Genomic DNA, 140,954 nt, shown 5'->3' on the forward strand with positions numbered 1-140,954 from the left:
CTGGAAAATGGTGTCAATTTTGGGCTGGTTCTCTTTTCTTCTTCATCCACGAGATGCTGTGGGGGAGGGAATACAAGTCTCCAAAGCAAATCCAAAACCCTTCAGCATTAAGAATGGATCTTTTATATGCTGACTGAAAATGATATGTTGTATGAATGCGTGCAGCTTTGTCAAATTGGCTGAGCTCTGAGCTTTGAAGTTTGGGATAATAAAACCATCAACTTTGTCAGGTCATGGGTCACAATATACAAGTTGGAGGTACATGAAATGCTCTCTCTCTCTCTTACTCTTATTTAGTATTTCAAAATATTTCAGTTTTAAATTATAATGAAAACAAAATGTTTTATTTGATTAAAAAAAAATATGTGAATGGGATGGAGGAAGTGTTGAGAAACGATTAAATATGAATTACAAAGGCATTTATACTATCAATCTCGTTATCATGAGATTGAGACTTGATAAATAGTTTTAAAAAAAAAATAGTTTTCTTGTAAAATATTTGTATAAAAAATATTTTAATGGCCGTTCAAATAGTGACATGAAGTTGTAAGTTCGAATTTTTTTACATTCTTACTTGAACTTTTATAATTACTTTTAATGTATTAAAAAATATTGATGAGGTGATACGTTACAATTACAAAATTACGAATAATTTTAGAGAATGAAAAACTTATACCTATTTGACTTAGATTTCTTGATTTGACTCTAATTGGGAATCATTTTTCAAAAATAAAAGCATAAAACCATAACCGAATCATCAAATTTTGTATGATTTATTTAGTTACTTCCCCCATTTAAATGTCAAACAATGCACGGTCTAAAGAGAGATGCTTTAGAACACAGATTTGCAATTTGGTGTGTACTTTCTCTTTACAGTTTGTGAGAATTTGCACAGGCACCGAAAGGGAATGGAAGCAGCCTTTTTTGAAGTGCATCAAATAGGAATATTTGATTTTTCCCACCAAAATAAAAGTCCCAATTTCTTGTAAAACAAGTCTCCATTTATGCTTCGATAAGGGTAGGTTTAATTAAGCATCTCTGCACACGATTAGCCCTAATACAACTCCTAATTAATCAAACACCAACATATTTTAACAAGAGTTTACAAATCTCGATTTGAAACTTATCTTTTTCGAGTAAAAAAACTATCTTTTTCAATTTGATACTATCTTTTTTAAGTAGAAAAACTATCTTAAAAAAGTTGTAAATAGAATCATCTAACTTAAAAAAAAAAAAAAAAAACCTTTTTGTTAGCTTTTTCTTTTTTTCTTTTAATGTTGAAAACTCGAGAGATCTTAATTACAAACAGTTTTTCACCTTAACTGTCTCACTCTCTCTATAACCCACGATCTATCTTAACCCCGCCTAGATGTACCATCAAATTTGTTACAAATTAAGGCCTAATGTATAGCTCTTATGATAGACATAAGTGATTGCACACTCCTGAACGAAAGCAAAATCAAACCCATGACCTTGTAGTATTGCAAACTCCTAAATGCATGCGAATAATTATAATTTATCAGTTATATATGAGTGGTGCCAAACAGACCCTTAAGCATATCTGATCTAATTAAATCAATTAGGTATACTAAAATTGGCAAGTAATTAATCACTGATTTTTAACAGTAATTTGACTAAGCTTATCCCATTTGATTAAAGCAATTTATGTGTCAAATAAATGATTAATTCGTTGAAATGTCAATTTCTAGGGAACTACTAGCTTAGCTCAGAAATGGAAACACCCTAACAAGAGGGTTAATCTGACTATCAAACGAGCATACCCACTTTTGGGTTGGCCAAACAAGTCATAATGATGTGAATCGAAAAGTTTTATTAAAAAAATATAGTAATGCTAATCATTATCTTTATTTTAGATAAATTATAATTATTATATGTTGTTTTTAATATTTAACTAATCTTATTAGTTAATGACAAAAAGATATCATGTTTTGAACCATTTACTCAACTAATAAAATTATCATAAATGCTATTTGGATACTCAACTTTGACATTTGAAGCGATTTTGTATTAATGTATTATATATTTATATTAATACGACAAAATATAGTACATTAACACATGATTATTACTTCAAGTGTCAAAAATAAGTGTTCAAATAGCATTCTTGTAAAATTATTTAACTGTTGAAAATAAAATACAATAAATATATATTGTCTAAAAATAAAATACATTTTTTACTACTTAACCATTACTCTAAGGACAATTATTAGCATTACCTGTAAGAAAAAAAGGGCAAATAGCCAAAAAAAACCCCAAACATTTTTCCGAATTTACAAATTTATTCAAATATTTTAATTTTGACAATTATATCCCAATTGACCCAATTAAGTGTAATTTTATCTAACACCTAAAATTAATTTGCGATGTATATGTCATTACTGACGTGGCATGCCACTTGTCATAAAAAAAATATATATAAATAGCATCCACATGTACACATGTGAAAAAAATAAAAAAAAATAAATTATACATGTGGGTCTCACTTATATATATATATTTTGTGACAGATGACGTACCATGTCAGTAATGACACAAGTCTCTCAAATTAATTTTAGTTACTAGATAAAATTGCACTCAATTGAGTTAATTGGGATACAAATGCAAAAATTGAAACGTTTGGATAAATTTATAAATTCACAAAAATGTTTTGAGTTTTTTTTTTTTTTACTATTTGCCCTAAGAAAAATGATATTCTTGAGAAATGTTTACATAAAAAGTAGTATTAAACGAGTTAACAGCTATATTTTTACAATTATTCAACGCTATAATATGTGTTTATCGATTTGGAAAAATCGAATTTAAAAGAGAAAAATCAGTTTTGGACCTTGTTTTCTATAAATTAATCATGCTTGTATAACACATTCATTATCTTTAATTAACAAGTAATGAGATAACAGTAACCCACAATTCAAATATGGCTGTGATTAGAATATATCTACAATTAAAAATATATCTTCTTAATAGTTCATCTTTTGAACAAAATATATATTTATATAAATTATTTTTTATAGTAATAGATCTATAAATAAGTACTCAATATATTAAAAATTATTATAATAATATTATTATAGTAATATTTTTTTTATACATAATTTTTTTTAATTTAAACATTTTACGTAAAATTTTTATATCATCTGTGTATTCGAAGACTTAATCATGGTTTATTTTGGATCCTAATACAAGTAATGAGGTTTAAATTTGCACGTTTTGTCTAATGGTCATTGTTGACTCATTGACTTGGAAAGCTAATTGGTTCATGCAAACTCGCACGTGCGTGGAAAATGATAGTTTTCTACTACACAATGTACAATGATTGACAATATTATTGTTCTCATAATTCAAGAAGAATCACACTACACGTATATTATTTTTGTACATATTAGATTACACAAGGAGTATTATAATCAAAATATTCTGTGCCTTTTGATGCACCTCACGCGCTTCTATGCACTTCATGAGGGATATTTTTGTCATTAGTACACCTTTGTGTAGCCCAAAGTGTATACAAAGGTATACCAATAATATTATTCATTCAAGAATGAATGGTTATTTTGGATACTTCCAAAGGATTATTAGGTTGGTCGTCTGAATTTTTTGGGTTTTTGGGGAAGAAAGAGGCTATTTTGGTCACTTTGAGAGAATTTATATAAAAATGTAAGAATTTATAAAAAAAAATAAACTTTATATATAAAATGATCAACAAACTAAGATTTATAATATGGACCTTTCAAAAGGGGACTAAGATAGTTACCAAGTCATTGTCTAAGCCAAAATTTGGAGGTGATCCAAGGAAGATCATCTTTGGATGCCACAACACAAAGCTAACTCATCACGGATAGGGCCAATTGAGAGCCCTTCAATGGGACCTGACATTGGGTCCTCTCACTTTTTCATTGTCTTCCCCAAACGGGTAACCATCTCCCTAAATTCCCTTTTGTCTTATTGTATAGAATTTTGAAAGTGGGCCTAAAACACTTGACTTGTTTCAATTTTTCGTTAATTTTTAATTTAATCATATTTTGAGAATTACTTCAATTTAATCAAATTTCAAAACATGATTAAATTAAAAATTGGCCCAAAAAAATTCAAAATAAATCAAGTGATTAAACTTAGAGTTTTAATTATATAACCTTGATGATTCAATATTAAGACATATTAACGTGTCAACTCATCTCACCACGTTAATAAATACACATACCAAAGCAAATTATGATACAATTATAACTAATTTTAAAGTATTAAGCATAAATTAAAATAATTTTTTTTAAAAATAAATTAAAAATTTACGAAAAATTCAAAATAAATAAGATGATTAGACCTTAAAAATTGACCAAAAAATTCATAATAAGATATACTAATTGGGGTGTGAGTGAGAATCTGAGCTTAGGTGTATTAAGTTTGAGGGATTATAGATAAGATATATATATATATATATTGTGATTCCTCAAATTTATAGTGAACTTTTATATAAAATTTTTGAAAAATATTTAAACATGCTTAATGAATGGACCCTACTAAAAAATAATTACTTTCCAAAACCCATATACAAAGGTAATGAGATTCTATGACACCCATACACCAAGACTGTTATTTTGGGTCATTTGGCAAAAAGATCTCATTTAGGTGACCATTCATTTTGAGGTGGACAAAGCCAACTCGTAATTCTTTTTGTAGGAATAAATCTCTCTCTCTCTCTCTCTCTCTTCTTTTTACTTTTTCTTTTGTTGATTTGAAGCCCTCTTTGAAAAGCATCCCATAGGACCATGCACATGTGGTTTAGTGATAGTCCAAACCATAATTAGTATTAAAAGAGGGTACTGTCTTCCTCACATGCGGTAATGACGATATCATTAATTAAAAAGAAGATAATCATCATTAAAATAAGGAACATGCTATTTATATATCATTTATGTACATCTTAAGCTATACAAGACACATAAATAACATACATATTTCTCACTTTATTGCACCTTACTGCGTCTTAGCGTCTTGGATGAAGACATTTTAGACATTAGTACATTATTGTGTAGCTCAAAATATATATAATGATGTGTTAATAATATTTTTCTTAAAATAAAGGTCTTTTGTTACTTATTATTACTAATCATTTAAATTGTTGTCTTCATGATAGTGACATTCTAATAATTTTATTACTTCCACACATTTGAGATATCACAAAATCATGAGTTTAACTTTCTTTTCTTGCAAGAATGTGCAATGGATTGCATCTACCTGAGAGGTCACGCTCTCAGATTTTGACTCGCAACAAAACTTTTCGTTTATCTATGACTATAGAATAGATGAATTATAAATTTTAGAGAAGATGAAATAAGTCCAAACTGAAGACTGACTGTGATAAAAAAATTTTACACAAGATGAAAAGTGTTTTATATAAAGATACCCATAAGTAGTATAAATGCAAGTTTCTAAATAAATATTTAGTACTAATTAGACTGACAACAATCATTTGAAATTAATTTAAAGATAATATCAATATATATATTTGTGTCGGACAATATAAGATTTGTTCGACGTGAACACATCAGAGGGAGGCGTAGACACCACACCTACCTTCACATGCCCGCATCGAACAACATAAATGTGGACAACAAATCATTGCCCTATATATATAATATCATTCTTACTAGTTAATTAATCCAATGATGTACGTTAGTAAGAAGAAGAATATGATGCTCTCCCAAGAAAAGTCCATTGCAACAAACATAAGACGAATCGAATATCGTATCCCATCACACGGCACAGCAATTTCTTTATGTATATATACATACATACATACATACATACATATATATATATATAACACAAGGTAGCCATCACTAATTGAGTGCAATTGTTTATATGAATTCCAAATTTTAATAATTTTTATTTATAATTTTATTTTTTGTAAATTTAGTATTTTAAAAAAATATATTACTAAGAACATAAAATTTTATTAGAGCAATAATGTTTTGTTCAAAAGGGATCGAGAGATGTTAAAGATGAACACACGATCATACATAAAAATAAAATAAATGAGGTTGAAATAACTTTCAAAATTATAAATAATAAACGTTCTTATATCTGTAGTCGATGGAATGCAATCGAATAAATAAATAAAAATCGAAAAAAATTGGTGACAGAAAATGATTTTCATAATCCTATCTCTAATATATTTTCAATAGTCTCTAACTTTTACTTTTTATAAAAAAAATTAAAAAATGTGTTACAAAATAAAGAATTATGTAGAAAATAGAATTTAACTATGTTTATCTAAAAATAAAGTCTATTTATTATTTTTAATTATTACTTCCGTGTGTGCAGACAATTAATTTAATTATCTAATTGACCAAAATTTATTAATTAATTAAATCGAATTGAAGAGCAAAATTGAATCGAATTGACCGATTAATTTGAAAAACCAAACTAATTGATAACTAAAAAAATCAAACACAAATCAATTCGAATAAAAGTAAAAAAAATAAAAATTGAAGAAAATTGAAGTAACATATATAAAACACACAAAATTGAAGAAAATGATTTCGTTTTATAAATATTAATTATTTTAAAGTTCAATAGTTCGATTCTTCTAATTAAAAAAATAAATTAAAAATTAAAAATCAAACTTTTGAAAAAAATTAACTGGATCAAACTAATTGCAAGAAAAAAACTAAATCAAATCTACAAGCTCGATCAATTCTGTTTGGTTAGTTCGAGTAAAATAAATTTTTATTATTCCTTATCCATTTTTGTGTATATAATGACAATTTTAGAGGTGATTTGTTTATTTGTACTTTATTTTAGTGGTGGGTGTCGCCATGCAAAGAACGCCGCCATTGAAGATGGAGAACGAAGAAGCTTCAATGAGTGTTTAATAAATTAAAATATTATTAATTAATGAAAATGCTCTTTGTGTTTGATAAATTATTTCATTATAAAATTTAATTATTAAAATCATACAATTTTACTATAATATTATTAATGTACTAAATTTCTATTCGCTTTGTATCTTATACTTTTGTTGAAAAATTGACTTAAGAATCAAATGACTTACATAAAAAATCACTCGTGTCCTTAACCGTTTTTTTTTCTTATAATATTGAAATCACGATCGACACTTTTTCTCACATTCTTAAGCATTATTAGATATTTTATCATAAAATAACATTTTTATATGCAATTTGTTTATTTCTACTTTACTTTAATGTTATTGTACTCACATGAGGGGAAATTGTTCATATTAATGCTGGCTTCTGACCAAGGTGGGGAAGAAGCCTAAATTTTGAAAATGTTATTTTTACACTTAAATTTGATATTTTTATTAATATTTTATATATTTATATTTATATAACATAATATATGATATTAATATATAACATCATCACAAGTGTTAAATTTAAATATTTAAATAATATTTTTGATAAATTAACTATCAAAACAATTAATTATAATTAAATATGCATATATATATGTAGAAATATATAATTGCCTTATAGTTTTGGTAAAGTTCCCTTTTTGAGGCAGCTCTGGTTTAATTTTATTAAATGCAAGCACCAATTAAACTGAGGGACATTCAATGTGAAGTCCCCACCGTCACTGAGGTACCCCATTCATTTATTTACAAAACACTTATATATAAATATATATATATATATATAATTTGAGAATTATATTTCATATTTTTAATGAGTGTAACTAAGTAGATAAGCTAATGCTAAAGTACGGCAAAATATATATTTTATTCTTTGTATTTGCATGTATTTTTTATTTATATATTTATTTTTTTTATTATTTTAATTATATTCTTAAATTATACTTAATTTATCATTATCAACAAATTTATTAAGATATACAATTAATTCAAAATTACATAATTCAAGATCTAAATGAAAAATATATATAAATACAAAGACTAAAATATATATCTGATATTTAAGAACATCATTTACATTATTTTTATGTCATCTTTGCGTCGTTCGCCTACCTCGCTATTCTTGATACGCTATCTTTCTTAATAATAGTTTTGACTTGAATCGAAGTGATAAACAAAATGTGGAGGAGAACTTATGACTATCACTTGATTTGATCTTAGGATGGTTAATTGATTAAAATTAGAAGTTGAGAAGGAGGTGAAAGATTGGGATTTTATTAATTATTTAACGAAACGAATGGCTTTACACGCGTCTGGTTGCGTGTGGAGAAGATCATCGTCCTCCCTATATATGATTTCACAACAGGAGATCCATACTCGACAGCCCCACCGCCACTGCTTAGCCATACATTCATGTAAATCGAATACAAATCCAAAACCCACATTGATATGACCCCAATATCCCTTCTTTTCGCCCTCCTATGGCAGCTCCTGGTGGTGCTTCTCACCGCCGTCCACGGTGGCCTGAACCTGATCCAGGGGGCGAGCGGCGGCGGCGGCGGCAGCTGGCAGCTCCTACAGCGGAGTATTGGCATCACGGCCATGCACATGCAGCTGCTCAACAACGACCGCGTCGTCATCTTCGACCGTACCGACTTCGGGGAGTCCAACATCTCTCTCCCCAACGGCCGTTGCCGCGACGACCCGAACGAGGCCGTAGTGCCGCACGACTGCACGGCCCACTCTGTGGAGTACGACGTCGTCACCAACAGAGTACGGCCGCTCTTTGTCCAGACCGACGTCTGGTGCTCGTCGGGATCCCTGTTTCCCGACGGCCGGCTGATCCAGACCGGCGGGTTCAACAACGGCGATCGCGTGGTCAGGATTTTCAAGCCGTGCGGCGACTGCGACTGGGAGGAGATTCCGTACGGTCTGACGCAGCGGAGGTGGTACGCCACCAACCACATTCTGCCCGGCGGCCAGCAGATTATTATCGGCGGCCGGCGTCAGTTTAACTACGAGTTTTACCCGAAAACGGCGTCGACTTCGAAGTATTACAATCTGCGGCTTCTGGTTCAGACAAATGTACGTGACAGCGAGGACAATCTTTACCCGTTTGTGTTCCTCAATGTGGACGGAAACTTGTTCATTTTCGCGAATTATAAGTCGATTCTGTTCGACTACGTGAAAGGGGTGGTGGTGAAGACTTTCCCGGACATGCCAGACGGCCAACCGCGGTGTTATCCGAGCACCGGCTCCGCCGTGCTGCTCCCGCTGAAGATTTTCGGGAGAGCGGCGCCGCAACCGGAAGTGCTGGTTTGCGGCGGCGCACCCAAAGGGTCGTTCTTGAGCGCCAAAAAATATGGCAAATTCGTCGGAGCCTTGAAAACATGCGGGAGGATCCGGATAACCGACCCGGAACCCAAGTGGGTGATGGAGACTATGCCCCTAGCCCGGGTCATGGGCGACATGCTATTGCTACCAAACACCGATGTTCTGATCATAAATGGGGGGTCCGCGGGGACAGCCGGGTGGGAATATGGTAGGGACCCGGTCTTCAACCCAGTGATTTACATGCCCGATAATCCTATCGGATCACGGTTCGATGTCCTAAATCCGAGCACCATACCCCGCATGTACCATTCGACTGCAATTTTGTTGCGTGATGGTCGTGTTCTCGTTGGTGGTAGCAACCCTCACACTTTTTACAATTTTACGGGTGTCCTTTTCCCCACCGAATTAAGATTGGAGGCCTTTTCCCCACCCTATTTGGATCCGAAATCCGACACTTTGCGCCCGAAGATCATCACACCCGCATCTCAAGCCGAATTCAAGTACGGCCAATCGGTCACGGTTCAGTTCACCGTCACGGCCACGCTAGATGCAAATTCAGTCACCGTGACAATGATTGCACCCTCATTTAACACCCATTCATTCTCCATGAATCAAAGATTGTTAGTGCTTGGAGAGGGCAACGTGGTAGCCAAAGCAAAATCCACGTATGAAACCCGGGTAACGATGCCGGGTTCGGGCAATCTTGCCCCGGCCGGGTACTATCTCTTATTTGTAGTCCATCAAAAAATACCTAGTCCAGGCATTTGGATCCATATCCAATAAAATCTGTACCTATATATCCATATAGAATTTATCATACATGCATTTCATCTCCCTGTTTCAAATAACAATCTAGATGGGTTCGGGTTCGTAACGCGAAAGTGATATTTTTTATAATTATTGAGAATATTTGTGGAGGCATCAGATGAGGGGGGAGGAAGGGGAGTGAAGACTGAGGAGTTAACAGTGGCTGGCTGCTAGTGAGTGAGTCACGGGTGAGAAAACCGGTTAATGACATACATTTCAAGTTCACGGGTCTGTCTGGTTTTCTGGGCCTTAAAACCTTTTGTGTCACTATTTAACTTAATCCTCAGCATGTTGTTCTTATAATTTGGGCTTTGACCATTTTGGTGAAGTTCCTGATCCCAATTGGTGGTCGCAAGTGGGATCATCACATGGTAGGACCCTTTGGGAGAGTTCATGTCTCGTGTTTCCCTTCCCCTGATTCATGTTTTTGTGTTTATAAGGATAGCAGAGAGTCGAGAGACATTGTATTTTGCTCATTCGATCCATTCCTCAAGTTTGCCAACATTTTATTCTTTTTTATTTACTTGAAATGTTCGAATTTCGTCTCAGTAATCATCGGGAGTGAATAAACTTCCTCTGACACACCATAGAATAAATTCAAATGTGAACATAATATATATATATATATAGAATTCGACATTCCATGCAATTTATACGAAATTTGTATTGCTTTTCAACTAAATATAACCTTCTAATAATAAATCTATTTTCTAAATTACTGCATTGATTTGAGTCACACACAATAAAAAATAGGCAACTATTATGTTATCCACCATCGAGCAACATAGCAGTTGGGGCCCACCCCCTTCTTTCTTAGTTGGGCAACTGTTATGTTGCCCGATGATAGGCAACATAGCAGTGCCCATCAAAAATATTGACAAACTTAGCTTTCATGATAAAATATTTGAAGTTTCACATAAAATATGACTCGCACCATGTATAAGTGTAGTTTAAGTCACTATAAATAAAATTATTAACCAGTCGTTGGTAATCACTTATACTCCAGACGAATCACCAGACTTAAAAAGTTAAAATTTGAATTGAATGTTTGGACGTGACTTGTACTGAGTTGGCTTTGTGAGTTGGAAGCGTAGCTGTGAGGAAAGGGACTACAGAATAATGCATGTGGAAGGCTAAAGTTGTACTATTATATGCATCTGAAAGTGATTTGATTGGTATTTATATTTACTTTTAAATTTTTGTCTGGAAAATATTAAAATGCCATTTAATTACTTGATTATGGGGTACATTAATTTTAGGTCAAATTACAAAGATGCTCTTTCATTAAGAGCTCATTGGAGACCTAAAAACGATCTCGTACTTGAGCCGAGATACCACAAATTTTAAGTGGGCATATTCCAAATTCAAAGGAAAGATCTAGGCTAGAATGACTAGATACAAACCCAAATCAATTCTCCTTTAGAGCTCCCTAAAGAGCTACCGACAATGAAGAGGAGAAACAAAAAGAGAAAAAAAAAAAAAACTATGGAATAATCTCTCTCACTCAAATAAAAAATAAATAAATAAAAATAGTGACAAGTGACAACTGCAATTTAAGATGGCTAAAAGGACATAAAATTTTGACTTAAAAGAAAATTGGGGTGGTCCAAGAAGAAGACAGAGGATCCACCAGAGGCCTGCCATCCAAACTAGTTTGGACCAGGAAGAAGCAATCTCGGCCAACTCCAATCAATAATAAGTACTGGTTAGGACAAATCCGGGCCATCTACTTGTTACTTGTTTCCCAGCCCAAGAGCTTCAACTCAACTCATCCACTGATTAAGACAAGTGTGGACAGTGTTGGTAACAGAGTCGGGCTGCCCTACCTCGTCCTAGACCCTCTGACCTCGACCATGTCCTGTGTCCTCCTATCAGGTCATTTTCATGCTATATATCCTATCCTATCACGGTGCCTCATACTCAATTTTTTTCTATTGGGAAATTTAAATACTATATTATACATATACAAATAATTTCTGAAATGATTTAGGACTTAGTAAGATATCACATATTATGCATCTGCAAATAAAAAAAAAATACATTTCAAATTATATTTTTATGTGTTTATATTATATAAAATAAATAATATTTTTATAAATTTTCTACATTTAATGAAATAGGCAATATATATTTCATTCTTCAGACCCGGTCAAATAGTTTTTGATCCCACACCAATAGGGGCAAAACAAGTCTCATTTTACCAATCTTATTAGTACAAGGGAAAAGAAAAGGTGGAATGTAAAGGAAAATCGACATTAACACATAATCCCCGTATATTACAAAACACGAAAGATTGAGAATAATAATAACCCTTAAATACTAAATATTGTTTCAAAAATATTATTTAGACATTTAATTATAATATTCATGTATATCATAATAATATAAATATATAATATATTAATACATAAATTTTACTAAAATTACCAAAATTAAATACCAAAATAACATTTTCATTTCCAAATTCTATAGCTGCCATTCCGAAAACTGTTTTTGGTAAAAGAGTCCATTGACTCTGTTTTTCTCGCCAGTGCCCTCCCCACACCACCAGTCATCAATGGGGGGAATATATGGGACAAACTCCGAGCCAGAGCTTGGTTACTGTCTCCAGGGGACCAATCCGATCTTTGAGAAATTGAGACTTTTCATGTGATATTATTTTTAGTCCTAAATAGTTATTTTTAAGTTTTTGGACTATTTTGGTTTTTTAAATGAGTTTTTGACCATGACACATCAATTATAAAAGTTGTAACTAGGTATGGAGATAATACTTTTATCTTTTTGAATGCACCACATCATTATGTTCCAAACCAATTACATCTTGTCACATTTTTGTAATAATATAAATTTATCAGTATATTTTGTCACACTCACGTGACAATATACGACTAACTTGGGACATATAATAATATGGTGCAAGTCTAGCAAGAAATCATGAAACAAACCCAAATTCTGTAAGCCGAAAACCTAAACTTGGCATGTGACAAGAAGAAAATGCATGATAATTGGGGGAAGGCATAGGAGTCTTAACTGTGAGAAACTCGTTCTGGTAACAGCATCCTCTCTTAAGCGCGTTCACCGCGAATTCGCCTGGCCAGCTGAATGTCCTTGGGCATGATGGTAACCCGCTTGGCGTGGATGGCGCACAAGTTGGTGTCCTCGAAGAGACCCACAAGGTAGGCTTCGGCAGCCTCTTGAAGAGCCAGAACGGCGTGGCTCTGGAACCTCAAATCGGTCTTGAAGTCTTGGGCGATTTCACGGACAAGGCGTTGGAATGGCAATTTCCGGATGAGAAGCTCGGTGCTCTTTTGGTACTTCCGGATTTCACTGTTCAAAACATGAAAAGACTATTAGTACCTAATACCAGATTGTTCTAAAAGGACTCCTTGAATTCAAAGATTGAAGTTATATGAAGAAACATGATCTAACTGTAGATGGAAATCTGGATAAGCATTGAAATTTGATAAATTATAGAGGTATTTCAAGATCATTTTTTTCCACCACGTAATAAAATATAAACAGAAATACAAGAAACATAATTTCAATGTAAAAACCCTTCAATATTGAGAAAAGAATCACCTTAATAGTTTCCATACTCTTAAAATGACTTATTAACTTAATTAATAGAATCAATAATATTATATATATAAATCACCTTTTTGATAGTTTTCATACTCTCAAAATATTCTACTATAATAAAAATAATTACAAATATCCTAACACACTCTACTCATTTTCAAGTGATACAAAAATTATAGTAGCACTCATTGAGATTCTTAGAGATGATACCCAATATTTTTTCCAGTGTATACTCACCTCCACACACTACTGAGAATTACTCAAACTCTTTTTTATCTCACTCTCTAAGACCCTCACTCTAAAGCCTTGGCTGTCTTACCTTGCTTCACTACTTTGAAGTATGTTGTTGTTTTTTCAATGATTCTAACAAACATTGAACCAATGTTATTTATAGCATGTCTTCCCCATCCCCATAATACCTACTTCTTATCTTTTTCTTTTTTATGGGGTTGGACCCCAACAATTCTCTCCCTCCATCCTATCAGTAAGAAAAATAATTATGGAAAGAATTAAATTGAGCCCATACCGACCAAGTCGGCACTTAATTGAAGTTTCTCCCAAGCTACAACATTTGTCGTCAGCAGGATTTTTATTAGTGTGGGTCTTTTCTAATATAAATTGTTATTCCTCCACTGCTAATTGTAGCCAATAGTATCTTACATCAATGTGCTTTGTACCCGAGTGATACATTAGGTTCTTGCTCAAATCTAGAGCACTCTGATTGTCATGGTAAATTACAATCTTTTCCATCTTCATTTCCGATTGTTGAAGGAATCTTGTCAACCAAAGTATTTTTTTTCCTGCTTCGGTTATGGCAATGTATTTCGTCTCTATTGTAGATAAGGCAACACACTTCTGCAGTTTAGACTAAGTGAACAAGAATCCTAAAGTATATTTCCTACTATCTAGGTCACCTGCCATATTTGCATCTATATATATATCTTCAAAATTGGTTCAAACTCTCCAAAGCACAAGCATATTTTTGCACTACCTTTGAGATATCTCAAGATCCACTTCAGAGTGAAGGTCTTTGAGAGTGTGAGATAAAGAGTCTGAGTAATTCCCAATAGTGTGTGGGGGTGAGTATACATTGGAAAAAATATTGGGTATCATCTCTAAGGGTCTCAATGAGTGCCACAATAATTTTTGTATCACATAAAATAGAGTAGAGTGCGTGAGAATATTTGTAATTATCTTTATTATAGTGAAATATTTTTCAAAACTTGTCCCGTGGTTTTTCCCTCAATATTGGAAAGTTTCTATTATGTGGTGAGAAAATGTGATCCTGAGAAATTTCTACAGTTTATCAAAACTCTAACCAATTTTCCCAACAAGATTTAATTGATAAATTAGACTCGTAATCTGTTAAATCAGATAATCAAGTTATTGTGATTGAGCGTTTAGGTGAATAAAATATACGAAGCAATTGGGATAACAATGAATTTCAACTTCATCCACACAATAATTATTGTCATCTGAGAACCTGTAGTTTCTTGATGCAAAATCAGATCTACTACATTATATCCTATTGTTATAGAATTATAGTCATGTGTATTAAAGTCCAATGGCGTTAACTTTTGTGTTTTCTTGCGTAATCCGATCATAACAGGGATAACAAAGCTACCCTAAGAATGGAATCAGAAGTATGAGATGGGAGCAAGAAGAACAATCACCGAAGGGCAACGGTCCCGGGCCGATAACGATGGGGTTTCTTGACTCCTCCGGTGGTGGGCGCCGACTTCCTAGCAGCCTGTACAGAGATCACGGCAAGAAACGTCGGATATTTCAAAATAGGAGCAGGCCAAAACACAATTGAAACCCTAGGAAGTGTTCAAAAGGGTAGAAATTGTTCGAAAAAACGAAACTTGGGAGAAAAAGGCAGTGCGGATGGTCTTTTGGAGCGCGACGCGAGAGAGTTCATTGCCTCTTTCTCGCACTTTCTCGGTATCCAAATGGAGGAACATGAAAACGGATAGGAATTAGAGGTGAAAAGGGCTAATATATCAAACCTTAGTGGCGAGCTGCTTCCTGGGAGCCTTTCCGCCAGTAGACTTGCGAGCAGTTTGCTTCGTACGAGCCATTCAGAATCACCAAAACCGGCGACTTCCCAAATCTGAAATCCATCAAAGCAACAGAAGAGACGATCAAAGCGAGCTCGGATCATCCCTATACCATCCAATTGAAGAAATCAAAAGAACAAAACACGAGAAAACTATCGCCCAGGACGACGATTACCTCAAGACGACGCGTGGAGCGGCGCAATTAGGGTTTACGTTGCTCGAATAGAAAGGGGATTTTCTAGAGTTCGGCGACATACACACACACGCGTATATATATATATGCGTGTAAGAGACCGGCAATTAGGGGAGGGGGAGGGGTTCTGCAACGTCTTTGTTATTTGAATTTGCTTCGATCCGTGTGCTCGCACGTGATTGGTTAAGTGATGAAGTGCCAGCATCTCATTGGCTTCCATTCTTGATTATGTTTCTTTTGGGCCTGCAAAACTGGACAACTGGCCCACAGACACACTCATTGTGGTCTGGTTGGCCCAATTGGTAAATGGATCTTCTTTTGGGTTATATGTGAGGGTGGTTTCAATTTTAATTTTTTAGATAAAATTTTAAATACAATTATTTTTTAATATTTTGATAAAATTATTTTAAAATTTATTTATTTTTTATTAGTTACGAAAGTTTAAATATTGTTAATATAATTAAAAATTTATAATAAATTGTTATAGAAAATATTTTATTTTTAAAAAAACATAAAAATACCCCCTCATTCAAGTTATTTAAATGCATGTTTTTTAAGATATTTATATTTTAATATAGATTCAATCCAATTCATGTAATAGGCTTAATTAACTTAATTGGATTTGCCTCAATCTAAAACCAAATTTTTATTTGTCCATATTACCTTATAAGATATGATTCGATCATTCACGTGACATAACCACAATATTTATTTGTCTTTTAATAAATTTATATAAAAGTATTAATTTTAAAATATTATTTTTTTATTTATTACTTGTTAATTCTTTTATCCCATCTTTAGTACTAATTCCTTTACCCCACCCTTGTAAATTGAGTAAACTTTGGACGTGCTTAAGATTAAGAACAATGACTAGATACACTTAACTTAAGAAAGATTTGATGATCATTAACTCAAAACCATCGTCATATTTTATTTAAACCATATTTCACTGGCTAACATAGTGATTTGTGTTGATATTTGGAGTTCATATAATTTATATTTTTTTAAATATCTTCGCATTGCATCTTGAAAATAATTAAGTATCTTTCATATTTGATTTGAGTTATAACAAGTAATCATAAATATACAAAATAAAATCATAAGAAGTTAATGACTATTTATTTTTAATATTTTTTTTATTTTTTAGCCCGTGTGCAACACCAACCACTATTCTAGTTGATTGTTTAAAAATGGGTGAACAGTCAAAAAAGACACTATACTTTAATCTCGAAACAAAATTAAAAATTATATTTTAAAATAGATAAATAAATCATTATACTTTAAGAGTTCAAGTCAAATTAACCATTATATTCTAAAAAAACACAAACCATAATGACATGAGATTCTTAGAATCTAAATTTTTGCAAATGTGTGAGTTTATTTTGATTTGGGATAAGGTTATCACTCTTAATATAATTAAATCATCGTAAAACGCATGTTGAAATAAAAAATCATAAATACCAATACTAAATCTAAAAATATAATGACTTATTTGGTATTTTTTAAAATATAATTACTAAATTAAGTCTGAATTCAAAATGTATAATAGCTCTTTTTGACTTTTATAAAATTACAATAGTTAAATTAAGATTGAAATTAAAATTAACTTGCTTATTACTTTATTTTTTTAAAAATAACCAAAGAGTATAACTAATAGTCTAAATATGATATTAATGTAAGTTTGAGGAGCTTTTTGACACATTTTAAAATTTGGGTATGAATCAATTTATAAATAGGCAGAAATAATTAAAAGCTACAAAACAATTAAGAAATTCATTTGTAACCGCGGCAACGACGTCGTATATACATTGCCACCGAGCTATAAAATGAGGGCCCGGGTTCGTCTTCCTCGCCTCGACCGATTAGCTCTGCAACGGACGTTTCGCATCAATGGTAGAGGGAAACAAGAAAGGCTACGGCTGGGCGGTCTCCGCTGGGATCAACGCCGCTTTGGCCGCCATTTCCGCTAAGCTTTTCTCATCTCAGGTACCTACGCTTTCTACCTTCTCAACTAATTCTTCAATTCACGTCCCTCCTATCGGTTCGAAACCCTAGCCGTTATCCTTCAGTTTCGGTGGTTTAACCGATCACGTTTTTGGTAACTTCGAGCTTGACTTGGCGAGATATATCATTCCAGGGTGTTAGATCCCAGATTCTAAGTTACTTTACGGACCAATAGAGAGCGTTGAGTATAGCTTAATTGAAATAACTTGCCAACCGCTTCCAGGAAAATTTTGGTGGGCATGAATTGAACTAGCTTCTGATTTGAGCCAATTCTGCAGTGTTCGTAATTTATTCCCTCCATGCTATAATGTCGTAGATTCTTATGGTTCCCCATTGAGATTTTTCAGTTAATAGTGCTACCAGTAACTATTTTCGCAATGATATCATTTATTTTACTATCAGAAGGCATCTGTAACCCCAAGAGTTTATAGTTGTTTCCCTTGCAACCAGATTCAAACGTCCCTAGGGTGAATTAACTAACAGATTTCTGTACACCTGGTGCACACCAAAGGGTAGTGGCTACGAGTTATCATCGATAGGAAAAAAGAAGAAGCCCGTGTAGTCGTTAGAAGTTCACAGTTAAACGCACGGTATGTTCTCTGAGATTATCTACTAGATGCAAATGATTCTACAAGTATTATTCCACTAAATCATTGGCAATTGGCCTGAGATGATTTGTGCGGACTACATTCATCAGGTGTTGTAAGTCTCAGAGTTGAACCAATTTTGAGTATCTAACTTATTCTGGCAATTTTTCACTCTCTGCCTTTTGAGAAAGGACAGCTTTAAATGGAGCCCGCAAGCAGAGGAAGCTTTTGAGCAGCTAAAAGAGGCATTAAGTGAAGTTCCGGTGCTAGGCCTACCCAATTTCAGCAAGCCATTTGTGTTGGAGACTGATGCCAGCAACCATGGAATAGGGGCAGTTCTTTCCTAGGAGGGCAGACCCTTGGCTTTCCTAAGCCAATCCCTGGCTCCTAGACACCAAGGCCTTAGCATATACGAGAAGGAACTAATGGCAGTAGAAAAATGGCAATACTACCTAGAAGGGGGGAAATTTGTTATAAAAAGGGACTATGAAAGCCTCAAGTTCTTGCTACAAGAGAGCTTGCACACCCAATTATAGAAGAAAGGCATGGCCAGACTTATGGGATTGGATTATGTAATCCAATTTAGGAAAGGAAAAGAGAATATTGTAGCAGATGCCTTGTCTCGCTACCAAGAAGAGGGAGCTTGTGAAGCCATTTCAGCAATAGTCCCAAATTGGTTACAAGAAGTGACTGATAGTTACCAACAAAGAGAATGTGCCAAAGGCTTATTGGAACAGCTAAGTGTGGATGCCAATAGCAGGCCAGGTTACTCATTGAACAATGGAGTGATCCGGTACAAAGGAAAGACTGGTTATCAAGGACAGTGAAGCATTGAAAAGCAAGATCCTACATGCACTTTATGGGTCCCCCATCTGAGGACATTCTGGCATTCAGAATACCTACTGGAGGGTACAACAGGTATTCTCTTGGCCTCAACTTATAAAATATGTTTGGGACTATGTGATGAGGTGTGATGTGTGTAGAAGGTGTAAGCATGAGACAATGGCCCATCCGGGCCTTCTACAACCCCTACCACTACCAGATCAGACATGGACTAACGTTACTATGGATTTTATAGAAGGGCTTCCCTGATCGAAAGGGAAGGACTGCATTATGGTGGTGGTAGATAGGTTTTCTAAATTCAACCACTTTATTGGTTTATCCCACCCGCACACAACTCAAGAAGTAACAAGGGTATTCATGGATAGTGTGTTGAAGTTGCATGGCATACCACAATCCATAGTTTCAGACAGAGATCGAATATTCACTAGCCTATTCTGGAAGGAATTGATGAGGTTGCTGGGCACTAAACTATTGATGTCAACAGCCTATCACCCTGAGACAGATGGACAAACATAAAGGGTGAACCAATTGCTGGAGCTATACTTAAGATGTTTAGTTTCCTACAGCCTAGATGGCACAAATGGTTGGCATTTGCCCAATGGTGGTACAACTTGACTTTCCATAGCTCCATCCGAATGACACCATTTGAGGCCCTTTATGGTTACAAACCAAGGCTCTTACTAGCCCTGGCCGAACACTCTACAGTGGCGGCTGTAGGTACTTACTTACAACAAAGACAAGATGCTATAAGACTGGTAAAAACGGAATTGGCCAGAGCACAAAATCGAATGAAGCAGATGGCTGATAAGAAATGGAGTGAACGGGTATTCTCAGCGGGAGATGAAGTCTACCTTAAGCTAGGCCCACAACACCTCAAAGCCTTATCCCAACAGCCAATATCCAAGCTCAACCCTAGGTACTATGGGCCATTTCCAATAATAGAGAAAATTGGGACAATAGCCTACAAGTTGCACCTACTGGAGAGAACACAGATGCACCCAGTGTTCCACGTCTCCCTCCTCAAGAAGGCCATTCGTACACAACAATGCAGCACCTCGCTGCCTCCCATGACCAAAGAAGAAAAGGAGGCTGTCGTGCTTGCAGACATCTTAGACATAAGAGTGGTTCGCAGAAATAGAGCCCCCCTCATCCAAGTCCTAGTCAAGTGGTCATCCCTCCATGTGGATAACAACACTTGGGAGTGCCTCCCAGACCTTCTTCAACAATTTCCAAACTCTGTCAGCCTACTACATATTTGTTGAGGACAAGAAATGCTTTAAGGGGAGGGGATTGTTATGTTAGTTGAATAATTGGGCCAATGTAATAGACTGTAGACATCAATTTAGTGGGCTGAGGCCTGTGTAAATAAAGGCCACAGATAAGCATAGCTGGAGGAATGTTCCAGCATGTTATTGGGCAAGTTGTAAAGCAAGTGGGGAGGGCATAACTGCTTTTGGCGCCCATTTAGGCCATAGATCAATACAAAAGGAACTGATCTACGCTTCTACCCCTATGTTGAATAAAATCTGGAAATTGGTTTCCCTCTCAAACTCTTTTCCTCTCAATTCTTGTTCCCTCTTTCTCTCTAATTCTTTCGATTCTCCCTTTCCCTCCTTCTCTCGCTTTTCTCAATCGATCGAGACTCATTTGTCAGATCAGGAATCTGACATGCCTGTTATTATTTTCCTTTTGGTAAATGTTCCGTTACGTACAGAACCATGTACAAAATCTTGGATTACAGCGTGTTTTTCCATTAAATTTCCTACCAATGTTGCACCTGCTATAATTCTAATTTGTGTTGATTATCATTGTTCGGATGTGGCATCCGTTGCAATGACTTTTAGCGGGATATTCTTATTGGAAAATACTACTTCTTTGGTTATTACTGTAATAAAATACTTATCCTGAAACTAAGGAACTCTACTGCTGCGGAAGAGTCAAATCATTTGTATTGATTTAATTGTGTTTGTTCACATAAGCATTGTCTTTGAAAAACAGGGCAACTAAACTACCCCGAGTGCTAATGGTTTTTGCATTTCAACGATGCTGATTGCTGCCATTGGTTGATAACCTTGATTTTAGACATGCATATCTTCTTGTTAATGATTTGAACTGCTTGACGCATTCCAGATCATGGAGGCCTACTTGCCTTGCTGTATTTGTATGGCACATGCATCATCTTCTAATTACCATTCTACGCATCTTGACAAGCAACTTTATGCATATATTTTTCCTTGAGGTGAAAAAGAAAGTGGAAAGGGAAAAATCCGTTGTCTATGTCCTTATTTGGAGCAATATGTAGTGAAGAATTTTGTCAACTTTGTCTTTTTTATTTTGTATTTTTTGGTGTCCTTTTGTTTTGTAAAATTTAATGAACTTATAGTTTTCATGGGTATGCTTGCACAAGTTTGTAGGCATGCCTTAGTTAGCTTTATATCTATATGAGTTAATACCTTGTGTCTTTCTTTTTTAAATTGTAGGGCAAGAATTCTGAAGGAAAGTTCACTTTGTTATATATTTATGTATATTTATTTGTTTAATAGTTACTTCAGTTTCTTAAATATACGCAACCACAGCAGAGTCACGTACAAACTTGTAGATTTTAGTTTGCGGAATACCACATAAAATATTAACTAATTGAACAAATAGATAATAAGAAACAGAATAAAAGAATTGAAATTCATACTAGTGTCGAAACTAATTATGAAATTTCTCTTATCTGAACAGCTCCTTAAATATGGTTCAGTCATATTTTTCAACGTGATAATGTGGGGATGTTATGTCAATAGCCTGAAAGCTCTCTCATCTCTGCAAGCTACAGTGACAAATTTTGCTACCAACTTTCTTTCTTCTGGTCTAGCTGGTTTTTTCCTCTTTGAGGAAGCCCTATCATTTCAGGTAATCCTGCTAAATTTGAACGTGTGATTTTGTGCTTTTAGTTACAACTGTTCAAAATATTTTGTTTTGATAACTAATTTAATGATCTCAACTGATGATTCTTGCCAGTGTTACAGACATTTGTTCAATAGTTTCCCCTCACTTTAAGGTTTGCATGTATTTGACTACCTGGAAAATATAAAAATAGAAAATAAGATTATGGAATGCAAACACAGAACTTAGGGGCATTCTACTTCTGATTAAATATTCTCGCAACAGTGATTCTTTACCCCATTCTCTTATTAGCATACATTGAAAAGAAAACCAAAATCAACTAGGATTATCTTGCATTTGAGTGCTAGCAGATTTGGTAGATGCTAGGAAATGGAACTAATGAACCAGTAAACATCTGTATTAGTTGAATTTGAATATTGGAATCATTTGGACAGGTGAGAGGCCTCATTGCCATCCGAGTCTGTCAGCATAGGGCTTAAGTATCCCATTGCATGCCTAGATCCCATGTTTATGGATTTAGGCTGTGAGACCCTAATAAGATGAGCAAATCAACTCCATTCTTTTCATTTTAGGACTCGCTAACAGGGACCAGCTTGTTCGTATTGCCCCCCTAGATGATATTATTTGTCATCTACTTACTTTAGAAGTGGAATATTTATGTATCAGATCGTTTTTTTGTCTTTTATTTGTTCTTCCACCTAATTAGTTGTCTACCTGGTCGTGCCACCAATGTTGCATCTAACATTTGGAATCAAACCTATGAAACTGGTTCTATTACTTCCCGTGCTTGCCTATCTGGAAGATCTTTTCTACATTTTCATCTTCTGTGGCTAAGATATCAAGAAACTATCGGATCTCGGGGATGTTTGAGTAGTTTGATAAGAGTTATCGATTGATAGTTGCATTACTGATGCAAAGTTTGATTCTGCAGTGGTTTGCAGGTGCCCTTCTCATAGTAATGGGCGTATTAGTACTCAGTAAATCAAGCATAGAGGAGAAGGCACACTCGGATTAGATGCCAGCCTCACTGGATCAGCTGTCCTTAAGTCTCTGCACTGAACCTAACCATTTATTCTGTCTACGACCTTGAGGCCAAGGAATTGATACCATGCCACCATGCTAATCTTGTTTAGGGTGCCCGATTATATGTTGGCATGTATTTAGTTTGTGAATACACATGTATTCACGATGTATATATAATTAGACTAAAATATCGTGTTAGCATGAACGCAGTATCACATTTATATTGAATATTTTTTCAAGACGAAAAAGAGATAGGAACTATGGTATCATAGACCCTACATTGTATATCATGTGATCATATTCTCTTTTATACTTCATTGACCATTTGGAATCAACCGACCAAAATTGCTGATTTGGTTCAGTTTAAATTAAGAATTAATTTGGTTTGATTTTTAAGTTTGATAATTTTAGTTATTTTAGTTTAATTAGATTTTTTTATTAAAAAAATTAAAATAAACGAATTAACTAAAGTGTCAAAAATCGTATTGTAGTTTTTAGTTTTCTTTGTTTTTTTGATTTTTTGGGGTTTTTTAGATCAGTTTTTTTTATTTAGTTGTTTTAATTTTTGATTTGTTTGATTTGATTTAATTTTTTTTGTTTTACTTATCGAAACGGAATGTTCATCTCTAATTAAATGTATTTTTTAATATTTATAATTTATTTGAAGTGTAGCAGTCCGATAAAAAGAAAAGAAATAAAATAAAAAAAATTCAAACCGGAGCACACGTTAGAGTCAACCAGTCAAAGTCAAGACAGCAGAGTTATAAAAATGTTTCATTTTTTAATCTGTTTTAAGAGTAACGTCTAAATTTAATTATCCAAAATAATTTTTCTTAAATTTATTATGATAGGCCAACGAGCTAAAAGTTATCCTCGTATCATTCAACGTGCTCTTTCACAATAATATAAGATCAAATTATAGAAAGAATAACGAAAATATTACTTAAATGTTTAATTATTGTACTTAAATATGATATTATATATTAATATATCATATATTTATATTGATTGAAAGGCAGTCGGGTGAGCTTGAACCCACTGAAATGCTAAAGTAAAATAGATCAAAGTTGACCAGACAAACGAAAAAATCAAATAAATACAAAAAAAAAATTGAATCAACCAAAAAAAGCAACAAACCCCAAAAAATTGAACTAAATAAAATAAAAATAAAAATAAAAAACCAAATAAATAAAATAACTTAAAAAAATAAAAAAAATCAGTCGATTCAGTTATTTCGATTTTTTTTTTAGTACAAAACTCAAATCGAATCGAAATAATCGAAATTGTTAAATTTGACAACAGAACTAAAGGAGAAACGATCGGACTTGAGCTCGCGATGGTAGGGAATATATTCCGGGGGCGACTGACACCTATAAGCTCTCCGATACTCAAGTAAGTAAGAGAATAAAATAACAGAGTATCAGTGGACTAGAGAAGAACATACATTTGGCTCTGAAAAGAGCTGATTTATATAGAAAAATGAGAGATCCTCTTGCATGCATACGTCGTGCGTTTGCAAGGTGATGTGACTGGATATCCAGTGTTGACGCTGGCATGGTGTCGACGGGACCCTCATTAATGTGGATGAGATCTGTCATTAATGTGGATGAGATCTGCCATTAATGAAGATGAGATCTTCCATTAATGAATATAAGATCTTGAGCAAGCGTGAGAGTATCCAACATGCGGCTGCAATGATACTGTTACAGGTTGGAGTAGGGCCAGGGGCCGAGGTTGGGCCGCAGGCCGAGATCGCCCCAAGATGAAGCTTGATTGGTTTGTGAGCTAAGACAGAGTTGGGTTAGGGTAGAGGCTTGATTTGAGTCGGTACGGTCCATAGCCCCCTAGGTCAGATGCTCGAGAAGCGAGTATTCGAGCTAAAGAAGAGGAAGCTGGGTGGATTTGTTGTTTAACCAAGTTCAGTAGATGAGGCGTCGTTAGAGCCGGACCAAGATAAATGACCAAGCTGATATGAGGATATTCTTAAGGCCAATACCCGAGCTGAGGTGTGACAGTTTGACTGACGTCCAAACTGGGGTCGAAGCTAAGGGGATGTTATTTTCAAAAGACTTAAAGTCGGTCTTGGTGATTGATTAGTAGTTAATTTTGTTATAATTATAACCCTTATTTTGATTTTAAATTGGTTTAATTGAATAGTTATGTGTAATATATATATATATATATATATAAAACATAATACATATACTCAATGGAGTGCATGTGTGAAACATCTATATAATATATAAATATATAATATACAATATAATATTTCATATAAATATATACATAATATATAATTTAATAATACATATATTGAATTTCATGCTTGCAGTGTGAAGCAACCATGCGTGAAGTCCAAATCATGGGCAATTAAAGTTTGAGAAATGTTAATTAAAGCCCATGGAAGCCTAGTCATATGTCAAATCAATTGAAGCTTAACTTGGACAGTCCATGAAAGACATCATTTAGAGAAGACCCAAGCATTTTTAATCTTAATGAAGGCTCAAGCATTTTTAATCTTAATGAAAACCAAAAACCCAATTGTAAAAATCTATTTTTATTTTTAAATAAATGTTTTATGAGTGCTTTATTAGGTGTGTTTTTTATTATCTAAAATTCATTTAACTTTAGGTGTGTATTTTAGCTAAAATTCATTTAACTTTAGGTGTGTGAGTGCCCATTAGATATAAATAGCTCAGTTGATTGCACTTGTAAGGGGTGATTATTATTCTTGAATCAAAACTTAGTTATTTTCTTATATTTTCTCTTTGAGAATTGCTCTTGTTCTCTCTTCTTTTCTCTATTATTTTATCTTGTGATCTTACTTTCTTTCTTTCTTTTTTTGAATTCTTATGTCATTTATTGTTATTTTATTATCTACTGCCTAAATGGCTGGTTAATTTCTATTTTTAAATTTTTTTAATTTTAATTCTTGTCATTTTAATTATCTACCGCCTAAATGGTCGGTTAATTTCTGCTATTTTAATTCCTGTCATTTAAATTCCTGTCAATTATCTTTTAAATGGAGATGAGTAGCTAAATCCAATCTTGGGCTAAGGCAAGGACAGTGTCTAACGCCAATAATTCCTAAAGAAAGTTGTGCTTTAAATGAGTGACATTAATTTAAATTTCAGTATGAGTGTGTATTAATTATTGAGAAATCACTAGGTTTGGATTGGAGCGTAAGTCTAACTTAGAGCTTTCATGCCACCCATGGGAGTTATTAGAACTGTAAACGCTATCATACCCAAACTCGGATAATTAATTTAGTTATTTTGTGTATTAATTGCAATTAGATTTATGGTAGTTGCTTAAATTAGAATCCCGCATATCATGTATGGGGATTGTTTAAACTAGAACTATCATCATCTCTAATTGCAGTTAATAACAAACCCTCATATCTGAAATTAAATTAATGTTGCTAATCTTTTCTGCTAAAATTTGAGAATCAACGAGTTGGTGCTGAAATTGTCTTAACTCAAGAGCTATCCAATTTCATATTATCACATTTAACGTTTATTTCAACTTCTTCCTTGCTTTATTTCCTAGTATCCGTTATCTAAAAATCCATAAAAAAATCTTATTGCCAATTTGTCCAAATGCGTGTGCGTGTGTGTGACATTCTTTTTCTTTTACTATAAATAAATCTCTCAGTGGACGACTTAGACTCATTCAGAAAATATAAATTTAAATTTGGACTACAACTGCACTCGTACACTGATGAGTATAAACTTCTCATCAAAATAAGGAAAAAAATATAAAAGTTTTATTGTGTTTTTTTTTTATATTTTAATTGCAGGGTGAGAGTATAGCCAATGATGCCTAATGTCGTTGGGAATTTTAGTAGGTCCTTTTAACAACATTTTGCTGCGTGTGTGACCCGAGATTCAAAGCGTCTACCTAAGAAGGCATGATGGTGCATGTCAATGTAGTGGCGCCCCATTACCCTAAGCATGACACTTTGTCTGGGTATTGATTATATGCCAGGTGTCACTATCTCCGTGATGGATGTTTGGCGACAAATGATCTCCCTCCATCGAATGTGTTTTGAGGTATCTTTAAATAGGTATCTCACTTGTTAGCTTGTACTTTTCCATTCGTCTTTCAAATTTATCTAGCTTTTACCGCCCGAAGATCTTTACTCCTGATCGCTTATAGTGTTCGATCTCCGTCTTCTACAGACTTTTCGTATACAGGTAATGGCCATATCCTTATGCTCATTTTTTAATTTTTGTTATTGTCTAGTCGTCGCAGAGAGGTTTAAGAGAGTGGCTTTGGGTGAGTTTTGGCGCTTAGGCAAATGTTTAAGCTTTTGGCCCCTCTTATTAGGTTTAGGGAGACAGTCCAGGTTGTAACACCCTGCTTCTTCAAGGGCGTGTTATTATATTGGGGCTTAACATATAATTACACATTCTCTTTTCATGATACATTTTTTTTTTAAAACTCAAGTACCGTATTTCAAATAGAGACCCTCAACATATCATTACAAATGCAGAAACAATAATCGAAACCTAATATGGTATATAATCAAATTCACTTTTATCATAACATAAGAATCTGTACCATAGTATATCTTCAACACTAAATACATAGAGATTTATCATCAAGAGATAACAATTGAATACCTCAGATAAAATCAAAAGATTCGTCAAATAACATTATTAATGATTGAATTCTTAAAACATCATTCGGAACACATAACATACTTTGAGATTACTAGACTAATCCTAAAAAAAACATAAGACTAAAACATATCCGCCCTTTATGAAGAAGCAAAACACTAGAACAACATGCTGAATCCATCAGACATGTCATCACGTGCCGTCACATCTCAACCATTTCCTTGACTAAGCTGCAAGTCTCAATTGGAACGTTTGAATATTCTAGGGGCATAACCCGATTAGAAGATGAATCTTCTAGTGAAGGTTTAAAAAGAAATACATGAATACATGATGCAAATACATAAACAAACATATGCCATAGTGTAACTTTCTTGGCCCTCCAGCCCGGTACGGAACCCTCGGTAGTAATCCTGACCTGTTTTCAGGATACTCCCAAACGTTGTTCCATCACTACCCTTGAGGAATTATGACTACACTATCAAGGCGACATCCCAATCCCATGCACGAGTATCAATATGCCAATAATATCATGCCATGTGAAAATCACGACTTTCCAGCCAATAGTATATGAACAAATGTAACGCCCTACTTTCCCCGGCGCGTTATGTCTTGGGACAATTCTGGGACAATAATTTTTTTCTTTTCAAACTTAATTCTAACTCATATCATACCTCGAATCCGTCCCAGGATTCCCATACATTTTTTCTTGAAAGAGAATCATTATACACATCAAATGCGGAAACAAAGATCGAAACCTGACATCTTAACATTGATCATTAAATCATCGTTCCTTAAAACATTCAAAATTCAAAGTAGCAGAACTTAAATACATGGGTTACATAACATACATTTCACTCCTCATGCACTCTGCTAAGTGCCATTTCATGCCTCATTTATCCTCGTATCTATTACAATCTCCATCTGGAACGTTTGAATATTCCAGGGGCAAAGCCCAAGTTAGATGATGAACCATTTAAGGGTACATAATGCTATATCATGTGTGTATGCAATGTCTTTCATCGTAGGTGTCAACTGCACTCCTCATGTTATCTACCATTCTTACGGCCACCTTTTTCGAAGCCGGGGTGTCTGGGGGCACCCTTGGTAGCGGTGCCAATTCGTACTCCCTACGGCCTCAATGCGCGTGATCAATAATATCAACGTGTATATATGCATTTCATAGCATGTCATGTATGCAGTCTACGTGATGGATACATATTCGAGCATGTCAATATGATGAAAGCATTTTCGAGGAGCATAAATCACTTACAAACCAAACATTTTTCATAAAACTAAATTCAGTTGGGAAGTACCACTTATCTTTTCAAGCTTATCGGGTTACCTCGATATTCGTGCATCGCCTCGATTTAAGTGCAAATTACCTTGATTTACGTGCTAACCTCAAAATTCGCACAAGCCACTTCAATTCAAGGCTCAAAGTATCCCAATCACCATATTTATTTAAATAAGCATTCAAACCTATTTTTCCATAATTTTTTGTATTTTCTTTATTTTTCTCTCTATTTCTTCCTATTTTTCCTCAATAAATCCAAACTAAATATTTCTAAAATATTTTCTCAAATATTTCACTACGACAATTTATAAAATAATATTCTTGAATTTCTAGAATTTTCTAGAAAATTTTACTTACCTTGACTTCTTAGCTCCTCCGGCTTCCTCGGTATGTGTGCTACATTCTCAAAAAGCGTGCCCGAACCATTTTTTCGCCCAAAATCTCCGAAATGTTAGTAAATATCCAAATCCTATTTTTTGGGATTTTTTCAATAATTTTTCCTATTTTTTTTCTTTTCTTTTTTTTTTCTTCTCCTTCTTCCTCCCTTCTCATTCTTCTTCCTCTGCACCTACGCGACCTGCAACTCCCGCACACGGCTCCCTACTCCAGCCGCTGGCCTCCCCGGCCACTGTTGCGCTCACCGCGTTGCTGCTGGCAGTCGCACGCAGCAGCCTTTGGCCGCGGCTGTTGTGCTGCCGGCTTTGGCCGCCTTTCCGTCACTCCGACCGACGCTTCAGCCTCCAACGAGCCTCCTGAGCTACCTCACCTTGTTGGACGTCGCTACTTCGCTTGATGGTCGCCGCTACTGATTAGTGGTTAATTTTGTAAAAATTTTGTTATAATTATACCCTTCTTTCGATCTTAAATATGGTTTAAATTAGATATTAATATATATTTTATGGTTATATGTAAATTTAAATTGAAAGATGAATGAAATGAAGTTCTAAAGTAAATAATAATAATATATAAAATTATATATAATACATATATATCATTATATGCATGCATGTAATATATATATAATATAATCTAATATATATATGTGCCATGTGTAATACATATATATAATATATAATTTATTAATAACATTAAATTATTTTTATTTTTTTTAGGCATGAAGAATTCAAGCCCATGAAGACTTAAAGTCCATGAAGAATTCAAGTCCATGAAGAAATCAAAGCCATGGAGAAATCAAGTCCATGAAGAAATCAAACCCATGAAAAATTAAAGTCCATGAAGAATTCAAGCCCATGAAGAATTAAGGCCCAATTTGAGCAACCCATGGAAAATATTATTTGGAGAAGGTCCAGGGATTATTTTTAATCCTAATGAAGATTAAAAACCAATTTATAGAAATCTATTTTTATTTTTTATGTGAGAGCTTTATTAGGTGTGTTTTTTAGCTAAAATCCATTTAACTATTAGGTGGATATTATAGCTAAAATTCATTTAACTTTATGAGTGCTTTATTAGGTATGTATTTTAGCTAAAATCCATTTAATATTAGGTGTGTATTATAGCTAAAATCCATTTAACTTTAAGTGTGTGAGTGCCCATTAGATATAATTATGTCTAATTGAATAATTGAAATTGTGTGGTTTGTATTGCATCTTGTGGCCTATAAATAGCTCACTTGATTGCATTTGTAAGTGTGATTATTATTCTTGAATAAAAGTTTAGTTGTTTCTTTATAATTCTCTCTTTGAGAATTGTTCTTGTTCTTTCTTATTTTCTTTAGTACTTTCTCTTATAATCTTACTTTTTTTTTCTTTCTTCTTTTAAATTCTTATGTCATTTATTATTACTTTATTATTCACCGCCTAAATGGCCGGTTAATTTGTGCCTTTAAATTTCTGTAATTTTAATTCTTGTCATTTAATTATTCACCGCCTAAATGGCCGGTTAGTTTATGCTTTTAAATTTTTGCAATTTTAATTCTTGTCATTTAATTATCCACCGCCTAAATGGCCGGTTAGTTTATGCTTTTAAATTTCTTGTCATTTAAATTCTGTTATTTAAATTACGTCATTTAAATTTCTGTCAATTAACTTTCAAATAAAAATGAGTAGTTAAATCTAATCTTGGGTTAAGGTAAGGACAGTGTCCAATGCCAATGATTCCCAAAGAAAGCTGCGCTTTAAATAAGTAACATTAATTTAAATTTCAGTATGAGTGTGTATTAATTATTAAAAAATCACTAGGTTTGGATTGGAGCGTAAGCCTAACTTAGAGCTTTCATGCCATGTATGAGAGTTACTAGAACTGGAAACGCTATCATACCCAAACCCGGATGATTAATTTAGTTGTTTTGTATATTAATTGTAATTGGATTTATGGTAGTTGCTTAAATTAGAATCCCGCATATCATGTATGGGGATTGCTTAACCTAGAACTATCATCATCTCTAATTGCATTTAATAACAAACCCTCATATCTGAAATTAAATTAATGTTGCTAATCTTATATGCTAAAATTTGAGAATCAACGGGTTGGTACTGAAATTGTCTTAACTCAAGCACTATCCAAATTCATATTTTTACGTTTAATGTTTATTTCAATTTTTGCCTTACTTTATTTTCTAGTATCTATTGTCTAAAAACAAAACCATAAAAAATCTTGTTGTCAATTTGTCCAAATGCGTGTGCGTGTGTGTGACATTTTTTTTCTTTTGCCATAAATAAATCTCTCAGTGGACGACCTGGATTCATCCAGAAAATATAAATTTAAATTTGGACTACAACTGCACTCGTACACTAGCGAGTATAAACCTCTCACTAAAATAAAAAAAAATATAAAAGTTTTATTATGATTTGTTTTTATTGTGTTTTAATTGCAGGGTGAGAGTGCAGTCAGCTACCCCGTTCGGTTTTGTTGGGAGCTTGCGGTCATGGCTGCCGCAAGCTGTTGCAACCCATCTCGGTTGCTTTCGGCTATCGTTGCAGCTGCCTCGGGCCTCCAGCATCACCTCCATGCTTCTCCCTCGATCACCTAGCCCTCTCTTCTTTTCTCTCGACATAAGCTACTCACTGCCATTTGCTTCCCATTTCTTCTCTATTTATAGGTATTTCATAGCTTGGGTGCCAAGCTCTTCTCTACTCTTGCCCATACCTCAGCTATGCCCCTCTGCAACTTGGCCACCACTCTGACACTCGGCCGTGACGCTTCTAGAAACTTCGGGAAGCAGTTTGCACACACGCACAATGCATATATATATAATTATAAAGCTATGTTACACTAATTTATTACACATTTAATTAAAGAAAATTACACTTAAATCCCAATATCCTTCTTAATTTCACTTGAGTAATTTTTTTATTGCAACTATGCCCTTAAACATCAAATTAATTGATATTACGATATCGAAAATTCAAAATTAATAACTTGAAGCTTAGTTAAAAAGGACGATTCGCCCCAGTGTCCTTTCCGGGCTGTAGTTTCATCCCGAAACTATTGAAGGGTTGTTCATTACACAAAATCGGAGCCCCCCTAGGGTTCCGTTAATTTTTCGAGAGTCTCCTATAACGATTTGGTTTTACAGCCTAAATGGCAGCTACATTTTAGCTATACCAAAAATTGTTCCCGATTCGATTTATTTTGATACTATAAATCTTATCTTGGAACGCTCATCGTGACCATATCATTTTTCTTAGGTAATTTCACTCCGAGACATTCCCTGTAGTCGATTTAGTACTTATAACTACTATCAAACCAATTTTTCGATATTTTAAACTTATCGAAATTACGTGGCAATCTCATACGAACATGGGGTATTACAACAAATATGAAAAAATGATCATAAATTTTGTGACTATCATGCTCAACATAGGAAAAATATTACATATATAAGTTTTTGGGGTGAACCAATCACCTTATCCTTTGAATGCACGCTTATCGAGCTAGTTTGGTGCGAAACCCAAAAATCCCAAAAGGTAAGCACCCAAATTTTTTGCACAAACCCTTTCCTCTTATTTTTCTTGATTTTTTGGCATTTTTTTAATATTTTTTCGGCTAGGGACATGCTCTCACACGCCTCCACTCACAAGGCCTACCGACGTGTGTGCTACACGCGCCGATCTTCTTCCTCACATAGCTTGCCGGCGACCACGAACCAACTTCTATTTTTTTTAACTTTTCTCCTTCGTTTGAGCTCTGTTTCATCTCCTGTTTGAACCTACACCTTCATCTCTTCATCCTCTATAGGATTATAGCTTCAAATCCCTCAATCAGAGCCGTTTTTTGACTGGTTCAACTTGGATTCTGGGGAAGCTCGATTTTCCTGCGAAGCTTCGAATTACCTTCAAATCTTGACGAAAATGGCTCAAATTCTCCAGAAACGACCCTCTGGATATGGGGAACAAAATCCCCTTATTCTCTTCCCTCAATTTTTCCTCAAACTCTCAGATTCGAGAGATTAATTTTCTACTCCATTCAACCATATCTTAAACCTTTTATTTATAGGCAATCTCAAGCCTTGCAACGCTCATGGCTGCCCAATACAAAGTCTCTAAGGCTTTTACCTGCCCTGATCGACCCAAAAACATCATCATTTGACTCCCAAAACCCGAATTCAAAGCACCGAAATTCAGGCCAGGAAACAACCAGAAATCACAAAAAATCAACCATCATCGTGGCCAATTCAATTTTTGATCAAATGAACATTTTGGTCGTAAACCCTTTTGTTTCACCTCGAAACCACCTAAGGGTTGTTCATTCTGCAAAATATGAACTTCTCAAGATTTCGTTGACTTATCGAAAGTCTTTTACGACAATTCAATTTTTCAGCCTAAAACACAGTTGTACCAAAAACTATCTTTGATTCGACTTCTTTTGATGCCATAAATCTTGTCTTGAAATGCTCATCAATACCATATCATTTTACTTAGACATCTCGACTCTAGGGCACTCCCTGTAGTTGATTTGGTCATTCATAATTGTACCAAAAATTACATTATTGCACTAATTTTCTGACAATTTCATTTTCACCCCAAGATAAATTATTCTTGAGCCCTTTACAAATTCTCGAGTATTACATAGGTTGCGGGGTTCTGGGTGCTAACTTCTTCTCTTTTCGCAGGACCTTGTAGGTGTGCTATCCATGGCTGGATCGCCTTTAACTTCGTATGATTGGGTGAGCGAGGGTGTGGTTAAGGTCGCTTCGATGTACACACTCCTGAGCATGTGAACACTATGAGAAAACATATATCTCTTTCTAGAACCATCGATGGGGAGGGGTTTTTTGTATGTCGGTTGTACCAAGTGGAGGATCGTGTCTACATGGAGCTGGGCCAAGCTCCTGATGTCAGGTTCATCTTTATGTACGAGACGCTATTCTCCCGTCTTGGGGTATGGCTCCCTTTGACCAAGTTCCAAAGCTTGGTCTTAATGTTCCTAAATGTTGCCATCACCCAACTGTATCCCATCAGCTAGGGTTTCATAAGGGCGTTTGAGGTACTGTGCGACTTTCTTGGCCGCGAGTTGAGCTGGGCATTGTTCCTTCACTTCTCCTAGTGGAAGAGAGCAGGAAATGGTAGCAAGGTTTCTTTGAGCGGTGTCCCAGGGAAGAAGATGTTGAAGGCTTTCGACAGCTCCTACAAACATTTTAAGGTGGCTTCCGAGAAGAACAAACTTTCCTTCTTTCTAGACGCGGCCTTCCAAAATATCCTTTGTTCTGGTAGCTCGAACTGAGCACATTTTCAGAGGTTGAAGTTAGCTATGAGGGCTTGAGTTTTGAGAATCAAGCCTTTATGGATACAATATCCTTCTCTCCCAAGATGCTTGAAGCCTCGAAGTTTGTCAACCTCAGGGATGATTGGAGGGGAGTTAGCCAGATATATACATAGGTTGCTTTCTTTTTTCTTTGCTTGATATTTATCCTCAATTGCTTACACATGTTGCTTTTTTTCTAGACGAGATGGCACCGAGGTTGACTATTGAGGAAAGAAAACGACGTACTAGGGAGAAGATAACACATGCTTCGAGTGCTGGGCCGGTTGCTAAACCTGCCGGGAGGGTGGCTGGAAGGGCCTATGCCTTTTCTCATGCTAAACTGGCCAGCAAATCTACTGGCCATGCCTCTACTCCGTCGAAAAGATCCACATGTTCTTGACTAGACCCTATGGTGGCCCTTAATGAGATCGCCTTTGTGGTAGCGGAGGATGAGGTGATTGTTGTTGAGGAAGATTCGCTTCGGTAAAGAGGCACCAAGTTAGGGCCCAGTCGAGGTCATCGGGTCTGGATCGGGAAGGCGCGGGTTCAGACCAGCAACTGGTCGTAATTGACGAGCTGAGGTCAGCGGCTACCGATTCTAGTCAGGACTGCCGAAGGTCTAATTTTTGGGGCTGTGACGATGATGAGTCCGATGGGGCAAGTCTCTGGAGCCACGAGTTTCGTGCTGACAAGTTCATCGAGGAACATTTTTCTTTGGGGTCAGATCGAAAATGGATGGAACGACTTAGTCATATCGGGTTGCCGCTGGGCCAAGCTGTAGCCTCTTCATGTTGCTAGCGCACTCTGAGTGCTAGAGATAGATGCTTGGATGATGGTTTGTGACCTTCGGAAGGCCAAGGAAGACTTGAAGGTGGTGAAGCAACGGACCAGTAACGCGTAGGAAGAGGCCGAAAAGTAGGGCGAGGGCGAGTGAAGGCTGAGATGGAAAACTTACGTAAGTGGGCCTGGGAGGCTGAAGGCAAGAAGTGTAGAACAAACGAGATTTCGGTAAAACTGATGGCCGAGGATGAAAGTTTGAGGGGATCAGTTAAGGCTACCGAAGACCCGGCGAAGGTTGAGGCGAAGAAGGTGGTGGAACTCGAGGTTGAACTGTCAGCATCTCGTTATCGCGTCGACCGGTTGCAATAGTCAGAAGCGGCTGCCTGGGTCGAGATTGAGCTGCTGAAAGACGAAGTTACCGATCAATACCTTGAGGGTTTCTCCCGGGGTTTGACTCAGGTTCGGCTTTTGTATCCTAAGGTTGACCTATCGCCCTATGAAACTTTCAAGGAGATTGTTGATGGTCAGCTTGTGGGCTTTCCTTTGGATGAAGTTGATCTAACCAAAGGTTTAGAGGTACTAGGAGTCGTGGACGGTCAACCTCAAGGAGACATCGATTCGCTCCCTGAGCCCGTTCTCAATTCTGTTGACCCTTGAACTTTTCACCTGCCCCCAAGCTCCCCTAGCCATAAGATAGCATAGGTCCTCACTCATTTGAGTTTCCATGTAATGCCCATTCTTGGGTGTCTTAATAAAGTGTATGTATTACCCGATCTGGCTTTTGTTCTCTGACTTGAGTTCCATGCTTTCACTTTGTGACACCTAATTTTTTTAGTACGCCAGGTGGCGAGGCTGGGGGCACGTTTGATTGTTTAGATGAGAGGCACGATTCGAGGCTTGTGTGCCGAGCTAGGCCTACTTTGAGAATGCTGGCTCGAGGTTGGCTTCGATCGAGCTGATTCGGGTCTCAGGATTGGTAGTGAAAGAAATGATCATCCTTTTTAACTTCACGATAAAAACTCTGGGATAAGCGCTCATAAGGCCGAGATAACGTTTATCGACATGGGGCGCATCGTGTCCTTGGTTTGATTCTAGAATTGTCCTTGGCACGTTTGCTTGGGTTAATCAGATCTGGATGAGGTTAGGGCAAACCCGAGGTTTACCCGCCAGGATAGACCTAGGCCCTCGGGGGGACCAAGCTGTCATGCTGTCAAGCGAGGTGTGAGGAAGTCGTGCTTTGCACTTTATCCTTCCTGGAAGCCTGAGGGTGGTCGTTTGAGTATCGTGCTTGGAATGTACATGTGACACGAAGCCCGAAGTGTGCAATTATGAAAATGAAGCGACATTTTCAAACGGGGGTGTGTCGCTTCCCTAGGAGGCGCATACATAAAAGTGAGGGGGCGCTTTCCCCATGCGAGGTGCGCTATTCCCCTAGGATATTAATTGCTTAGGTACGTGGCCACGTTGCAGTGGCAATTTTCCATTTACCATATATGGAGCATTAATGTCAGGACACTTGGTGACATTGTATGTAGAGGTGGACAACGTTTGGTTGTTAGATGCTCCCCACAATGCCTATAAAAAGGGGGGAGAATCCCACCTTCGTTCCATTTCTCTTGTAGTACATTTGGCTACTTTCTATTTTCTAGGAAACTCTGGGGTTTGTGGGACGAGAATGTTGGTTTGAGTTGGGGTCATGCCGCTCATTGGTGGTGCCTCCTACGGTAGTGCTAGGTTAATTGGTGTACCCATAGCCGAGGTTAGGCGTATTTGGGTGAGAGTAGTGCTAGGATGAGTGATTTTGGGCGAGAGCGGCAATAGGGTTGGTGGTTTTGGCCGAGAGCGGTATGAGGGTTGGCTTACTCCTTAGCCTTGAGAAGTTCACCCTTTACTGTTCTAGCCTTCCTTCATTCCCTGGAATTCCAGGCTCCCTGGGGTGGTTGCACTTCTTGGAGCTCACTCTGGAGTTCTTACCTTCCTTCTTTCCCGTGGATCTGCATCACTATGTATTCTTCAGGTAACTCTCTCAACCAAGGCGTAGTCGAGAAAACTTCCAATTGATTTGAGCCACTTGTCCCGGATCATGTTGGGTTTACCCCTGTTGCCAACTTCGATCCGCGGTCAGGCTTTCTGCCTGATGAGCGTAGCTCTACCACGTGGTTTTGCTAGAGGCGGTATCAGAGGAATGGATGGGGTATGTTTGGCAGTTGTGTTGGCCTTGTTGTGTTGTAGGTTGATTATCATAAGGTAGAGGGCTAGTTTCATAGTGGTAATGGTTGCTTTACAAGGTTGTGTCTTCGTAGTGTTGTAGGTTGATTACCAAGATGTAAACCTTGTAATGAAATGAAATAATGAAATGAGGAATTTTTCGAGTACCTTGTAACTTATGTTCTTTCTTTTCTTTATAGTATTTGTTCAAATGTCTTGGTTGGCGTAAGTGTCGAGTGAGCTGAGGTCGTTGGACCTACCCGATTTAAGGCATGGCTTGGCGAGACTGAGGTGGCTGTGTTTGGATGAGACCGAGATAACTCGAGGTCTGTTAATGCCAATGCCTGTTTGATACAAGGCATCGCTTGAACGAGGCAAGGCCTCGAGGTCAGCCCGCTGAGATAGACTTGGGCGCTTGGGAGCAGACTGACCGCGTCCGTTTGGTGCACGGAGCGTGGTTGGGACTGAGATGACTAGAGGTCCGGTGACACCGAGATGACTCGAGGTTCGCCATCACTTGTTTGATACAAGGCATCACTTGAACGAGGCAAGGCCTCGAGGTCCGCCTGTCAGGATAGATTCAGGCACTTGGGGGCGGACTAATTGTGTCGGTTTGATACACGGAGCACGGTTAGGACCAAGATGACTCAAGGTCCGGGCGAGACCTAGATGACTCGAGTTTCGCCATCGCTTGTTTGAGACAAGGTATTGCTTGAACGAGGCAAAGCCTCGAGGTCCGCCCGCCGAGATAGACCTGAGCGCTTGGGGCAGACTAACCGCATTGGTTTGATACACGAAACACGGTTGGGACCGAGATGACTAGAGGCATGTCATCGCTTGTTTGATACAAGTCATTACTTGAATGAGGCAAGACCTCGAGGTCCGCTCGTCGGGATAAACCTAGGCGTTTGGGGGCGAACTGACTGCATCGGTTTGATACGCGGAGCACAATTGGGACCGAGATGACTTGAGGTCTGGATGAGACCAAAATGACTCGAGGTCTGCCATCACTTGTTTGATACAAGGCATCGCTTGAACGAGGCAAAGCCTCAAGGTCCGCCTGCTAAAATAGACCCGGGTGCTTGGTGACGGATTGACCGCCTCAGTTTGATACACGAAGCACGGTTAGGACCGAGATGACTTGAGGTCCGGGCAAGACCAAGATGACTCGAGGTCCACTATTACCTGTTTGATACAAGGCATCGCTTGAACGAGGCAAGGCCTTAAGGCCCGCCCGTCGGGATAGACCTAGGCACTTGAGGGCGGAGTGACCGCGTTGGTTTGGTACACGGAGCACGGTTGGGACCTAGATGACTCGAGGTCCGCCATTGCCTGTTAAGAGATAGCCCTCAAGATAAAAGATGGATTTCAAAATAAAAGATATTCTTCAGAGTAAAAAAGCTCCATGATGACTCTTCAAGATGAATAATGCTTCAACTTCTGTTTTTATTGATAACGGATAGTTGGGTAATACATGAGTAGGAGTTTGGTGTGAGAATTCCGAATGCTGGCAAGAAATAAGAAAATTTGGGCTTACCCCTGTGTAAGGACATAATAAATAATGAATGAAAGAAATTGCCTTGACTAAGCAGAGTCTATTCAGTTAAATGATATCAAAAAAATAGTTGCTTAGCTATAGTATTTTCGCAGGCTAGTTACGTTTCATGACCTGAGCAGGGGCTGCCCTGAGATCTCAGTTAGATGGTAAGTGGCTGCACTCCCACCCTGCAATTAAAACACAAAACAAAACACAATAAAAATTTTATATTTTTTTCTTTATTTAGGTGAGAGGTTTATACTCGTCAGTGTACGAGTGCAGTTGTAGTCCAAATTTAAATTTATACTTTCTGGATGAGTCCAGGTCGTCCACTGAGAGATTTATTTTATGGCAAAAGAAAAAGAATGTCACACAAGCACACACGCATTTGGACAAATTGGCAACAAGGTTTTTTATGATTTTTTAAACAACAGATTCTAGGAAATAAATTAAGGCAGTAATTGAAATAAATACTTTAAGTGAGAATATAAAATTGGATAGTATTTGAGTTAAGACAATTTCAGTACCAACCCGTTGATTCCCAAATTTTAACAGATAAGGTTAGCAACATTAATTTAATTTCAGATATAAGGGTTTGTTATTAAATGCAATTAGAGATGATGATAGTTCTAGGTTAAGCAATCCCCATACATGATATGCGGGATTCTAATTTAAGCAACCACCATAAATCCAATTGCAATTAATACACAAAACAACTAAATTAATCATCCGGGTTTGGGTATGATAGGGTTTCCAATTCTAGTAACTCTCATACATGGCATGAAAGCTCTAAGTTAGGCTTACGCTCCAATCCAAACCTAGTGATTTTTCAATAATTAATACACACTCATACTGAAATTTAAATTAATGTTACTTATTTAAAGCGCAGCTTTCTTTGGGAATCATTGGCGTTGGACACTGTCCTTGCCTTAACCCAAGATTAGATTTAGCTACTCATCTTTATTTGAAAGTTAATTGACATGAATTTAAACGACGTAATTTAAATAACAGAATTTAAATGACAAGAATTAAAATAGTAGAAACTAACCGGCCATTTAGGCGGTGGATAATTAAATGACAAGAATTAAAATTGCAGAAATTTAAAGGCATAAACTAACCGGCCATTTAGGCAGTGAATAATAAATTAATAATAAATGACATAAGAATTTAAAAGAAGAAAGGAAGGAAGTAAGATTACAAGAGAGAATACTAAAGAAAATGGGAAAGAATAAGAACAATTCTTAAAGAGAGAATTATAAGGAAACAACTAAACTTTGATTCAAGAATAATAATCGCACTTACAAATGCAATCAAGTGACCTATTTATAGGCCACAAGATACAATACAAACCACATAATTTCAATTATTCAATTAGACATAATTATATCTAATGGGCACTCACACACTTAAAGTTAAATGGATTTTAGCTATAATACACACCTAATATTAAATAGATTTTAGTTAAAATACATACCTAATAAAACACTCATAAAGTTAAATGGATTTTAGCTATAATATCCACCTAATAGTTAAATGGATTTTAGCTAAAAAACACACCTAATAAAGCTCTCACATAAAAAATAAAAATAGATTTCTATAAATTGGTTTTTTTTTTAATCTTCATTAGGATTAAAAATAATCCTTGGGCTTTCTCCAAATAATATCTTCCATGGGTTGCTCAAATTGGGCCTTAATTCTTCATGGGCTTGAATTCTTCATGGGTTTGAATTCTTCATGGACTTTAATTTTTCATGGGCTTGATTTCTTCATGGATTTGAATTCTTCATGGACTTGATTTCTTCATGGGTTTGATTTCTTCATGGATTTGAATTCTTCATGGACTTTAAGTCTTCATAGGCTTGAATTCTTCATGCCTAAAAAAAAATAATTTAATATTATTAATAAATTATATATTATATATATGTATTACACATGGCACATATATATTAGATTATATTATATATATATATATATTACATGCATCCATATAATGATGTATATGTATTATATATAATTTTATATATTATTATTATTTACTTTAGAACTTCATTTCATTCATCTTTCAATTTAAACTTGCATATAACCATAAAATATATATTAATATCTAATTTAAGCCATTTTTAAGATCAAAAGAAGGGTATAATTATAACAAAATTTTTACAAAATTAACCACTAATCAGTAAGCTCCGTTGTCAAGGTGGTTAATGACTCGGTAAGGACTTTCCCAAGTCTCCTTCCTGGAATCTTTGAGGTTTGACCTTTTTATTGTACTTCCAAGTCGCTCTTTGTCTGGCGACCTACTCACAAATGTGAGCCTAGTCTCGGATTTCCTAGATGAGATCGAGGTCAGCTTTTTGCTCTTCGTTGTTAAGGTCCTCTTGGAAGTGTTGGCATCTGGGACTGGGTTCCTCGACTTCTACTAGTATCATGGCTTCGAACTCGTAGGTGAGCTGAAAAGGGGTTTCCATGGTTAAAGATTGAGTTGTTGTGTGGTACGACCATAGCACCATGGATAGTTCTTCTGGCCATACGCCCTTGGCTTGGTTGAGTCGTTTCTTTAACCCAACTAAGATGATTTTGTTAGTGGCCTTAGCTTGGGCATTAGTTTGTGGATGCTTGACCAAGGTAAAAACCTAGTGTATACCGAGCTCTTTGCAAAATTCTCGGAGTTTGCTATTGGTAAACTGGATACTGTTGTCAGATGTGAGTACTCTGGGTAAGTCGTATCGGCAGATGATGTTTTTCCAGATAATTTTTTTGATTTTTTCGACAGTGATCATGGCTAGGGGCTCGGCTTCTATCCATTTCGTGAAATAATCGACTCCCACTACTATGAACTTGAATTGTCCTAAGGCGATCAGGAAAGGCTCAAGGATGTCAATCCCCCCATTTGTGAAATGGCCAAGCATTACTGAGGTTATGGAGTTCTTCTGGTGGGGAATGACGTGAGTTTGCGAATCTCTGACATTTGTCGCAGTGCTTTACATACGTCAGACAATCGTTTCTCATTGTCAGCCAGTGGTACCTGGCTCTTAACACCTTTGCCACTAGGGATCGTCCTCCGAGATAGCTTCCGCATACTCTTTTCTGCACCTCTGCCATCATGTATGTGGACTAGTCGATGTCAACAGATTTGAGGAGTGGTGTGGAAGAGCCTCTTCTATACAGTTGATCCCCGAGCAAGGTAAATAAGCAGGTGAATTTTTTTAGTTTCCTGGCTTCCTCAGTGTTGGTGGGAAATGTCCTATCTTGTATGAACCGAATGATAGGGGACCCCTAGAATTTTGGTGTCGTCTCCACAGCCTGAACCTCGGTTGGGTCGATAATGGGTGAGTCCAAGATTTCTTGTATAATAAACTAGTTGTTTCCCCGCCTTTTGGTGCTGGCTAGCTTTAAGAGTAAGTTTTCCCAAGCATTTTGTTCCCTAAGAATATATTCAATTTCAAAGAATTCAAAGGACTTGGCTAAGGCTCTGACCTTGTTGAGGTATCGATCGAGTTGCGGCTCTTTTGTTTGGAATTCGCCCTTAACTTGATTGGTCACCAACTGGGAGTCATTTCTTGCGACTAGCTAGGTTGCTCCTATTTTTCTCGCTAGATTTAGCTCGGCTATGAGGGCCTCATACTTTGCTTGATTGTTGGTTGCCTTGAAGTTGAAGTGGAGGGATTTTTCAAGCATTAGTTTATTAAGTCCTTCCAAGATTATCTTGACCCCGCTCCCCTTGATGTTGGAAGCTTCGTCGATAAACAATATCCAGAGATTAGATTATGGACTCGGATCGAAAGAAGATAATTCAACACAAAATTCAGATAGTACCTGAGATTTGATATGCTTATGGGGTTAGTATCGTATACTGAATTTGGAGAGCTCGATTGACCATGCGATCATCCTTCCTAAGAGTTTCGACTTTTGAAGCACTTACAGGATTGGTTGATCGGTTTGGACCATGATCTGGTGACTTTGGAAGTATGGCCTAAGTTTTCGAGCTGTAGTTACCAATGCTAGCGTTACATTTTCGATCTTCTAGAAATGCAGCTCGGGTCCTTACAAGGTTCTGCTGATGAAGTACACCGGTCGTTGTGACTTGTCTTCCTCTTTGATCAGCACTGCGCTAAAGGCACTGTCAGTGACGAAGAAGTAGAGTTAGAGTTCTTCCCTGGGCTCTAGCCTTTAAAGGATGGGGGGAGCTGCCAAGAGGCCCTTAAGTTCTTGGAAAGTAGTTTCGCACTATTCTGTCCACTGGAATTCTGTCGACTTCTTTAGGTATTGGAAGAATGGTCTTTCCCGATCTTGAGAGAAAGCGAGATAGAGTTATTATCCAACCTGTTAGCCGCTGGACCTTCTTCACATTGGCAGGGCTGCACATTTCGAGGATAGCTTTGCATTTGTCGGGGTTGGCCTCGATTCCCCAATTTTAGCATGAAATTGAGGAATTTTTCGACTTGTACTCCGAATGCGCATTTGTCAGGGTTGAGCCTCATGTTGTGTTATCGAAACTGGCAGAAAATCTCGGATAAGTCCGAGTAGTGGTCCTGGCTTTATGACATCTTAACTACCATGTCGTCTACGTAGACTTCGATGTTTTGACCAATCTACTTGACGAACACCTTATTCATCAATCGTTGATATGTTGCGCCCGTGTTCTTCAGTCCAAAGGGCATGACCCGATAGCAAAAGTTGGCATTCTTTGTGATGAATGCACTTTTTTTCTCATTGTCAAGGTGTAGCTGGATCTGGTTGTACTCGGAATAGGCGTTCATGAAGCTTAAGTATCTATAGCCCAAGGCCGCGTCTACGAGTCGGCTAACATTGGGCCATGGATATGAGTCTTTCGGGCGTGCTTTGTTCAAGTCGGTGAAGTCAATGCACATTTTTCACTTGCCCGAGGGTTTCTTTACCGTGACCATATTGGCCAGCCATGTGGTGTACGGTAGGTACTTCTCTGATTAATCCGACTTTGAGGATTTTTGTTATTTCCTCCACCACCGCGCATTACCTTTCCTCTCCCAGCTTCCTCTTCCTCTGGGCGACTGACTTTGCATTTGGATCCAACACTAACCTGTGGCAGATGAAGGATAGGTTGAATCTGGGCATATTAGCGGGCGTTCAGGCAAATAGGTCGGCATTCTGTTGGAGTAGGCTGACCAGCCTTTCTCTCAGCTCTCTTAACAAGGTAGAGTCGATGTGGGTTACCTGCTTTGGGCGAGGTCCCATGCTCACGGGATGGAGCTCCTCCATGAGCTTGTGGCAGCTATCTAAGAGCTTGCCTCATGGGTGGTCCAACTTGATTGAGTGAACACTATGGTACGATACTTGGCTGGTAGTGCCTATAGCCTGATTATCGTTGCCGGAAGCCTGGTTTCCCTTATCATCCTTACCGGTTCGAGGCTTCGGGCCTTAAGGTTGTCATGTTCTAGTAGGTGTGAACAACTCTGACCTCAATGGCTGATACTGGGAACTTTATAGTAAGGTGGGGAGTTGATAAAACCACACCCAAGGCATTGAGAGATGGGCGACCGAGGAGTGCGTTGTACGGTGTCTGGTAATTAATGACCAAGTATCGAATACTAATCGTCTTGACGAGAGGGGCCGTCCCAAATGAGGTCAACAGATTGACGTACCCTTTGACACCTACCTGTTCCCCCGAAAAGCCGATTAAATTCCCTTGGAATGGCTTCAACTTTTCTTCTGAAATTCCCATCCTTAGAGTCGATAGATATAGAAAGTCAGTTGAGCTTCCTTGGTCGACGAGGACTTTCTTTACCAAGAAATTGGTGACGACGATTGAGACTACCATGGGGTCGTCAAGGTTCTGATTAATCGAAGTCCCTGTTAGTGAAGGAGATCACGGGGTGTTAGGCCATCCTTTTTGGCTTTCTCTCGACATTGTTTACCAACATTACCCCTCGGAGGTGTCGCTTTCTTGTCGAGCTAGAATCTCCTCTACCGGCGAACCCTCTAGAAATAGTGTCAATGACCCCGGCTATCTGATTGTTCGAGGGTGATCAAACATTCTGCATTTCGTCCGCCCGCAGTCGCTTCTAAGGGTTGTGGCTCATTTGCCTGACTGGATGGCCCTGTGGGGACCGTCTTCAGTTTGTTTTGTAAGTGTATTGGCGGATGTGGCCCTCTTTGACCAGGCGTTCGATCTGTTCCTTTAGGGCAGCACATTCTTCGATTGTATGCCCGAACATGCGATGATAATCACACCGTTTGCTGGTGTGGGCATTGCCTCGGGAAGGTTGTTGATCTGAAGTGTTTGGGAGTGGGATTATCCTTAAGTTGTAAACCTCATAGAGAATCCGATCTCACCTGGTCGTGAGGGAAATGTAGGTATCATATAGTGCAATCGGGGTGGTACGGGGAGCCAGGTTGGCTCCCTTCATCCCCTGCCTCTATATTTGTTTTCCTATCTTCGGATGGAATCTCTCTCGGGATGACGCTAATGTTCGATAGAGGGCCTCGGTTGATGGGCTAGTTGTGGCCGAGTTGGCGACTGGGTGTTTCCGTGTCTGGCCACCGACGCTTCCTCCATGTTTATGTAGCCTGCTGCCTGTACCCTAAGGTCGTCCAGGTTGGCAAGGGGATTTTAGGCCAGCGAATCGGCGAAAGGGCTTGCTTTTACCCTGGCCATAATAGTGTGTAAGGAAACCGTAGGGTTGAGGTCCCTGATCTGGATGGCCTCCTGGTTAAATCTGTTCAAGAATATCCAGAGCGACTCTTGCTCACCCTACTTTAAGCTAATAAGGCTAGCTGATGTCTTGCGGTGAGCTCGGCTTGTAGCAAAATGGGTGAGGAAGCGGGTGGCTAACTTTGAAAGTCGTGGATGGAGTTTGGCTCCAAGGAGGAGAACCACAACATGGTCGACTTCTTCAACGTGCTGGCAAAGGATCGACACATGATTGGATCTGTACGTCCAGTCAGTAATATCACAACATTGAAAATAGTGAGGTGCTCTTGAGAATTGGTAGTGCTGTCATATGGCTCCAAGGTACTAGGAAGGCAAAAGCCATCCGGTAGAGGCACGACCATAATGAACTCGAAAAAAGGATGGCTTGAAGACTACATGGACGCAGAAGGTGGGGGAGTAGGGTTATAGGTAGCTTGATGGTGTTGGTGACGGCTACCCTTTGCGTTTGAGTCAACCCGTTCACTACGTTAGTCACGCTGTTGATTTCGGGTTAACTCAACCATTTGGTTTTGAAGATGTTGGACGGTCTGGAGGAAGACCTCCATGACAGTTGAGTTTTCTAGGATATGGTTAGTGGTGTCTGGCTGTTGGTTAGGGGCGCTTTTGGTTCGCACCATGAGAAGATGGTGGGATCGGCTTGAAAGACTCTGATAAGATTATGGGATAGATAAGTTTTATTGAGCCCCATGGTGGGCGCCAGATGTTCCTTCCAGCCCAAAGGTGAGGTAATCAAATGTGAGTTTGTGACGACAGGGAATAGACTCCAGGGGGCGATTGACACTTGTAAGCACTTCGACGCTCAAATAAGTAAAAGAGTAAAATGACAACGTATCAGTGGTTTAGAGAATAACATATCTTTGGCTCTGAGGAAAGCTAGTTTATATAGATAGATGGGAGGTCTTCCTGCATGCATGCGTCGTGCATTTGTAGGGTGATGAGACTGGATATTCGGTATCGACGAGGCTCTCTAACGGTGGTATGGTGTCGACGAGATCCTCATTAATGTGGATGAGATCCGCAATTAATGAGGATGTGATCTGTCATTAATGAAGATGAGATCTTGAGCAGACGTGAGAGTATTTAATATGCGATTGCAATAATGCTGTTGTAGGCTGGCTTAGGGCCAAAATCAGGCCGGGGACCGAGATCAGTCCAAGACGAAGTTTGATTGGTCCTACGCTCTATATCTATATTTAAAATTGAACCAAATCAATAATTTCAATCTATTTAATTCGATTATTTCAATTAAATAAGAGCACTACCAGCAGCTGTACTTCCTTGGAGTGGTGGGATCAAAGTAGTTCTTGAAGCTGTGGAAGCAAACGAGTAAATTGCTAAAAACAAATTGCAGTAAAATAAATAAAAATAAAAAATAAAAAGGAAGAAAAGGGAAAAGATGGTGACTGGTAAGCAACAAACGAAATGAATGAAGTCCTCTTTGTCTCTCCCTTCCTTCCATCGTTCTCCAAAGCCTCTTCCCATCTCCGATTTAGGGTTTTGACTCTCTCTTTCGGCGCTCACGTTTTCACGGTAAGTTTCCGATTCACTGCCTGCTAGTTGACGGCGGTCTCCGGTATTCGTGTACTTCTTCCTTTCTTGATTTGACCAACACTTGCTTACACCTACCTCTGATTTTGCTTAGATTTGATTGGAAGAGCTCGGTTCCGGCGAGATTCCGGCAGTTGTAATTGTTCTTTGCGTTGTTTCGGACTTTGATTTTGGATGTTTGTTGATGTTTTTCGCTTTGCATATGAAGGTAGCGGTGGTTGGGTTGGCACTTTTGGTGGAGCGCTATGGAACCTGCTAGTCCTTGACGGTGGAATTTGGATATTGAAGGTCTAATTAGCTTGTCGATTCGCTCTAATTAGTTGATTCTTGTTACTCGATTACCCCCCCTTGGTTGTTGAGTTTTGTTTTGGAAATCGGCATTAAATAATTGAATGATTGATTAGTGCATGCTGACTTGGTGGGTTAATTTGGGCTATTTTAGTTTGTTCAAAGCTATTTCATTGCAGCGGGAGCGGGTAGAAGAGTCTGATTGGCTAAAGCTTAGAATCTAGTGTGAAGTTCTTGGAATGTGAATTTTCTGCTTACTCTTCGTGCTGTTGTTCCCTCCGAAATTAGTTTGATCTCATGGTTTTAAAGTGAAGGCTTCGGAATTTGCGCCATAAGCATGACGAATAAGGTCACTATATGTCTAGGATGATTGGGCGCGGACATCATGCTAATGTCTGCAGGTCAAAACAGTTGGTAAAGAGCCAGATTTTTTTTAAGGATTTTTGTCAGTCGATATGGGCATTAAGGCTTCTTTCTTGTAGCTTAGGCTTTGTTTGGGAGTTTAGGGGGAAGGGGAATGAAGGGTTTATAAAATAAAGGAAAGGGAAGGGAAGGAGGGTAGTTACCTTCCCCTTATTTGGGAGTTAAAGTGAGAGTTGTAACTAAAAAATGCATTCATTCCCTCGCTCACTTCCCCATTTTCTTTTTCTTTTTTTTTTCCCGGCCGGGGAAGAGATTTTGGAGGAAAGAGGGATATCGGATACCCTCCGATCCCCCTGTCCTCTTCTTAAACTTCTTCCAAACTAGAGGACTGCTTCCGCTTCTTCTCCCTTCCCCCTCAACCCAAACATAGCCTAAGATGTCCCTCTTTAGCTAGCTAATAATTAAATAGATAAATGGAGGCCAATTACTCACCTTCTTTTACCGGTGCCTTCATCTTGGTTTTCTGGTTTCCTATCTAGAATGAATGATAGCACTAACAAAATCTTTCACAGTTGAATTATTCCCTTTTCCAACTTATGTGTGTAACATATGATTTACCTCTTCAACTAGCAAATATTACAGATTTAATTTAACACCAGGTCATGCGCATGTTTGAATGGTGCCTGCTCTATCTTTCACTCTCTGAGCTAGAACAGAAAGTTAATGTGGGCAAGTCCATTTTTACAAATTTATGATTTATTGCCAGTTGAGTAACTTGGTGCATGTTATACTTATTTCACTTGAAAATTATTAGAAGTGTTACTTTATGTTACATTTGAATTTAATATGTCATACCACTACAATTCAAATGGGCGGGGGCAGCAGAAGAAAAACTATTACTGCTAGATTTAATCCCATTATTACATCATGAGACCATACTTGGATATCCGTATCATATTGGCAATTGGAACCCCCTGGAAGATCCTAATTTTATTACCAAGTTACATCCCTCTGCCGCTGCACGAATTGCATGTGGCAATTGATGGTTGAATTAATCTCCAATTTGCAATTTCCTGTTTGCTTCCAAAATATATGGACTGAAGAATGCGACTTCCCTAACAACTTGACAGATTACATTGTTAGTTGATGGATTCTCTTAATCCTATGAATGGATTTATGCACAAGTCTTTTACACACAGAAGATTATCAGAGGGAATGAGTCTCTTCTTTTGAACTCCACCTGCTAAGGTACTAGTTTTCTTCCATCCACGTTATTTCATAAGACTGGAAACACAAAATATGAGCTTTTTGTTCTACAACAGTGTGCTCCAGAAATACTTTGCACAATATTTTGCATTCATGTTTCAGATGTCAAGTTACGTGTTTCTGAGTCTGGGAGCTGTGTGTTGCATTTGACTCCATGTCATTCTTCTAGAGGTCCGTAGGTTGAAACTACTGTGGAGCTCCAATGGATGATAGTGGGCATCGGGAAAATGGAAGACACAAACCACCTCAGGGTCAGGTATTGCAAACAAGTGGTATAAAGTACTTGGATGAGATTTAATATGCAGTGCATCGGTTTTTCCTCTTGAACTTCAACTTCCAATTAGTAACTCTTCAACTATTATATTTCAGTGGTTCATGCAGCATCAGCCATCTATGAAGCAGATAATGACCATCATGGCTGAAAGAGATGCGGCTATTCAAGAAAGAAATCTTGCTATTTCTGAGAAAAAAACAGCATTGGCAGAGAGAGATGTGGCAATCCTGCAGCGCGATTCAGCAATTGCAGAACGAAATAGTGCCATTATGGAACGAGACAATGCCCTTGCAACTCTTCAATATCGGGAAAATGCAATGAATAGTGGTAACATGTCCCCATGTCCTCCCGGATGCCAAATCTCGCGTGGGGTGAAGCACGTGCACCACCCACAGCAGCATGTACACCATCAGCTCCACATGGATGACACTTCGTATAATTCAAGAGATATGCACACAAGTGATGGCCTTCCAGTGTCACCAGTTGCAGCAGAGCCTGTCAAGTCTAGGCGAAACAAAAGAACAAAAGAGGCCAAGGCAATTGCATCGGAGAAAAAACCTTCCAAATCTATCAAAAAAGCTAAGAGAGACGGGGAGGACTTGAATAAGATGATGTTCAGCAGATCTCATGAACGAAAGGCTGGACAGGATGTGGGTGCATCAAAGCCTGACTGGAAGGATCAGAACCTGGGATTGAATCAGGTTGCATTTGATGAGTCCACCATGCCAGTGCCTGTTTGTTCATGCACTGGTATGCTGCGGCCATGCTACAAATGGGGAAATGGGGGTTGGCAATCTGCATGCTGCACTACCACCATGTCAATGTATCCACTGCCACAAGTGCCTAACAAACGTCATGCACGTGTCGGTGGAAGAAAGATGAGTGGGAGTGCATTTACGAAACTGCTTAGTCGTCTTGCAGCTGAAGGGCGCGATCTCTCTAGTCCAGTAGATCTCAAGGACCATTGGGCAAAGCATGGAACAAATCGCTACATCACTATCAAGTAGAAGGTGAGAAATCTAAGATGACGAAGGAAAGATGAAATGTGGATTACCACTTTCAGGTAGGCAGGTATGGCTATCGACTCTTTTCTAGTCATTTGGAAAAGAAACGATCTCAATTATCGACCTAATAGCAACTGTGGAATAAAAGACAGCCAGCCAGCCATTCACTTACCTATTGAGCAAATCTTTTGAGACTCCCTCTCCATATGCTCCTTTTGCATCCGGACTTCACCTAGTTATCCTTTGCCTTCTATTCATCTGGCTGTTCTGTCATGCTGTTGGTTTTGCAGTAGTTGAATGTAGTGAACCTGGAAGACTCTACCAATGGAACTAAAGATAATTGTAAAGTGGGTAGTATTTTCAATCTGTTGGTGTACTAGTGTTAATTTATGAAGGGGGAGGGTTGTTTAGACCTTTCAACCCAAAACTGTTGCCATTTCTGGATTGTAACTCATCTTATCTCAGTACTATAGGTACCATGACCCAACAGCTGTTTGTAGATGTAAGGAAGGAATATCTATAGGCTGTGAGCCTGCCTTATGTTGGTATGATCCATTCTGTATTAATCTTGGCCAATGAACTTGTCAGATTATCTTGTTTTTGTGTATGATTTTGCTTTATTCTTTTCCTTTATTTGGATCTGTTCTTTCCTTTCATCTTCAGGCTTACCAACTGCCAACATGTTCTTAGGCTACAGATACCATTATACTTGCATATAAAAATAGCCCTTCTTCAATGCTTGCAAAACAAAAAGTCTCGTGTAATGAAAACGTGATTTTGTGCTTTTCTGACCAACAGTTAACAAATTAGGAGAAGCCATTTCTTCGAGAAGCTTTTAGACTTGCTCTGTTCTATTTTTTTTTTTAATATTATAACCAAATAAATTAAAAAAATTAAAAATTAATTCTTTTAGAAAAAAAAATATTTTTTGTTTTATAAATAAGTTTTGATTATTTAATAAAAAATTAATTCTTTTTTTGAAAGAGTAAATTATTAACGTCCGTTTAAAATACATCTTCTTGTTGCACATCCATAAATTTTCTGTGAATTATTTATAATTTCCCCTCCACACTCCTACAGACACACCATTTGTTCACTCAATATTTAGGGTTATGGAATGGAATGAACAGAAGTTCTCTAGGAGACTTTCTCCAAGTTGCTTAGATGATGAAATTTTCATGGAAATTTTTTTTTGTTGTCACACTGTTGCATTTTGGTGATTTCTTTACCCCTTGATTTTCATTTACAGAAATAGTCAAAGGCAGCTACAAACTAAAGAGGAAATTTAATAAAATTTACCCACAATGATTTTATCCTTGTAATGGGCATGAAAACCATAGGCTCACTGCATCCTTTCAATAACTCTCAAAAAGAAACATGCAGTGCCTTCACCAAGACAAACCCTGCCACATAATGTGGTGGATGAAACACCACCTCAATCATGTAACAAAGCGCAACCCCCTAAGATCACTTGGACAACCCGAGAGGTTCAGAAAATCAAAATATTAGGGGAAAACATATGCTGTTGGGCATATTGCTGTAATAGTAATAAGGCTCATAAGAGGAAGAACTTCTCTAACTTGTTAAGAGGAATGAAAACTAGTAAGAGAAATGAGATGTTTACAGACTTGGCTTGCCAGAGATGCCATACAATGTATTCAGGCATTACAATTTAGTTGGGCTGCAAAATCCATACCAATATAAGAAGTCTCAAAATATTACACAATATATCACAGTTCCATATATTAAGTAGGGGTTGTTACATAACAACAAACATAGGGCCTTTTTGCCAATGGACAAAAAAGATAAGAAAAATATGAGACTACATCCATGTTGATACGTCACTGCTGCTAAATCCTACAGTTGAATAGGCAGGCATTAAAGCCGTCTCCATAGAGTTGAGAATTATTCTTACCATTTAAGCTTCAGTGTCATGTAGTTGAATCATCGTGCGAAATGCACACTTCAAGATACAAATATCTAGTCATCTGAAGCCAAATTGTACTTGAAGAAAATTACAGAAGCTTTCTGCAAACATGAGAATGGCAAATGCAAACAGGATACAGGACTGGAACAGCACAACTTGCTGTACAAGACATGTAGCTTATTCCAGTAAGGTGTAGATGACTAAACACACAGTGTCTTCTCAAAATTTCAACACAGTGTCTCCAATAAGTTTTTCCAACTTTAAAACCCAGACTAAAGTAGATTCTCAAACTAAAACTTTAGATAACATCATTCACCATGCATGGATGAAGGAAACAACAAAATATCATATGCAATTTGCAGTAGCTACGTACCTGTTAACACAATTTAAAAATTAACCAACTACCAAAATGATTTATACTCTAGAGCATAAAACATATCACTTTGGTGGATGTTTTTTCTTTGAGTAATGCTAAGTGTCATGACTGTCATCAGTCATGACACTTAGCACTATTCTTTTGCTTTAGAAGCTAATCCATAGCATAACAGATGCTCTAGAGCAAACCACCATTGCAGTTTGAATAATGATATTGCACCCAAATTGAACGACCGAAATCATGGGTGAATGAATAAAATATCCAGGGCACTCTTGATTTGGTTTTAACAATAATAGAGCCAGAGCAACTTTTACTTGGACATTTTACCCAATCAACCATAAATTCAGCATGGATATCATTACTCTTGAAATATATGCCCTAAAGCATAAACAGCATGGGCAGTTTATTCACCAACTTTTAAACCCCAATAACGGTTATAAACTTGCTGCAACCTTGGTGTTTTACTCAACAATCAGGAGTGATGTAAATGAGAATTTTTGTTTTAAAATAAATTTTTCATGGTTATAACGTTCAAATTAAAAAAATACTAATAATAACTAAACAATGCCACCATTGGCATGATCACAGACATTAGGCTATCTCCAACGCAGGGCCAAATCCTCGCTAAGCCAAAATTTGAGGAGGGAATTGCTGGAAACCATCTTCAACAGGCCTCCCCATCCAGCGATTTGCTCCCCAAATTTTTATGGAGCTTCAAATGGCTCCCTAAAGTTGAGGAGTGAAAATTTGCTCAACTCTTTCTCCAACGGCTCTCTATTGCAGATCTGAAATTTGAAGAAGAGCCGGTGATGAGCAGCAGTGGCAGTGGCGACGAGGACCGGCAACCAGCAGCAACAACAAGCAGAACGGCAGCAGGATCTAGTGTCAGTAACTAGGAGTAGGCCATCTTCTCCGAACTGAACAAGGACTGGATTGATTTGTGTTTGTGTATATTTGAACAAGGACCAGAAATTGTTTGGGGAATTTCTGGGGAATTGTTTGGGGAATTTTTTGTGTATTTATTTATTGATTTGTGTATTTAATTTTTGATTTTGTGCATGTGTTAAAATTATAAAAATAAATAAAATAGGTAGTGAAATAGAGAGTAGAATAGAGAGTATGTGTAGATCAGTTCAAAACCAGTAACAATAGAGTGAATTGTTTATAATATTGTAGAGAGTGGGATAGGGAGGTGGGTTAAAAAAAAAATTGCAGCTGTAAGCCAGTAACAATCTTGGGTAGATCAGTTCAAAACCCAAATATCAAAAATATAAACATCAGTGTTTGTGTCAGATCACAAAAAAGTCAGCACACAACGTGTCAGACAGGGATAACTGTAATATTTTTGTTTTCTCATCAGTCACAAACACTTGCAAAGAATATTCAACCCAACAAATTTGATAATCCTTGAAGTTTGGGGGACAAAAGAAACACGGATGACTGTCTTAATAACAGATTTGAAATGTCAATTGTCAAGACACATCTGAATTGGGCAAATCAGAGAAGAGGGTTTTCATTTTTTGTTCAATTTCAAGCATTTAATGATTCAAATGAATTTAAGAGCCTCAGACCGTCCTAGTCAAAGAATTTCAACCCAATGCAGAAGTTAAAAACTTGCATTTCAGTTCCAATTCATAATTGTCATCATTGGCCTCCTACAAGTTCAACTTGAATATAATTTAGAAACGGAAGGAAAACTGTAAGAAAATGAATACCAACATTATAGTCCTTACCCAGAAAGGCAAATCCATATCTTGAAATCGATTCTTCATTAAAAAAAAAAAAAACTCAAACTTGAAAAAACAAAAGAACAAAGAAGAAATTATCATGGCATGCCTAGCATCAGACTTGAGAGGTATTAACTCAGCACTGCATAAATCAGACAGGGATAACTGAATATTTTGCAATTTTTCCTCATCCGCATACACATGCCATGAGAAATTCAAAGAAAAAAAAAAAAAAAACAGAACATCCAAAGGATCTACAGAAACGAAAAGAAGCCGCAAATTTAAGAACCAAAAAGGTGAAAGAGAGGCATCAGATCTTCCTATTCGAGTGATAATCACAATACCCGCAAAAGAAAGAGTATTCAACTCAATAAACTTCATCATTTGGCCTCTTCATTCCCTCAATCGCAAGACTGAACCGTTTCCGGTTCATACGTACCCTTCTCCACCCCCCCCCCCCCCCCCCAAAAAAAAAAAAAAAGATCGCAGGACAGAAACAGAAAAGCCAGAGATCGCAAGATAATGAATCGAAACGAAACCTCGAATGCAGATTACAAGACCCGCTATGGCATCGAATGCAGACGAAGCCTCCAGCCAGGCAGCTAGGGTTTTGGGATTTGGCTGGTAACCAGTGCGATTTATAGCGTTTCTTCGTAGCTAGGGTTTTGTGTTCCACTGTTCTGAAATTATCAGGAGCCGGAACGACTTGATCGGACGGTGGTTATTTTATTTTGTGTTAACCTGGGCCACATTGGGCCCGAAGGATGTGGGCTTTGTGTGGGCTGGACAGAGAACTTGAGCCCAGAACCAGATTGGATTCCTCAATGATAGGCCCGACGTCATTAACTTGAGCCCACCAGAACTTGTGTTCATCATTGGGCCTCTTCATTCTCAATCTGCAGAAATAAACACTAAAGCCAAACAGGCCCTTAGTGTCTTCCCTTAACTAGGGTTTTATCTGGAAGTAATGGAAAGCATCCGTAGTGCAGCAACTGCTCCGATTGTCCGGCATTTTCGAAGTTTTTCAATGGGTGCTTCTGTGGGAAATTTCAATATTGACGGTGAGGCTACTTTGCGAAGAACTCAAGTTCCTCAACATTTGCCTAGCGATTCAATTGATGGGAATTTAGGAATGGTGAATTCACTGGCGCCACCAAAAGGTATTTATTCGAGTTTTGCATCTGCATAGCTATGTGTTATGTAATGCGTTAATGGTTATAATCATCGTCGTTAAAATGTTCGTCTCAGGATGTTAGCTAATCGTCAATCAGTTCCATGGTATGAAGAGTGGAAGATGCAAACTCTTCAAATGGAAACCACCACATTGGCATTACAGCTATCGCTCTTACAGGTGACATATGTGGGTGTTTGTACTGCTTTTCATCTTATACCTCTTCTTTAGCATTTATTCAGTTTTATATTTAAACAACAGGCACAACCGAAAGATGGTGGCTAATTTTCTACTTTGCTATATCCCTGCCTCCTTTGCTTCAAGTTTTTGAATGTACTAATTTCTGCTCGGGTATCATTGATGGATCGTTTTTCAGTAGTGTGAAGACGTTTTGCACAAAACATATGAAATTAACCATATTAAGTCTACGCCTCAAATGCATTTATCCAAGTATATCTCCTGTTATTCCATTATCTTCACAACCTGCCAAATATGTCAGTTACTAGACCAAGGTAAATTTGAACTTTCAATATTATTATTGAAGAAAAGACGATAGAAGATGATTAGGAATATGCTGAATGAATTTAGAAAATAGCTTTCTATATTTCTTCTATGCCTTAATTGTACAAGAGATGGATGTATGTATACGGGCATGAAGACTGATTCAAAAACACGAAGTAAATAATTATAATTGATTTACAAAACAAAATTTATTTTATCTAAATCCATCAAATCTACATATTTCTCAACGTATCTTAACAATTATTCTCTTTGCATTGCCCGCGGGACGGGAGGGGGGGGGGGGTTATACCCTCAAACAGCATGGGTCAGAAAAGCTCAATGAATTGTCAAATGTTTTTCTTACAAAATTAGCAACAAATTTGGATCAGATTGTCTCCGTTGGAGCAGCCACATCTGTCTATGTGCAAACCAACCAGTACTGTAAGGTTGTTGCATCCCCTTTAAGTAATATGAGTTTGGAGAATAGCTGGCTGGCCAAGTGAACAATTAGCCATTTGTTGATCCGGTTTACAAATGCTAGGGGGACATTTCTATGTATTTCATTCATTCAATTAAACAATTGTTGATTGTGTTGGCAAATAACTAATTTTAATAAAGCTGAAGCTCTTCCAAGTTATTCCCTGCTGCTAAAGTATGTTGTTTTGTTTGTTCATTTAAATTGTAATGTCATGTGTTCAACTTTTAGGAGTAATATTTGTTGTTAAGTGTAACTCATTTAAGATTTTATGTAGCCAAGTGAAACTTTATTTTCCAATTGATATTAGATGTGGTGTGGATAACAAAATAAAATTTTCAATCAATTTTAAAGACAAAAAGAACCCGTAAATTTTTTTAATATTTGAATTTATGAAATTTGGTTTACCATTCAGACTTTGAGTTAGCTAACTTATCTTGTGTGGAAATAATGGTTGTGTTTCCATGTTGTACTTGTTGGTTTCACCATGTCAACTAAGTTATGGAACACAACTATATCAATTATCTTTATTCGCCACCATCACATGAAATTTCTCCATATGAATATGGTGTTGAAACTTCATTTCATCATTACTCCGCCTGGGGATGTTATCCACTGCCGGTCCCAAACCCGGATAAAAAGGAGAAGGGTTGCGTTAGGTAGCCGACAGCCAGCGTAAAACCTAGTCAGATTTATATAAATTCTAGACAAACTATCTGTTGGGGCATAACTCACATAGAAGTCTAGAATTCATGTAGCTGATCCCACATAGTGGGATAAAGGCTCGATATGTTGTTGTTGGATATGTTGTTTTACGCAAAAAAGATATTGGTGCTGTGAGCATCTTTTTCATAAAATTTATCTCATAGAGCGGCCACCATTGAGTTTTAGCCTAATTACAGATGATACCTCTCACATTTTGGAAATTACAGTTACCTCTCCTTCATTAAACTAACATTAAGTGGCAAGTTGAAATTTCTATTTTCCCTTTTTATTTAAAAAACAAAAAGGCATGCATTTATAGATACTTTTTGCTTCTATCAAATGTCAAAATTGCCCCCGTCTTATCAAATAGTTAAGATTGAATCCCACCTCCCTCGTGAATTAATGCGTGACGAAATAAAAGTTAGGACTGAAGCAGACCATTCAGTGCCTTAGTCTTAAACTGCTGGAGTGAGAGAGCGGAGAGAGAGGAAGGAGGGAGAGAAGCAGAGCGTGATTGTTACTGACAAGAAGACGAAATGGGAAATCGCCAGGGAGAACACAGTGGGGAAGAAAAAGTTACTCTGACTGTAAGGTATGTCGGTATTCCCCCATTTGAAATCCTGTTCTAGGCTTTTTACTTTCCTTTTTCCCCTTTGAAGCCCTAAATGATTTTCTGGAAACCCTTTTTCTTCTCTTTGGAAAAACTCCCTTATGTATGGGAAACCATTTTTCTTCTCTTGAGAACTCTAAATTTTTCCTGGAAACATTTATTGTGACATTTTTGCGTGTGTTTTTCTATTGTTTTGTAACCTATTTCGTAGAACATGTCTTGTAAAATCCCTTATAACCTGCAAGATAAGACCCTCAAATTTTGAAAAAAGCCAATTTCAGGAGACCCTAATCCATGAAAACCTAATTTGAACTACAAAACCTAAGTCCTGAAAACCTAGTTTGGAACTAATATAACTAAAATCCTAATTTCCTGAACAAAGAATTTCTGAATTAGAACCCTAAATTCTGAAATCTTTAACCCTAAATTGGAAACTTGAACTTTTGAAACCTAATAACTAAAAGCCCTTTAAGGAAAACTCTTCTTATGAGATTTGCATGGTTTTTAATCATTTTGAAACTTATTTTATAAAACCCCCAAATTTCTAAAAATCCCCAAATCCTAAATACCCTAAGATTTGAAGTCTCTAACCTTTCTCTGACCACCACCCCTTCAATCCTTTCATCATGCTCTACCTCAATCTCGGACGTCCCTTCCCTTCTGTGCGCTCTATTTCTCGGTAAAATGGGGTCGAGGTCGTCCCTCTCACGTGGAGGAAAGTCAGGAGCTATCCTTACCGTATTTTGGCGTGTAAACATGAGCATAAACTGTTGCATGTCCTCCCGTAGCCTTGCCATGGATCCTTCCAGCCTCTGCTCCATTCCCTCCAACGATCCTTCCAGCTTGCGATCCATTGCTAAGATCGCCTCATAGTTCCTTTCCCCTCGAATCTCCAGTTGGTCGATCATTCCTTGGAATTCCAACACAGTTGAGCTAACCTGCTGCGACTGTGTCTCAAAATTTTTCATGCGAGTTCCTTCCGCCATTGCACCAAGTTGACAGCCTCGACCAAGAACCGATGCTCTAATACCAAGATTGTCACGGCTTGGCCTGACAATTTGTCTTCTCCCAATTCCAATTCGAATTAGGAGAGCTTGATACACGAACAAGAAGCAATAGCAGCGAGAGGAGGAGTGGTAGCAATCTAGAAAGAAGAACGAAAAGAGAGTATGAGAGAATTTAGAGAAGGGAACAATAAGAATTCTGGTTTTTCATTCATGTCCTCCTCTCATTGAGGGTGGGCAGATATATTCTAGCACCTGGGGGAAAGATTCCCTGCCAGGTGGGGCCTACTCTCATAACAAACTTGAGATTCTCTGCCCCTTTCTGCACATGGCAGAACCAACTCCTTCTAGAAGGCATAACAGAAAATTAAGGCTATTCTACATAAGGAATTACAGCAACAAGTAGTATCTAGCAACAATAATAACAAAGCAGAAAAATTAAATTTGGGTCTCGGAAGGTTCTTCTCGTGACACATCTACCGCCAAGGTGTAATAGACAATTTTCCTCGTGTTTATTACAACTCTTTGGTCCAACGTCCCTATCTCAAAATCAAATCCAGGTATAAGTTGATCCAAAACTTCAATAAAAGTAACCTCACTGAATTCAAGCCCAATATATAGCCACCTCCTGCAATAGCTATCCAATCAAGATTGCTGTACTCACAGTCTGGGGACCTTGTATGGTGCCAAAACTTGTCAACATGTCCATGCCAAGTGCCTTTAATGAATTCAGCCACTCCCTGTCATAGTTAGCAGCTGAAACCTGCAAACCTAAAGCCTTCAAATGATGATCATTCTGAAATTCATGCACCCAAACAGTTACCACAAGAAGAGCTGGTGATGGAACACAATCTCTGTTCACATATGTTCCCCTCATCACATCATCTTTGATGTTAGCTGTTTGAGCCCAGAGAGGATTGTCTAGCTGAATCCTCAGCTGCAGTAGAAAAATTCTCGACAGGCAGATTGCCTTCCTCTAGTCTTAGGACCTCATGGGCCTTACAATCTGTTTCTTTGGAGCCATTATAAGATTGTTCTGGTCCGAATTGCCCAATCAGAACTTCTTTGTCTGTTTGTGGAGTGTCAAGGGTTTGATACAGCCTAAAATGGATGCCTAGGGCACACAACTCATCAGTTGCATGAAGGATCTCCTCATTGCCGGAGTCTTGAGTTACAACTGACTGGTCCACTTCAGATTGTTTCTCAGATTCCTACAATCCAGAAGTCTGAGGGATGATTCCATCTGATATAATTGGACCGTCAGTGGATCTAGAGATTTCATTTATCTCTGAAAGCTGATTCCATGGATGAGTAATGTATGGATCTCTAACTGTCACTGGTCATTGAATAATCAGATCTGAATACTCCTTAGATAGTAATTCAGCTGGAAAACTAACCTGAAATCGTTTGGCCACCATAATCATGATTTCATCTAGCTTTTGGTTGAGGTTAGTGCATGTTTCCTTGAGTCTTGTGTCCATTGCTTGCTCCTGCAACTGCTTCCGCTGCACAACTCTGATACCTCCTAAACTTGATCGACTCTGTCTGCCTTCTAATTCCCCGGAATTGTCACTGAAACCGCTTCTACAAATCACCTAGATCTACATCCAGTAATAGCAACATCCTTGAATTGAGTGGCTCAATTTCAGCTTTCTAAGAATTGATTGGATATGTTGCAGCTTCCTGAAAATTGCCTGCGATCAGCTTCCGAGAATAGCCTTGCTCTGCAATCGCCTTTGATCAGCGATCGCCTATGAAATGGCTTCCAGCAATTGCCTATCTTGAGTCACCTAACTTGCAATTCAACAGCCGACCACCGGCTCTGTTCGGTTACGATCTGTCTCTGATATCTTCAGAGTTGGATCAGAATTAACTGCTTCCAATACTCGAATCCTGACTCACCTCAATTGCAATTCAGCAGCCAAGGACAGCTGGCTCTGAATTCTCCTCTGCTCACCTGGATTAATAGTTGTTGCAGTCTCCTGAGAACCGGTCAACTTTGTGCTCAGATGCACCTGAATATTAGCCGAGAATTTCTTTGCTCTGCTTCACTGGATCAGCTAGTTGAAAGTGTCGGAAATCACCTGGTCTGCTTCTCCTTCAAAATTTGAACTAGAATTGCCAGAATTCACAGCTGAGAATCGTCGGCTCTAATTCCAATTGTCATGAACCTAGGGTTGAGCTAGGGTTTTAAGTGAGAAATTGGAAGATATCGAGCAAGAGAGAACAGAAAGGGAGGGAGAAATCAGAGAACAGAAGGAGAAGTTCAGAGAGATCAGAGAGGGATCAGGGAGAACCGAGAAAAAGTAGGGAGAAATTGAGAGAGAGAGAAATTAGATTGACTGAATAATATTTCTTCGATGATTTGTATTAGGCTGGATCAATTCTTATATACTGATCCTAGCAGCAGGGGTTGGTGTCAACAAGGCTGCCAAATTCAAAATTAAGTACAACCATAGGCAGCTACCTTCTAAGTACAACTGCTATAGCTAGCCTCTAGTACAACCAGTTATAACAGCTAATACCAGGTACAGCCCTCTCAACAGTAGGTACATGACAGTTTAAGGGGTGAAATGGTCATTTAGCCACCTGCTTCACCCTCTTGTGTTGGAAAAGCGGTTTTTATGTGTTGGTGAGCTCAGTGGTTGTGATTCTTGGAGCTCAAGGAGTTTGAGGCTTTGCAAGGAGGTGATTTTAATTGCATTGTATGCATCACTCATCCCTTATGCATGTGATTAGATAGTAATTTGCATGATTTGGTGGATTTATTGTATTTTATGTTGAGCATTGAGGTATGTTCATACAAAAGGTTTTTAGCTATGTACATGGATCTCACCTTGTAGATTGGGCTTGTGTACCTGAGTTTGGTTGAAAAAATAGTTTTAATGTATTCCATAGCTTGTGTGCACATGTGATCTTATTGAGTGATTATAACTCACACTTGAATAATTTAGATTCCACATATAATTTTAAAAATAATTTTAATGCATTTCATAGTTTATGTGCACATGTGATCTTATTGAGCTCTCGCAACTCACACTTGAATAGTTTATATCCCGGATATAATTTTAAGGCCAAAAGGCAAGATTAAAAACCTCATGGCTCATCTGCAGGTGGGTGTAGAAGTACCTGAAGATAACATGCTAGATTACTGTGTTTTGTTTTTTTAAATGTCGCATTAGCATCTGTATTTTGTTTGGAATGGGAGCTGTAATTTCTATCATTTTGTTGTGGGTTTTTCATTTTCAAGATAAATGGTATACATCAAGGCCTTTTGTGTGGGTGGAAGTCTGTATGGATGTTTGGGAATTTGAGAATATTGACTTAATTGATTTGATAAATGAGTTTTGAGAATATAATGTGATAGTGCCTGTCACATTCCAAGGGTATTTTTGTTTTTTTGTTTTTTAATTTCCATTTCTGTTAAGGTTATTTGTCTTGTCGCCAAAGATTGTTAAGATATTTTCCCCTTTTGTCCTATGGCTTAGGTGGTTCCATTTTGTCTTTTCCTTTATTGTCTTGTAGCTTAGGCGGTTAGAGTGCTTTGTTCGGTAGCTAAAGTGAGGCTATATATATATTGCCTCAACTGTAGGAAGAAGGCGTGATGAGAATGAATTGAATATTCTATTTCTCCCTAATATCTCTTTCTCGGTTATCTTCTCCCTTATCTCATCTGTTGTTTCTCTCCCTCTCATCTGATTTCCTCCCCAGATTTCTCTCTTAATCTTCCAAATCCCCTCTCACACCCTAGTTCAACCCTAAGGGTGTGACAGTGCCCTATGTTTATTTACACTTACCATCATTTAAATAAATGTCCACATTTTCCTACCAAAAAAAGTTGAAGTTTGGTTCCAAGACTCGAATTTGCAAAATTTCTAGATTTTATGTCTTTTCACTTTAAAGATATGGGGTCTCCTATTTGCCAAAAAACAAAAATCATAATTTGAACACTCTTAAGGGATACTGAGATACCATGAAATTGTTTTCCAAAATAATTGTTTTCATGTATCTCTTGTTATAAGAGTTTAACTTTCCCAAACTCAGGAAAAAAAGTTAAGACCATGAGGATCTAAAACAGAGTTTTCAATTAAGCATGGCCCTTTTCAGCGATTCATTCTTGTTTCATTTATACCCATTAATTTACACCATGTTCTTGGCATATCAGTCATACTTGGCTTGACCAGGTACATGCTAATGACTGGACGACAGGGGAACCACGAGATTCCTCTGTTATACAGTATTATCTGGCTGAGGTGCAGGCAAAGTTTATGGATAAATTATATTACAAAAAAATGACCCTTTATTAAAGTATTAATAGAAACAGATGCTAAATTGATAATTGATGCACCATGTGTAGATAGTGTATCGGTGGTTGTGGTCATCATCTTTTAAATGTTTTTCTCAGCAGATCCAAGGAGCAGAGAATCGCTGAGTTGGAACAAAAGCTGAAAACCCTGGACACAAAAATTGCCACACTGTCGTCAGAGTTGGCACTTATAAAGGTGAAATGCCTAGTAGCTTGTATTTCCTCTCGTCTTTTTTTTTTAATGATAATTAGGATTATACCACTAGGGCCTAGTATGAGAGCAACTAAGCTTGCAATACTAAAACTTGAGACTTCAAGCTCATCAGTACTATTATCTACCATTGGGCTATAACTCCAATGGTTATACCTCCTCTTTAACATTTATTTGGTGTAACGTTTTTTCTAGGGAGAGAGTGCCGCCCTCTCAAGAATTAATAACGAGTTGGAATCCCGGATTGAAACCATGAGACAGTTGATAGAACTCATAGAGGTGAAATATATGTGTACTTGTATTTCTTCTCATCAATATAATAGAACATATTTCTTCGAACATATTTATTATTTTATTATACCTCTTCTTTAACATTTATTTAGTGTTTTTCTTTATCTCCAGATGGATTTTGTCACCCTCACAAGTCTGAACAACCAGAAAGAAACCCGCCTTGAAGCCGTGGAACAACAGGCGCATCTCAAAGATGGCAACTGATTTCAGTATCTTGAATATGTTTTTCCCATAATATTTGAAATGAACTGAATTAAGTGTACTCTTCTTCAAGTGCTTTTGAATTCTCTCGTCTTCCAAATTTGCTTTATTTCAAGGTCTGATAGGCTGTGAGATATGACATTTTGGCTTGTCATGTTTAACCTGGTTGCAAGCATCTAGCTTATCCTATTCTGTCCCAACTGTTTGATTTCTAGATTTCACTTTATATTTATGCTAAACATGTAGTCCCTTTATGTGAACTAAGGCTTCATGTTTGTGGGGCTTCATGTTTGTGGGATTTGAGTACTCTATATGAGTTAAAAAATCATGTTTTGTATTTGATGAATCAATCAACATTATTTTCTCCTTGCATTTGGGCAAATATGTATTCTCCTGCTGTTGCCATTCTCTGCACAGTAGATAGAATATGGGCGGCCAGGCTACATAAGATGTGCCCATGACCGATGTTGTTATTGAAGGATGAGGATGTCATGATAGAAGATAAAAATAGGGTAAATTGTCTTCAGCCTCTTTGTGATTTTGGCCATTTATTTGCACAAGGATTTATTCTGGTTTAACAATGGTTTTGGAGGTCCCCTTCACCATTGCCTTCGTCTTCCCCGTTGGAAGCCTACATCTAGAGGTGTGCAATTGGTCTGAATCCGGTCGAGATAAAAAATCTTTCAAAATGAAGACCAAATACCGGATTGGATTGGATTGGATTGGACTGACTTGGTCTAATACGGTCTCTTACTCTTTTCCTATGGTGTCAATTTTTTCATCGAGACTAGTAGTGACTTTAGAGTTTCATTGTTGGCAACGATGGCCTTTTTTTATTTATTTGTTGATTTTTGTGGTTTAGATTTGATTAAATATAATTTCATTATAGTTTATTTAATTAAATTTAGTATAATTGAGGTTTACTAATTTTAAGATGTTATGGCTTCTATTATAATTAATGCAACATTAATAATAAAACACCCAAATTTATAAAAAATACGAAGTTCCTTTATTAGCACAAATTCAACTATCTTTTTACTTTAAATTGAAAGTCATATCAAAGTTTAATCTCAGGTTGTTTAAACTTAAAAAACATCCATTAGACATCTCAATCAATGATCCCAATCACAAGAGATATCACAAAATAACGGGCATCAAAAAATAGTTGTCAAAATGTTACGAGATCACAAGAGGTATCACAAAATAATGGGCATCAAAAAATAGCTGTCAAAATGTTATGAAAATATATCAAGCTACTTAAATTTTGTAACAAATAGAACAATCGGATGGCAAAGAGCAATTACAAACACTTTGATGATTAAGTTAAACACTAAACTCTATTGAAATTAGTATCAGATGCGTACTTTTTTCATAATAAAGTCTCATCTATTTATAGAGGAACATTAAGTTTTATAATAAGTATTCATAATATTTTGAGATCTACTAAAATTAATAATTTTATAGATAATGTCTATCATTTTGAGGAGACTCTCGAAGGGATTTTTGCATGTCGAAATTATGTCGTTTGTATTTTATTCAGAATTTTCATTAAAAGAGGAGAAATGTACATAATATGTTATGGGATGTTATAGTATTCTGAAACTTAGTTATAGTTTTTGAGATACTTGTATCTCCCAGTTTCTTGTAATCTCGAGGGTACCATATATCCCAGAGACATTTTGCATATCTGGAAGATATTTAGTCTTTCGGATACCATTTTTGGCCTATAATGATACTTTGAAATTTTAATTTTTTTTGATATTTTAATAGACTTTGGGTCATGACACATTAATTTTTATTTAGAACTAATAATTTTTAGACATTAGTCAAACAATAATTTATTTATATACTTACTACTTCAATCAATGAATATATAAGAAAATGCTACTTAGACATTTCACTTTAATATTTAGAGTGGTATTTTTGTGTTAATATATCATATTGTATGTAATATTAATATAAATATATAATACATTAATATACAAAAACTATTAAAAATATTAAAATTAAGTGTTAAAATAACATTTTAAAAATCTATATTGCCGTACAAAGTCAAGTTGGATAGCTCTCTCCAGCACGGCGGTCAACGTAACCCTAACCCAAGTGGTATTATGGAAAAATAAATTTGTTTGGAGAGTAGTTTGGGTAATATTTGAAACAAGTAGAATTACAATTATGGGCATGGAAAACCGCGGAAGCAACGGTCACTGACAGGGGCAGTGTTGCCATTTGAGGAGAATGGACAGTGAGGGCTGAATCTGGAACGTAAGTGGCTTGACCCCTCCCTGGGGATAAAAGCCTTTTACCGTCAACGAAAAAGAAAAGAAAATCTAGTGATAGCGACAAGAAAGGAAAAGAAAATGAAATGAAATGCAAAAGAAGATGAAATTCCGGGATCAATTCAATTCAAATCAAATCGATCTCTTCATCGCGGCTTGAATTTATTTCCCCATTTATATATAAATAGAGAGTCACGTTCTCGGAAAGCACAAACAATCCGTTCTTTCCTTTCTGCCTCTTTATTAACATAGTTTGAACGAGTAGGGTTTCTTCGTTCGAAGCTGCCGCTGCTGCGTCTTCCGATCTAGGGCAAGGACCGTCGCCGCCGAATCCGGTGGACAGACGAGCCGCTGTGCCGTGGTTGTAGGAGGCGGTGGTGGTATTTGCTTTTTGAAGTTCTCGACCGTTAGTCGGCGGAGATGGCGGAGGCGGAGGCGGAGCAGAGCGTTGAGCGGGAGGAGGAGGAGGAGGCGGTGAAGGGCGGGGAGCTATTGTTCTGCGGCACCACGGCTTGGGACGTCATTGGCCGCCGGAAGACCTCGGCGGAGGCCAACTTGGTGTCGCCCACGCGACTGCGGCCTCTCGTCGGCGTCGAAATCCACTTGGTCGTCTCCGGCTGTGGTAACCTCTCGATGCTTATGATGTTTAATGTTCGGAACGTCGGAAGGTTGAAAAGATGGTGATTGAGTGTTCTTTTGTGTTGGTTGTGTGTGTGTAGCGTCTTGTCACTGCGTGGCATTGGATGTTGAAGGGCGTTGCTATACCTGGGGGCGTAACGAGGCATGCTTAGTTTAGCCGTGAAGTTAGCTGGTACGCATTCGATGATTATTGCTCTGAAGCATGTTTTGAATACGAGGAATGTTTTTGTCTGCAGAAGGGGCAACTTGGCCATGGAGATTTGATTCAACGTGACAGACCAACAGTTGTTTCAGAACTATCCAAGTACGTGCCATTTCCCTGCCAATGGAAGGGATTTTGTTGTTGGCTGGTTATGTATCGATATCACTTTCGTTTGCTAGCAGAATACTCACGAAAGCTATTACTCTGGGATTTCCTTTGTTTTCTCATTTCTGTGTCTATCGTTTTTTTCATTTTTTAATTTCTGTTGGTTTACTCATTGAGCCATCAACTTTGATGTTTTTATTTGGGGGACTTCAGTTACTCCTCTGGGTCAAGGTTAAGTTTTCTTTTCTGTTTTAAGTTTTTATTCTCAGTCATTAACCTGCTCTATTAAAAGGGCTTCAACAACCACTACAACAATCACAGGCCATAATCATCCCACTAGGTGCTTCAAGTTGCCAAATAGTCTTCCAGGTTCACGAGCATCCACCATGATCAGCTTTGGGATGGTCAATCGTGCATGAATATGCTGCAATGATCACGGCAATGGAGGAGTGTGGTTGCTAATATGCCAATTGGGCTCATCTTTTAGTGTAGGTTTTATTTACGGAACTATTGGTATTCTGCAGCTAAGACTGTTGGGCCTTTGGGATTGAATGGGATTTGTATAATGTTATAGGTGGTCATAGAATTGAAACTTTTTAAGAATTGGGCATGGGGAATCTCAGAATTAGCATTAAATTCTCTGGCTTAAAGTCTGTCAGCTTTTTGAGTTGTGCCTTTTAAATCTCAGACTTCCTTTCAGAAGATCAACTGACATATTTTTCCCCCCTCCAGGCATAAAATCACCGGAGCAGGAGCTGGGAGGAGCCATACAGTGGTGGTAACTAAAGATGGACAATCCTTCTCTTTTGGTTGGAATAAACATGGGCAGCTGGGGTCAGGTTCAGTAAAGAATGGTGCGTTCTTGATAAATATATATATATTTATATATAATATGCATACTTTTTAAAGTTTGGGTTAGCCGTATGTTATAAAATAATTGCCGACAATAATTCTAACTTAGCTGTGAAGTGTTCTAAAAATATAACATCTTAGGGTTGTGGTTTTTCTCTCTCTCTTTTCATTATCCAACTCTTATTGCATGCTTTAGGTTATGACGTTGGAGTAAATTCACTATATAATTTGGTGGAAATGTGATGAGCTTGACATAGTGCACTCAAATTCTAAGACTGAAGGATTAGAGAAATAAGCATTAGTAATCTTTAATTATCATCTCGTAGTAAGCAAACTCTTTTGAGAGACTATATGTACAACATTTAAAGCCTAAGTAGTGCAGACACTTTTTAAGATGATGCTCTGTCTTGGCAGGACACAAGCTGGGCAACGTCACTCGTAATAAAGCATTTGCATTTATAATTGGAAAAATGTTACCATTTCTTGTATGTATGCTTATTATTTTTATATGTTCCTGTGTAAATTTATGTCATGCTTCTTTTGAAATTGCAGTGTTAGTGTGTTTGCATTGTCCCAGATAGTGGGATAAAGGCTTGATATGTTTCATTGTAGTGTGTTTATATTGTGTTGTGTTTCTGTCCTTGCTTCATAGATTAAGGCTGTAAGTACTAGAAATCTAGGTTGCTATGGGAATAAAGAAAACAAGTAATGATAATTGTTAGTAGCAAAATTAGGATTTTATGGTTATATAATATGTTGAAGCACTGGTATTAGTTGTTTTGGTTTTTCTTGTCATTCAATAAAATTGGGAACTAAATTTGTCTCCAACTAAAAGCTGCATTGCGCTTTTAATACAATGAAGAGTGTAATATAGAACTTTGTGAAGCTATTTTAAGCTGTTTCAAGATTGGTTGATGCAATTTTGATGGTGTGATGCCTGTTTCTTCTTCCTTTTTATTTCCCTTTTAATAATTTTTGTACATTTCAATCTTTAAAGTCATATAAAGCAAATTTGATTCTCATTTGTTGCCTATGAGAACCTAATAATCAATCATAGCTTTGTATACAATATGATCCAATAGAACTGTTCGATATTACAAAATCATAGCACCATGTACCTTCACCCAAAAGTGCTAATTGTAGTTAACCTTTTAGGTTAATGACATCAAATATTACAAAATCACAACACCATGTACCTTCATACAAAAGTGCTAATTGAAGTTAACCTTTTAGGTTCATGACACTTTCTGAATAAATTATTGGATTGGATTCATCATGGTAAACTTATTTCTTTTAGTGTCTTGCTTTCTTGCCAAGTTTGAAATTTTGTGTTTCACAAATTTTAGCCGTGATTAGCCCCAAACATTGGGGTGTTGGCGCACAACTCCAACAGTGGTTTTTAACTTTTGGACTCTTAGACTAGGCAAGTAATGTACCAAATACCTTCTAAGTAGAGTATTGATGTGATATAGGGTTGTGCAAACTCTTCTCTTTTAGGTACTCTAGGATCCTTCATGGACTATAAACCTTATCTCATGATGTTGCTAGAATAAATTTCACAAGATATTGCTAGTCAGTTGACCCTTCTAACATTTGTAACACCACCACCATGAGTTCTCACTGAAAAGATACTAGAATAAATAACTTCTTGAGCTCAATGAACCAAGTTATTCCTAAATCTCTTTAAAACTATTGATGTGGGGATAGTTCGTCTCTACCAAGAAGGCGTTGGTGAACGTTGGTGGCAGGCGATGTTGTGACGGATGGCAGCAGGCCCAGTGGCCAATATAGTGGGGGAGGAGATGAAATTGAGAACTAGAGATGTGAGATTGACTTGAGATGCACACAGAACAGGATAGGATTTAGGATTGGTACTCTGTTTTGGGATGGGGATCTGCGGTGATGACTAATGAGGGTAAGTATTTCTTCATTCTTTCACTTTCAGAATCAGTTCTCCTTCTCCTTTCCTTTCTCCTCCTTTTCTCTTTTGAAGATATACTATTGATATATTAACTATTACGTGATTTATATATATACATATATATAATATTATATATATAATTCTGATAGGGAACGCTGAAATGTTCCTGTACTGAAATATCTCATTTCAGTGAGAAATCCGAAACGGTATTGACAACCTTGCTACTAACACCTGTAACACTATAATCTCTCAACCAAAAGGTGTTAGATTAAGTTAGCTTCTTAGTTTCATTGAGCCAATTTTTTCCCAAAGTCTCTACCCGTTGTATGATGCTCGTGCATTACAGGCTTTGGGGAAGGTCAATTGTATGTAGCCTTACCCTTGCGTAACAAAGAGGCTGTTTCTTGACATGAACACGTGATCATTTCACCACGAGGCAACCTTACCCATTATGCCAAGGCTCACCTTCATACAACACCAATTATGATCAATTGTTTTTCACAGTCAGAGACATGGATTGCACCCAACTTCCTCCTATTATTTGCTAATATCATGCCAATTGTCCTTAATGGGAGACACACTTATTACCTGATTTGATCCTACATGATCAATTAGAAGTTCTACCAAGTAAATTTAGAACTGTTACCCTATGTTTATGCGAGCTAATTACCTGTAGGAGGGCTCTTCTTGCATGTTTATTACAAAATTCTTGTTGAGTAAGGTTTTTTCACTTTTGAGATGGGAGAGTGATGCAGGGCAGAAAAGAAATTGAGAGGGATGGAGGGAGAGGAAGAGAAGAGAAGGAATCGAAAAGCTATAAAAGTCTAATGACATTATCCTTACAAAATTTTAATTCTGACATTATAAATTAATATTTAATAATTGAAAATTTCTTAATCGGAAAAAACTTGACCCGGATTTTCTGGAATCTTGCTACTCAATCACCTAACTCTAAGAAAAGTGACTGGTTGACATTTTGTCCTCAGCTACCATTGACCTTGTGTAACCAGTGATTGAACCCTATTGTTAACTCTTAACTTGCTCAAAGTGGGAAGAAGAACTTGTCGTGTCAAGATTTTACTTACTCTCGTATAACTCCCATAGATAGGTCAAGGTCAAGGTCAAGCTGTTGCATTGTGTTCTGACTTCAGCAAGGGCTAAACAACTACGATGATGACAAAGAGAGCTATATATGATCTGCTACTCAATCAGCTTCTGAATGAACAAGGAAGTCTTTATTTGCATGATATAATGAAGATGATGAACCAGTGAAAAATAGGGCAAGTTCATGCCTGGCAAGATTCAATGAAGGGGCTGCAGATGACTAAAATGATATTCAAATCTGCTTCAGTGATGCTTAGGTGCAGGGATTTGGTGAAGTTTGATGAAGATATCAGAGGGTTTTTGGTCTGAACTCTGGAGTGGCTTGTGTTCTGCCTACTGGTTTGTCGTTGTGGCTGCAATTTTCAGGTTGAGGAAGAATTGCACCAATCCATAGTGTTGTGTTTGTTGGTATTCAATGAATGTTAGTTTTTATGTTTTCTATCAGAATGATGTTGAATATTTTCTGAGTAGAACTCAGGAATTAACTAGTGCAAGTCAAATAAGGGTGAAACAGATGGCATGCTTGTCAGAGCAGTTGGTGGTTGTTGAAATAACTTTCCAAAGTAGCATTCTAAAGATTTGACTAGCCAATAAGTTGTTGATAAATGGAGACAATATTTTAGGTAATCAATGTACTGGAAGGAAGGAGTTGTAAGGTTCTTGTAGATGGCCAAGGGAGTCATAGTTAGTTTTCATTGGTCAATAGTGTTTGAAATAGATCATAACTACGGTGGTTGTTTGTAATTTCTGTTAGCAAGGGAAGAATGCATGATGTTCATCCCGTTTTTTTACAAGGCTGTTAGCCTTGTATGGTTGGGCTTATTGCTGCTGTTTTATGGAATGTGTAGCTTTGGCATTCCACTGTTGGCCCTATTCCTTACGAGCTTTAAGCATTTTAAATTCTTCATTTGCACCCAGTTTTTTGTACCTTTTCTTTTCTTGACCTGCAGGGAGGATGCAGGTTGCTTTTCTTAGACTCCAGGTCAAAAAACACTCTAGAAATAGATTCACAGATGCCAAAATTCTGATTTTTAATGAAGAGAGGGTAATGTTTAAACTCTAAATGGGGATTCAAATAATGCAGACACGATAATTTTAGTCTTCTATTTGCCTGGCAACAGATGATAGGAATAGGATCATGTTTTTGGACCCATCATTTTGGTGAACATGTATTATTTGGGGGGCTATTATACCATAAATTGTGCTATACATGAAATGATATTATTGCTTTTGTCTTTTTGTAGAAATTGAATCGTCTCCTGTACGAACTCTTGTTTCCGAAGTCAAAACTGTTGCTTGTGGGGCTGATTTTACTGTGTGGTTAACTTCAATGGAAGGAGCCTCTATAATGTATGTTTGGGTGTTGTCTACTTCTAATTCCACATATTTTGGAGACTTTTATATGGCCCTGAAATTTGTGTCTTAAGTTGTTTTTTATGTGCCCATGGTTTCTAGGACTGCTGGTCTTCCACAATATGGTCAACTTGGGCATGGAACAAACAAGGAGGTATCTTCACGAGGATAATCCTTTTTAGGTTATTTTTGGCTTTTATACTGCATCTATAATCAGAATTAGAATCTGACTTAAATGCTGAATTATGTGATTGTTGAAGTACAACTGTTATGCATTCCCAAGAATGGCCATTTCTATTTGGTTGCATGGTTGTGTGAGCTAGTTTATGAATATTTTCCTAATTAGTGAAAGAAATTACATGGAGTTGAACAATCTGAATGCCTTTCTGCCTGAGTTTATGTGAGCATGCATGCACACAGTCTTATTGTGGTACGAATATTTATATCAAGTTTGACTCATTACAGTATAATACTAAAGATAGCTCAGTAAGGCTTGCTTATGAACCTCAACCACGCCCTAAAGCCATTGCTTCTCTTGCTGGAGAAACAATAACAAAGGTCGCATGTGGAACAAATCATACAGGTTTTGCTTAAGACCCATATAATCTCTCTCTCTCTCTCTCTCTCCAAGGCTTATTTACTTTGCCTTTTGTTTGTTCTTGACATCCAGTTGCTGTGGATACAAATGGCTTTGTCTACACGTAAGTTTTTCTGCAGTTCTTCAACCTGTTTTTATTTATTTTTCCTCTTCCCCTGCACTGTTTCATTATTTACAGTAGCGAGTGATAATTTTTAGCATTCACATTTTTCCAGGTGGGGCTTTGGTGGTTATGGAAGGTTGGTAACTGTTTCTTTAGTTTTCAAGCCACTCAATGATTTACAGTAATGAGTGGTAACTGTTTCATATTTTTCCAAAAAGCCTGTGTCTCAAGCTCCAAGCACCTTTGACAACTATGTTTCCAAATTATTTTCCCTCTTTTTATTCTTAATACTTGAGCTATGTATAGACTTGGGCATAGAGAACAAAAGGATGAGTGGGCTCCTCGTCGTGTTGAGATTTTCACGAGGCATAATGTTCTACCTGCAAATGCTGTGATTTCTGCTGGTTCTGTTAACTCTTCTTGTACTGCTGGTAACAACCTTTTGCTCTTTTATTGGCTTTTGGAGATCTTATTGGAAATGTGTTCTTTGGGTTGTTTATGTTTATTGGTTGTTGTATCATCAATCTGTTTGTGTTTTTCTTTGTATACTTCATTTTGGCAGGTTAAAAAGAAAAGGAAAATAAAAGAAGAGAGTAAGAACAACAGAATGGGAAGAAAAATGATGTGAGAGATAGAGAGAGAGAGAGAGGGGGGGGGGGGGGGGACCTTCCCAATTTTACTAGACTCGGCAATTTAAGGGCTGTATCATTTTGTAGTGGAAAGAAATATGAAGATGTAGAGATGCATACACAAGCATCATTCTGTTTATGGATTATGGATATGTAGTGGTGCTTCCACACAAACCATATTATCAACATCTCCCACTACCTATCACTTCTGATGTTAAGAAAGTAATGATATGGCAACTTCAGACATTCTTTAATTTTGAAACTATTAGTTGTATCTTAGAAGATATAATAGTTGCTACTGCTAGTATTTTTTTGCAGCAACATTTATATTCATAATAAGGTGGGAGCAGCACTTGTTGAAAATAATGATTTGTACATGTGAGGAAAAATTAGTAGATGCACCAACTAGGCGAGTGGACGTAATGGAAGAAGCTTGTCAGGAAACAAGTAGAGGAAGAGTAAAGAAAACTTGATGAAAAATCCTTACATGTTACATGTGATATATTAGCCTTATATATGATGATGTGTTAAAATTTATATAGCTGACTCTAGTGGAATATAGTCTTGTGATGATGATTTGATATCACTTTTTAGTTTTGATCGATATCTCGTCACTATGTGTATGCCAAGGATTGACATTCTTATTGTGAGCACTTCAAATCAGGGATAGACAACATTTCCATTTTTTCATTTCTAATGTTTTATGCAACATGCTCATTATTGGGTTACTGATAATCAGTTACCTGTAAATTGAGTCAGCACTGAGCTGCCATATTCTGCATTCCCTTTGTATGGTACACGATACAACTTGAAAAGGGATTGTGTGAGGTGTACCTTGGGACTTGCTTTTTTAAGATGTGAAATCTTGCGACTTCCATTTCATGCTGTTAATATTCGAGTCGCGTGCAATCAATTTTTTTGCATATGTTTGTTATGAGAAATTATTACTCATTAATGTTATCTGTGCTGCCATGTTTAGTATCTTTGATTTTCATTTCTTAATTTGCACATTGCATCTCTTATATGTTATGAAAAGAAAGTTGGAAGTGTAAACATTGTGAATACCTGCTCTTTCTTACAAGCATTACTTTACTGCTTTTTATTCTTGACCATTGAGATACTTGTGTTAGGTACCTAATTAATTTTTCCAATTCATCAAAGATAAAAAAAAAAAAGGAGATAAAATAGCTCATCTTTTCACTGTATTTACTACTCACAATTACTGCCTTAATTAGTCATCATTCTGTTGTCAGACTAGTGTATTGATTTGTGTCTGTGTGGGGGGGAAAGGGTTCTCTAGTGATGATATCGTATTTATATGATTTGATAGATGCCATCATGCTTGAAAATTTTGGTTGGATGTCAATCTGCTTCACTTTTTCTTTTCAGGTGGAGGACAGTTGTATATGTGGGGAAAACTAAAGAACACTGGTGATGACTGGATGTACCCTAAACCTCTTATGGATTTAAGGTTCTGTTCCAGGCCTTGGTGTTACTTATCCATTATAGTCTTTATATTTTTGCCCTGACATCTAATAATATTCATCCAGTTTTCTTTGACAAGTATTTAGATGTTCTCTGTGACATCCCAATCAGTAAAAATTTTGAATGTGTTAAATCTTCATTTCTCTTCTTGGAACCATCATTGGACGCTAATGCATGACATATTTGTCTGTTCTGTTACAGTGGCTGGAATATACGATGCATGGATTCTGGCAGCATGCACCATTTTGTTGGTGCTGATAACTCTTGCATAAGCTGGGGCCATGCTCAGTCTGGGGAGCTGGGATATGGACCTGATGGACAGAAGTAATTGTGTTTACTTTAATAGTGTACTTCTTTCTATCATCTTGTGTTCATTTTTTTGTGTATTTATGCTTTGCAGGTCTTCTGCAGTTCCAAAGAAAGTGGACATTCTAGAGAGCATGCATGTTATTAGGTTTGTACATTTCAATATGTGCCTTATGCTTAATTTTAAAATATGCTTACTGAATACTATTTCTTGCAGCGTGGCATGTGGATTTGCACATTCCATGGTGGTGGTTGATAGAACCAACGTTCATGACCGACTTGATCAGGTAAATCTTCCTGCACTACATGCAAAATATTCCTGGTACACGAAACTGAATTCTTCCTAATTGTGTTCTTATCTTGGGTAAATTACACTCGACACCCTTGAGGTTTGGGAAAAATACATGGACACCCCCGACATCTAAGAAATGACAAAAACTTCCCTTGATTTTTTCTAAGTCTTGCTTCAAGCCCCCCCACACCCCCCAAAAAAAATTGTTACTTTATTGCTGTTAAACTTTTTAAAATGTCAAGTACCTCAATTTTTCTCCCTCCCCTATCTGTCTCTTCTCCTTCCCTTTCTTTTCCAGCAAATTAATCCCTCCTTGTGCCCTGATTTTTTGGTGATGGCCGAAAGTTCGTCCATTTCATAACCATGGGGGGGGGGGGGTAGAAGATGAATCAAGGCTTTGAGGACCTTGTTTGATGTGAATGACTTGGATTGTAAAATTTCTTAATAAGTACTATTTGGTTTCTGAGAATAAATTATATCAGGGAGAACTAAAGGTGTTTGGAGAAAGATGTACTGATACTTTTCCAAAAATTTAGAAAAAACAATGTTTAGTCTTTTGGTGAAATGTAGTGCGCTTAGACAACTTAAGATGTATGTAGCCTTTAATCATAGGAGCATGTGCATGTGAGGTAGAAGATGAATCAAGGCTTTGAGGACCTTGTTTGATGTGAATGACTTGGATTGTAAAATTTCTTAATAAATACTATTTGGTTTCTGAGAATAAATTATATCAGGGAGAACTAAAGGTGTTTGGAGAAAGATGTACTGATACTTTTCCAAAAATTTAGAAAAAACAATGTTTAGTCTTTTGGTGAAATGTAGTGCGCTTAGACAACTTAAGATGTATGTAGCCTTTAATCATAGGAGCATGTGCATGTGAGGTAGCCCCATATATGCCCTGGTTTACATCAGACCTTTGGTAGTTGGGTGCAAGTCTAGGGATTTTAAATGATGATATGGTCAACTGGCATGACCATATGAATTTTCGTGTTTGTTCCATCAGCTTGACTTCGCAACATTCCTTTTCGTGCCTCTTTGTTCCAGAACATGGTGTATGTTACCAGACCCCTGACCATTGGAGGCAAGCTTCCAGTAAAATGCCTTGCACATTCGTTGAGACTCCAGGGAAGTTGCCTCAAGTTCACCAGCAAGAGGGGGGTGTGAAGTTTTGAGTCTTATGTGGGATAACTTTTCATAGCTTGACTAAGTGGAGGGGACCCTATCATCATTTAGTTTTTATCAGATCTTGGGGAGTGACTTTCCTCTGTTGGGGTCCAATAGGCATATTTTCCTCGTCTTATATGTCCTTCGATTTGTGTACTTGTGTGTTAAATTTTTTTTTTTTCTGATTACGGTGATGATGCTTGAAAAAGGTCCGGCTGACTTTCTTTTCCCTAATGTTTATTTGCACAGCTTGAAGTCTATGATGGCAAAGCTTCTGAGGAAGGTACATTTGATGTAGAGGTCACATTGTTTAAAATGTTCACACTTACTGTTATCCCTTTGAGGAAAGTGGACTGATCGTTTAGAAGTTGTTTTTTGTCCTTTGGGGTTTGCGGTGGTGGATAGTAAGTGTTGTTGGGTGGGTGTTTAATCCGCGCATTGCACTTTCAATGAATTTTCGCTAATAGCCATTGCTGGAACTTCTAAATGGTTGTTGATTGAAATTATGCTGTGCCGTAGGAGTTGAACAACCGGAGAGTAACAGTTCGGTTGCTAAAAAAAATACCAAAAAGGGAGCGCCCAAACCCCCCGAGAACTCCAAGAAAAGGAAGAAGTCGAAAGTTTCATCTTCGTCTGAGGAGGATGACGAAGAGGAGGAAAGCGAGAATAATGACAGCGACGACGACAGTGACGAGCCGATGAATGGGCTTTCAGACCAGAAGCGCCGACGAGGTGGAAAGGCTGGCAGAGGCCGAGGAAAGGCCACTGGCAAAGCAACCGAGAATAAAAGCTCGGGGCGTGGGCGAGGCCGCCCTGGCTCTGCTGCTGCTGCCAGTAAGAGAACCACAGAAGGAAAATCCGGTAAGAGGGGAAAGGGAAAGGCTAGAAAGTAATGAGCTGCAATTTTTGGTTCTTCTCCGAAAGGAGAAATGTATTGAGGCTGCTGCCTCTGCTTTATGATTATCATTATTTTCCTTTCTCTGTTTTTTTTTTGGTTTTTAATTGCCATTTTTAATTAAGTGCCGGTCGGCATTAGGTGGAGGATAGTTTTAATTGTCATTTTTGTGAAGTGGTGGGTACTACTCCTCTTGATTTATTGATAATTGTCGAGAGCAGGGCGGGAAATTAATTAATCGTGGAAAAGTGCGCCTTTGTGTATGGTCAAATGGTGATTTCAATTCTGATCAATCTATTTGTTGGATGCATTACCGCTGATTCCTCTCTCTCCCTTCCTGTTAACAAATGTAATTGCTTTCGAGCTTTAGTGTCTTATTTTGAACATTAAAATAATAGACTTCGCTCTACTACTAGAGCTCAAGGAAGAAAGCGTGTTGGTGGCGGAGATGACGACAAACGTGGTATTCGATCAGCAAGTCTTCCGCTCTCTGAACCCAAAAATATTTTGGTTTAGAGATGTGGATCGATCTCGGTTTGAATGCTTCAAACTTCTCTTTCTTTCTCTACTAGATTTGGGCGTGCATCCACATACTATTTCTCTTTCTCTCTGTCTTGGGTTCATCTTCAAACCTAGAGATAAAGATTTTAATTTGTAGATGAACCCAAAATCTCTCTCTCTCTCTCTCGTCAACAATTAGCAAAACTTATTGTTGGGTTTCGACAATGATAGTATTGTATTTTTGTTTTTTTTTTCTATTTTTGTGTGATTTTATAAAATAGTAGAGAGATAGAGGGTTATCTTATAATTTTTTTAAAAATTAATTAATGACAAGGTACCTTACATGATAATTAACTTTAAGAGAGATTTCATTATTTTTCAAAATTCATAATAATGGTAGAATTTATATAAGTTTCAAGATTGGTTGGTGAATTTTACTTTATTTTCAAAACATAATTTTAGAAAAGTATAGGACTTGGTTAAGTATGACCTTAATTTTAAACTATAACTATTCCAAAATAAGTAAGTTATGTTGTTTTAAAACACAAACAAAATATCTCTGGCCTTTTTATAGAAAAAAAAAATAATATAAAATAAGTCTTGCATTAACATGGTACCTTTATCCATTTTATAATAATAAAAAGTAAATAAATATAAAATAGACATTTTATGATAATTGACCGACTAGATGAACTTAATTTGTTTTATAACAATAAAAATTAAAAAGAAATAAAATAGTCATTTTATGACGGTTGATGGACTAGATGAATTTAAGAATTAATCTACATGAGTATTAAAAAAATATAAATAAAAATTCTATTTAATTTAGATCAATCAATTAAATATGTAATAGATATTCATATTCAGTATGAAAATAAACTATTAAAAAATGTGTAAATAAAAAAATATTAGAATTTTTTTAAATATAATTTATATTATAAAAAATCTTTATATATATAAAAGTAGGATAGTCATTGCTAAGAGTTGACTTGCCCAATTTCCCGCCTAAACTATGCTGATTTATTTATTTTTTTCCCAAGCTATTACTTTGCTCATATTAATTATTCAACAAGTTTCAATGTAGCAGGTTTATTGAATATAGTAGGTTTCAATGTATCAAAAAAAAATTATTTAATAATATTTTATTCAATTTATCAAATACAACAAGTTTCAATGCACTAAACCAAAAAATTAATTATTCAATTTATTAAATATAACTTATTTAAATGTACTAAAAAATAAATTATTCAATAATATTTTATTCAACTTATTAAATACAACAAGTTTCAATGCACCAAAAATTGAATTATTCAATTTATTGAATATAGCAATTTCAATGCATCAAAAAATAATTTATTTAAACTTATTAAATACAACAAATTTCAATGTATCAAAAAATAAATTATTAAATAAAAAATATATCTTACACATTAAACAGCATATAAAATTACCCCTCCAAATGAGTGGAACATCTTTGGAACATGTTTGTCAAACAAAAAAAATTTCAAGCTCCTTATGGCATCTGAATACAACATTTAGTAATTAAATAAAATATATAATTATTTAATTATGATTTATTTAATTTATTAAATACAACAATTTCAATACATCAAAAAATAAATTATTTAATTTATTGAATACAACAGATAAATATTTATAAATCCAACAGATAAATATTTTTTGGTGCAGGTTCCAATGCACCAAAAAATAAATTATTCAATAATAATTTATTCAACTTATTAAATACAACAAGTTTCAATGCATCAAAAAATGAATTACTCAATTTATTGCATATAGCAGTTTTAATGCATTAAAAACTAAATTATTCAATTTATTGAATACAACAAATAAATATTTAGCAATTAAAAAATAAAAAATATATATCTTACACGTTAAACGACAGATAAAATTACCCCTCCAAACGAGTGGAATGTCTTTGGCACCTGTTTGTCAAACAAAAAAACTTTCAAGCTCCTACTGGCATCTAAATACAACATATAAATATTTAGGAATTAAAAAATAAAAAAATATATCTTACACATTAAACAACAAATAAATATGATTGATAATGATTTCACTATTAATTCAATATCTTACATTCAATTTATTGAATACAGGTACCAAAAAAATAAATTATTCAATTATGATTTATTTAATTTATTGAATACAACAGTTTTAATGCATCAAAAAATAAATTATTCAATTTATTGAATACAACAGATAAATATTTTTTGGTGCAAATTCCAACGCACCAAAAAATAAAGTATTCAATTATAATATATTAAACTTATTAAATACAACAAGTTTCAATGCACTAAAAAATGAATTATTCAATTTATTGAATATAACAGTTCCAATGCATAAAAAAACAAGTTATTCAATTTATTAAATACAATAGATAAATATTTAGGAATTAAGAAATAAAAAAACATATCTTACACATTAAACAGTAGATAAAATTACCCTTCCAAACGAGTGAAACATCTTTGGAACCTGTTTGTCAAACAAAAAAAATTATCTGCTCCCTAAATGGCATCTAAATATAGCATATAAATATTTAGGAATACAGCATATAAATATTCTTCATTCAATCGATTTCTCTACAAACTAAAACTGAGACACAGTATTTGCCATAACTCAAATATTGCATATACTGAGATATGTTGACAACACTCGAGCAAATTGGGTGTTCAAGATACGAGTCATCCGAAAGTGAAAAGTTTACAGTTATCATAACCAGAATGAGATTAATAATATTGCTTTAGTATTGTCTGACAAATATGTAAGTTCGAAAAATGCTATTTTTTGTACCATGCACTTTTGTTGTTTTTGCCAATATATAATATGTGTAATGTGTTATTTATCATGTTATGTAGGGGACACGAATGCATGCAATAATCGCGAAAAACTTGATGCGTTACTTTGTAGATAAAATTGAAGAGCACAAGTTGTACATAATGAAAAATTTCGAAGTTGATCATAATACTATGATGTTCAAGACTACCACACATATGTACGTGTTAAGTTTCATGAGGACCACTCAAGTGACTGAGGTTGAAGATCAATCATTTCCTATTAATATATATATAGGATCAAGCCTTTTGCCGAAATTATGTCCAATCCACAGTCCAAGAAAACTTATCTATTTAGTGTGTGTTCGGCCCCTTTTTTAAGTTAATCTTTTACTACCTCTTTTTTCGGTCAATTTTTTACTACATTGTTTTGTCTCTTTTCTCAGTTAATTTAAATCATTTTTTTAGTTTATTTTTTTAAAATTATTCTTCACTGTTTGCTTGCATCTCTTTTTGGTGAGACGCACTATTCCACAATTATAATATATTTTCATTTTTGTTTTGTCCATGTTTATCTCAGATTTAAAGATATAATAGGCGAAGTCGTCCAGAATGACAAAGTTAGAACTCAATCATCTTCCGGATCCACTACAAAGTATATTGATATTGTTCTTGAAGATTTGGAGTATAATCTTTTAATTTTGTTTATCTGTCTTTAATATTTTTTTTTTATCTTTTTTTGTTGTAGAATGTATCTTTATATAACCGGATCCACTACAAAGGACAAATGTTGTATACAAATAAGTCTTCCAAAATTTACTTTAATCATAATGAAATAAAATTATTGTTTCTTTACTAATTCATGTAGTATATTAAATTTACTGTAATGTGCATTTTATATTTTAAACTATTATTTTATATATATATATATATATGTTGAATATTGTATCCCGTGTATCGCACGGGTCGAGAACTAGTAATTATTTAAAACATGAATACAAATTTTCTCATCTATTTAAATAAATATAAATATAAACAAAAATTCGTTTTTAATATTTTTTTCATATTATAAAATAAATCTAAAATATTTTTAAAATTAGAAAAATAACTTTAAAATAATTTTTTTATGTGTTTCATAATATTTTAAAATAAAACATTTTAAAAACACAATTTCAATGCATCAAAATTATTCATATCCAACAAATACGGGTACAGGCGATCACGTCTCCTAGTAGTGGGGCCCACTCATTTGTAATTAAAACGAGAACGATAAATACGAGTACAAGTACAATGCTAGAGAAGAGTGAGAGAGAGAGAGAGAGAGATACAAAAAGGTTGCCACGTCTCTCCGAGATGGGCGGCATGGGCCCCACGCATTCGTTCAGCCTGCATCGAGCCGGCGTTGCAATGCCCCACGCGGAATGGAGGCTCCGCCATTCCCAATGAGCCGACCTTGTCCGCTCCGGGCCCCGGCAGGTACTGAGATCGCCAAGTCAACCTCCATTTCTCTGATCCCAGTTCAAACTCGTCCTTTTTCCCACACTTGGCGGAATCACCGCCATGCACGGCGGAAAACGAAATGTTCCGCCTTAAAAATCCTCTCTCTCTGCATCGCCATTTCCTCACTCTTCTTCCTCTGTTTCGTTTCAAATGGCGCGGGGACTTCCTTGTCCACTCCCTGGCAAGGTAATCCTCTTCTACCTTCAGTTCAATCTTTTATTCACTCTGTTCGGATTGGCAGGTTTAGGTATTGAGTGATTGGTGTCATCCTAAGGCGGAGCTTGTTTTGGAATGGTTTGCCAATACCGAGGGCACTGAGGAAACAAGGGTTGCATGATAAATTTTCAAGTTCTTGTGCGTTTGGTTGATCTGTAGCCATAGATAAGAGTTTTGTCTCTGAAAGTGAAGTTTGTTTTGGAGACCGTGTCTTTAAATGGAGGATACGGATGAAACTGGTGTTTCCCCTTGTTTGTTCCTTGAACATCAGAAACGAACGAGCATTTCAAATTTAAATTTGGGGCAGTTTGGTCCTAGTCAGCAGAAATCACAGTGTGCGAATCCTCACAACAGTACTAGTATACCTTCGTCTTCTTATTTGCAAATTGCAAAGTCCCAGCCGGATTCTCCGCAACAGCCCATTAATGAAAATTGTAAACTGGGAACTCCAAATTCCATATCTTCATCTGAGCCATCATTTTTGTCGATGAGTTGCTTACCTCCATTAAGTCGGTTTCCTCATTACGAGCCATTGTCCAGCCCGAATGCTATTCCAGCAGATGTGTCCACTCGTAAAGGTCACCGAAGATCTAGCAGTGACGTTCCATTAGCATTCTCAGCTATGATTCAATCTTCGCCACAGTTAATACCCATAAGTGGAAAGAGAGCTTTGGGAGGGTCTGAGAGAGATAATTTGGTAGGGGACAAGCAGATTTGGTCAGTGAAACAAGAATTGGATTTTGATGAGGATCGGAGGGACAATGGACAAGGAACGGGTGAGAGGAAATCAGAGGGAAAAGTTGTTAATGGATCATTTGTTACATTCATGAATTTGGACAACTTTGATCTGTCTCACCCTTCTGCGACAGAGGATAAGGATATGGATGGCAGGACTAGTGGCACAAAACCACATGGTGGTGAGAGCAGTGACAATGAAGTGGAGAGCAACATGAAAAGAAATCCTGGAACAGGAGTCAGTTTTTCAACTGAGAAGAGGGAAGTAATCAAAAGCATCGCTGGTGAAGAAATTTCTCCCACTGTCCGTCATTTTAGAAGCTTTTCAATGGGTGGTTTTGTGGGAAATTTCAATCTTGACGATGAGGCAACGAGGTTACCCCCTTTGCTAGGAACTCAGGCTGCTCAACATTCGCCTAGCAATTCAATTGATGGGAATTTAAGAAAGTTCGGATTGGAATTTAGGAATGGTGAATTCACTAGCGCTGCTCAACATTCGCCTAGCAATTCAATTGATGGGAATTTAAGAAAGTTCGGATTGGAATTTAGGAATGGTGAATTCACTAGCGCTGAGCTGCAAAAGATCATGGCGAATGAAAAACTTGCTGAGATTGCATTATCTGACCCAAAACGCGCTAAAAGGTATTTATCCAAGAATTTTTGCATCTGCACTGCCATGTGTTGATAGTGCATCAATGGCTGTGATCACCATTGTTAAATTGTTTGTCTCAGGATATTGGCTAATCGTCAATCAGCTGCACGGTCCAAGGAGAGGAAGATGCATTATATCTCAGAGTTGGAACATAAGGTGCAAACTCTGCAAACGGAAGCTACCTCATTGTCAACACAGCTAGCGCTTTTACAGGTGACATATCTGGGTGCTTGTACTTCTCATCTCATACCTCTTCTTTAGCATTAAGTTGGTGTAATTTTTCTCCAGAGAGAGTCTACTGCCCTGTCAAGTCAGAACAATGAGTTGAAATTCCGCATTGAAACAATGGAACAACAGGCACAGCTCAAAGATGGTACCAAATTTTCTACTTTTGCTATTTCTCTGCCTCTTTTGCTTTGAATTTTTAAAAGTACTAATTTCTTCTTGGGTATGATCCATGATCATTTTTCAATATTGTGAACATGTTTTTCACAGAACATCAGAAATTAATATGAGTGATTTTGAATTCCGTCTCTTTCAAATTGGCTATTTATCAAGGTTGGATAGCTGTGTAAGATTATATTTTGGTTCATCACATCTAAACCTACTGAAGTTTTCTAAAAGGAATTATATTTGCGAGCATCTAGCCTTTTCCTATTTTATTCCCCCTGGGGTTTTTGCTGTCCAAAGGAGCCAGTTATTTGATTTTCTCAATTCCTTTTATACTTCTGCTAAAGCGTAAATCATGCATGTTCCATCTTTACTCATTCCTTAATATGAACAAAGGCTTCATGTTGTTGGTATTTGAGTATTCTATGTGAGTTAAAAATCATGTAATATTTGCTTAATCAACTATCTGGAAGTATGAACACCCGGAATCACTCTGTTTACAATTTTAATTTGTCGACACTTTCCAGATTTAAATGATAAAATATAAGAAAAAGAACTGGTGTCAATGCTCTTTTCCCGTTGCATTCATATAAATATATCTCCTCCTGTAAGTCCCACTCTCCGCAACACAGGGAATATGGCATTAGCAGGCCAAGTAAAATCTGCACCTGTTCAATATTGTTACTGAAGAAAGGCAATAGAAGATGAATATGATTCCATTGAAGGAATGCACCTAATAACTTTTCCATATTTCTTCTGTCTTGATTGTATTGAGAGTATGAAGGCGAATGCAGAAAAATAAAGTAAATAATTATAGTTCATTTACAAAACAAAATAGAATAAATCTAATTATCTAAATCCACGAAATCTTACAAATGTACATATATGTAACAATTTTTGTCTTCACGTTACAGCTCTCAGTGAAGCACTGACAGCAGAAGTCCATCGCTTGAAGCTTGCGACTGCAGGGCACAGGGGGGCAAGTTAGACCCTTAAACAGCACAGCTCAGCAAAACTCAATGAATCTTCAAATGTTTTCCGCACAAAATTAGGAACCAACTTAGCGCAAATTGTGTCTGCTGCAGCAGCCAAAGTTGACTGTGTGCAAGCCCAGCAGTACTGCAAAAGTTGCTGCATCCCCTTGAAGCAATATGAGTTCAAACAACAGGTTGGCCAAATAAACCATTGGCCCTTTGTTGATTCACATTCCGAAGTGTTAATTTGCTAGGGAGGCATTTCTATGTATTTCATTCATTCAATTATATCATTGTTTAATGTGTTGGCAAATAACTAGTTTTAATAAAGCTGAAGCTCTTCCAAGTTGTGCTGTTTTCTTCATTCAATTAAACCTTATTGTCATGTATTCACATCCTAAAAGTAATTGTTCCCAAGTGTACCTCACTTAAGATTGTCATAAACCCAGGTGAAACTCTCCTCCCAACTGAAATGAGATGTGAGTCAACAAGAAACTAAAATTCCCCCAGTTATTAAAAAAAAAAACTTAAAGTTGTTAATATTTGAACTTTTGAAATTTAGTATAGCTCTGGGATTATGTAAAAAAGATACCAGTGCTGTGAGGATTTTTAAAGTAAATTACAATAGGTACCTTTGAGGCATAGTTGTGAAAGGCGTACCTTTTAAAAAAAATTAAAAATTTTGTAAAATCATAAAAAAATTATCAAATTATCAATAATAACATATACATATCATTAATGATTCATTATTTTTAAATTTTAAATTAACATCATTAAAATTGATTCATTCATCATGCAAATTATAACTAAAAATATTATTAAAGTTCAAACTTAAAGTCTCAAATTCAAACAAGTATCAATCATCATACAAAGTTCTAAACAAATATATAAACACTAAAAGTCCACAATCAATAAAAAAGTTTTAATCAATCATTATCAAGGAGATCATCAACATCAAAATCAATATCTTCATCATTCCCTTCAATCAAGAAAATATTTTCATTTTGAAAAATGTTATTTTTCTAAGTTTGGAAGATTAGCACATCATGAGAAGATATATAAAAAAAATGTTTTCATTTTGAAAAACTATGTCCTAATATTTTGATAACTAATATTTATTATTGTTAAACTGATTTTTAATGAATTTTTTTAAAAAAATAGGTATGTATTTTGGAGGTGATAAAATCACTAAATCCTAAATTTATACTAAAACCAAAATTTTATTTTTTTATTATTATGAATTTTAATTTTTTAGATATTTTTATTAAATTCAAATGGATGGTACTTTCTTATTTATATTTATATATTAAAGTAAATAGAAAATAAAATATAAATAAAAAAATGTGGACATTTACTTAAACTACAGAATTATAAATATGTTGTAATATATATATATTGGAACTGAGAAGATAAGAGGAATTGGGCTTTCTAGGTTTTAATTAAAATCTAAGTTTCATGAGGCACGCCTCTCACCTTGACACCTCACCGTGCAAGGTGAGTGCCTTACTGAAATTGTTTCGCCTCGGTCTAGGCAAGGTGCTAAACTGGTGCATTAAGGCATCTTGCGTTTAGGCGAGCGCCTAAACGCACCTTTAACAACTATGCTTTGAGGTTTCATCTAATCAAACGTGGTACCCTACATTTTGGAAACTATAATAACCTCCCTTAACCTCAAGTCTCCTATTATTAAAAAAATAAAAAATCATACAATTTCTAATATTTTGTACTTCTTTTAGATGACAAAATTAGCCATTTCTGATACTCAAATGGCTTAATGCATGAGGGGGAAAATCTGTCTTGAGGCAGACCAGTCTGCACCTCAGTCTCAGACCGTTAAAGAGTGAGAAGAGGAGGGAGATAGAGAGATACAGAGACAGGGAAATTGTTGCCAGTGAGAAGATAGAAGGCTGCTCTGATGGGAAGGGAAGGTATGCCAGTTTTCCGCCACTTGAAATCCTATTCTAGGTTTTTGTTTTTGGACTATTCTAGGATTTTTACTTTCCATTTTTCTGCTTTGAAACCCTAAACGATTTTCTGAAAAGGAAATCCTAAAGCCCTTTCCAAAAAACATTTATGACTACTGTTTTATAAGTGTTTCTCCATTGTTCTGAAACCTATTTTGTAAAACCCCCAACTGCAAGATAAAACTCCCAATTTGAACCTAGTTTGAAACTACAAAACCTAAGTCTTGAAATCATAGTTTGAAACTAAATCCGTAATTTTTTAGAAATCAGAAGTCAAACCCTAATTCTAAAGTCTCCAACCCTAAATTGAAAGCCGAACCCTAATAACTAAAGCCCTTTAATGAAAACATTTCTTATGAGATTTGATGGTCAGAAGTAATTTATTTACTTGTAATAGTACTTCTTTCTCTTCAAGCTTCTATTTTATATGTCTTGTTTTATCTTTTTGTGTTTATTTATGCTCCGCAGATCTTCTGCAGTTCCAAAGAAAGTGGGCATTCTAGAGGGCATGCATGTCATTTGGTTGGTACTTTCTGATGTGTGCCTTGCGGCTTACTTTATATTATGCTTACTGGATGCCATTTCTTATGTAGTCTTGCATTTGGACTTTTTGCACATTCCATGGTGGTGGTTGATAGAACCAATGTTCATGACCATCTTGATCAGGTAATTTTTCCTACACTACATGCACAATATTCCGGGTACCCGAGACTGAATTCTTTCTAGTAGTGTTTTTAACTTGTATATGGTTATCGTGTTTTTTTTGGCATGTACTGATTGATTAAACACCATATTTGGTGATTGCTTGTTATTTTTCAGCAGGGAGTTGGTGGCAAATGTAAATGTTTATGGGTTCTTTCTTTGGAGAATTGTCAGGTTGAATGGAAGGAAAATATTCAGTGGATGTGTAAATGATTCGAGCTTTCAGGATTCTGTTTTCAGATGAGAATAATTTGGGGCAGTTTCTAAAACTCCTTCATAAATACAACTTGGTTTCTGACAATAAATAGGGGGAGAATTGAAGTTGTTGGAAGTAGACAAACTGATACTTAGCAAAAATTAAAAATTAAAAAAAAAAAGTTATCTTTTTGGTGAAATGTAGTTTGCTCAGACAACTTAAGAGGTACCTAGCTTTTAATCATAGGAGCATGTGACAAGGATTCTGGTGGCATGATATGGTCGATGGGCATGAGTATATGAAATTAGGGAAGCACAAATGATGAGGTTCGGCTTTCCAGAGTGGCATAAACACGAGCAAAATCTTTGTCCTTCATGTATTAAAGGATTGTTTGTACACCGGTGGCAGCTTGTGTGTGTTTGTACAACTCTTTGCATCATCCGTCTGCTTGACTTGGAATTACCATTGGCATGCCTCTAAGCTCCAAAATAAGGTGTCTAGGATTTAAGATTTAGGGTTCCAGACCTGTCCATTGGAGGCAAAGTTCCAGCAATAGGCTTTACACATGAGTTGAAACTTAAGGCAGTTCCCTTAAGGTTTACCAGCAAGAGGAGTGCGATGCCATTTGCCTCAACTATTCCACATGTATTAGTTGGGACATCTTTGCCGAGTGTGAACGTTTGAGTCTGTCTTGGAATACTTTTCATAGCTTGACTAAGCTGAGGGACCCTATCCTCGTTTAGTTTATCAGATGTTGGGAGTGGCTTTCCTCTGCTGGGTCCAATAGGCATATTTTCCTTGTCCACATTATATGTCCTTTAATTTATATGCTTGTGTGTTAGATTCTTTTTGCTTGATTTCTGTCATCATTCACACAGTTTGAAGTCTACGAGGGCAAAGCTTATTAGGAAGGTACATTGATGTAGAGCAATTCTACAACACTGTTAACACTTAAATACTTAAGTCTCTTTTAATATATTAATGATTGTACATTGATGTATTGACGACGAACTCTAATTATGTACATGGTCAACAAGAAAAGGCCATCTTGCTTGAAGTAAGAAAACCGTCTCCTCCTTTCAATGCATTAGATAAAATGTGATATTCTATTGTCTGTTTGAATTATGTTGGATTTCCTTTTTCTTTTTGGTACTTTATTCTTTTGAGTTTGGATAAAAGAAAAATTCGAGTGATATCATTACACATCGCCTTTTAACCCACTAAGAGTTAACACGTCAGAATATGTGAAAAAGTCTTTACCAAGAGTCATTTAGAAGTTCAGTTTCAAAAATAGTAAAAACAAAGGGACCAAACACACCACAAAAAAAAAAAAAAAAACAGATGGGCCCAAACAAAATCCTGTAGTTGAGTTATGGAACTTGGGCTGGGGCCCAACAGCACTCATATTTGCTTGTAAAGTGAAGCACATGATTTATATATATAAAGCTGCAACCCATGGATTAGATGCTCTCAGAGCCTCACAAACTTTGTTGGGATACAGATCATACTTAAGGCCCACTCCAGGCCCATTTGGTCCCATTTCACATTGCCCATCCTCTACTCTTTGTCCTTCCATTGGAGAAAATATTCAATATAACTGTATCATCACGTGTTAATGTAATATTGTAATTTAATAATATTTTATTATGAATTTAGCTAATAAATATGGTGAAAATAAATTTTAAACCTATCTAAAACTATTATCATAAACTTATTAGATTCTGATATTATCACAGTATGCTAAAATTTGTTGAAAATTAGGAGAAGATTGTCTATATATGCAACTTTACTCTTATTTTGTGACATCGGTTAAAATTACATGTCCATCACTTCAACCCAAAGTTTCGGATTTTCAAGAATGAAATGGGCTAGAACATGACATTGACAATTGAATTATATGTATATTCCAACAGGGTGTCACATATGTACATTATTCTTAATCATGGAAGATCTGGACATGTGACATTGAACCTAAAGTTGCAATCAGTTGATGCCCAAAAGATTATCATTTGAATTATATTGTATTAAGTGCTGGTAAGGAGTGAAGAGAGGGCATTGGCTTCTCATTTGTGATTTGGACTCACTGCCTTCTACTAGCTAAAAATAGTCCCACGATTGAGGGACTTGGCAACTAAATTCTACTTGATTGCTTTTGCACCTTTTATTATTAAAGTAATATTAAGTTGCAAAGCCCTAACCACCATTTGAATCAACCAAATTATTTCAAAATAATTCATGTGTCGGGTCGGGTATATGGATGAACCGGGGGCCCCGCTCGTAGCGGCAGCGCAACATGGGAAGCGTGATAGGATTGGGGGACAAGGGAAGGGTGGGACTCACGTGATTCGGACGTGTCAATCGGACACTCGTCCGCGTAGAAGAAGAAGAGGACGAGATAGCTGTCAATGAGGTTGGTCACCCACCGGTTGGACTATCAAGGAAGAGAGATATTCAAATTATTTATTTTGTTAATTAAACAATATGAAATATGATATAATTTAAACAATTAATATAATAATTATAATTATAATTGTTAAGGAGAGAAGAGATTCCCTTCAGCTGTCCGTTAACTTCCCGGCACTGCCTCTCGTATGGCGTCACATGCACTCTCTGTCCGTGGGCCCCACCTCCCTTGTCTTTGTCTTCCATTTTTACCAAGTTTTTATTTATGACCAAATATTTTTCTAAATAATAAATGAAATATATTTTTTATTATGAATATTTTAAAATAAAAATAATATATAATAAATATACTTTGAAGGTAAAGTGTTATGTATCTCCCAAACGTTGCTCATTTTTTACGTATACTTTATTCTTCTTATTATAAATTTGTTTCATTTTATCATCTTTTCCCTAACTTGTGTGCATGTTGCTTCCTTAGTAATATGTATTCAAATTATTTTGGGATCAAATTGACGCACAAATTTTGATGCATTTACCTAATGTGTTTGGTCTTATAAAGGTACATAAATTTAGGTTTTATTTGGTATAGTTCTAAGTTAAAAAGATAATAAAGAATGTTCACAATGCTCAAAGGATAAGCTTATTTAGTAATATATAAAATAGTTATTCTACAGGATCAGACAGGTTGATAGACAGATTTACAGAATATAGATTAAAAGATTAAAATATTCTCACCCACATTACATTAGAAAATGTGCAATACAATGTGGACAAGGACATTTTAGTTTTTTAACTCTCATTTTGTAAGTCTGTCTGACTCTCAAGAATTTGTTTGTATAAAGTTGGCTCGGTAAGTCAATACTTCTCAAATATTTTCAAATAAAGGTGTTTAGGTAAAAATAACAAATTAAACTAATTGAATTGAGTGACTTTTGTTCGAGTTTTTCTTTTCTAAAACTAATATAAAATACATATGTTATTATTTAATTATTATTTTTAAAAATTATGTACTTAATTTAAAAATTAATCTATCGAGATAGTCAAATTTTGAGAGATTTGAGTTATCATAAGGTCATCAGTTCGAGTTTGTCTCAATATGAATTGCAATAATCTCTATTTATTTAAAGGATCAAATCTTACAAGTTTTACCTTACAACTTTTTTGTTAATTCATCTTTTAGATAGACAAAATAAATTATAAATTTTAAATAAAAATGAGACGGATCAGGTCGAAAATTGATTGTGGTGAGGCGATGACTCTAATTTTTCACAATAAAAGCAAAAATTAAATATCAGGGTTGCATTATTTTAACAGGTAATTTCTCAAATCAAACAAAAAAAAGTATAAAACTTTTAATTTTTAAAGTGAAAGGTATCCAGTTATCAAATCTTTGTATCAACCAATTAACGGGTTTATCCAGTCTTATGTGGGACCCACTAAACGTAAGCGAAATGACTATGTCCGCAACTGCCACTTGCTTTGTCCACTCCTCCACAATTTGTCTCATTCTCACAATATACCATAATTTAATGGGAACTAACAAACCACCCGCTGGAATAAATGCATAGGGGGTTAAAGTGAAATAAATATAATGGGAACTAATTATTAATAAAATATTATTGAAATTGATCAATAATAGTTAATATTTATAAAAAATCATATATACATATAATCTTGTATTAGAATTTTATTTATTTAGTTGAGATTAAATTAAAGTTCATAAATTTATGACTAAATAAAAAAATAAATTATAAAAACTTTTAATTTATTGAAATTGACAAAAATTGAACAATTTCAGTTATTTAAGTTTGGCTCAATTTTCGTATTAGAAAAAATAAAAATGATTAAATCAATTAAAATCTCAAAAATAATATTATTTTTATATTTTATTTTTCTATTTTTTATAATTTTTAATAAAATGGTTTTTTTTTAATTTGAGAATTTATTTTATCAGTTCAGTTCTATTTTTGACATAGATTCGGTTAATTCGATTTGAGCAATTGAATTGGTTCGATAATTGAATTAATTGGATGTTAATGCTTATATTATTGTATTTTATTTTTAATATTTGAATAATTTAATTAATTAATTTAATATAATGAAAACCCAAAATAAAAAATGGGAAAGCCAAGTCAATTCCCCGTTCATTATTCATTTGTTAAGCGCCCTATCCACAAATCACAATCAGCCAAATAGTTGGGGCCCACGGCACTCACCACTGTGATGATTGCTTCCAAAGCACCCAACGAATTGAAGTCTAATTACCATAACACCCATCAAAAGGTCTGGCATATTTACGGGAAAACCAGGAAAGTATGTGACAGGCAGACCGACACGTGTCGACATTACAATAATAAACACTAAACAGCCGCACCCTCCTCGCTATTCATTAATCATATATTAAATAATAATAATAATAATCACAATAACAGTTACAACTATCCAACCTTATGAAATAATAATTGTAATATACATGTCATAGTATAATTAACTAGTAAAAGTAATGTTATTTATTGTTTTAAGAGTGACGGTTAAATAATAATAAATAAAATATTTTTTTGAATAATGTGTATTTATTATATATTTTTTTTAACATTCAAACAATTTATTAAATAATAAATGTATTCTGTTTTAAACCCTTTAAGGTAGTATAGACAATTCACCGTACCTATTTAAGAGCTTGGGATATCGTGAAATCATAGATTTGAATTTTTCTTATTGTAAGATTGCACAAACACATATGTGTATTTAAATGGTTAGATGATAAAAATTTGATTCGTACCAAATTAATTTAAAGTTGTTGAACAAATAGACTGTGAGTTTTAGAGATGATGAAATAAGTCTCGATCGAATGCTGTATGTGATCGAGCCCTTGAGTTTTCCATATTATATATAAAAAAAAAAAAATCGTGTTTTGAATGATTTTATTGATCAATATAATTGTTTGGATTTTAAATGTGTTGCTGTTTAGTTATTTCTCTTGAGACAATATCCAACACTGCCTAATTAATAATGTTGTGTGAATAAAATAACATGATATCATTCTATTAATGATAATCAACGATCTATAAGATCTTGGTTAACAGTTATGCTTTATATGAATGGACAATTAGTTACTTGATAAAAATTATAGCATAGCACGCTCTAATTATCATCTCGAACGAATATCATTAAAAAGTCTTTTGAACTATCAATGTTATTGTAGTTTCATCGGATATTAAGAGTGTAAATTAAGAGAACAAAATAAATATTAAATTTTTAAACTTGTTATAAATTTAAAATAAATTTTAATTTTAGCAATTCATTGACTTTTATTTAACCTAGCCATTCATTAATTCAAGTTATTAATTTGTTATAATCATTTTAGAGCGACATTAAACATCATCATTAACTTATATTGCTAAATAATTGATCAACAAATGAGTTAGATATAAAGAAACATTAGGTGGACAAGTGACCAATTAATTTGTTATCAATTGAAATATAAATCATTGTCTCAATTATCTTAGTCATTATTTAATAGAAATTTTTAATAATAAATTAATAAAATTTATTAGTGAAATACTAAAATAAAAAATTAAAAATTAAAAATTTACCGTAAAATTATAACGATTTAAAAAATTCAATACATATATATATATATTATAATTTACACCTAATAATATTACAACGCGTATTGTATTTTATAGACGGGTGCTACAGTGCTACTAACGGATATATAATGGCAAAATGCCGGAATTGAAAGCTCAACCCAAAGCTAGATTTTAGGAGCGTGTTGAGGTCCGCTGTCTCTCAACAAGTTCCTTTTATCCATCCTCCTCCGGCTCAAGTTCCAAAACCCCAAGTTTAAGAATACCATAAAAGCCTAGAGAGCGAGAGAGAGGAGAGAGGAGAGAGGAGATAGGAGAGAGAGAAACGGCAGTGACCGAGAGAGGGAGCGAGCCAGAGATGGGAAGATCCACGGCGTCTTGCTTCAAGATCATCACGTGCGGCGGCGGCGACAATGCCGGCGACAAAGACGACGCCGGAGCTCCCGAGGTATCTCTCTGATCTGACGCTTTGCAGTTGCTTTGTTTGGTTACTGAGGAAATGTTGTTATGAGAAAGGGATGAAGTGCCTGCTAGTCATGGGGAAATGAGTTGTTTAGGACTTCTGAAGGTTTGATTTCCGTTGCATTTTTTTCATTCTTCATGTTTGGTGGTCAGCGTGTGATCTGATTAGGTTAGAGGATCCTGATCCGCAATTTAATTTGCGCAAATGATTTGATTCCTTTAAGGTTGCGAAATCTAGTGCCTCTCAGCGTCTGGTTGCTGAACAGTTTGGAATTGATCTTTTTGTTCCGTGCTGTCTAGGTAAATAAATTAATTGGATTTGAAGTGTAGGATATTTGTAGGGTCCAGAGTCCATAGCTGCGGCAGTCTGGGAGTACCAAGTGTTTTGAGTTCACGTTCATGATTCCTGTACATTAACTGATGATAATTGGGCATATTTTGCACGTAATTTGCTGCAAATTGCCCCAGCAACACTATTATGGGTTATGTTAGAGCATGGGTTATATTGGGCAATGTTTATTAATTCTACTTTTATTTTACCTATTTAAGAAAGATCTGTTAATTCACTTATTTTGGTTGACTTTTGATTCAGGCAAGCATTGGATGCCATTCAAGGTGGCAACCCTATAAGCACTCTTTATGTGATTGTTCCTTCTGGTCTTTAGATATTGCTGTCTTTCTAAAAAATTCGTTAAGTCTGTATGAAATTACACACATTTTTGTGTGAATGTTGATAGTTTTGAACCAATTATTGGAATTGATGTGTTGTCCAAAGGCAGCTTGATTCCAAGCAGGATCCTTTTATGGTTAATGGATGATATTATTTACTTGCTTGCAGTTTAAACCTTGATATTGGAGAACAGGTCTCTTATATTCTGAGGTCAGGAACTGTTTCTTTTGTTGTTAGTGGTCTACATATTTAACCGAATTATACTTTTATTATACTTATGGATGTTTTTGTTAAAGGGCTATTATTGCCATGGAACAAAGCTGCTTTTGCAGCTCATTCAAAATTTTTAATTTCAAGGAATACGACTTCCCAGCGTTAAAAGAGCCAAAGGGTAACTCCTGCCTAAAATATATAAAAACAAACCTAATATGAACTCTCTTTCTTTCCTTGTGATCCTAGACATCCATTTGCAAGGTTCTTCTGCCTAGTGAAAAAACCAGATGCACAGCTCACTTCCTTCGCCATGAAATCATCATGTATGCCACTGGAACCCTCGTGTTGTGGGATTTTTCTTACCTAATTATTTACCTGATAGCTACTCTTGTATTGTTGTGATTGCATGCCTCTTGATTGCATGCCTTATATGTAGAAGGCAGCCGTAAGATATGACAACTATAAAAGTTTAACAGTTCCAAGTCAAAATCTAGGGGATGATGGAAGTGTTGGTAATGGTAGAAAGATGTACCACCTGTAAGGAGGTAATGTCATGTTAAAAAATTCATGGAATTTGCCTTCAAATTTGGATTTTACAGTTTGCCATTTTACTGGAATCTGCCATCACCTATCACAGCCAGAAAAAGATGTTTGCAACTGTTAATGGTGCCGAGCTGATTTTTTTTTACTTAAAGTGAAATTGCATTTTCAGAGAATGGTATTATTCACTGACAGGTAAAACTAAGATGGCATTTTACTTGAATTTCTTTCCATAGAGTCTTTACAATTTTGCTAGAAGGAGAAGATCGTAAGATCGTTAGAGGTCTTTTCAATTTTCAATTTTGATGGAGGTGAGGGGATATGGTGGTGGAGCTGGGTGAGGAACTTGGATGAGTAGATGGTTTGGTTCAGTAATCTTTGATATCAATGACAAGTACGCATGGTCCATTTCATGTCTGTGAGAGAGATCGGGAGCAAGGGAGAAAACTTCCTTAATTGGCTTTGGCTACTTGTTATCCTTCAGATGCATGAATTGCACATTTTGTGCTCTCTGTCTCATTAGTTGGGGTTGATATGGTAATTAGAGTGTCTTAATAAGCATGCCCCATAGAATCCATCCTCCCCCTCCCTGTAGCGGTGGAGTAGTTTCAACTTTGCACACTTCGTCCTAGATCATCGACACAAATGGTAAAAATATAATGAGAGAATATTCATTTCTTCTAGAAACCATGGCACCACTTCTCAAGCATTTCCTCATTAAACTATAATAGCGTATGAAATTTATTTCATTGTTCTTGACGTTATGCAGTCTATATGCTTGTTTCAGTAGATGTTCACTCTATCTTAGTAGACTTCTATTTATATTTTATTTTTTTTCTTTGCAAGAAAACCTAGATATTTCATCTTTCTCCAAGGCAACAAAACTTGGCCTTTATGGTTTTGTTCTCTCTCTCTCTCTATATATATATATATATCTGCACATACATATGCACACGTGTGTGTGTGTGCACACACACAAACATGTACCTGCTTGCATGGATTTGTGTGATTCAATATCGGATGCTTCTCCCTAATATTACCCCATTAATTTGTTCTCTGACAATGCTTCTTCAATTTAGTGATTTACTAATGAAAGGAACATTGATATTCATTTAATTAGGGATGGCAATTGGTCCCAATTACCCTTTTAAAATAAAAACAAGTTATAAAAATTGAGATATAGACATAAGGCTTTTTATAAGACTTATTTGAAAATTTGTTCAAACAAGTATGTAAATGGGTAAATGGGTGACCCATTGCCTCATTTTTTTGTCAATCTAAACTGCCTTTGTTGTCTTAAACTCCACCATATTATTATATTTAGTTAGAAGTTTGATGAGGAAAGTTTTTAGTTCATTTAGAACAGGGCAATCACATGATACCTATCTAAAGATACAGGAAAGTTGGTCATTCTTTCCTCTCTGCATCTTCCTAATTTATATGGTGTTCTTTGAATTTGGCTTCAGAGCAACAGTTCCAACGACAAACGTGGGTGGAGTTTTCGGAAAAGATCTGCCAGGCATCGAGTGCTAAGCAACACTGCGATTTCAGAAACTCCTCCTTTGAGCAAGGACTGCCCAGAAACTGCTAATGTCAACTTGCAAGTTCAGCCAAACACAACTTCTCCAGAGAAAACCTCTGAATTGCCATGGGAAGATGAGAAACCACAATTGTCGACCTCAGTGAATCTCAAAGTATCTGATGCAAAACATGATTCAAAGGATGATGAATTGCTTTACATCAACCCAGATGAATCTGTTGCAATTGCCATCCAAGCTGTTATCAGAAGATTTCTGGTATTTGCTTCTTTTCCTCTTCCTCCCATTTTATGGTTTAGAACCTCACTAGCTGTGTCATGCCACAAGCATGCATACATTATTATTTTCAGTTTCTGTTAAATACTAATTTTAAATTCCTTGTCTGAATGTCTTTACCAGGCTCAGAGAAAATTGCTGAAGCTTAAGAATGTGGTCAAGTTGCAAGCTGCTGTACGTGGGCACTTGGTCCGAAGGCAAGCTGTGGGAACTTTGCGTTGTATTCAAGCCATTATCAAGATGCAAACACTTGTTCGTATGCGTTGTACTCGCCTTATATCTGAAGGGTCAAGTATCATGGGGAATTCTGATGGGGATCTTGCCAATGATTGCCATGGTTCAAAAATCTTGGTAATGCTATATTAGGGTCAGCAAGCTAGTCTTGGTTTGCCTCTTCTCTTGTTTAAAATGATTGACTTGAGATTCTACACCAGCTGTCTTCTTGAGACTAGTATCTAAGTTGGTTAATTCTTTATTGTGATGGTAGTGGATTGTTGGACAATATATGATACCCAGCTCTTGCTAAAGGATACAGATTGTGAAGAGCATGTCTGAATAGATTTTTATTGCAAACGCATATTGAATATGTATATATTAAGACAAGCTAACCTAACATCTTTTAGTTTTAATTTAGAAAAGAAATGATCTTTTTTATTAGTTACGGTGAGGAACATTTCGTTTATCAGTTACGATAACCTTAAAATGTTTTATCGAATTTTGGAGCTCAATATGTAGCTGTACCAAATTGTTATTTAAATGTTTGTCATGGGGTGCTTGAGAGTTGAGATTGTCCTCAGGATGAGGTTTTAGGAAATGCTAGGGATCTTGAGATCAAGGAGTTTGCACATGTTTTTCCTTTGGGTCTATGTTTCTATGTTAATTTTCACCTCATGCATGTCAGGTCAATAACTTGTCGTGTTTGATGGATCATCATTGCATCTGTATACAAGTACACATAGGTTTGTTTGAGCCATCAATTAATTATCATGTTTATTCTTTTCTTGTTTCAGGAAAAGGGGAATCCAGTAGCTGAACCGAACATAGCGCACTCTTCAATTGAAAAACTGCTTAAAAATAAATTTGCTCATCAGGTAAATAAGTTGTTTTCTTTCTTTCCATTTGTCTGCAATTACTTTGCAGCATGGACCTCAACATGCAATTTTTGAACTAAAACTGCATTTTCTGTTTTGTTTAAGCTACTGGAGTCAACGCCGAGGACTAAACGCATTCACATTAAGTGTGACCTTTCTAGATCTGATTCAGCTTGGAATTGGTTGGAGAGGTGGATGTCTGTTTCTTCAATGGGATCAATGGGAATTGAACAACCACACAAACACGAGTCCAGAATTGAGCTACAGGAAGACAAGGTTGAGAGTTCTGCCTGCCTTGAAGAAACTGGATTTCCATCTGAAGATCATGAATCAACAGATTTTAAGGCTAGTGGCAGGGAAATAGAAGTGCCTTCTAATTGTGAAGACAATTTGATAACTCCTGATACAAACAACTTTGACTTTCAAGCAGGCCAACCAACCTCATCTTCCAAAACTGATAATCCAGAGCCTCCTCAGCCTGAGAACTCAGGCACATCACATTCAAAACAGAGCTCAACTGACTTTGATCAAGATAAACAATCAGATTTTATTTCTCAGGTCAAGCCTAAGCATATCACTGGTAAGTCTGACACTGATGGTGAGCAGTCTACGCGCTCTGTGAAAAGATCTGCTCCTGAACAAATGGAATCTGAGGGAAAGAAGTTTGTTTCTGGGGCAAGAAGGGCAGTTAACCCTTCATTTATCGCTGTTCATTCAAAATTTGAAGGACTGAGTTCAACAACCAATTCAGCAAGATTAACTAGTACCAATGATCAAGATGTTGGGTTTGGATCAAACTCGGACACAACAGAAAACACAATCAAGACAAGAGAGATTGGCCTGGCAGAGAACTCAGGATTGCATCCCTCAAGGGTTAGAGTAGGCTCTGAATGTGGGACGGAGCTTTCTATTTCTTCCACTCTTGATTCCCCAGATAGGTATGAGACTGAAGCGAATGTTGAGCAGGCTTCTGAACTCTCTGATAGAAAGAGCAACCCAAAAGGCACTAAAAACCTATACGTTGATGCAAATGGTGAGACTAATTTCACAGAATCTGATTTATCCAATTCCAGCTTGGTTCAGCCAGATAAACTTGACCAGAATATTAGCAGTCGAATTGGGGAACCTGACAATACTAAGGGTATAAAGGGTAAGCCTGATGATATCAGTGGTGCTAATGGCGAACCTGTTATTTCAGTTTCAGCTGTAGATACCTTAGAGGAAAAGCAGAACTTGGAGCCAAATGCATCTTACGTGCAGCAGACAGAGCTGGACATGGAGCTGGATCATCAGATTTCAGAGAGGGATGTGTCTAAGGTGCAGACAGAGCCGGACAAGGAGATGGGTCAACAAATGCACAAGTCATCACCTGTAGTTTCTCCAAGAAGCCACATTACTGTACCTGAATCCCAAGGAACACCTTCTAGCCAGATATCTATGAAAACTGAGAAGAATAGAAGTGATAGAAGTGCATCTAAACAGAAACACAAGGCTTTGTCATCTGGTAAAAAATCTCCTTCAAAACTTAACCATGATTCTGGTGCAAGGAGTACTTTGGAACAAGTGCCTAAAGAACAAAAAGCTGGCAAGAGACGAAATTCTTTTGGCTCTGGGAGACCTGATTATGGTGATCAGGAGCCAAGAGATAGTGATAGCAGTAATTCACTCCCAAATTACATGCAAGCTACAGAATCTGCAAGAGCCAAAGCTCTGGCAAATAGCTCTCCCAGATCAAGTCCAGATCTGCAAGACAAGGATGTTTACATCAAGAAGAGACATTCCTTACCTGGTGCAAATGGAAAGCAGGGATCTCCTCGAATCCAGCAGGCTATGTCTCGAGCACAGCAAGACGCTAAGGGAAATAGTCATGTTCATGGTATTTCTTTAACCAGCTCCTATTATGGTCTATGGCATTGGCATTGCAGATGCATTTACATAAATCCATTGACTGTGCATATATTTTCATTGTGGGAAAAAGAAAAAAATTCTTCCATGTAGTTTAATCTGTCTGGGATCTAATCTATCTGGTACCATTTTCTCTAGATAGGTGACTTGAGAAACTCTGTCTTGGTATTTGCAAGTATTTATGTTTTTATAAGGCAGTTTAATAGTGCTGACAAGTTTATGCAAAATTGCTAGGGCAGAAACAGCAGGTTGGCTTTAAATGTTATAAGATGGAGAAATTAAGCTATTCTTGCTATCTGTAGGTAGTTTTATTTCTTTTTACAATGAAGCCAATGCAGTTTACTGGCAAATAATCTGTAGAAATTTTTAGTGTAGGCACTGGTGTTTGACATCTTTTTGTTGTTACCAAGGAATTATGCATGGGACTCAAAAAAAAAAAAAAAAAAAGAAAAAAAAAATGGCACCCAGCTGGTGATCCAGTATGGTTCGAGCCTAAAAACCGTGTGTGTTTTATAAGTGACCCAGGCAGTTGAACCATGAATCGGCTAAGCCAGCCCACTTCAACCATCTTCTCCCCTGTTACCCTAACCACTCCAAATTAGAAACCCTTTCAAAAATCAAAACCCCCTTCAGAAATCAGAAAGTCTCTTTGCAAAATCAAAAACCCCTTTCGCAGAAACACCTCACACTACCTCTTTCTTTTTTCGCTGTTAGATGATCTGAGAACAACTCTTTCACTGCTTGATTCTCTAAATATAACTTCTTTTTCTGTTCAATCTCACCTACAGCTAGGAATGACATGACTATATATAGATTACTAGGCTTTTCTCACCCATAACAGTGAGCTTTAGGTGATTGAGCCTTCTGCAACAGCATGAAACTGAAGGTCTCTCTCTCTCTCTCTCTTTCTCACACACACACACACTTAATAAATTATCAAGCCACCACCTCTCTTTTTCAGTTTGATACCCTAAGGGTGAACATTTTATTTGTTTCATGTTAGTGGTTGCGCATTATCAGGATCTATGTTGTATCCAGAAAATGACTTGTATTTTACCCTGTTGAAGGGTTTTACTCGGTTGCAAAATTTTATGCTACTGTAATATGCACAAGACAGTAACTTAATGGTCCATTTGTTGTCGTGCAATAATATCTTGCCATTTGTCTTCGTTTTTAAGTGTTTATCTTAACACAATAGGCGCACTTATTACTGACAGTATCAAAAAAATTCACTCTTACTTACTGCCCAGATCCTTCTTGTTTCAGAGAGAAAGTGGCAAAGGTGAAGAAGATACATAGTATAAGAAGAAGCAGAGCAGCCAAGGTCCGGAAAGGGAAGATTGAGTTACTTGAGGCTGGCTATCTGTCCCATAGAAAGTATATCTGATTGTTGGCACTGGCATGTGCTTTGGTTTGCTACCATAGAAGACTTAACGGGGGAGATTTTGTGTAAATTTCTTTGATGACCAGTGTCTTGATAACATTATATTCTCTCTCTATTCTACTGTTGAGATCTCTAGTTCAAAGGTTTGGTTGTGTGTTTGTGAAATAGTACCTACCATAGCATGTTTGACATAATCTTGAGTTTGTTGTAAGATGGTTTAAGGCTTTAAGGCTTGAAATCTTCATTTTCTTTCCCCACTTATTTTTCATTTATTTGCTTGATAGATATGTTATTTTCATAACAATGTTGATGCCACGTGGCTTTTCTTTGGATGGGGGAGCCAATAATGAGATAAGAATGTTACCCCACTTTTAGGAATGTTAGGGTTGAAATCGATTCATTTTGGTTAATGTAGTTTAGTTTTTTCTATATTTGGTTTTGGTGCAAAAAAATATCGATTTTTGGTTTGATCTTAATGCCAAGGGTTTATTGAGTTCTGGAAAATATTTTTTGTTTTTTAGTTTTAATTTTTATTAAATAATTAAATCCTCATTATATATATAATAAAAAAAAACTCAATTTTTTATATTTTCAATTTTATATCATAAATTAAAATTATTATTTTTTATTTTTTATTTTTTTTAAAAAATTAATATTATGCCTTTTTAAAAAATTTTATATTTAGTTGAAAATTAAAAAACTTTTTCTAAAAATGAAGAGGACTTAATATTTTGAATTTTAATTGAACAAATCAAATTATTCAAAATATTCAATTATTTGCAAATTTGGTTATTTTGATTAATTCAGTTATTTTGGTTGTCTTAATAATCTCGGCCAATTCAATTAAATCGATATTTTTCATTTTTTAGTTTAATTTTGTTATAAGTAAGTTTGGTTAATTAGATTTTGATTGTTAAATAATCCTATAAACGATTAAAAAATAGAATATTTGACCCTTTAGTTACGACTTTGTGTGATAAAATAGTTTATTTATAAAATAAGAATAGTATTATGTCGAAATATATTTTCTTCCTAATTTTTTTAAATCTGGACTTTTATGTATTGGATTTTTTTTTATTTAGTTTGTTGTAAAATATGGAAAGGTTTTAATATACACACAAAAGTTTTCAATAGACTTCCACATAGAAAGTTTCTAAGAAGGTCATTCTGGAGGCTCCAAAATATGGGGAGCTGAGATACCTCCCCAACAGAGGACTAGAGTCTTTGGGAGAGTTTTAACTTTTAAGGGTCTCTCGAAGTCATTCTCGCATGGCATTTGTGCAAACATATCAGCATGATCTTTTTCGAGAATTATATAACAAATCATGATTAATTAGATCAATGTCAATTCGTGATATCACACATAGTCATCACTTTTCCCTTAGCGTAGCTATAAATAGGGGAAAAGAAAAATGCTATTGGTACACCCATTTTGTACATCTTGGCCTACATAAGAGGGTATTATGATAAAAAAACCCCTTATAAGGCGCATGGTATTTTGGTCATGATACCCCTTATGTAGTTCAAGATATACAAAATGAGTGTACACCTAACATGATTTATAGGGAAAATCCCATTATCTTTGATAAGACGCTTCAACTCTTTTAAGAGCTCTATAATCTCATAGGAAATTTAATTTAAGTGTCATAATGTTTGCTTAGATAATATCTTGTGTTCTCTAACCCTTTCATTTTTTACAAAATTTTTGAAGTTTAGAGGCAAATTCTCTAATAAATAAATTTATTAACATGTTAAATCGATAATAAGTTGAACATTGTTAATGAATATTTTAGTCCCAAGTTTGTAGCATTAATTTATATTTTTGTTGGGCTATTTATGAAAATAGATAAGGGAACACAATTCTTAAGTACGTATAAACGCTATTATGTTGTCTATTTTAAATAACACTATATTACTCGATGCGAGTTTATAGGAAAGTGGGTATGTGGCTCCCATCATCCCCCATAGGGCCATGCCCACCATTTCAATTTGCCTCATTGGGCAAATCAATAGGTTTTTGTTATTTAAATATTTAAATTTGATATTTATTAATATAATTGATGTATTATATTTTATATTATATCAATACAAATATATAAGATATTAATATAAAGTATCATGTCAAAATAGCATTTTCATTTAAGAAAATTGGATTGAAATTCACACTAGAAGTTAAATCAAGAGAATGTATAAAATATTATTACCTTATTAGCTAAAAATAAATACAATTGTGATATATACAAGTCGAACATATTTTGTTATGTTTATGTATATCTTGTATGAATTTTTTTTTTATTTTTAATTTATTTAAAATCTTCCGCTATCATGTTTTTCCAATCTATATGTGTGGGCTAGTTTTTGAGTGACACAAACATTTTTTCTCTATTAAGTTGTCATGTGTCCTTGTACCATTTTCCTTGACTAAGAAACAAGGGCAAGGAGCATGGGCTAGACATTAAGCAAGGTTGTATTCTCGAGTGACATCATAGGAAATTGTATAATAAAAATCATGGTCAGGACATTTAGATCAAGTTATATAAACTTGATAATTCTGAACATAAAATAGTCAAGGATTTTTATTTAATTACAACCATCCTCTTACACTCAATTCTCTAAAATTTAAATAAAAAATTGATCGTTAGAGCCAAGGGTAGATCCAGACAAGTGGGTTAGACTGGGCTGAGCTAGAAAAATTGGGGATGGACTGAACTAAAGTTAGATTAGGTTATTACTAAAAAATTAAAAAAATTATCTTACAAATTTAAATTTTATTGTGAGTTAGTGCAGGCAGCTCACTAATAAATCTGTCTCTGGTTAGAACTTCAACTAAAGAATAAAAATCTTGTGCACATAAGAATTAGGAGGTGACAATTGAAATTCTACTCGTAACAATATTTGTACATTATAAACATGCACAACAAGGTGAGAAAATAAACTAATTTTTTTTATATTGAATGAAGATGATATTGTATGAAAAAATATAGGTCAAATTTATATTTTTGTTCATGTATTTTTATTTTATTTTTTGTATGATCACTTAAATCTTTAGTTGTTTCAATTATACCATTAGATATGTATTTTTAAGTCAATTTAATTATTGTACTTTGATATTTTTTTGTGATAATTTAAATTTTAATTGTTTCGATTATATAATTGAATATGTATTTTTGAGTAAATATAAATAATAAAAATATTAAATAAAAAAATATATAAATAAAAATATAAATTTGACCAAAAAATATATCAATGAATAATTTAAAATAACCAAAATACCCTTTTGTTAGCCACAAAATCCATTACGCATTTGGGTGACGGCTCTGAAATGACCATATATATATATATATATGTATGCATGTAAAAGGGAAAGGGGAAAAAGCAGACGCAGATTTGTAAATCAAAAAAGACGGAAGCAGAGACTAGAGGAAGTAGGAGGATCCTAGGGTTCCTATCCAGGGCGTCCTTCGATCCCTCTTTCCGTACTTCTCTTGATGCATATGATCCGTATATGTAAATATATTCCCATTTATGCGTTATCGACGACCAGTCTTTGTAGCGCGACAATCTCCGGTCGCGTTAGATTTGGGACTAAATTAGGGTTCTAGCGAGTTGTGCCGTAATATAGTGGTTTCGAATTTGAAAGTTGCCGGTTGCTTCGTCGGTTAGGTGTAAGACATAAAGACAACACATTGATTCACAATCAAATCTGTATTTGTAAATATGCGAGGGTTGCAGAAATCAAAACGGGTTTCTTGGGCGTCAGATGTAAATCTTTGTCAGGTAAATGTTTGAAAATCCCTAGCTCACACTTTTTTTTTTCTTTTTTTTTTATTCAACTTGTTGGATCGGACGGAACGTCGCGGGAAACAGTTTTGGTGCAATTTGGTTCCGGTTTCCTCTTCTTGATAGGTTGTAGCGGTTTTTGCTTTTGAGGATCCAACTGTTAATTTACCAAATTTTACAGATTATTGCGGGCTAGGTCTGGGATTGACATGATGTTATCATTTTCTGCATCGCATTGCAATGATTAAGTTTATATAATGCAAATGTTTTCATAAATTTGCACACTGAGAGAAAAGGGACGGAGTTATTTGTTGAAAACCTGAAGCAATTGGGTGCCAGAAAGTGTTAATGTAAGTAAATATTATTGTTTACAATGTCTGGGTTAACAAATTGTTAGTTTCATACTCCTAAGAATAAAAAGAATACGAGGATTGGTGGGTTAACTTGTGTTACTTTGTTATCACTCTAACCAGAAACTATCAAGCAAAAATAATTATGTAATACCAGTACTTGCTTGCAACACTTTGAAGCAGGATGGTCATTTTAATGAATACTAGTTTGAGCCACTCCAGTTACTTGATATTTGACATTAACAACAAATTGTTTGAACCGGGTTCAATTTCCTCATCATCCAACAAGTAAGAAAAGAAAAGAAAAAAGAAAGCTGTATAAGTGAAATGCGCAAAAATGTGTGCGTGTATGCATTAAGTAATTGGTCTGTAAGTCAAGGAAAGAAGCTGATTTCCAGATCATTTCACTGTTGTGTTTCTTCAAATGACTAAATGTATTTTCAAAAAGATTACTACAATTAAGATGATGCATAAAGTTGCTTTGAAATTCATAAACTTTAAAGTAACAATTTACCAAGGTATGTACTTGGAAATTGTCTTCTAGATAGTGCAAGTTAACAGAAGAAAATGATGAGAGAGAGTAATCATCAGAAATTGAAAAAGAATACCTTACATCGGGAGTGATGATACTGGACCGATCACCGAGGTTTGTCTCGAACCAAATACCTGTAAGGGCGGAGCTTTAATCCCTAGGGAGGACTCCGACGCTCAAGTTAGTAGAAGAAGATACCCGAAATGGAAAGTCACTCAGCAGTCAGATGTCCATACCTGTAGAAATTGACCTCCATTTATAGATGGCGTAAAGCTCCCTCCAAAGAGATAAGATAATCTCTGAAAGAGGACGTTGGAGAAAATCTCGATTGACCAGGTCTTTCTCGTTCAAATCAAATATGGGATGGAGATCCGGAGAACACGTGGTGCTTTCCTGAGATAGACACGTGACGGCACCAGGCTGGTAGTCTCCGAGAGTAATAGAGTAAATTTGTCCTTAGTGAAATATCTCCTTACCACTTGCCCCCCCCAACTCCTTGAGCTGTGCTGGTGAGGAGCTCGGGCAGCTGAAGGAGTAGTCATCCAAGCTTTCCTACTCTCCTGCAAAAAAGAGTTTTGCAAAAAATAGGATTAATTATCTCAATTATTGGGCTCGCTTCCCAACTCAATGTCCTCTCACACTTCTCATGGCTCTCAAAGAACTCTATAAAAAAGGATGGACATGGTTCCCTATTGGAGTAAAGATATTTTTGGAGTGGAGTAAAAGGTAAGAGGCTTCGCCCCCTTCCTTTTTTAATTTTTTTTTGGTGTGGTCTAGGCCACGCGCTGCCTCAGCTCGTGCGGCGTAGCCGCGCGACCTTGGCTAGCAAGGCAGAGGCGTGCGGCCTCGGCCAACACAGCCTCAGTTCGCGTGGCCGAGCCACGTGACCTCGGCCAGCGGGGTCGAGGCGCGCAGCCTCAGCCCGTGCGGCCAAGGCCAGCATGATCGAGTCGCGCGACCTCGACCAGCGGGGCTGAGGCGCGCGGCCTTAGCCCGCGGCCTTTGCCAGCAAGGCCGAGACCACTGGTCTCAGCCACACCAAAAAAAGAAAAAGAAAAAGAGGAGTGGGGAGAAGCCTTTTACCTTTTACTCCACTCCAAAAATATCTTCACTCCAATAATACTTAGAAAGAGGGGACCACGTCCATCTCATTTTATAGAGTTCTTTGAGAGCCATGAGAAGTGTGAGGGGACATTGAGTTGGAAAGCAAGCCCAATAATTGAGATAATTAATCCTATTTTTTGCAAAACTCTTTTTTGCAGGAGAGTAGGAAAACTTGGATGACTACTCCTTCAGCTGCCCGAGCTCCTCACCCGCACAGCTCAAGGAGTTGGGGGGGCAAGTGGTAAGGAGATATTTCACTAAGAACAAATTTATTTTACTACCCTTAGAGACTACCAGCTTGGTGCCGCCACGTGTCTATCTCAGGAAAGCACCACGTGTCCTCCGAATCTCCAAGATCTCCATCCCATATTTGATTTGAACGAGAGAAACCCATTCAACTAAGATTTTCTCCAACGTTCTCTTTCAGAGGTTATTTTATCTCTTTGGAGGGAGCTTTACGCCATCTATAAATGGAGGTCAATTTCTACAGGTATGGGCATCTGACTACTGAGTGACTTTCCATTTCGGATATCTTCTTCTACTGACTTGAGCGTCGGAGTTTTCCCGGGGAATTAAAGCCCCGCCCTTACAAGTACTTGGTTCGAGACAGACCTCGGTGATTGGTCCAGTATCATCAGGGAAGAACTTATCAACAGGGAAAAAAATGAAAACTAAAGTTCTTCAAGAGAACCTAAAATTTGAGGTTTATGGCAATAAATTAGGGAATCCTCAGATACCAAGTGCAGATCACTCTCATTTATTGGATGATTTTGTTGGAGGGCTAAATAAAATAAAAACTTTAGACAAACAAATAAATAATTACAAGAGAATTTGGAATTGGCAAAAATGCAAGTGCATTCATAATGGTTGATACTATGGCAGACTTGGGTCAATGGCCCCTGCTCAAAGGGGAAAACACTTAAATGTTTTGTAACACTTTTTAAAGTTCTTTTGAAAGGAGAAAATTTCTTATTATTTTTCTTAACCAACATTGTAAAAAGTAAATCATATTTGATAACTATCTTCCAAAATCAACTTGAATGCTCAATATAAAATAGATATTAAAAATCCAGATGTTTTTGCATGTATGTACATGCGTGTGTAATTACACCTGTGTATGTGGAACTTGTATATAATGCTGTATAATAAGCTGGCATAAGTGCATACCGAGGTCTATATTTAATGTAAAACACTTGTATCTAACACTTAGGCAGGTATAAGTATGTATAGGCATGCAAGGGCATCTATAAGATCATGTAGGTAGAAAATGCTTTTATTATTGCATAGAAGTGTAAAAGTAGGTATAATTTCATTTATGAGCACATATGTAGGTTGGCATGTGCATGTGTAAAGCATATTATGAGTATGTTTACATATGTAGGTGCTTTTTTTTATTTTTAAATATTTGATAATTACAACTCCGTAGGACGATCTGTGTAGAAGTTCATGAATATTTATTTATGCCTTTGTTGTGTTGCATATGCAAGCTCATATAATTGAGTCCATATACACATGCATACTTGTACAGGTATCACCAATGATTATAGCTACTTCTTTTTCGTTAATTTTTGAACGTTGATAGTTACAACTTCATGGTACTATGTATATAGAAGTTCATGAATTTTGTACATACATTATGTTGCATATATTGTATATGTAAATATGCTTGCTCATATGCTCAAGTATATGTTGTTGGCTGATAATTTATGGACCAGAATGTTTCTGGATTTTCTTTGGAAGCATTTTTTTTTCTCCTCTCTTTTAACTGTACCTTGTTGGCCAAAATGATGCTCTTTTATTTTTAAACTTTTCTTTGTGTTATATAATATATGGGATGCATACACATAAGTGAATGGTTCAGAACCTCTAGACCTCTTAAAAGAAAGATGATTTTAGTATTTGTTAAATAAGAAGTCATTTGTTCTATAATAATCATAGGCCAATTGAGAACCTGAGATGGAGGTTGGTATATGTACATCCTTTGCATTAAAGTGCAGTATGTTTTGACAATCTCTCCTTCACAATTATCTTAATTTTCTTGGCAATGGTCTAGATATTTTTTAAGCAGAATTTACTAAATTTGAGATATGGAGGAACATTTTAGAATCTAAAGACAGATTGAAAACAAAAATATGGAATGCATATTTAGTAAAATACAAAGGGCAAATGATGTTATGGTAAAACTTGAAGATAACTTCATCCCAAGAAATGATTAATTTAGATGTCATGGATCAATCATCCAAAAAGATGGGGAGATCAATGAGAATGTTGTTTATATATTAAGGCAGGATGATTAAAATGGAAAAGTGCATAACATTCTATGTGCTAATAAAATTTTGTTAAAAGTTAGAAGGAAAATTTTGCAAGATGGCTATAAAACTAATATATTGTATGGCACAGAATGTTGGGCAATAAAGCAACATTTTGCAAAATATGAATGTGATGGATGTGAGTTATGAGGTCCTTATGGAAGATAAGACCATAGATAGAAATAATTAACGAGCTAAAATTCATGTAGTTGACTTCACATAGCGTGATGAAGGTTGATATGTTGTTTTAGTGATGTTAAAATGTATCTAATGAATATATCGATGACACTTTTTATTTACTACAATATCCTTCTGCACTCTACAGGAGGAAGTTTTCCTTGACTGGTGCATTTGTTATTTTATTTATTTTCTGTGTGCCTAAGGATACAACTCGCCAAAGTCCTGTCAATGAGCAGTCATATTTGCAAGCAAAAATTCTGTTATTTCCAGTATAGTTTTTCCAAGAAGACTGAACGAACTTTTTCCTTTTCCAATCCATTGAGTACTTGCAATCATTAGTGAGAGCTTTATCTTTCCTATTTGCCTTGCTATTGTGTAGATCATATATTAGCCATCTGGGAATTTGATAATAGTCTCATGTTGCTATTCTTTTGTGGCCTTATACCAACTGCAAACCCGTTTGGTTTCCCATAGTTCAGCAGTAAGGCTGGATGGCCATTACTTCCTTTGCACACTCTCTTCCATGTAAGACCTCAATATTTTCCTAGTCCTAGTATGTGACTATTGCTGTTATTTCTTAAACTCTGACGAGCAATGTTTCAGTTAGCTCCGTGAGATTTTTGGCCTAGTCTGTGTGAAGATTTAAGTGTTGAGATGCCTGATTAAATGTGGTAACAAATGCATGAAATCTCATCTGTGTGTGTCTTACTGTAGTTGAGGTGGCAAATTTTTGTGTTTTTTCTCAGAAAGGCTATGGGAGTTGAAGGCTGCCTTAGCTAGCTTGTTGAGATGCTCTGATTAAATGTGGTAACAAATGCATGAAATCTCATCTCTGTGTGTCTTATTGTTGTTGAGGTGGCAATTTTTTTGTTTTTTCTTGGTATCTGTCTGCAGTTGTAGAGTCGAAAGGCTATGGGAGTTGAAGGCTGCCTTAACTAGCCCTTCGGTTTTGATGTTATAGGTGGCCTGCAATTAAGAAGCAGTTGGTTTTATATAGAGGTGGTCTCAACCTTTTGGTGGTACAGAAGGTCTCAGGCATTTATTAGCTTGATATTGACATCTTGGACACATGGGACTGTGTAATATTTAATCTGTAGGATAAGTTTCAAGTATCTCAAACAAGAAGCAGAGATATTTAACTTTTGTCAGGATTTTATCCCTGATGTTTAGTGTTACATGATATTTGCCATGCATGAATTTGGCTGACGTGTTAACAGGTAACTTGCAAGTGGTAGCCAAACCATGTAGGAAGTGGCAATACTTTCTTCTTTGATTGTAAGTCCATACTTAGTCTCACCCAACAAATTGGCCACTGTTTGACTACAGTTCATTGGGTGAAATTATGGTACCCATTCTCTTAGCCAAGGTGAGTCTCCAGTTGATGAGGCATTTGGAGGGATTCTGGTGCTATAATGAATTTCTCATTTCCATGTGTTCTGGAGTAAATTGACGATTAATGTTAAGAGGTTGTTCTAGTTTTCCTATGGCCACTGGGGATGCATCATCAAATTTATTACTTCATTTTTAAGAAAGGAGAGCGAGGATCGGGGGGAGGGCGCTGCTCCCTGTTAAGTACTGGACTTGGCTCTGTAAATCACATGTTTGGTGAAGTTTAAGTGAATTTATTGATAGCAAATCCACTGAGTTCATGCCTGAGAGTTGGTTTTTAGATGGGTGCACATGCTATGAGATTGTGGGCTACAGTGTTTAGTTTTGCACTGCACTGAAATTATTTCCACTTGGTCTCATGTAATATTTACAAACTGCAGTTTCAGCAAGTTCTATTTGTCTTGCTGCATTAGAATAGCAGTCTCTCCTCATGGGATGATCAATGGTATAAATTCGTAGCTTTCTATGTGAGCTTTAGAAGAGATTGTATCCTTTTTCTGGTAGTTGCTATGACGTCTTTCTTGTGCTTTCTTTCCTTTGCTTTTGTTCATCCAGACCTGCTTAGAAGATTAATCTGCATGTCAACTAATCAAAAAGGGGAAACATACACACGGTACCCCTCAGGTTTAGAGTAATTGCTGAAAGTACCACTGAAGTTTGAGAAAATATAAGGACTATGCTGACTTATAATACTACATTGCAATTTCCGCCCTGCTGTTAACTTAACACTGCTATATTTTCCTAAATGCCAAAAACACCCTTCTTTCTCCCTCCAATGTCTCTGTTTCAGTTCTCTCATCTCTCACTCACCTATGCCAGCCAAACCTCCAACTCTCTTTCTCTCTCTCTCATGAAACTCGGTTCATTGCTGACCACTATTGTCACCGATGACCAATGTTGAAGAAAATACAGGGAGAATAGGTGATGTGTGGCCACTGAATAGAGAAATCATAAGGATTGAGGTTGAAGATGATGATGATTGGGACCATGTTGTCATGACTCCAAGGATATAATAGTACTTTAGTAGTAGTTATTTTGTTATTTTAGTTGTTATATCTACTCTTTACTTTGTAATAGAAATACTTACTCAGGAGAAGTAGTTATATAAAGCTACTAGAGCTGTAAAGAAAGGAAGGTTGTGAAATATATCAAATTGACACTTCTGATTCTCTCTCTACATTCTCTCTCTTTTGGCTCTCTCTTTCTCTCTGTCTGAAACTCTTCCCCAATTTTTTCTGTAATCCCCCCTCGATTTCTTCCAAATTCCTATTCAAACCCTAGGGTTATGACAAATGGTATCAGAGCCATCATTCCTCGTTTTCTTTGTTAAGTAATTTCAACGGATATGGACAGCTGCCTTTAGACGCGGTTAATTCTCAAAACTTGATTCTAACACATGCAGGTTAATTCTCGGTTGAGAGTCAGGAGATCTAGGTGACTCTTGAAGGCCGTTCAAAGTCGCTATAACTGTGCGACTTCTACTCCTGAATTATGTTTGACTTTGAAGCGGAACGACGCCAATGATTCTTGGCGAATTGTAGGCGGAGCATATTCTGTAATCCGATCCGACTTGAGACATTGAAGGCGACGTAGATTCCAATCCGACTTCTGATTATTACCCACGTGTTGAGAATCAACGAATTCAATGCAACTAATTTCTGACTATTCCAGGTGATATTCCATAGATTTTCGATTGCAACCTCCAATAAGCAGATCCGAAACAAGTAAGCGACTCTCGGATCAAATTTTGCACGCGAAACATGAGGTGATTCTTGGTTGTGTTTTTCGATGCTCCTTGAAGGTTAATTTCTGATCGTTCATAGGCTGTTACTTTTTGACAATTCTCAGCTATGAGTTAGAAATTTCAATAGCTGATCCCAGCTATTGGATGGTGTTTGGGTGAGACGAAGGCATTGATTACGGCAAAAAAGGAAGGCACAAAGTGGAAACAGAGTCTGGGCGATCTTGAATTGACAGTGATCGTGAGTGGATAGCGATCAGTTGCAAGGGTCCTGACGATCAATTTGGATTGGGGTGTGGGTCACAACCGTTTTCAGTCTTGAGTGGCGGTGAGTCCAACAATTCTTGGTTGTGATTTCCAGCAATCCCTTGCAGTAATTCTGATCTGACTTCATCAAAGATAGATCGTAACTAAGCAAAGTAGCAGATCCAACAAAGTTGAGCCAGTCGATTTTTAGTCAATTCTCAGCTTGGATTTGAAGGCGAAGCAAGGGGTTGATTCCGACTGTGATTTTCCGTAAATTTTGTTTGACATTGAAAGGCAAAGCGGTTAGGTGATAATCAATTGCAAATCAAAAGCCTCCCATTTCTTGGAAGCTGATCGAAACGTTATAGATTAGTGATTTTCGGACATTTAACAGCAATTTGGAATCGGTCGAGCAGTGATTTCAGGTTATTTCGACGAATCCAAGAGTTCCAACGATTTCAATTGGTCGTGACTTGGGTTTGCTGAATTCCAGTACAAGAATAAGTTTCCGAAGAGGTCCTTAGAAGTTGATCAAAAGGCCGTTACAATGGTGAATTTTCAAAGATTGAACCTGTCGAGATGGTCGAAAGACTTTTTGAAAGTGCATAGCCATTTGGGAAAACATTCAAGGAAGAATGTGATGGAACGTGGAAAGTAATCAAGGATGTCAGTAGAAAGTTGGACAAATTTTTGATTCTATTTTCACATAAATTTTAGGTTAGTATTTCGGCTAAATGTTTTTCTAAGGAATATTTTGCTTCCCTAAATCAAGATCGGAGATGAGAGTTACAAAGAGGAGCTCAACAAGCTGAAACAAGAGGGCTTGGTTATGGAATACCTGGTCAGGTTTGAGAAATTGAAAGCACTTGTGCTCAATTTGATGCGGTCACCAATCAAGACTCGGCCCAAGGCCGACCCAACCAAACTGAAATAGTATCACCAAAATAGTAGTGCCATAATGTTATCTTAATACTTCTTAAGTTTTAGAATTCTACTTGATTTAGGATTCTACTTTATATTTCTACTTGATTTAGGATTCTATTTCATGTTTCTACTTGATTTAGGATTCTACTTCATGTTTGATTAGGGTTTTATTTTTATTAGGATTCTAGTTGACTTTTATTTAGGATTTATTTCTATTAGAATTCTAGTTGGATTTTGTTTACAAATGTTTAGATTAGCCAAATACTATAAATATGCCTAGGATCTAGAGTTTGTAATCAAGTTTTTCTTAATCAAATTTCAACAACCTATTTGGCTTTTCTTAGCAAAACAGTCTTGTTTTTGCGTCTTCTTGAAAGCCAAGCTTCGGCCATTGAAGTTTGCTCTTTCAAGGGTTTATTTTAGTGTGTGTTTTTTCACACATGCGCTACACACTGCGTTAGGAGGTATCAGAGCAGTTCATCAACCAATCAAATGGCCAATCTTGAAGGTAACAGTAGCAACCAGCCTCTTGACAGTGATCGGGGGCTGCCCGCGGTTTGGAGAGCAATTGAAGAACAATGGGAAATAACTCATATAATGGAGCAGCAATTGGAGCGAATCCGCAACCAATTGGGCATTTTTCAACGAGTTAAGTATAATCGGAACTGAATTAATGGCGTGAATCAAGCCAGCTACATTAAACCGGGAAGACCAACCATTAATCCTAGAAGACAAATGATGGATGATAGCGACGATGATGATGATCTTGGTCGTATGATAGCCAACCCTAGTGGTAAAAGGGTTAGGAGGAATGCGTAACAACACAACTATTGGGGAAACAATGAGTATAAACTAAAGAATGGCTTTTCGATGAGTTTGGAGCTTGATTTCGAAGATTATGTTGTCTCAGCAACCTCAACGTCTACAAACTCAGGTTTGATTTATGCTGCTAACATGATAGAAACTCCAAGGTTATTGACTCATACTGGGGTATTTTCTAGTCTCGAGGGCTCAGGTATTGCTTCGCAACCCAATGATGGTGACGTTTCTTCTGATCGACTTGCGACTGTAAAGGAGATGGAGGTCATGGTAGCAAATCCTTCTACAGTTTATTCAAGCTCTGGCATGGTTGAATCTAAGGCAATAAGAACATATTCACCTTCGCAATTGCAAAAGCAAGATGGTCACATGAGTCTCTTTGTGGATAGAGGTGTTGGATCTAGGCTAGTTAACTCAATTGCTGCTATAGCTGATCAAGTGCTTAGACCAAAGGAGGATTCAAGCATCAATATTTTAAGTGATGGAGAGACTGCTAGTAGTCATGGAATAAACTTTTATTCGAAACAGTTGCAAAAGAATGTTCTCCAGGCAAGAAAAATTTATGGATGAATTCGGAAGCTGTTGAGAAGTCAAAATCAAGAAAGTTGATGAGAGGAGAAGGACCTATGATAAGATCTACCAGATTAGAGAAGTGCTCAAGATGGAAGGTTCAACGTCCTCAATCTAACAGTAATAATACAATGGAGGCGGAGGGCAACAAACATGGTGATGGTTGGACCCATGCCAATGCAGATATGGCTAAGAAGGAGAGGAATGTCTTTGCTCATGTTCCCTTAGTAGAAAAATTCAAGCAGTTCAGGAAGATATCAAGCAAAAGTTGCACAAATAAGAAATATAAGGTGACAACTGACAAGCATAGGAAGCACAAGATATTTGAGATTGGAGATGAAGTTATTATCTTTTTGAAGAATGAACGAATTTTAGCAAGAAAGCAGAACAAGTTCAAGCCAAAGAAGTATGGTCCTTACAAGATTCCAAAGAAGACCAATGATAATGCTTATATTGTGGATTTGCATAATCAGATGGGTATTTCCAAACATTCAATGTGGCTAATCTCTCTTCGTACTTATCGGATGTGGATTTGTCCAAACAGGATCAAAATTCGAGGTCGAATTTTTTCTCAAGTGAAGGTGAATGATGCGGTCACCAATCAAGACTCGGCCCAAGGCCGACCCAACCAAATCGAAATAGTATCACCAAAATAGTAGTGCTATAATGTTATTTTAATACTTCTTTAAGTTTTAGAATTCTACTTGATTTAAGATTCTACTTTATATTTTTACTTGATTTAGGATTCTATTTTATGTTTCTACTTGATTTAGGATTTTACTTCATGTTTGATTAGGGTTTTATTTTTTATTAGGATTCTAGTTGACTTTTATTTAGGATTTATTTCTATTAGAATTCTAGTTGGATTTTGTTTACAAATGTTAGATGGATTTGGATTAGCCAAATACTATAAATATGCCTAGGATCTAGAGTTTGTAATCAAGTTTTTCTTAATCAAATTTCCACAACCTATTTGGGTTTTCTTAGCAAAACAGTCTTGTTTTTGTGTTTTCTTGAAAGCCAAGCTTCGGCCATTGAAGTTTGCTCTTTCAAGGGATTATTTTGGTATGTTTTCTTTACACTCGCACTACACGTTGCGTCACAATTCCATTCAACTTTGATCGAGTCTTATTTTGTATCGAGACTTATTAATGGTCTTAAAGATACATTGAGGCTTATGGTGAAAATGATGTGTCCTGCCATGGTACCACAAGCAGTTGAAAAGGCTAGGCTGTAAGAGTTAGCATTAGAAGCTATGTACAAAAAGCATGGGCTGCCACCTAAAAGTTATCTTAAGAGCAGCTAGCAAGTATGTGACGATCCCCATGTAGCTAAAGGAGTTGTGATGGAACAATCCGAACTGTAACAATCTTACAATGGCTCTAAGGAAGTTGATACTGAAGCTGATGAGCGTGGACAGGCAGCTGACGAGGACTCAGACCAAAGAAAAAAGCTGGAGGCTGAGGGTGAGAATGGTTTTGAGAAAGAAGATTCTAAGAGTACTGCTTCTTTGCCTTTGGTTTTGGAAAAAACTGAGTTGTCACAGGTTAAAATAATTCAGCCGAAGAAAATTTCACTGTGGTTTTGAGCATTTTTTTATCTTGGGCAATATGACAGTATTGTTGTCATATCACCTAGTGTAGAAGAGAAGGTTGTTAGCCATTGGGTTTGGGAGTTTTGACATTGTGGAAGGGAGCCTTGACGGTGATCCACGAAGTCTACATTTTATTTTTGTCGGAAAGGCAACAACAACGGAACATAAGAGAAGAGAGGAAAAGGCTTAGGAGGAGAAGGAAAGAAAGGAAGAAAAGAAGAAGAGGAAATCCTATATAGAAGGCAGGGATTGGACGAAAAATAATGGCTAGTCATTGTAAGTTTTTGAGGACAAGAACTCTCTTTAGGAGGGAGGAATTTTTTGACCCAAGGATATAATAGTACTTTAGCAGTAGTTATTTTGTTATTTTTTTGAATCAGAAGTGTCAATTTGATATATTTCACAATCCTCCTTTCTTTATAGCTCCAGTAGCTTTATACAGCTACAACTCCTATATAAGTATTTCTGTTACAAAGTAAAGAGAAGATACCTGCTGTTAAAAATTTACCATTTGTTTTGTATTTGCTTTTACAAATCGGCTTGTTAAAGTGAAAAAAAGAAGGAAACTAATTTCATCTAACCAAACTCTAACTGCCTGGTTGCCCTGGGGAGGCTTTTTAACTTTATCTAAGGTCCACTTTAGAACTTTCATGCTTACATTAGTGCTTTTGGATTTTGTTAGATTAATTGATTTCTCTTACATAGGTGAGGCTGTTTCTCTCTGATGAATCCCCTTCTCAAGTTGGGTTTGGAGCTCAGGATCACCTTCAAGCAAAGGCTTCATGGATGCCATCATCATCAGGACTGGCTACTGATGATAATTTGCCACCTGGCTTCGAAGCTGCTCATTCCGCCAACCTGTTGAAGAATAAGTTGTCCCAAATCCCTCTTGTTAAATGGAGATGCCCTGCAAGAGTAAGTTGCCCTTTTCTGTTGAGGGCTTCAGTCTGTGTGTTTTTCTTACATTGCAATATGTTCATAGTTAAATACAGAATTATTCACAAAACATAAGAGTCCAGTCATGTTGGTTGAATCTTTGTGAAATGGGAGAGATGGTCGTATTTATCAATACAATTAGAGGATTTTTATCTAATACCTTATGCGGAAAGAGTGGGAACACCAAGAGTAATTTTATCATGTATGATGGTTGTTAAAATATAATAACGTTTCTTGGAAATTGTAAATAGAATAATAATCCAGGATTGGACCCAAAGGATGTTTAAATAATAATTGGAAGAAGAAGAAACTCTTATTGTATCTGTTAAAAGTTGCATTCTTTCTGGTTCTAGAGTTACGGAAAATTCTTTCACTTGCATTCAGAAAGAAACGATACTAGTTTTCCAAGTTTTAGCACATCTATTTAGGCTAGTGATATAATGGAACAGATGCTGTAGTTCAATTAAGTAGCTGTGCCAACTTTGTCTAGAAACAGTGTTAGCAAGGAGGGAAGGATAGAGAAACAAACATGTACTCTATGATGGTTGTAAAACCAGGAGGCATGTTCTCGAAGAAATTTTAAGTTTAGGCCCAGCGGAAAATTTGCCTCTCAAAGAATACTTGGGATGCCGCGTTCCTTGTGCAAAAGGAGATCAGTTGACAGTAAGCAACAGGACAGAGAAAAAGTTCTCAAAGTTTATTTTAAATGTAAATTGGCTCTCAGTGTGAAACAGAAATTTGGTCTGTAAGTGTTTTCATACTGGCAAGTTATTTCAGCCATTTGTTGGCGTAGCTGTAAAAGGCTGGTACCAAGCACTGAGAACAAGGGTTTAATTCTAAGGCCACTCCACATAAATTCTTCCATAGGTTAGGTTTGATTTTCATGTAATCCATCAAACACCAACAAATTTGGTAACCACCTTTAGGCTGTGGCCATTAAGTGCCTGTGACCATATACCTTGTATTCCAACCTAAAACATGGGAAATACTACACTGAATATCTGATGCAGTGAGACCACAAGAAAGAGATTTGGCATCAATATGCATGATAGAAACTGGAAAATACTCTTTAAAGACAATCTTGCTTTGCACTCATTTTCATGGTTTGTTTTGAAGATGAGATGAGAACAATAATAGCATTCTTTTTTAATGCTAATATAAGATATAGTTGTGTTTGAAGAAAGTACCCTGCATATAAACGCAGCAGATTATAGGGAAGAGTTCCGCATGATATCTAATTTATCTATTATAAAATCTGAGTGTAGTCTTACTCCACCCACTTGCTTTCCTCTGATTGTCACAGTTTGTTTTGGATGCCTCATGGCAAGTTGTTGCTGGTGAAGAAAGCAAAGAAGTGGATATACAGAACCAGCGGGAGATGAGAATGCTTGAGGCAGTTTATCCTCGCCCATCTGCGATTCCTCCAAAGTGCGATTCCTTAACTGCCAAAACTTTCTCTTTTAAAATAATTCTCTTCCTTGAAACAGACATCTTCCTTGTCTTGCTTGATGCAGCCCCTCTGTCTCAATGGACACTGGAGATCCTCCTTACAATGATCTGAACACTACTTTGATCCCCATCACTCCCATTGAAGATGAAGATGCAGCAGCAGATGCAGCAGTAGATCCCGTGGCTCAAAATGCCAGTGCCATGAGCTCGCAGGTCCTGCTGTTGCCTCCTGGAATGCCTCCTGCATCACAGTTCAGTACCACCGCTTCTCCAAACCTGATTACCAGTGGAAATACGGCTGCTGGAATATTCCCCGGGCTTGAACCAGATGTGGCTGCAGCTGCATATGCTGCCTTGTCTGCTGTAGTGTCTAGCAATGATCAAGGAAACTTGATTGACCCAGACTTGCTCGTTAAAATTCTTAGTGACCCAAAATTGATTGAAAAATTAGTTGCAGACCACAGAGCAGCCACTAACCCACAGATCACACCCATGCCAAGGCCACCAGGGATAATATTTTCCGAACCACCTTCTGTTCAGATTAGTCGGGCAGAAGCTGGTGCACCATCGTTGTCAGTTCCTCCAACTGGACCCTTCTATGGTCCACCAAATAGAGCAGGGCCTGTTCCCAATGCTCGGCCTCCTCCACTAGATGTACTTCCAGTTGCCTCTCCATTAGGAGCTCCTATTGCTAAGGACATTAACTATTATAAGAGCCTTATTCAGCAACATGGGGCTGAGAGACAAGAGAACCTTCTGCAGTTTGATAACCGTCACAGCCATCAATTAGTAGCCCACCAAGAATCAGTTAATAACCCTAAACCAAGGGAATTTAAACCCAAGATAATGAAGCCATGTATCTACTTTAACAGTTCAAGGGGTTGCCGGCATGGAGCCAACTGTTCTTATCAGCATGATACATCATCTCAGCAGCGGGCTGGTAGCGTTCCAGAGGTGCAAAGTACAAAGAGAATGAAATTGGACAGGGAGATTACAGGTGCATAGTCCTGCTGTTAGCATTACTCTGTATATTTTTTCAAGAGGAATTGCTAATTTCTGCCCGGCCCCTTTTGCATATTTCTCCTCTGGCTTGGTTTTTGCAGAAAGAAGAATCAGTTGAATTTATTAATTTTTCCTTTGTTGATCATCGTGCTTATACTGGAATTATGAGCGAAAACCTTGATATCTGCCAACAGTTCTTGGATTATAGTTGATATAGCTCCTGATTTTCCAATTCATGGTATATTTATGTTTCAGTAATGATTTGTTTAGGGATAATTTCTTATAATTAGGTTAATTTTCTATGCTTGTCAGTGATTATTTTCCCAACAAAGAGTTAAAAAGAGGGGAAAAAAAAAAAGGGTGAGTTTACTAGATTCAAGATATCTTAGATTGGACCTAAAGACATCTGTATCATGCCGCCTTTAGAAGTTAATTCTGGATGAAGATTAAGCTGTAGACTCTCCGGGGAGGAAATATAGTGAAAAGAAAACTGGTAACAAATAGACAGACATTTGCTTAGAGTTTGTGCAGAATAGGGTAGATGGCATCTTCGCTTCTTGGAAATTTACAGAGAGTTGTTTACTTCTTGATCAAGATGCCAAATGAATGCAAGATTTTTGTTACTTCATGGCATGGTTCTTGAGTCTTGCCCCTGCCATGAGAAATTGCACTAATTACTGGATCTGGGCTTTATTTGTTACTTTCTGGCTTCAACTATGTTTTATCCTGAATTGCTTATATTCTGATTAGTGTTTTGAATTATGATATGGTGAATGCCGCCATAGATAGAAGCGATGAAGAGTTAGAATTCATATAGTCAAACTTTATTTAGTGTAATAATCCTTGTGATGGTTACAAGTCGCGATTGAGATATCGAATAATTGCTAATGTGCTGTCTTCTCTCACCATGTATTGTAGTTGCATGCTCATCTTACTAGTTTCCTCGAGCCTATCTTGAAATTACCTTTATTAGATAGATCTATTGATGATAATCCGATTCTTGGTAGCAAGGGTAAGGTTGGTTGTTTTCTTGCAACTTCTTTGTTAAAGAATAAAGAAAATATTACGTATCCCGAAAATAGATCTTCGTGCGCAGGGAGGACGTCCATTAAGAGGTATTTCCAGGTTGCTTTGAATTTCACCTTGATGGTTTGTTTAGGTTTCTTGGACCTTGACTGCATGAATTGATAGAATTTCATTTGATTTGTTGTTATCTTGAACTTTGCAGTCACTGCAATGGCATCTTTTGATTTCTTTGTATTGGAGTTTCTTTTCTTGTCCATGCACCATCATAATCGAATTAGGTTTGATAATATAAATGTCAATTTGCTTCCAAAAGTTTTATTATTTTGTAACAAATTGGTACATAAGAAATATGTAGCAAAATTTGATATTGGGTTCTTGTTAAAAGAAAATTGATCCATGCCCTTTATTAGATATCATAAGTTCTGTGACATGGCATTTATAATGCTAATTAATCTGAGTTATGTTGACATTAGGGGTGGAGTTAGGATTTTGATTCAGCGGAGGTAAATTTAAATACAATAAATGTAATTTTAAAAATAAGATAATAATTATAATATTAAAATATATATATTTTTTATAATTATTTTTATGATTTTTGTATTATATAATAATTTTATTAAATACATAATTTTCAATATGTATAACTAAATTGTCATTCATTCATTGGTTTAGAATCTTATCATGTACTTGATTGTTTACGATAATTTTTCAACTGTAGTAGTAGTAGTAGTAATCGGAAGAAAGAAAATTAGGTAGAAATTGAGAAAGAAAGCAAATTAGGTGAGAATTGGAAAAGAAAGTAAAAAATTAGATAAATTTAAAAATAAAATAAATTAGGATTTAAGAGTTAGTGGATCTGGGTTATTTGACCTAAACTTTAATAGAATAATTTTGGATTGATTTTGAGAATTGGGTTTCGATTAAAAGTAATATAAATATATATATATATATTTTAGATTTGGCCTAGCGGGGTTTACCTAGCTCTGCCCTTGGTTGACATTTTAAATTCATATAAAAGAATAATATTGTAAAATTAATTTTTTTCTATAAATAAGATTTTTAAATTCATACAAAAGAATAATGTTATAATAGTCATGTTATGGGATGTCGGAGTAACAATACAAAACAAGAATAAAATTATTAACATGAAGGGATTACAAGAGTATTATAGCAAAAGCTAGGGTATATCTCAACCTCACAAAGAAAATCAACTTAAATATAAAACATCACGAGCTCAACAATTAAAATAAAAAAGACATTTCTCATAATATATTTGTCGCTCACTAAATAGATGCTCACTACTTGTTAAAAAAAAGATTAATGTTACTCTCTAAATAGATTGAATTTGTTAGAATTTGTTGAGGTTGGTAAAAATTGTCATCTAATTAGTTTGGTAGTATAGCATTTAAGATGTTAATTAATTTTTACAAGTCATATTGAGAATACAAATTCATTTAAAGAGCAAGGTGGCAAAATTTGAGGTTGAGTATTTGCTAAAAAGAAATTGATCTATGAGAGATAGTTTATTAAATATTATCGAGATAGATAAATATTATCTATCACATTTAATGATATGACTCTAATAATATGAATTGACTTTTAAAAGTCATGCCAACAATTTAAATTCATACTAAAAAATAATATAACAAAATTTGATTTTGGGTACTTATTAAAAAGAGGAAATTAGTCATTGTCCATTTAAATGGATTGAGTTTATTGAATATTATTCTTGCAAATAAAAATTGTCATCAAATTAGACTTGGTGACATATTCGTAAGTCAATTGACTTCTAAAAATTATATTTTATAATAAAAATTTATACAAAATAATAATATGATAAAATTTAACGTCACTTGATAAATTATTAGAGTTGAAAGTAAAAATATGAACGGTTAATCGATGTATGAGTTTTTGTCTCATTTTTTTTTTATCACAATTTTAGTTTTATTTTATAATGATTTGAAAAATTTGAAATAAATTGATGCCAACTATTTAAATTATCTACATATTTTTCTGTTAATATAATGTTAATATTTTACTTTCTCTATTTATGATAGTAATTATTATTATTATTTTATTTCATTATTCTTATTTTATATCTAAATTTCAATTAATCTGTAGGGGTTAAACACACCAAGTTCAAATTTGTTTTTAATTTAATCACTTACTTTTTAAGTAAAAGGTAATGATGATAATTTTGTAGTTAATATTCTTATATTTCATCCACTTACATTGCATTTTTTTTTTAGTTACTTTCCATCTCTTACTCTCCTAAACGAAAAGAAAATATTTAATATTTTACTCAACTTATTTCTATTTCATTACTAAATCTCTTAAATCTCTCCCAAACAAAGGCTTATACTTAGCCTTACTTTTCTAGCCAAACCTGTATTTTTACACTTATATTTTTACATATTTTTTGTGAAATTATTAAAAAAATTTATTATTTCAATTATACCATTATATATATATTTTTAAATTAATTTAACTCTTGTACATATAAAAAAATATAAAATAAAATAAGTATAACTATTTTTTTTATACATCAAAATATAATAATTATATTACCTTAAAAATATAAATACATAAATATAATCAAAACAACAAAAAAAATTAAATTATCACATGAAAAAATGATTAAATGTTAAATTGACTCAAAAATATAAATACATACGTGTAATCAAAATAACAAAAAATTCAAATAACTATTCAAAAAGAAACGTAAAAGTATAAGAAAAAAAATATGAACTTGACCATGCATTTTTTTTTTTTTTGGAATAATACTAAGAGTTTGTCATCAATCATGTGATGCATCCTCAATGAAAGAAATTAAAAAAATTATGTGTCATTATTTTTTTATTTACCACCCCCTCCAATGAGAATGCGACATATAATAGTCATGACTCCTTAGACATCACAACATCTTCTAATTTTTGGAACAAAGATGAATAATATTCACCGTCGTTTATTACGGCCCAAATGACAACATTCCATGAAAATGACAACTTGTTACATAACCATTCAACTTTCAAGGATAGGATGATTTGTTTCAAAACAAACAGCAATCATACCATGCAGAAGACACAGTTAAAACTTAATGCTTCAAAGACATGGAACCTAACTGCAGCTAATTCATACGACAGCAAATCACCATATTAGTTCTGATGGATTCCCTCAACATAACCGACTGTTTTTGACTGAGATCCAAGCTGTCAAAATGATCCTCCTGAGCAATGCGGGGTTGAATGAGATAAGGTTACAGCTTCTTCTCTTCTGCTTTTCTTGGCTGAAATGAAGAAACAGAGGGGGAAGGCACGAGGAGAGTAAATAAGATAGGTAGAATCCATGATCGAACTCTTAACCAATTTGTTTGCATGAATGCTGCTTATCAAAACGACCAAATTATTATAACTATAAAAGTGTTCAAAATTCAATTATCTAATGAGACAAGGAATCGGCCAAATTATGCATAATGTTCAAATTCTATGATGTGATGAAGAGAACCAACCAAATTGTATTTAATGGTTAGGAAAAAAAAGAAAAGAAAAGAAGCAAAGTACAATTATGGATTGCTCAGAACTTTTCCTTTCTGAGGAAAAAGAAGGAAGTTTACCAACAATGTTACAATCACTAAAGTCGTCAGGGAATCCCAATATTTTATCTTGAAACAATAACAGTTCCCTTTCAATATACAGCCTCAGAAATAACTATAGTTTCCCATCTCTTTTTCTATATGATGTTCAGTCACAACTCAAGAATTTGAGGGGGCGGTACTACATCAAGAATTTGAGGAGTCAGCAGAACATCAAGGAGTAGACTGCCACTTGCAGTTGCAGACTTTAAAGTTAACAAACCATATGAGGAGTCTCTGTGTTAGACAGTTCTAACATGGAGAACACCAATCATCCAAATGAGGAGACAACAGATGGTTATCTCGAAGGGGAAATTAACAGAAGTCGCAAGTTATTCTAGATTCAACAAATCCTTCATACTAAGATGAACAAAAAGTAGGTTGCATATGGCTGTCTGAAAGGCGCCTACAGAAATCATCACCATTTCTATGAAGTTCAACAAAACCTTCTACCAACTCTTATTCATTGCCCAGTCAATTTTTGCTAAGAATATTATACCATATCCTACAGACTATCCTACACAACCAACCAATTTGCAGGTGAAACTCAAAATGCTCCTACATAAAGTAACCCCTGCAACCTTCAGTCAGAAAGCAAATCAATGAAATCGATGTATTCATGCTACATTATTTGGATAATTGGATCTTTGCTAAAACATGGGAATAATGCTTCAAAAGGTGTTTATGATGTGACGGCCACGGATGTGTATCGGACTCCCATTCAAGGTTTCAAGCCTATCTTATTATTGAGAGAGTAATCAACTGTGACCGGTAAGGAAGTCAAGTTTATCTAATCTAGAAAGTTATTACAATCATAAAGATCACTGGAAGCTAGAGACTCTCAAAGAAGGGAGAAGACTGAGACAACCATGAGAAAGGGAGTAAAAAAATATCACAACTAATGAGATTAGTTTTTTAAAATGTTCACCTCGTCTTTTAGTGCCTCTCTCTCTCTCCACAATTTGCTAAGGCATGGGTCCCATCTTGCTGGTAAGCTAGACAAAGACAGAGTGCCTAAATGCACCCCTAGTCCTAGCCTCAAATCCACTAGTCCCTTTGGGTCCTACTTGAAAGAGAGTGGCCTCTATGCTCAAAAGTAAAACCTAGGAAGGTTGCCAAAGAATAATCCTACCGGTGAGAGATATGGGGGAGATATGCCCAAATGAGAATACAAGGAGAATTATTACAAAGATAATTCAAAGGGAAGATGTTGATGAGGCTGGCTTTAGAGATCTAAGGAGATAGATTCTAGTATAGACAGTCCCCTGTATGTGTACCTTTTGGTAGAGGAAAGCCCTTCTGAAGAAAGGCTCAAGAAAGGGAGTAGAAGTGGCTACAGATATCTTGGGAGGTCTCACACACAGCATGATATGATAAATGGGCCATGAAAATGCCCCCATGCATGTATCCTTTTATGGACCAACAAAAGGCAAGTGCAAAAAGTTGTCTGGTTTTGGCACAAAAAGAAAGGGTTCGATTTCAAAAATCGCAGGAGTTGGGGGACTTGTAAGGGTCAACTAATTGAGCCAATTTACTGGCCTTTCAAAAGAAAACTGGCAATAGTCAATGAAGAGTTTCATTTTAGAGATGAATAGGGGTGTCTGTTAATGCTTATAAATAGGGCATTTGACCTTTGCTATCAAATTTCCAAGCTTGTGCACAGAGATATTTTCTATTGGTCTGAGTCATTTTTCAACTCTTTTGTTTTTCCCGATTTAGTATTGTATTGCACCCTTTCTCATGGTCTCTTACATGTACCTTGATGCCCAAAAATGCTAGTAGCAGTGTTTTAGTCAAACCTAAGGCTATCTCAGGCCTTTTTCAATAGAGGTGTCGAGTGCCAAAAATTGGGTTGGGTGCCACTCGTCTTCTGGTGATGCAATTTAGACATGGATACCATTGTAATTGAGCCAAGGGTTGACCCTAATGAGAATGATGTGCTTGAGCCTCAGATGGTTTCACATTCTACATTGAGCACAGTAACCATCTGAATAGATTTTCTTCCTTTGAACAATAAGTGTTTCGAAGCCAACTGGCTACAGTCTCCAACATTTCTCTATGATCTTCAGGCCATGACCAAATTGAGTTCAGCAAGATCCTTTTGTGATTTAAACAGCTGCCTGAATATGCAAGTCAAGAGAAAAGGAGTATGGTTGGATACAATCCTGTTACAAACTACGGGAAGGTTAGCATGACCGCGGAGGCTCTGTATGCATCTGTACTCTGTAAAGCCTAGAAGTAAGATTACAAACTAAAATGGAACAATATATCCAAAAAAAAAATTTTTTTGGAGGGGAGGGGGGGGGGGGGCGCGCGGGGGGTTGGTCATGCTATTGGTCTGTACCTCACTCTTAATTACAACAATAACGCAATGGCTAAAGAAGGTTTATGAAGTTCTCTATCACTTGGCTTCAAGGTTGTTTCAATGTATTTGTATGGGAAGGACCTCTATTGGAATTCAACTGGATGTGTCCCTCATTGTTGTACATGGAATATAATTGTTGGACATTGGAAGGCACTGCACCCTATCTATGTCGGTACTCCATTTATACAAATGTTCTTTAATGAGAGTTCCCCCTTGGCTAAGATGAAGGTGTTCGTGGAGGTCAGATGTAATGGTAAGGAAGTTATCAGTCTGCCTCAGTGTAGGTATACTGATCTCTTAGGATGCACTGAATGGAGTTGGTGACCTGGAGGCATTTTTCTACATTGTAAGGATGTAAAGTTAAATCAAGAGAATGCCCAACAACTCAACATAGACTTATGGTCATTGATGTCCATATCAAAAAATTGGAGAACAAATTACACAAAACAAGCCCCTAGGAATCAGACGGTGGAATTTAAAGAGTGAAAAAGAAACTATTTTTAAGGAAAAAGTCCGTGGCAGAAGAGATTGGACTGTAAAAGGAGAGGCAAACCAAACGTAGATTAAAGTGGATACTACTATTCAAGAAAGGGTAAAAATTCTTCAGAGAATCAAAAGGAAAAAGTCCCAAGTCAAAAAAAGTCTTGGTGGTGGAATGAAGAGATAGCAAGAAAAAATCAAAATTAAGTGAGTTCACTACAAGACTTAGCATAAATGTCATAATCAAGAAAACCTAAAAAGGCACGGTTTGGTAAAGAAAAAAGCACAAAAGGTAGTTAATGGAACACAGCCAAAATTTGTGAAAATTTGTACTGAAAACTTAATACAAAGATGGGGAAAGAAATATATAAACAGCTAAAATGAAAGAAAAATAAGGGATTTAAGTGAAATACATAAAAGACAAAAGGCAAAAAGTGCTAGTAAATGAGGGAGCTATTAATGAAAGATGGTAAGAGTATTTTTCGAAGTTATTTATTCAATTAAGGTGGAGTATCTTAGGGGCTGTTAAGTTGTGGAAAATAATTTCCAGTACTCTATCAAACTTTCTATAAAATCTCTACTTTTGATTTTCTATATAAAATTTGAAAAACACATTCAAATAGAAGTACAGGAAACTAATTTCCAATTTAGAAAATTGGAACATACAGTCAAAACACAAAGAATCAAAGATGCCATTGCAGTGATTGCAAAGTTCAACTCTCACTTGTAACAACAAATCAAATGAAGCCATCAAGTTGAAATTCAAAGTCCCCTGTCAATGACTAAAAAGACATCCTTGGTGCATGCCACTCTCCATTTTGGGGGTCAGGGAAGGATTGTATTTGTATGTGACATTCTCTTTATTTTTTTTTTACAAAGAAGTTGTTTCTACAACTTGAATCCATGATGTTATACTCCCAAAAGAATAATAAAGGTAATTTTCAGATAGCTTACCTTGTCAATATGACTTTTAGAAGTCAATTGACATTATGAATGCCATATCATCACCTAATTTGATAACAATTTTCACCTACCTCAACAATATCTAACAAATTCGATTCATTTAGAGCAGCATAGCACGATTTTTTTCACAAGTACTCAACATTAAATTTGGCCACATTGTTCTTTTGTATGAATTTATATTGTCAATATGACTTTTAGAAGTTAATTGACATTATGAATGCCTTATCATCAAAGCTAACTTGACAACAATTTTTACCCGCCTCAACAATATCTAATAAGTTCGATCCGTCAAAGCCTCATAAACTGTTTTTTTTTCTCTTAACAAGTACCTGACGTCAAGTTTTTGCCACATTGCTCTTTTGTATGTCACCACCCCTAATTTGATTACAATTTTTACCGGCCTCAACAATATCTAGCAAATTTGATCCATTTAGAGCATCATAGACTGATTTTTTTTCCTTAACAAGTACTCAACGTCAAATTTTGCCACATTGTTCTTTAGTATGAATTTATATTGTCAATGTGACTTTTAGAAGTCAATTGGCATTATGAATTCCATGTCATCAAACCTAATTCGAAGACAGTTTTTATCCGCCTCAACAATATCTAAAAATCCAATCCACATAGAATAGCATAGATTGATTTCTTTTAACAAGTACTCAACGACCAATTTTGCCACATTATTTTTTTGTATGATTTTGTATGGCCAATAATATAGCTTTTAGAAGTAAACTGACATTTATATCACCAAACCTAATTTGGTGATGATATGGATAAGAAAAGAGTCTCCAATACAGGACAAGTTTAGGGTGGCCTCTGCTGCTGTGCATATAATATGCTGCATTATCTCCACAAAGAAATCAAAGATGCCATTGCAGTGATTGCAAGGTTCAAGATTCACTTGTAACAACAAATCAAATGAAACCCTATCAACGCATGCAGTCAAATATTACAGAAACGTAAATCATCAAGGTGAAAGTCAAACCCACTAGTACATGACTCTATACGGGAACCCTCTGTGCACGACATTCCGTATTTTCGGGGTTAGGTGAGGATTATACTTGTATGTAGCATTCTCTTTATTTTTTTTACAAAGAAGTCAAAAGAGAACAACAACCTTACTACCTTCACTATCAAGGCTCGCCTTCTCATCAATGAATCTAATGAAGGTAATTTCAAGATAGGTTCGGAGGGAACTAGTAAGATGAGCATACAACTACAATACATGATGAGAGATGAGCACACACTAGCAATTGTTTGTTATCTTAATTTGCAAATACTAACAATCACAAGTCTTTATCACACTAGATAAAGTAGGCTATATGAATTCCAACTCTTCACCGCATCTATCCATGGCCATATCCACCATATTACAATTCAAAACACTAATCAGAAAATAAGCAATTCAGGATAAAGCATAGTTGAAGCCAGAAAGTAAAAAATATAGGTCTGATCCAGTAATCGGTGCAATTTCTCATGGCAGGGGCAACACTCAAGAACTATGCCACAAAGTAACAAAAATCTTGCATCCATTTTGCATCTCTATCAAGAAGTAAACAACTATCTGTAAATTTCCAAGAAGCAAAGATGCCATCTTACCCTATTCTGTACAAACTCTAAGCAAATGTCTGTCTATTTGTTACCAGTTTTCTTTTCACTTTATTTCTTTCCCAGAGAGTCTACAGATTAATTTTCATCCTGAATTAACTTATAAAGGGTATGATAGGGCTATCTTCAAGACCAATCTAAGATATCTTGAATCTAATAATAAATTCATTTTTTTCCTTTTTGCTCTTCCTTGGGAAAAGAATCACTGACAAGAATAGAAAATGAACCTAATTATAAGAATTAGCCCTAAACAAATCATTATTGGAACATAAATATACCGTGAATAGGAAAAATAAAGAGCTATATCAACTATAATCCAATAACTGTTGGCAGATATCAAGGTTTTTGCTCATAATTCAAGTATAAGCACAATGATCAACAAAGGAAAAATTAATAGGTTCAACTGATTTTTCTTTCTGCAAAAACCAAGCCAGGGGAGAAATATGCAAAAAAGGCCAAGGAGAAATTAGCAATTCCTCTTGAAAACATATACAGAGTACTGTTAACTGTAGTCATGCACCTGTAATGACCATGTCCAACTTCATTCTCTTTGTACCTTGCACCTCTGGAATGCTGTCGGGCTGCTGCTGAGAAGATGTATCATACTGATAAGAACAGTTGGCTCCATGCCGGCATCCCCTTGAACTGTTAAAAGTAGATGCATGGCTTCATTATCTTGGGTTTAAATTCCTTGGTCTAGGGTTATTAACTGATTCTTGGTTTGCTACTAATTGGTGGTTGTGACGGTTATCAAACTGAAGAAGGTTCTCTTATCTCTCATCCCCTTGCTGCTGAATAGGGCTCTTATAATAGTTAATGCCCTTGGCAATAGGAGCTCCTAGTGGAGAGGCAACTGGAAGAACCTCCAGTGGAGGAGGCTGCGCATTGGGAACAGGTCCTGCTCTAATCGGCGGACCATATAAGGGTCCAGTTGGAGGAACTGGAAACAATGGTGCACCAGCTTCTGCCCAATAATCTGAACAGAAGGTGGTTCAGAACAAATAATCCCAGGTGACCTTGGCATGGGTGTGATCTGTGGGCAAGTGGCTGCTCTGTGGTCTGCAACTAATTTTTCAATCAATTTTGGGTCACTGACACAGAGAATTTTAATGAGCAAGCCTGGGTCAATCAAGTTTCCTTCATCATTGCTTGACACTAATGCAGATAAGGTAGCATATGCAGCTGCAGCAACGTCTGGTTCAAGCCTGGGGAATATTCCAGCAGGCGTATTTCCACCAGTAATCAGGTTCGGAGAAGTGGTGGTACTGAACTGTGATGCAGGAGGTATTTCAGGAGGCAACAGCAGGGCCTGCCAGCTCATAGCACTGGCATTTTAAGCCATGGGGATCTACTGGTGTATCTGCTGCTTTATCTTCATCTTCAATGGGAGTGATGGGAATCAAAGGGGTGTTCAGATCATTGTGAGGAGAATTTCCAGTGTCCATGAAGACACAGGGGCTGCATCAAGACAAAGAAGATGTCTGGTTCAAGGAAGTCGCTGCCATCACCACGAGCATTTACACCTCAAGATTTGTGCGTCAATGAGGTCGAGAAGCCTTCCTCAACACTCACCACCATTGTCCCCATTGCATTCATCACTAATCTCTAGCCACTAGTAATGAACCCGACATCTCTCTGTCACTAGGAGCCTGCCGACCACCTCTGCAAAGCTCAGTCACTGGAGATCCTATATCTTGCATCTCCACCATTGCTCATTCTTGCAACCAGAAAGGAGAGGAAAGGGAGATAGTTTCTGGCAGTGCAGCGAGTGAGCTGTTGGGTTTTTGCATGGAGAATTCTGTCTAGAAGATGAAGATGATAGAACCTGTTAGAAGAATGAGTGCGGCTGGATTTTTCTAAGTTAGATTAGTTAACTTAGATGCTATATTATAAGGGTTATTTTAGTCATTGAGTATATAAAATAACCGGTTGTAATTAATGCCCCCTATGTTCTATAAATAGGAGGTGAGGGATAGGCAGTCGCATATAACAATATAACAATCATTCATCAATTTCTCTCTGAATACAAGTGAGATTGCCAAGAGGAGAGAAAAGGCTTTGAGAGAAAGAGAATCTTTGTAATGTCTGTTTTGAGGGCAGTGTACTTGTGTGATAGAGAGTTGAGGGTATCTTGTAATCTGTTTCAAGGTTTCTAGTGGATTTGCTCTTGGGATTTGCTGCTGGATGTAGGACTGATCTTTGATCAGTTCGAACCAGGATAACTTCTTGCGCCTGCTGTTTGGTTTGATTGTTTCTTACTTAATCTCTTTTACTCTTCTTGCATTTCCAGTTTTACATTTTCTGTTGTGGGTGTTTCTCGGGTGAGGAGTATTGAGAAATTGGCAAACTAAAGAGTATTGATTTGAGTTTCTAAGAGCTCCTAATCCTAACATGTGCAGTAGCTCTCAGTGGTGGAGGAGGGAAGTGCAGTGGCCATCAGGAAGGCCACATGACGCAACAAGCAAAATGGGAATGGAGAAGGATGAGGAGGAAGGCAGTGGTGCAGTGACAGTGTGGTGCGGCAGTTGCGACATGGAGAAAGTGGAGATGGCTGTGATGCAATGGGCAGTGTCAAAAGCAGCTGAAAGCTGAAAGGGACAAAGACACCAGCAATGGCAATGGAGAATTAGGAGATGGGGAGAGGGTGTGACACTGAGAAAGTTATAGTGGAAGAAAGCATTTAGGAGCATTTTCGTCCTTGAAATGATGGTGTGTTAACATCAATTGTTAGTGTCTTAATATATCATCAGCCCACAAAATAAAAGGGAAGACGTAGGCACCTGGGTTAAATGATCCATTAGCCTTGTAGACACTTGTCACTAGGGGTAAACAAGTATTTTTTTCCAGGAAGGATAACCACTTGTGTTAGTTAGCTGGGGTGGTTAAGTGGTTAGGAAGTTAAAGGGTTAGGAGGTTGGGAGCTAACTGTACAACAGACCAACCCTTTTCTGTTATATCAGTTAGGAGGCAGGCTCTATATAAAGCCTGCAGGTATGTGGAACTGGGCATCGGAGAATAATACAGAATTTCTCTCTCTCTCTCTCTCTCTCTCATTCCAAGGGCCAGATTTCCCTATTTGTCCATCCTCAATTCAGGGACTTGACAACACTGTTTATAAGATTCTAGCCAAAGTTGTCAAAATGCCTCCAGAGGGGGTTGTCAAATATCCATAATGCTAGTGAGCATACTGATACGAATGTTTGGGGGGGGGGCAGCAACCTCCCTGGAGTCATTTCCAAACTTGACAAGGCATATAATCATGTCATTTGGACTTTCCTCAATTATGATGTTAAAGGTTGTCTCGAGTATATGGTATAAGAAAAAGATGATGGCAGTTCGCTAGAGTTCCTTCTGAAGATTTTAGATAGAAGTTATAACCCAAATTGTAATTAGTTATAGTTTGGGGGTTAAACTGTAAATATTTAATAATATTCATTGGGATATCCACCCACTATTATAAATAGAGGGCAAGGGGTAGCAAATGGAGAGAGTTCTCATTTTTCTGTTTGTAACGAGTGTTGATTGTTTCTGAGAGAGAGGCTAGGGCTGTTAACTTTGTAATCTAAGGGGCAAAACAATTGGGGCGCTCAGGAATAGAAGGGAGAGAAAGGCCATTATTGTACTGATCGATTTCTGGAAATAAAGACTGCTCTCAGGAGGATCTTAGAGGCTGGATGTAGTGCCAATTCAATTGGCATGAACCAGGATAAAAGTTTGTCTTCTTATATGGTTTGAATGTTTTCTTTCTTGTTCTGTTCTTACTTAAATTCTGTTTTTTATTGACTGTTTGTGTTGTGGTGTGTTGGGCGGTGAGTTGTGAGTGTTTGGAGGGGTGTTTGATCGATTTCTTGGAGGGTTTTAAGGTTGCCAGTGCTCCCAATTTATAACATATGATATGGTTAGGATGGGGTTATGCACTAGGTAGAGAGAGTGGATCCTTTTTTGTGTCTCAACGGTTGGATTTTCAATTCTGGTTAATTGGGCCACTAAAGGTTTTATCAAGTCTTTATAGGCATGCATAAAGGGGATCCTCTTTCCCCAAGCTTGTTTATTTTGATCATCGAAGCTTCCAGTCTTGTGCCTAAGAAAGTAGAGGCCACAGATTCAACCAAGAATTTTGCCATTGGCAGCTTGGGCTTAGTAGGGACTATTTTTGTATTTCTCATCTCCTTATTCTCTTTTGCGGAGCTCAGATTAGACACCGTCATTTTTTTGAGGTGTGCCCTCCTTTTCTAAGAATTGCGATTTACTGAACGCAGCAGATTATTTTGAGTGTTTTTCGGCACACTTGTGGAGTTTGCTCAAAGTTGTCACGAGCTCTACATTTGAAGCTTCAATACAGTCCTCCTTAGTAGCTCCTTGCTACAACTTCTCTTTGGCTCACCCCTATCTCTAAAGGGGCATACTCACTTCACTCACTCTCATTCAGTAACAGTTTCTTCATTCTTTAGATAGCAGCGTGAGAGCTCTTAAATTCCATTCAGGTCCTTAGTTCTAGTTGAATCGCGAGCAAAGCTTGACACTACTAGCGAAGCTCTACAACAGAGCATTTCCATTATAGAGCCAATCATACTGCTCTCTCTCTCTCTCTCTCTCTCCAGTCATAGAATTGTCAGAGCAAACAAAGCAGTGGAGCAAACCGGGCTGTGTAATCATTGGAATTTTGACTCTTTTTCTTTAATATAGTTGGGTAGGTAAGTAAGACACTGAAAACATGTCCTTTGGAGGGCCCCTCATTCTCAATGCAAGCTAGTTCTTACTTGTCTTTGAAGCTATATTAGGGTTTTTCATCAATTTTAGCCTAAAAGCAGGCTTATTCCTGTGGGAGCAGTGGTTAACATAGAAACTCTTGTCGACATGCTCCACTGTAAAGTTGGTTCACTCCTAACTACCTACCCAAGGCTCCCCTTAGGATCTAAGTTTTAAAGCTAAAATGGGTTGGGAAAATGTGGTGGAGAGTTATAATAAGAAGCTTGCTTCATGGAAGATAATATCTTTTAAAAGGGGTAGGTTAGTGTTGATCAAAGTACCTTATCTAGCATTCCAACCTATGCAGAATACAAGTACCATCTAGTTAATTGGAATAAGCTTCGTATGTCTTCTGGGAAGGTGGTTTAGGCATTAGGAAGCTTGGGCTGTAATCAACAAAGCTCATATCAGAAAATGGCTTCATAAATTTTCTTTTGACACCAGTAGTCTTTGGAGGCAAGTCATGGCTTGCAAGTATGGTTGTTATTGGGGAGGATGGCCAACCGCTATCTCTAGTTCACTTTCTGGCATTGGGATAATGAAGTGGTATCTTTGTTCTTGGCATAGTTCTTGTTCTCGAATTTATTTTAAGGTTGGGGAGGGCTCTAGAGTCAAATTCTGGCTCAATAGTTAGTGTAGGCATGGACCTTTTTGCAAAACTTCCTCAGATCTCCCTCGCCATAGCTAGTGATGGAGAGGCTACTGTGAGGGATTAATACTCTTCAAACCAGGAGGGTACCGTTTGATCACTTAACTAGGCACAATGGGAACTTGACTTCTTGTCTGCTTTCTTTTGGTTATTCACGAGCATTACTTTACAAGGCACAGGGAGAACAACTAGGTACGGCACCCATTAAAATGACAAATAAAGCACTAAAAACTAACAGAACCCTCCAATTATGAATAATAAAAACCAGGTCCAGTGGAGATGCATCAGTAAGAGCCAAAACTAGCAATGGGAAGCTACAATAATCGATCAAGATAAAGCCTAACCTAACAATAGACAGCAACTGTTCGTCGAAACGAATCATCAACAATAGGCACCGACTGTTCCATAAAATGTATTATTGACACGCACCAACTATTTGACAAAATGCGTCGCCGAGATGCAGAACAGATTCATCGAGCCATAATTGCACAAAAGGACAGTATAACCATTACCTTAGTGCCAGGAGCCGGTTGCCGGAGTTCTTCCTCGGGGATGATGACAGGCCACTTCTCACCGGCTTCGCGGAACATCTGCTCGGTCTCGAGATACTGACCCTTTTCGAGAATCATGGTCCGGATGGACTGTGCGGAGGTGGCGGTGGCGTCGAAGACCTCTTCGACGCCGTTGACGAAAGTGACAGTGATTTGAGGGGGGTGCTCGTCGGTGCGGCGCTTGACCAAGACCTGGCACGCTGGGTTCGATTCCTTGGCCTTCCGGGCATTGCACTGGGCCAAGAACTCCATGCACGATGCCAAACGGGGGTCCAGCGCGTTGAACTCTATTCTCACCTTCGACAGGAACTTCAACATTCTCTGAGAGGACAATTCCAATATTCAATCACAATTAACAAATCCCAGGCAGGGCAATTCCTAACTAAATGCAGTAGTCAAATAACAATTAGCAAAAAGCCAAATGCAGTTGTTAAACCCTAAAGTCCTAATTTCTAAACCCATCATAGGTGTTAAATTAGCCAAAACAAAATAGAAATACACATTAAATAGAACATGATCAAATAAATTAACTTACTCTAGTCTCTTAGTCTCTAGAATATGAAGGGAGGATGCCCACTGCCTGCCTGCCAGCCAGCCAAACCTCAAAAGATTGAACCAAAGTGTCCCAATGGCAATGCAGAGAGGCGAGCGAGAGCAAGAGAGCCACAGACGCGACCTCCCCAGCTACCGACCGAGGGCGAGCGAGAGAGGGAGAAGGGTTTGCAGAAGGGGTCGTTTGGAAGGGAAAGGTTTGCAGGGGTGGGGCAATAGATTTGGGGCTGGGGGGTGGGCTTGGAAAAAAATAAAAATCCATTTTGTAAAAAATTAGGGCGGGCACCCTGTCCATGGGCTAAATCTGCCCCTCTTTCTCTCCTCTCTCTCGGTTCTTTATGAAATGTAAATAAAGGTAAGCTATAGAGGTGCGTGCCGTGTGACATTTTATTCTTTATTAATTAGTATAATCGATTAATCCAAAAATAAAAAAAATGTGTATTAAAAGTTTAACACATAGACTCCTCATATGGTCTGGTAATTTAAAATCTGCAACTGCAAGTGGTAGTGGTAGTGGTAGTCTACTCCTTGATGTTCTGCAGACTCCTCAAATTATTCTTGAGGCAGTACCGCCCTCTCAAAATTCTTGAGTTGTGACGGAACATCATATAAAAAAAGAGATGTGAAACTATAGTTATTTATCAGGCTGTACATTGAAAGGGATCTGTCAATGTTTGAAGATAAAATATTGGGATTTCCTGATGAGTTTAGTAATTGTAACATTGTAGGTAAACTCTTTTTTTGTTTCCATAATTGTATTTTTTTTTTTTTTGTGATTATGCTACTTGTATACTCAATCATATACTTTAGTTACATCTAGGTGCACAAATGACCAAAATGACTCCACAAAAATTACAAATTTGCTTCCCTACCCTTGACTGCCTCCTCTATCCCCCTTCTTCCCACGATTGCCAGTTGCAATCCCCGATCGTCGTTTTACTCTCACTGTCTTCACCTCACGCCAACCACTACATTACCTAGTCTCGTGTTGACCGTCGCAAATCCTCCATCTCTGTGATGATCGACGTAAGGCGATGGGAGGCGACAATCAACACTAGGTGAGAGGCGATGACTGACGATTGCAAGGTGCGAACATGGGAAAAAAGAGAGAAAGAGGAGAAATGAGGCAGCTAAGAGCAAGGGAAGCAAATCTATAATTTTTGTGGTGGCATTTTGTTCATTTATGCACCTAATTATAACCCAAAGTGTAACCCTCAATGTACAAGAAGCATTTTCCTTTTTTTTTTTTTTTCTTTTCCTAACCATTAATGTTCTCTACATGATATGATTGATTAGTACAATTTGGTTGGTTCTCTTCATCACATCATAGAATTTGAACATTGTGATAGACATAATTTGGTGATTCCTCGTCTCATTACATGATTGAATTTTGAACACTTTTATAGTTATAATTTGGTCATTTTGATAGGCAGCATTCATGCAAACAAATTACCCACATGATTGAATTTTGAACACTTTTATAGTTATAATAATTTGGTCATTTTGATAGGCAGCATTCATGCAAACAAATTGGGTAAGAGTTCGATCATGGATTCTACCTATCTTATTTACTTTCCTCCTGCTTTCCCCCTCCGTTTCTTCATTTCAGCCAAGAAAAGCAGAAGAGAAGAAGCTTTAACCTTATCTCATTGAACCCCACATTGCTCAGGAGGATCATCTCGACAGCTTGGATCTCAGTCAAAATCGGTTGGTTATGTTAAGGGAATCATCAGAACTAATTTGGTGATTTGCTGTCGTATGAATTAGCTGCAGTTAGGTTCCATGTCTTTGAAGCATTATGTTAAGTTTTAACTGTATCTTCTGCATGGTATGATTGCTGTTTGTTTTGAGACAAATCATCCTATTCTTGAAAGTTGAATGGTTATGTAACAAGTTGTGTCATTTTCATGTAATGTTGTCATTTGGGCCGTAATAAACGACGGTGAATATTATTCACCTTTGTTCCAAAAATTAGAAGATGCTTTGATGCCTTTGTGCTAACGTGATGCCTTTGTGCTAACGTACGAGGATCGACGACAAAAGCAAAAAAAAGTAACACGGCTAAATTTATATATATATATATTTTTTTTATTATTCGAGTCTTTTGTTATTTTGATTACGTTTCTATTTATATTTTTGAGTCATTTAATTTCTAATTTTTTTTTATGTAATAACTTAAATTTTTTATTATTTCAATAATACTTTTATATTTATATTTTTAAATTAATTTAATTCATATATTTTATCGTGTAAAAAAAATTAAATTAACTCATTTTATTTTATTTTTTTCATATTAAAATACATAAGTTAAATTAATTCAAAAATATAAAAACTGTAATAAAATCAAAATAATGAAAAACTCGAGTTGCCACACAAAAAAATATTAAAATAAAAAAATTAAATTAACTCAAAAATACAAATTAGTGTATAATTAAAATAATAAAAAATTTAAATAACCACATAATAGAGACAGAAATATAAATTTAACCAAAATGGCACAAGTGTAAGCCTTTGTTTGGAAGAAATTTAGTAATATA

General features: G+C 36.4%; 10 protein-coding genes, 1 long non-coding RNA gene and 3 other non-coding genes across 24 annotated transcripts; 9 read left to right on the plus strand and 5 right to left on the minus strand.

Annotated features, from left to right (window-relative positions):
* The first annotated feature begins 8,280 nt into the window (after window positions 1-8,280).
* On the plus strand, window positions 8,281-10,608 carry LOC127807635 (aldehyde oxidase GLOX). Its single transcript, XM_052345651.1, has one exon. The coding sequence runs from the start codon at window positions 8,339-8,341 to the stop codon at window positions 10,004-10,006; it is 1,668 nt and encodes a 555-aa protein (XP_052201611.1). The 5' UTR covers window positions 8,281-8,338; the 3' UTR covers window positions 10,007-10,608.
* Window positions 10,609-12,801: 2,193 nt separating this feature from the next.
* Window positions 12,802-15,974, minus strand: LOC127807636 (histone H3.3). The gene is made up of 4 exons (XM_052345652.1): window positions 15,845-15,974; window positions 15,619-15,722; window positions 15,283-15,359; window positions 12,802-13,357 (listed from the first exon to the last, which is right to left on the minus strand). Exons 2-4 carry the CDS (start codon window positions 15,688-15,690, stop codon window positions 13,096-13,098), a joined length of 411 nt encoding a protein of 136 aa, XP_052201612.1. The 5' UTR covers window positions 15,691-15,722; window positions 15,845-15,974; the 3' UTR covers window positions 12,802-13,095.
* Window positions 15,975-17,710: 1,736 nt separating this feature from the next.
* LOC127807637 (uncharacterized) lies at window positions 17,711-23,546 on the plus strand. Its single transcript, XM_052345653.1, has 3 exons — window positions 17,711-17,848; window positions 22,024-22,194; window positions 23,120-23,546. The coding sequence occupies exons 1-3, from the start codon at window positions 17,753-17,755 to the stop codon at window positions 23,201-23,203; spliced, it is 351 nt and encodes a 116-aa protein (XP_052201613.1). The 5' UTR covers window positions 17,711-17,752; the 3' UTR covers window positions 23,204-23,546.
* Window positions 23,547-47,418: 23,872 nt separating this feature from the next.
* Window positions 47,419-51,399, plus strand: LOC127807638 (protein BASIC PENTACYSTEINE6). Of its 4 annotated transcripts, none has more exons than XM_052345655.1 (6): window positions 47,426-47,579; window positions 47,692-47,733; window positions 47,806-47,885; window positions 49,379-49,496; window positions 49,617-49,770; window positions 49,884-51,399. In XM_052345655.1, exons 5-6 carry the CDS (start codon window positions 49,717-49,719, stop codon window positions 50,793-50,795), a joined length of 966 nt encoding a protein of 321 aa, XP_052201615.1. In that variant the 5' UTR covers window positions 47,426-47,579; window positions 47,692-47,733; window positions 47,806-47,885; window positions 49,379-49,496; window positions 49,617-49,716; the 3' UTR covers window positions 50,796-51,399. The 4 variants fall into 4 exon arrangements, with proteins under 4 accessions (XP_052201616.1, XP_052201615.1, XP_052201617.1 ...); XM_052345657.1 differs by having other exon boundaries at window positions 47,692-47,730; XM_052345656.1 differs by lacking the exon at window positions 47,692-47,733 and having other exon boundaries at window positions 47,419-47,579.
* Window positions 51,400-54,377: 2,978 nt separating this feature from the next.
* On the minus strand, window positions 54,378-54,463 carry LOC127809066 (small nucleolar RNA R38). Its single transcript, XR_008025069.1, has one exon. It is a non-coding gene; the product is annotated as a small nucleolar RNA R38 (small nucleolar RNA).
* Window positions 54,464-54,657: 194 nt separating this feature from the next.
* LOC127809009 (small nucleolar RNA snoR20a) lies at window positions 54,658-54,747 on the minus strand. Its single transcript, XR_008025020.1, has one exon. It is a non-coding gene; the product is annotated as a small nucleolar RNA snoR20a (small nucleolar RNA).
* A 382-nt stretch (window positions 54,748-55,129) lies between these two features.
* LOC127809007 (small nucleolar RNA snoR64a) lies at window positions 55,130-55,199 on the minus strand. The gene has a single exon (XR_008025018.1). It is a non-coding gene; the product is annotated as a small nucleolar RNA snoR64a (small nucleolar RNA).
* A 526-nt stretch (window positions 55,200-55,725) lies between these two features.
* LOC127807640 (uncharacterized) lies at window positions 55,726-64,511 on the plus strand. 6 transcript variants are annotated; one of them, XM_052345662.1, is made up of 6 exons: window positions 55,729-55,982; window positions 56,071-56,173; window positions 56,255-58,266; window positions 63,694-63,790; window positions 64,001-64,084; window positions 64,208-64,511. In XM_052345662.1, exons 3-6 carry the CDS (start codon window positions 58,211-58,213, stop codon window positions 64,298-64,300), a joined length of 330 nt encoding a protein of 109 aa, XP_052201622.1. In that variant the 5' UTR covers window positions 55,729-55,982; window positions 56,071-56,173; window positions 56,255-58,210; the 3' UTR covers window positions 64,301-64,511. The 6 variants fall into 6 exon arrangements, 4 of the variants coding, with proteins under 4 accessions (XP_052201622.1, XP_052201623.1, XP_052201620.1 ...); XM_052345663.1 differs by having other exon boundaries at window positions 55,741-55,982; window positions 63,697-63,790; XR_008024768.1 differs by lacking the exon at window positions 56,255-58,266 and having other exon boundaries at window positions 55,726-55,982; window positions 56,071-56,182.
* A 2,227-nt stretch (window positions 64,512-66,738) lies between these two features.
* Window positions 66,739-78,552, plus strand: LOC127807642 (uncharacterized). 2 transcript variants are annotated; one of them, XR_008024769.1, is made up of 16 exons: window positions 66,739-67,198; window positions 67,296-67,357; window positions 67,452-67,519; window positions 68,255-68,376; window positions 72,644-72,749; window positions 72,855-72,906; window positions 73,218-73,335; window positions 73,423-73,453; window positions 73,566-73,589; window positions 73,760-73,884; window positions 75,472-75,553; window positions 75,769-75,891; window positions 75,968-76,021; window positions 76,091-76,160; window positions 77,579-77,747; window positions 77,849-77,994. XR_008024769.1 is itself a non-coding variant. In XM_052345664.1 (16 exons), exons 1-16 carry the CDS (start codon window positions 66,997-66,999, stop codon window positions 78,220-78,222), a joined length of 1,647 nt encoding a protein of 548 aa, XP_052201624.1. In that variant the 5' UTR covers window positions 66,747-66,996; the 3' UTR covers window positions 78,223-78,552. The 2 variants fall into 2 exon arrangements, 1 of the variants encoding a protein (XP_052201624.1); XM_052345664.1 differs by having other exon boundaries at window positions 66,747-67,198; window positions 77,579-77,612; window positions 77,849-78,552.
* A 4,302-nt stretch (window positions 78,553-82,854) lies between these two features.
* On the plus strand, window positions 82,855-86,325 carry LOC127807643 (bZIP transcription factor 29-like). Its single transcript, XM_052345665.1, has 4 exons — window positions 82,855-84,610; window positions 84,701-84,833; window positions 84,909-84,993; window positions 85,925-86,325. Exons 1-4 carry the CDS (start codon window positions 83,451-83,453, stop codon window positions 85,996-85,998), a joined length of 1,452 nt encoding a protein of 483 aa, XP_052201625.1. The 5' UTR covers window positions 82,855-83,450; the 3' UTR covers window positions 85,999-86,325.
* A 1,440-nt stretch (window positions 86,326-87,765) lies between these two features.
* On the plus strand, window positions 87,766-89,919 carry LOC127807644 (uncharacterized). The gene is made up of 4 exons (XR_008024770.1): window positions 87,766-87,912; window positions 88,417-88,470; window positions 88,542-88,614; window positions 88,768-89,919. It is a non-coding gene; the product is annotated as an uncharacterized LOC127807644 (long non-coding RNA).
* A 5,154-nt stretch (window positions 89,920-95,073) lies between these two features.
* LOC127807645 (protein IQ-DOMAIN 32) lies at window positions 95,074-103,171 on the plus strand. The gene is made up of 6 exons (XM_052345667.1): window positions 95,074-95,287; window positions 98,191-98,520; window positions 98,662-98,889; window positions 99,549-99,629; window positions 99,735-101,505; window positions 102,801-103,171. The coding sequence occupies exons 1-6, from the start codon at window positions 95,198-95,200 to the stop codon at window positions 102,818-102,820; spliced, it is 2,520 nt and encodes an 839-aa protein (XP_052201627.1). The 5' UTR covers window positions 95,074-95,197; the 3' UTR covers window positions 102,821-103,171.
* A 3,107-nt stretch (window positions 103,172-106,278) lies between these two features.
* LOC127807648 (zinc finger CCCH domain-containing protein 6) lies at window positions 106,279-122,097 on the plus strand. Its single transcript, XM_052345672.1, has 4 exons — window positions 106,279-106,695; window positions 119,162-119,371; window positions 120,696-120,820; window positions 120,907-122,097. The coding sequence occupies exons 1-4, from the start codon at window positions 106,636-106,638 to the stop codon at window positions 121,844-121,846; spliced, it is 1,335 nt and encodes a 444-aa protein (XP_052201632.1). The 5' UTR covers window positions 106,279-106,635; the 3' UTR covers window positions 121,847-122,097.
* A 3,661-nt stretch (window positions 122,098-125,758) lies between these two features.
* LOC127807653 (uncharacterized) lies at window positions 125,759-138,674 on the minus strand. Of its 2 annotated transcripts, none has more exons than XM_052345677.1 (3): window positions 138,401-138,674; window positions 137,827-138,186; window positions 125,759-126,250 (listed from the first exon to the last, which is right to left on the minus strand). In XM_052345677.1, exons 2-3 carry the CDS (start codon window positions 138,181-138,183, stop codon window positions 126,227-126,229), a joined length of 381 nt encoding a protein of 126 aa, XP_052201637.1. In that variant the 5' UTR covers window positions 138,184-138,186; window positions 138,401-138,674; the 3' UTR covers window positions 125,759-126,226. The 2 variants fall into 2 exon arrangements, with proteins under 2 accessions (XP_052201637.1, XP_052201636.1); XM_052345676.1 differs by having other exon boundaries at window positions 125,759-126,155; window positions 138,401-138,669.
* Between the last annotated feature and the right edge of the window lie 2,280 nt (window positions 138,675-140,954).

This window comes from Diospyros lotus, chromosome 8 (assembly GCF_014633365.1).
Source record: "Diospyros lotus cultivar Yz01 chromosome 8, ASM1463336v1, whole genome shotgun sequence".
Classification (NCBI taxonomy): Eukaryota; Viridiplantae; Streptophyta; class Magnoliopsida; order Ericales; family Ebenaceae; genus Diospyros; species Diospyros lotus.

What these genes read in the sequence shown, in the direction of transcription:
- LOC127807645 (XM_052345667.1), top strand. Translation starts at nt 95,198, where the DNA reads ATGGGAAGATCCACGGCGTCTTGCTTCAAGATCATCACGTGCGGCGGC. An exon ending in GCCATGGTTCAAAAATCTTG is followed by an intron (nt 98,890 to 99,548) that starts GTAATGCTATAT and finishes TTCTTGTTTCAG; the next exon opens with GAAAAGGGGAATCCAGTAGC. An exon ending in GGGAAATAGTCATGTTCATG is followed by an intron (nt 101,506 to 102,800) that starts GTATTTCTTTAA and finishes TTCTTGTTTCAG; the next exon opens with AGAGAAAGTGGCAAAGGTGA.
- LOC127807653 (XM_052345676.1), bottom strand. Translation starts at nt 138,183, where the DNA reads ATGTTGAAGTTCCTGTCGAAGGTGAGAATAGAGTTCAACGCGCTGGAC. An exon ending in AACCGGCTCCTGGCACTAAG is followed by an intron (nt 126,156 to 137,826) that starts GTAATGGTTATA and finishes TCTTCATTTCAG; the next exon opens with CCAAGAAAAGCAGAAGAGAA.
- LOC127807638 (XM_052345656.1), top strand. Translation starts at nt 49,717, where the DNA reads ATGGATGATAGTGGGCATCGGGAAAATGGAAGACACAAACCACCTCAG. An exon ending in ACAAACCACCTCAGGGTCAG is followed by an intron (nt 49,771 to 49,883) that starts GTATTGCAAACA and finishes ATTATATTTCAG; the next exon opens with TGGTTCATGCAGCATCAGCC.
- LOC127807642 (XM_052345664.1), top strand. Translation starts at nt 66,997, where the DNA reads ATGGCGGAGGCGGAGGCGGAGCAGAGCGTTGAGCGGGAGGAGGAGGAG. An exon ending in GGCTTTGGTGGTTATGGAAG is followed by an intron (nt 73,590 to 73,759) that starts GTTGGTAACTGT and finishes AGCTATGTATAG; the next exon opens with ACTTGGGCATAGAGAACAAA. An exon ending in TATGGACCTGATGGACAGAA is followed by an intron (nt 75,892 to 75,967) that starts GTAATTGTGTTT and finishes TATGCTTTGCAG; the next exon opens with GTCTTCTGCAGTTCCAAAGA.
- LOC127807640 (XM_052345660.1), top strand. Translation starts at nt 56,103, where the DNA reads ATGAAGAGTGGAAGATGCAAACTCTTCAAATGGAAACCACCACATTGG. An exon ending in CAGAGTTGGCACTTATAAAG is followed by an intron (nt 63,791 to 64,000) that starts GTGAAATGCCTA and finishes CGTTTTTTCTAG; the next exon opens with GGAGAGAGTGCCGCCCTCTC. An exon ending in AGTTGATAGAACTCATAGAG is followed by an intron (nt 64,085 to 64,207) that starts GTGAAATATATG and finishes CTTTATCTCCAG; the next exon opens with ATGGATTTTGTCACCCTCAC.
- LOC127807648 (XM_052345672.1), top strand. Translation starts at nt 106,636, where the DNA reads ATGCGAGGGTTGCAGAAATCAAAACGGGTTTCTTGGGCGTCAGATGTA. An exon ending in CAGATGTAAATCTTTGTCAG is followed by an intron (nt 106,696 to 119,161) that starts GTAAATGTTTGA and finishes TCTCTTACATAG; the next exon opens with GTGAGGCTGTTTCTCTCTGA. An exon ending in CCATCTGCGATTCCTCCAAA is followed by an intron (nt 120,821 to 120,906) that starts GTGCGATTCCTT and finishes TGCTTGATGCAG; the next exon opens with CCCCTCTGTCTCAATGGACA.
- LOC127807635 (XM_052345651.1), top strand. Translation starts at nt 8,339, where the DNA reads ATGACCCCAATATCCCTTCTTTTCGCCCTCCTATGGCAGCTCCTGGTG.
- LOC127807643 (XM_052345665.1), top strand. Translation starts at nt 83,451, where the DNA reads ATGGAGGATACGGATGAAACTGGTGTTTCCCCTTGTTTGTTCCTTGAA. An exon ending in CACAGCTAGCGCTTTTACAG is followed by an intron (nt 84,834 to 84,908) that starts GTGACATATCTG and finishes ATTTTTCTCCAG; the next exon opens with AGAGAGTCTACTGCCCTGTC. An exon ending in ACAGGCACAGCTCAAAGATG is followed by an intron (nt 84,994 to 85,924) that starts GTACCAAATTTT and finishes TTCACGTTACAG; the next exon opens with CTCTCAGTGAAGCACTGACA.
- LOC127807637 (XM_052345653.1), top strand. Translation starts at nt 17,753, where the DNA reads ATGGTAGAGGGAAACAAGAAAGGCTACGGCTGGGCGGTCTCCGCTGGG. An exon ending in CTAAGCTTTTCTCATCTCAG is followed by an intron (nt 17,849 to 22,023) that starts GTACCTACGCTT and finishes TTATCTGAACAG; the next exon opens with CTCCTTAAATATGGTTCAGT. An exon ending in AGGAAGCCCTATCATTTCAG is followed by an intron (nt 22,195 to 23,119) that starts GTAATCCTGCTA and finishes TTGATTCTGCAG; the next exon opens with TGGTTTGCAGGTGCCCTTCT.
- LOC127807636 (XM_052345652.1), bottom strand. Translation starts at nt 15,690, where the DNA reads ATGGCTCGTACGAAGCAAACTGCTCGCAAGTCTACTGGCGGAAAGGCT. An exon ending in GGAAGCAGCTCGCCACTAAG is followed by an intron (nt 15,360 to 15,618) that starts GTTTGATATATT and finishes ATCTCTGTACAG; the next exon opens with GCTGCTAGGAAGTCGGCGCC. An exon ending in CCCGGGACCGTTGCCCTTCG is followed by an intron (nt 13,358 to 15,282) that starts GTGATTGTTCTT and finishes TGTTTTGAACAG; the next exon opens with TGAAATCCGGAAGTACCAAA.